Here is a 121,896-nt window from a genome sequence, read left to right as displayed (position 1 = left end):
GCCCATTTTGATACTACATCTATTAGGGTGATTTCCTAATTATGGGCAGGTCATCTGAATTATTGTGATACTTCGGGGAAGTAGGAGCTCAGTCAGTCGATTTTTCTACAAGCCATGTCTGGCAGAGGTATACCTTTGTCTAAGAAACCAGTGGCTCTGCTATTTTTCCTCTGAGATTCCAAACATTCCAAGCACAGCAGATAGATACACTATTCAGATATAAAAATGAGCTCTTTGAGGTTTTTCAAAGCCTTTAAGAAGACTAGTTTAATTGTTCCAGTGCAGCTATTCAGATCCAGGAAGCTTCTGATCCAACTATCCTTTGAGTCTCCCATCAATCAGATCCCTTTTTTGGAGTTTGGGCCAATTGCATTATTGTGGGGACAAATGACAAAAGAGTTTCCAGTTCTCAGGAGGACTGCCAAAATAAGATCTAGAAATTGCCTATGCAAAGATTATGACCTTAAAATGCATGTCATCACAGAGTTTACTCACAACACGATGCAGTTTCACTGAGGCAGTGCGCAAAGTGCTCGAGCAAGATTTCAGTTCTTTCAAACATGCACATGCATGCCAATAGTGCTACAGGGAAGACTGCTGGGCACTTCTCATGTCACACACAAATCTTACAAGTTTTGCCCACAAAGCATGATGCCAACAGAATCTACCTGCATTCTGTATGTTCATAAATTTGTATGAGGTGAGATATAGGGTTTCTGCTTTTTCCAATTCCAATATCTGTACTTTTTATATCTACTTGCAGTAAAAGGTGACCGGAGGGCCTCTTAACTGAGATATGGGTCCAACATCCTTAAGTCTATGGCCAGAGGCCATGGGGGTGGGGTGGGGGACGGTGGAGGAGGGTGAAGCTGTAGACCACACAGCTTTTGTACCACCCTTTACTTTTTTTTGCTCCTTACCCATTGGTTGTTAGGCATAACTGGTTGGAAAAGGGTGGATGTGGGCGGTCCGCTGCTTGTAAACTGAACTGATTCCTCCTCCGATCCTCCCCTTCCTCTTCTCTAAACCAAGCAGATTGAAAGAAATCCCCAAAGGAATTCCCATCTTAGAATTTTTTTTGTTGAAATTGTAGCTCCCAAAGATGGAAAATACTGGGGACAACTAAATACCAAACTTGCAAAACCCAAAAAAGCAGCAGAGGTAAGCAAAATAATGCAGAAAAAACATTGCCAAAAACCAGAACTCCAATAATCTAAACTTCAACAGCAAGTACTGCCAAATACCTTTTAAAATCACAAGCTGTACAATTACAGAACATGCCTTCCCAGCACCACGTGTTTCATATTAGTATTGGAGGCATTGTGCACATTTCCAGCAGGAAATCCAGAAATTGGCAAGAAATCTCAGCCAACCTTCTTTTACGTATTCCAGCCTGCGCTACTGCCAAGGACTTTTGGAAGATCCACCTTAATGTTCCGTGTGGTAGCAAAAGTGCTTTCCCTCCATTTCATCCCCAGTCAGGATGGAATAGTTCAATTCATGTAAACTATTTAACATCGATATCAAACAGTTAATCGTGACCCACCAGAGCTGTGCTTGAACAGCACAAATTGGGACCTTCCGTGGCAGATTATACCCTGTTTTAGCCAGGTATTGCTCCGATTGGCAAACTTACACTCTATAACTAGATATGAATTATAGTTTAATAGCCCCCAGATTCTCTCCAAAGGGATAATGGACTGGAGCAAAATATATTTTTTAAGATGTCATTTAATATCTGATACTTCAAACAAATTAATCCATTTTAATTATTACACCATGCTACAGATTACTTAACCATCACAAACGAGTCAGGTGTACAAAAACAAAAATATATATCATACAATTATACATATATACATTCACTAAAAAAGCACAACTAATTGCTTATTTTATAAAAAGTTACTTAACAGAGCCTTAATGCTCCTTTGGCCTTTAAGGGGTGATTCAATGTGAATGGCTTTATACTGCTTTTCATTTTACATAAAGATCTGAGTAAAATTACTGCTAACAGTTTTATCTTTACCTTTATTTACAGCTTGCTGATCTGACAATCTTAAATGTACATTTTATATTAAGTATGAATATACAAGAGCCTCATGGTTGTTCAAATGCCAATCTAATTTACTGGTGCAATGCATACCCATTAGTAACATTAGCTAATATAATTTGTAATACACACAGAGAAAAGTGTTGGTTTATTGAGCCAATACAATATATTTTGTGGCTGCTGTGTAGTATATATTCAGAAAACAGACAGAGTTACCTTATTGAACTATGTACATGTTCCTTGGTTTTGCCATAACACCCTGTGCTCTTACCTGAGTTGATGCAGGCAGATAAAAACCATGAAAATTTTTTCCTGTCAAATCAAACTTTTCAGCAGTTTAGACTGAGTCATAACATTGTTCCAGTTTTATGACCATTTATTTCTAAAAGCCGAGGGCAGTCCCTTCACTGATGCTGCATCAGGTTTGTGACTAGAGTACAGGGTGCTTTTGATTACATTGACATATACATTACAAACATTCATGGGCTATTTTAGACTAAAACGTCAACATACTTGCCTTACAGCTCAAAAAAGTTGCAGTTTGTAAGAGCTAGAAGAGGTCATGGATGGCCACCAGAGAAATGTATAAAATGCAGCAACTAAATTAAACAGTGTGGTTTGATTGTAGACTGATCAAACATGGTATGTATATTCTGGTTCAAAGTACAAAGGGATTTGTGGATGGAATATTTGAGCTATCGCAGAATTTGACACATGTGCTACTGTACACCTACTGAATTTAGCCACTAAAACTTGGATCATCAACTCAGTTCTGAATATGGCTATTTCGTTTGCATGTGTTGCGTGATTATAAATGTCAATAAAATATCAAAAGTGATTGCATATGTTGACTGAACTTCCCTCACAATAGCTGTGACATTTTTAGGGCTAGAACTATGAAGCCTCTGAGTAATTCTGGGTGATTCTCGGGTCATTGTGATTCATCTCTGATGTCTTGAGTACTAATTACACCAGTCAGTTTTATCAAGTTTAAGTAGGCAGTCCGAGATAAATGCAATTGATGGCTTTACCTTGGTAATTTGCTTGGTAACATATGAGCATCAAATAAAATTTTCATGATGACCCATTATTTAGGAGGCTTAACACTTCTAACATTTTCAGGTAGCTTCCTCGATGAAATAAAAAATAACTTATGTAGTGCCTTACCATGTCTCTCCTGACATTGCAAAACACTTCTCACTGAACAAATTACTTTGAAGTGCAGTTACTGTTGTTATGTAGATGAGCATAATGTGAAAATAGTGGTCCAAAAACTTGATTTGCTAAAGCTGTGTCGGTCACTATGATCAGTTCATTGCAGCAGGTAATATAACTGCTTCAGTACAACCTTTTACAATGTAGTTTTCTGATTCTTTTATTAAAACTGACACGAGATGTGATTTGCAACTTGATAGTATTGGACACATCTTCCTCATGGCAACAGTCTCTACCCCAGTAGGGAACTATTAGTAGAAGAACATACGTTGTGAATTCTTCCTGTATGGATTATTTTTTATGTTTTTGTGGCAATTTTCCTTTTAGAACAAGATTTAAACATTTTTTTTCTGTAAACTTTAGTTCATCCTGTCAAGAAATGTGGCTGTAATTCACTGTGTTTATTTAAAATAGCCACATGCACATTTGAAATGGCTTTTTTGGCAAATCACATCTAATAAAAACAAATATGGGGTCATTTTAACTTTTGCAGATAGTATAAAACAGGCGGTATCGGATAGGCCGCCTGTTAATCACCTTTTCATGAAAATTGGGAGAGGTGTATACCGGGGGTAGATCTGATAGTGCCCATTTTACGCTATTGCCAAAAATTAAAATTACCCCCATTGTGTGACCCTACAAAATGGTCATTTTTAGCTTTTTTAAAGTAACCAAAGATGACTTTCAATCAAATGTCCATCTGCTCCCAACCTCAACCTCCTGTTCGGAGATGCACTTGATTCTTCATAAAGTTGGTGGTATTTATTAAAAGTGTCTAGTGTTTGTATTAATGCTTACTTCTACATTTTATGATTTAAAAACTAGGTATCAATTTTTCTTGATGAGAAAACGCAATTAAATAATGGGAAAATGTCGATTAATTTTCACCAAATATCCCCAAATTCTGTTAACATTCTCTGTTGACCCTGGCTTCTGTACACAAATAGTTGGTATGAACAGTTTACATAATACTGTACTTTTTATTCTTGTGATAATGAAGAGTTTCTTGGTTCTATGACCATATGCTCCCGGAATGAATCAAGTTGGTCTGTGAGAGCTTCAATCTCTCGGTGTGCCTCTAATAACTTTGTCTGCAGATTTGTGTTTTCAATGTGCAGCTTTTCTTTCTCTTCTCGAAGCAGATTTCTTTCCTAAATCAGGCACAAGAACAGAAAAGTTATCATTATGTATAAACCTTCAGATGTTTGTTTTGTTGGATTTAATACATCTTGAAGAGGGGCTGAGTCTCCTAAAATACTCCCTTTTTTGGTTTTTAATGCCTCCATTGTATCTTGCTAACGATAATACTACAAATATAATCCTGGATAAAGCAATTTTATTGTTCTAATTTAGTTAATGTTGAGATGGGAAATATTGAGTTTAGAACCATACATGAAGAGATCAGAACCATTGGATTGCATAATAACATAGTAACTAAGACAACATTCTTGAATAAATCCTTTTAATGGCCAAACAACCAAACTTAAGTCAAATCTCAATTGACTTCTCCATTCTTGTGAAATCTTCACTCCAGCATTACATTTAAAGGGTTAAATTATGAGGACAGGTTTCATAAACTTGACTTGTATTCCCTTGAGTTTTGAAGGTTGAAGGATGATCTAATGGAGGTATTTAAAATGATAAGAGATTTGATACGATAGATACAGAGAAACTATTTCCTCTGGTGAGGGAATTCCAGAACAAGAAGGCATAATCTTAAAATTAGATCTAGATCATTTAGCGGTGAAATCAAGAAGCACTTTTTCACACAAAGGGTGGTGCAAATCTGGAACTCGCTCCCCTAAAAAGGCTGTGGATGCTGGGTCAGTTGAAATTTTCAAGACTGAGATTGATAGATTTTTTTTTAGGGTATCAAGGGATATGGAACAAAGGCGGGTAAATGGAGTTGAAATACAAATCAGCCATGATCTAATTGAATAGCAGAACAGGCTTGACGTGCTGAATGACCTACTCCTGTTCCTATGTTTCTATGTTTCATTTATAAAGCTGTGGTGTAAACTAATGACTATGTGGTGTTGCAAAAGAATATGGATCTCAATCCAGTTGTCTGTTAGACGTCTGTGCTCCACTTCTTCTAAACTGAAGTTTTCATCAATCCCAGCCTCCATCCAGTTCTCCCCTGATGTGCTCAACTTCACAAGTGGCCCTGTGCTAAGAGTTTGGTTAAGAACACATAGGTAACTAAATCAAAATTAACGGGGTTCATTTTGTGTTTGTGGTCTTTATGAAGGTATGTACAAACCCAAGGTGAGAACTGAAGCCGGGACCAGTGGATATTTAAGATTGTTTGTCATGTTTGATGTAATTTTGTTTTTAAATCTCTTTGCTATATTTTCTAAGTGCTAAAATCAAAGTTTTTCGAAGTAGTTTCATATAGAATCTACACTGTGGATGTCTATATAAAAATTTCTTTGCCACAAAATTGCAGTTAAGTGCCTCACAACAGAAAAGGACTATGGGGCACTCTGATGGCTCAGTTGGTTAATTGTAAACAATTTTACAACACCAAGTTATAGTCCAGCAATTTTATTTTAAATTCACAAGCTTTCGGAGGCTACCTCCTTCCTCAGGTGAACGATGTGGAAACATCGTTCACCTGAGGAAGGAGGTAGCCTCCGAAAGCTTGTGAATTTAAAATAAAATTGCTGGACTATAACTTGGTGTTGTAAAATTGTTTACAATTGTCAACCCCAGTCCATCACCGGCATCTCCACATCAGTTGGTTAATGCATGGTCCAGTGCGGAACTGACCAGGAAGATATCAGGTTTAATCCTCATCTGTCCTGAGGTGGGTGAGCTTAGTAGGGGCATTAGAATTGGCATCATTGCCCACAGGCTAGGGAGGGCTCCCGTGTATGATGATAATCAGTGACTCCTGCTGGAAAGAGGGCATATGTGAATTTTGGGTGAGCACCGGATTGCATGTTGGCATGGGTCAATGTCTGCAGAATAAGGTAGTGGGATAGGAGAGGATGAGAAGAAAGATAAATGGGAAGAAAAAATAAATTAGGCTAGAAAATAGGGATGTTTATCCAGTAAGTAACTGAGTATGGACCAGGAAAGTCTCCGGTTTGATTCACAGTCTCTGCAGAGTTATCTGTGGCAATGGTAGGGAGTTGGGGCAATAGCATGATGCTGCAATTGTCCTAAGCATCCATGAACTAGGGAGGGGGAAAATTGGTCAAGGTTTCTGCTTCTGCTTGCTAACCAGCGACCCCTAATTTAAATCTCCACAAGTGTTCTGAACTTCAATAATTATTTCTCATTAACTTTGTAATATGCTTAAGATGCTGGTCTGCAGCAAGCACAACAGCTATAAGAATGGAGTGTACCAGGAGATAGTGACCTTGGCTGAAGTGAAGCTATAAGTGACACAAAGATTGGTGGCATTGTAAGCAGTGTAGATGAAAACATAAAATTACAAAGCGATATTGATAGATTAGGTGAATGGGCAAAACTGTGGCAAATGGAATTCAATGTAGACAAATGTGAGGTCATCCACATTGGATCAAAAAAAGGATAGAACAGGGTACTTTCTAAATGGTAAAAAGTTAAAAACAGTGGATGTCCAAAGGGACTGAGGGGTTCAGGTTCATAGATCATTGAAGTGTCATGAACAGGTGCAGAAAATAATCAAGAAGGCAAATAGAATGTTGGCCTTTATATCTAGAGGACTAGAGTACAAGGGGGCAGAAGTTATGCTGCAGCTGTACAAAACCCTGGTTAGACCGCACCTGGAGTACTGTGAGCAGTTCTGGGCACCGCACCTTCGGAAGGACATATTGACCTTGGAGGGAGTGCAGCGTAGGTTTACTAGAATGATACCCGGACTTCAAGGATTAAGTTACGAGGAGAGATTACACAAATTGGGGTTGTATTCTCTAGAGTTTCGAAGGTTAAGGGGTGATCTGATCGAAGTTTATAAGATATTAAGGGGAACAGATAGGGTGGATAGAGAGAAACTATTTCCGCTGGTTGGGGATTTTAGGAGTAGGGGGCACAGTCTAAAAATTCGAGCCAGACCTTTCAGGAGTGAGATTAGAAAACATTTCTACACACAAAGAGTTGTAGGAGTTTGGAACTCTCTTCCGCAAACGGCAATTGATACTAGCTCAATTGCTAAATTTAAATCTGAGATAGATAGCTTTTTGGCAACCAAAGGTATTAAGGGATATGGGCCAAAGGCAGGTATATGGAGTTAGATCACAGATCAGCCATGATCTTATCAAATGGCGGAGCAGGCACGAGGGGCTGAATGGCCTACTCCTGTTCCTATAACTGGACACTTTGATGATTTACTTTGTGAAGCTACTTTATTAATCAGAAGCAAAGTACAAAATACTTAAATGTAAAAAAAGAATATGCCACCATCTGCTGTACTTAAAAAGGAAGAAAAGGCAGTGGGGAGGAAGAGGAATACTTGTTCAAAGTATTCCCTCATCATCTGTTCCCAGTTACTACTGTATTTTCTCAGAGTCAATTGGCTCCCATGCTAATTTGAAGTTGCCACATCCTGGAGCTGCTCCAGAATACATTGCTTTCTCCAGGTCAGTGACATCACTGGAATGGTCAGGTGGAAGGAGGTCCAGCATGGCAAGTCTCTCTGAAGTTTTTTTTAAAATTGGTGTTTTAGATATAGAAATAGTTGTAGTTTATTTTTAACGATATATTTTTGAAAAACAAAGTGCATTGAACAAAACCAGACTCTCCTTTTCCTTTTAAGTGACTATTACATAGCCCAACTGTGATTAATGATCTAAGAAGAAATTGGGTTTGTACCTTTTCCAGTTGAAATATTCGATGCTCCTTATTAAAATCATCACCTTTAGGTTTGTGAAAGGATGCCATATTTTCCCATTTTGCACAGGCTCTTCTGCGAGCTGGGATAGGACTTGGGCACAATGGAAGTATATTTGGGGATAGCAGAGAGGTGTCTGATGTCCTCATTCTTCCCAAAGAAGCTGCTTGATTTCCTGAGGTGTCTGTGTCTGAGCTTGCTACGTCAGTCTGTGAGGCCTTGTGCATTACAGTAGGCTTCAGCCTTACTGAAATCTTCTGGGCTGAGCCTCCCATTAGTACAATAGTGCGGTCCTTACGTTCAGAATGCTCATCCGCTTCCCCATTGAAGTACGTGAATGGTCCGTCCTCATTTCCTGCAAAAATGTTAATACGAATGGTGTAAGAAATTTTAAAATTCAGTGAATGAGATATAGGATGTATGAACGGCACACTATTACTGCAAATAAACCTTTATTATTCCCTGATGCATTGTTTCCAGGAACTTAGTGACCTGGTTTGGTATCAGGTTTGGAAGAGAGGAGGTCGGAGCTGCAACTGTTTGCAAGGGAACTGAGTTTGGCCAGCCTCAATCCTGTTTTTGCGTTGAAGCCATGCATCATATTGTGGAGGCAGAGGGCATGACTGAGGTATTGAATGAGTACATTGCATCTGTCTTCACAAAAGAAGAGGATGAAGTTTATATCACAGTAGAGGAGGAGGGAGTAGAGATATTGTATAGGATAAAAATAGATAGAAAGGTGGTGCTAAATAGGTTGGTATCACTCAAAGTTAACAAATCACCCAATGCAGATGGGATGCATCCTAGGTTGCTGAGGGAAGCAAGGGTGGTGATAGCAGAAGCTCTGACCACAATCTTTCAATCCTCCTTGGATATGGGAGTGGTGCCAGAGAAATGGAGGGTTGCAAATGTTTCACCCCTGTTCAAAAAAGGGGAGAGGGATAAACGTGGTAACTACAGGCCAGTCAGTCTAATGTCAGTGGTGGGAAAACTACTAGAGACCATTGTCAAGGACAAAATTAATTCTCACTTGGAGATCCATGAGTTAATATGGGACAGCCAGCACGGATTTGTTAAAGGCAAATCATGTCTGACTAACCTGATTATGTTCTTTGATGAAGTATCAGAGAGGGTTGATAAAGGTAGTGCGGTAGATGTATATATGGACTTTCAAAAGGCATTTGATAAAGTACCACATAACGGACTTATTCAGAAAATAGAAGCACACAGGATTAAAGGGACGGTGGTAACTTAGGTACGTAATTGGAAATGGGATAGGAGGCAGAGAGTCATGGTGAACAGATGTTTTTCTGACTGGAGAGAAGTATGCAGTGGGGTCTCCCAGGGATCGGTACTAGGACCTTTGCTTTTCTTGTTTTATATAAATGACCTGGACTTGGGTATAGGGAATACAGTTCCAAAGTTTGTGGATGATACAAAATTTGGCAAAACTTAGTGAGGAGGATAGTAGCAGACTTCAGGAGGACATAGACAGATTGGTGAAATGGGCAGTCATTTCACCAACTATAACCTTGGGCAATTATTGAAGAGCAATCCTGTCTAGTATTATGGCAGCTCAGGGAACTGGAATGCCTCCACATGGTATCACGGACTGATAGGAGAGGACTCTAGCCCACCATTCCCAATATTGCCGGGTTCCCAAAGTTGGCTGCATTGCTGTGGGGAAACACAAAGTGCTTCTCCAAAGAAGGAAGGGGAAATCTGAGTAGAATGGGCCACGATTATGCACCTCATAGCAGCTGGTTTCAGGATGCGATTGGCAGAGATCTGGGTGTAAGTTACTCACCAGCCTGTCTTCTTGACTGGAGCTGGTCTGTGGCCTGGAAGGGCCAGCAAGGGTTGAGAAACTTAAGATTAAGTACTAGGCAAGTACTCTTAGGCAATTTCAAAAGATAATATAAAATATGACAAAATAGAGAATAATGTTCAAAAAGACCTTTGCTTTTTTATCTTTTCTATAATACCCATCATTAAAACCCTCTCAAATATTTTTTGTAGGTGTTTAACAAACGAAATCATTTACATTCTGTCAAGTACCAGGAATAATCAGTACTCAAAGTTAAGCACTTTTTATTCAAATCAATGTTAAATTTTAAAATCTCAATATATTGTTTAGAAATGGTTATAATTATAAAAAGTTTAATAGTACAATATTATGGAAAGTGTAATATTACCAATATTGTGGCCTTTAGTTCCTGCAGGGCAGAGAGCAGTGGGAGTAGAGCTTGCTGTTGGACTGGCATCTGTGGTCTTGGGTCTATTTTTGCATTCCAGGACCACCAGGTCTCGACATTGTTTGTGACAGTTCATACCACAGTCTGCAAACAGAAAAGGAAGTTATTTGACATCAGCATAAGCTTACAACAACAAATGAAGTTCAAAAAGGTTAGGAATAGGGATGCAAATTTGACACTGTTAAAAAGTTCTGGAATCCATGCAAGTGAAAGATTTACTCTAGCTGTGAGTTCCCACTCTTTCACGCTCATGTAAAGGACACCAACTGTTTGTTCTTTGCAGAGCGTGATGTGGTGCTTTGGGCAGCTACAAGAACACAAAGGTTTCTTCCAGTTCTAGTATGGTAATAGTAATAATGTTGTCCCATAATTTGCTGTACAATTTTAGAATAAAACCTTAGAATTTTTGTTATCAATTAAATGTTCAGTATTCCTTTTCATATGATCTACTTGCTAATTTAAAGGCGATTCCACAATCTCAGTATCTATAAATAGTAGTCCTTGCACATATATACTTTTGGGAGTGAAGTTGCATCTCTATTTTCTTACAACTCTTCATCCCTCATGCCCCTCTGAACATAAAAGTACTAGTAAAGGAAGTCTTCTCTACAAGATGTTGTGAAAACATTATTAGGATTTATTTTCTACATGTTAACTGCTATCTGGCCTCTCCATTGATTTCTAGGCTTGGATTGTCTGTTGAGTGCATTAATGGAGGGCTCTACACAGTGGACTCACGCAAGTTCGGAATTGGTTTGAGACTGCGTAATCCCATTTTACTTGGGACTTTTTCAGCCAAAAGTAAAAGACTTTCATCCCATCAGTCTGGTCTGGGTTTCAGATTCCTAATGCTGAGATGAAAAGACTCTTCTAAAAATACTCCAGTGCTGAGTACACATTTTGATTTTTTTTCCCCCCAAGTGATCTTAAGCCACCCAGCTAAACATTTTCAGCATTTCTGTGATCAGTTTGAAATCAATATGTTTTGCTTGGTCCAACCAAACAAATTGTTGCAGCTAAGTCTTTAGTTAGGGAATTGTTAAAATACCTGGGCAAAGGAGGGGTGGTTCAAAGTGTAACTGTCTATAATGATATAGCCAGCCTGGGATAATATTTATACTATGTCATGGTGGAAGGTATAAAACATCCCCTGTCCTAATCTAAAGATCACTGTTCAACTCTTGGGCCAGACCATTACAATAGTTATTCATTGATAATTTCATTAATGAAAGAAAAGTCCTGTTTTTAAGGAGCCTTTTTATGTTCTAAGTGTTTGGTTCACCTGCAGTTAGGGTTTACATTAAATTGTTGGTTATCATATTAAGCGTAATTTGTGTGGATACTTGGATTCTGTGATGTTGCTGGCAATGTTGACTAAAGATTATAGATTAGATTATGGTTAACCATTCACACTGTATGTTTTGTTGAACAGATTTAAATATTCATACATACACAAAAGATTATAGCTGTAAAATGTTTGATTACAATAAACTCTTAAGCAAAATGCAGTTTTTTGAAGAAACATCATCCAGAGTCAGCAATTTCTCAATCTGGATTATGTTACTCAAACAAATTTAATAATCATAGGTTACAGCAGGAAGGAGGCCATTCGGCCCATCGAGTCCGTGTCTACTCTATGCAAGAGCAATCCAGCTAGTCCCACTCCCCCGCCCTATCCCCCTATCTGCACATTTTTTCCTTTCAACTACTTATCCAGTTCCCTTTTGAAAGCCATGATTGAATCTGCCTCAACCACTCCCTGACAGTGCATTCCAGATCCTAACCACTCGCTGTGTAAAAAAGTTTTTCCTCATGCCACCTTTGGTTCTTTTGCCAATCAACTTAAATCTATGCCCTCTGGTTCTTGACCCTTCCACCAATGGGAACAGTTTCTCTCTATCTATTCTGTCTGGACCCTTCATGATTTTAAATACCTCCATCAAATCTCTTCTCAATCTTCTCTGTTCTAAGGAGAACAACCCCAGCTTCTCCAGTCTATCCACATAAGTAAAGTCCCTCAACCCTGGAATCATGCTGGTAAATCTTTTCTGCACCCTCTCTAAGGCCTTCACATATTTCCTAAAGTGCAGTGCCCGGAACTGGACACAGTACTACAGTAGTGGTCAAACCAGTGTTTTACAAAGGTTCATCATGACTTCCTTGCTTTTGTACTCTATGCCTCTATTTATAAAGCCCAGGATTCCGTATGCTTTCTTAACTGCTTTCTCAACCTGCCCTGCCACCATCAATGATTTGTGCACGTATACCCCCAGATCTCTCTGTTCCTGTATCCCTTTCAGAATTGTGCCCTCTAGTTTATATTTCCTCTCCTCGTTTTTCCTACCAAAATAACTCTGTATATAGAACATCAAAAATAGTATATAGAATTTGTATTGTCTGTAAATGTCACTGCATTCATCTAGCAACTTTACTGGTCCATCTGAATTAGTTTGCCACGAGTATGATAAGGTTACTAAGCTTCTTCGGCATAATTGAGACTGTTTTTAAATGTCATTTACCTCTGCATTTGTATCCTTGTTTTATAACACCCCAGATCTGAAAAGAAAAAAATGGATGTCACTTCACTTTTGAGAATATTACAATTTGAAGGAACTGAGAGTATTTAATCGGGAGTTTTCAGAAAATTGAAGGCAACAAAAATAGTTTAAAAAAATTTGCTCTTGGAATGTGGCTAATGCTGACAAGGTAGCATTTATTGCCCATCCCATCCCTATTTGCCCTAAGGGCATTGAAAATCAATCATACAATGCAGGTCTGGAGTCATGTGAGGCCGGAAAGGGTAGAGGTGGCAACTTTCCTTCCTTGAAGGACATCCAGTGCGTTTATACAATAATCTGCCAGCTCTCTTGGTCATTTTCTGGTGCTGGGCCACAAATTACCAAATTTATTTTCACAACTTGCAGTGAGATTTGAACTCATAAACCTGTGAGTTTCTAGTCCAGCACCATAACCATTAGGCTACTGTACCCATTACCTAAGTGAATAGAAAGGCTACCATCGCCAACTCTTTATGACTATCCTGGCTGCATTCACATAATACATTTGTAGCTAATTTTTCAAAAATCAATAGTGGTTACTGTACATCTGACCCTGTGACAAGTTATAAGCCAAGAGACTACAGATGAAAGCCACTTACAAATCCAGCACAGTTGTCACAGAAGGTAGGTTTCAGATATGTTGTCTCCTGGAAATTATGGAGAAAACCTAGGACTGACTTTGAGAAGATGGAGCTGGCCCTCATAAAGTAGGCTGTAATTTCCTCTCTGCTTATTAGTCCTTCACTGTAAAATGAGAATATTTCATTACTAAAGCTCTTGTACAAATGTGAAATGTCAAGAATTTAATAGGAGCTCTGTAAAAACTATTCTGTTAAAAGTGGTAATGGATAGAGAACAGATTGTCATATCAGTCTTTGTTATCCATTTTTTAATGGAAAATTATAAATCATATATTCTACAGTGATCAATGCACACTAAGTTTTCCACAACATTTTAAATAATTCACAAGTGATAGCAGTGTTGGTATAATATTGAATACAATCAAACAATGCTGCTGAGGGCAAACCTGTAATTTAGCAACCATTTGTAGTCCTATTCAGGAAGCTCTCAGTGTTTCCTGCTGATGTTGTTGGTTTATCCGAGGGAGGTATCAAAGTTATGTGCTTGAAATATCACATCCTATGTGTTCCTTTCTGACAGCAAAAGACTATTGATTATATTTGTAACTTTGTGTAAAACAAAATTACAACTTATGCTGCATTTATGTTCCACTGCTGCAATTAGTGGCACCCATGGCTTTCTTGGCAGCTGTCAACCCATGGCTTTGATGACTGCAGACACCAACACCACCAGCTTTGATAGCTGCAGTGTGATATAAATGAGGTGATGCTAGTGCCTCTAGTGGTATGGAGTGCCACCTCTGGAGGTGTTCCCCCCCACTGCCCCGGGCTGTGGTGATGGAGGTACAATGTCAAAAGTGGTAAACATAAGTACACTGAATGCTGCACATTTGATATGGTTCCTGGCCATGGGTAGATTTAGATTTCAGACTGCCCATACAAGCCAGATATGAAGTTTTTGCAATGTCAGCCTCCATACTCCTGCCCTCAAAATTGACAAAAGTCTACAGCCCAAAAAATTATCATTCCTTTTCAACAGTTCCTCATGCAATGTAAATGGGTGATGTTCTAGGACATCAGGAAACACACTGTGGGAAATGCTTCAAGAGGTAGTTCTGCATTATAAAGAGAGCATTAGAAAATCACTACAAATACATTTTGATGGCAATAATCTTTACAGTGATGTTTTGCTTAGTGGGGACATCACCCTAAAATCTATATTTAAAGATTTTGCCCCTGATATTTACACGGAGGCAGGGAGGGAGCGGGGAGCGTGTTTGGGGGGGGGGTGGTTAGGGGCAAAACCCGGAAGATCCGGGAACGTGGAAGTCCTGCCAAGTTTAACGGATGGACCTCATTATCATTTTTTAATTTCATTTCATGCCTGGCAGTCGGCCAGATTGACAGGCTGGCCGGCCGCTAGATGGAAAAACTTGCAGTAGAAGGCCGGAACCGGGGATCATTGGGGACGGTTCCTGGCAATCGGGAAAGATCATGGGTTGAAGGTGGGGGGAGGGGGTCGGACCGGCAATCGGGAAGGAACGCAGGGCAAAAGGCTCAGGATCATGGGTTTGTAGGGGGGAGGTCGGCCGATCGCGGTAGCAAGGAGAGGCCATGATCAGCAGAAGGTTTGCTTGGGGGGGGCCAAGGGAAGTAGTCTTCTCCTCCTGGCCCACAAGGAGTGCTGAAAAGCATTTACCTTCTGCAGTCAGCTGCTCCCATCTCTATTTCGCTGCTGGGTTTCACGAACCCTAGGAAACCTGGCCAACCAGCGTTAAATTTAAATTAGGCTCCCAACTGCTCGGTGGGAGCCTGATTTAAATATTATAATGAAGTATCCTGCCTCTCGAGAGTGGGACACAGACACGGCATAGATCCCACCACTGTAAAAATGGCGGCAAGCGCCTACGCCAAGGGTTGGGGTCGCCTTTCATGGTTTTAAATTTTTAACCCCCCCCCCCCCCCAAACCCTGACCCTCTCCCGCCCGTCATGGGAGAATTAATATCAAACTCTTTGTGTCAGATATATTCCTGTATCTGTGATCCTGAAAGGAAGATAATGGCTTTGGTTTTAGACTCTAATAAACAATGCTTGAGTACGGAATATTCTGCTGGCAGTGATGTATTTCAGAATCTTTTTTCTCTAGTGTCGAGCATTACAATTACAAGCCCATGAGTAATATGCCCTGCAAAATACTCTATCCTCTAGTGTGGATAATGAGTTGGTTCATGTTAACTGGTCACCTAGACCTTTGTTAATTTAGCATGCCTTTTTGTTGCTTTGCATATAAATTTGTTCATTTTTGTGCAGTTAGAATCTTCTGTAGTTGGTAAGACTGGTGAATTGTGTCTATATTTATGATTTTTTGAAATAAATACTTTCTGTCATTATATTCTAGCACAGCTAATATAGAAATAAATATAAGGATGGAGAGACTAGAGAAGCTGGGATTGTTATCCTTAGAGCAGAGAAAGTGAAGCAGAGATTTAATAGAGGTGTTCAAAATTATGAAGGGTTTTGATAGGGTAGATAGAGAGAAACTATTTCCAATGACAGGAGGGTCAGTAATCAGAGGATACAGATTTGAGATAATTGGCAAAAGAACCAGGGGTAGATGAGGAGAATTTATTTTTACACAGCAATTTATGATCTGAAATGCACTGCCTGAAAGAGCGATGGAAGCAGATTCAATAGTAACTTACAAAAGGAGATTGGATATATACTTGAAAAGGAAAAATTTGCAGAGCTTTGGGGAAAGAGGAGAGGAGTGTGACTAATTGGATAGCTCTTTCAAAGAGCTGGCGTAGGCACGATAGGCTGAATGGCCTCCTTCTGCGCTGTAAGATTCTATGATCCTATGATGTGTGCAAAAATGGTGCATAAACCAATTAAACTTCCAGCTGAGATATGACTGTACCACTCTCAAACAGCCAAGCCTTTTGATTCATGATGCCTATTTCTAACAATTGGTTCTATTCTGAGGCTCGCTGTCACATCACTGCAGTATTTTATACCATTCTAAAATTGTTGTACCTACCAATCTTTGTCCATCACGCAGAAGGAAAACGGAAAGCTGGCAGCAATCTTTTCAAATTCCTCTTGGAAAATATAGCCATCCTGATCGTGGTCATAATTTTTAAAGACGGACTGCATAGGAAAAGCAAAAGAATAAATACATCAAACAGTCTAATAAAGGAAATGGGTGTTCGCTAATGGTACCAGTAATCATGTTCATTTAATGTTAAAGGGTATTGTTGCCCTGTAAAGGTGTTAGGAAAGCTTTCCCCTTCTGTTGACGTATGACAAGACTAGATGATGTTATTTGTGTCACATGCACCTCATCATGACAGAGCTCATGTCGACTCTGCCTCTATAGCAATGATTTCCCCTTTAACGCTGGCGTACTGGACCCTCTAGACACCTTAGAACTAACTGAAGCCACAAGACTCTGTGCATCCATACCCAATTTACATTTTATTATACGTTTCTGTTACTGTTTGTGATCCTTCTGACTTCACAGATCCAGCTCTGATGTAGCACAGTGAGGGTGGCGACACCCATCAGATTCGCCCATAATTTAACAAACGACCGATCCATGTCATTAAGTACTATGTGCGCAGGTTGTCATAGTCTTCCCTTATAAAATGACCACTGAAGTGTTAAAACTGTTTGCTTGGAATGTTGTAATGCCAATGGCCAGTGAGAACACAGACCATTTCATGCAACCAAAGTTTACCATGAATTCAGCTTTCAAAAAACAAAATGTGGAACAGTGGCTAAAAACTACCTCTTTAGTGACTGTCAGCATGTTATCAATTGATGTAGCAACCCACAGTGTCACAGATGATCGCGATGTGCCTTGCTACACTGGATTGTAGTGACTGGTAGAAATAATTTAATGATTTTATTCAAGATTTTATATATAAGTAGGGTTCACAAGAGTGATCATATGATACAAATCTTGTGCAGTCGCGGAGTTAGGTTTGGCTGACTTCGGAGGGGGGCGGGAGTCGAACTCAGGATTTGGTCAACTTGGCAGGAAGGTGACCGAGCTGGGAACTAGGGAATGCCGACTTACCCAGTTCGAAGCTGAGCTGGGAACCGCATGGACTTGCAGGCAGAACCTGGAGGCCGAAGATGGGTAACAGACATTCGTGGGAGTGAAATGGAGGTGGCCCTCCAAATTTGTATCGACTGGCTTTAAAATGACCCCCCCCCCCCCCCCCCCGATTCTCCCCCCCCCCTCCATTGGGTCCGCCACTAATCTTATGTCATCACCATATATTACCAAATGATTGATATCCATTTTGTAAATATTGAACTGTAAGTCAAATTTCAAAATGCTGTTTCTCATGTATCATTTGATGTAATTTGCATTTGGAAACTTGAATTGTTTGAAAATTATCCTGTTTAAAATGTTTTAATTAAAAAATTAATTCCCCATAAAAACATTTTCGAACCTTTGAGAGAATACAGCAAAATACTACAGTAGCAGAAATTTGAGGTTTTAATTAGTGTTCTGCCAAATTTGTGCCAGTATGGACTAAATGCGTTCTTTTTCATTTCAGTTAGACAAACTACATGGCTTAACTTACCAAGCTGACAACAGTTATAAAATCTGGGTTGACATCCAGCAGGATACCTGCGTCCGGTGGGTGCGGGTGGCCCTTCTTCATCGTATGGGTTGTGTGAGCCCATAAAACCCTCCCGCCGTATAGGACTAACCACGCTATCAGCTGGTATAAAGCTAGTTTTGGCCATGGAAGGATTGTTCATGTCGCAGCCTGTCAGACTGTTAATCAGTCTGCGAATCCTTCCATTAGTTCACACTATTCTCCAAGGGAAGAGTGTGAAGATACAATAAAAAAAATTGGAACCCCAAGAAAAGGTTTCATGGTCTGATTTTCCTTCCCTGGTGTTGGGAAGCTTCTCTGTAATTCCTTAGAATGGAAGCTGTGATCCTGGGAACATTGGGTATTCTTTAAGTTTAACCTTGTTAGAAATCTGTACCTTTTTGAGAAATGTTTGTGAAGAAATATTGTGTTGCTTAATGATGGATACATGATGTATCTGTACTGTCTCTTTAGAATTTAAGTCAGTAATTACTGTGTTAGAACTATGAAAAGAAAGCTAGCTACTAGAAATATGGCACAGCATTGTACTCGGGAAAAACTTACATCAACCATGCGTTGAACATGTTTACTGATGGTCTTGGGATCAGGCTTTGGTGATACTCCAGGGGCCCAGTCCGCTACTACGGGTGGCTTGCAAGGTGTTGCTGGCTAAAAGATACAGTCATAAAGAGCTACACGTTATCTTTGAATTGCAAACCTTCCATGGGAAAAAGATACATTTCAATTGTTGATATGATTGTTGGTTACTTTAATCAGTTAGTAATTCTGAGAATCTGACACAATTTCAAACAAAATTTGTTTTGTCCATTATTAATTGAATATTAATCTTCTGGGGTAAGTTACTTGTGCCAAGTGTTACTACATGCTGAGTCTTCCCGGTTTTAAACTTATTATGATCTTCGATAAGTCACAAAGCAGATTTTCCTTTTCATGACAAATATTGTATTTCAGTTGTTAAGTAATTAATAAATTTGTTGTAAAAGTATCCTGTAACAGTTCCAATTTTGTATCGATCATCCATCTAGGATGAGTTTATTTGGAATTTGGTAGACTTCAAAGTTGCGTCTCTGTGAAGTCTGAAACTGAGGCTGCAGCACTTTTAGGCACCTGCACGTAATTCCATCGACTGTCTGAAATCTACTCACGATGAGACAACAGGGAATACAGAAGTAACCCCTCAACTGTTGACGGACATCTACCTAATGCAGACTTAACCATAGACTCCAGAGATATGGATTCATCGTTCAACCTCTTAACTAGATTGGCAAGCAGTGCATGCACACTGCTTCTAGATGCCCAGCAAATATGAACACATACTCCACACTAGGACATAAAGGATCAGCCCCATTAGTAGACTTCCACTGGTTGTCTCCCACTACTCCCGTGACTGCTTTTTATGAAAAAAAACCATAGAGTAGCTTTGCCACAACAGCTCTATTGACAGCTGCACACCCAATAATCATGTCGATGGGGACATTCGATAAAGGTGGGTAAACTGCTGGTATTATTATGCAGAAACATCTCTGCACATGCTTTGTGCCATTTTGTTTTCAAGGAAACAGGTAGTCAGTGAATTATCCTAAACTGCCTTAATTTGGATCACCCTCTGTTGGACAGGAAAAATGGTGCACACCTGCACAGGGGGCCAGGCAAGTACTGCAGCATTATTTAAACAGGCAGACATGTCTGAACTTGAAGCTACCTGGGGATAATTTTGATTTTGGGCAATAGTGTAAAACGGGCAATATTGGATCAGCCGCCCATTAGTCATCTTTTCTAATTTTAATTTCCGTCATGGAATATTAAATTCAAATATTTTGCAGATAATCCCAAAATAGATCAATTCAGGTCACTTAAGCTTCTCAATTGGGATTACAGCTCACCCCATATAATATTTATAAAACCTGAGAAAAAATACAGAATGAGTTTGTTCATGTCCCCATTTTGAGTTACACTACCAAATTGTATTAGAGTTTTTTTAATGAAAAGATTCCCAGATACGCAATATCTGCTTTCAGACCGATAGCAATTACTGATTCGTAAAGAGCCATAGAACAGTTGATTTGAATATGATCAAACCTGATTGTCCTTAAAATTTCTCCATCTGCACATTCATGCAATATAATTGATCAAACACTCTGACAAGACGATCACAGCTATAATCAGCAGTAATGGAAGTCACAACATAGCATTCAGTGTGAAGTACCAACATCAAGTGATAGAAATGGTATGAGGAGATTTCCTTACTGGAACTTTATTGTTTCTCGGTTCACGTGCATATGAAAGCTCGTAAATTTCATCTTCTGAGTAGTAGAGGTCCAGTGAGAGCTGAAACAGTGCAGAGTATCAGTTACACAGTTTCAAATGAATGATTTTAGTTTTAACTCACTGCGCTATAAAATGACTCATTTTCGATATGTGCCTTTTATTTTAAATTGACAGACCCGCTAATTCAGAATTATTATACTTAAGTATTTCAATTAATGATTTATTGATTATTCAAACTATACCAAACACCTATAGAACACACCAGTAGTTACTGGAGGCTTATGTTAGAATAATAGTTGTAGCAGTCACACTTCATGTAACTACCAAAAGCTTTTTAAAGAGCCCAGATACAGAATATTGGGGTCCAATTTCACAGGCACCTCACGCCAGGCCATTAGACCTCGTCCCGGTGAACATTATTCATGTGAGCAGTGACAATGAGGGCCAATGGGCTATCTGACTGCAGAGGACATCAGAGCCAAACCTGATCCTATCCTCACTAGGTATTCACTAACGCAGCAGGAGATGAGGAGCAGATACCCTGACTAATGTATTCCCTATCTTAATCCAGAAGCATTGTGGCTAATTGTCCTGTCTCTACAGCTGCACCATTTGAGTTCAGCAAAGAATGAGTTCAGAGATGGAGGTTATACCTCTAAACCATTGGGAGTGGCTCCCCAGCATTTTAAAAACATAGAAACACTGTGTTCAGCATAAGAATATTCCTACCAGGATCACTGGTAAAGCACATCTCAAACAGACGTACCACACAGCAAATTATTGTCCACTATAAGCACTCGATAACTTTACTGGAAAACAAATGCTTAATGCACACGTGTTGTTAAAAGTGTGACTATTCCCTATTTCATTGCTGCATGAAAGCAAACTTATCATGTTTCTTACCTTGAGCAATTCCCTCCTGGTATCCAACATCAGGGCTAGTGGGCATCTATCCTTTTACCCCCCCTCCCCCCACAGCAGTTATGACTAAGAGTATAGGCAGGGGGTAACATCTCCCAACCTTCCTCTAGTGCTGCTCTTGAGCAGGCAGCTAGGAGGTGCACAAAGTGTGTTCTGGCGACAACTCGTGCTCCAATATTCTCTTTCTCCCTAAGGAGAAGGGCCTATGCTTTGCTCAGCACTTTGTGGGAGAGGGGAAGTTATTCAACAACAGATCAATTTTAAAAGTGTGTCTATAAAACCTAGTATTGAATTATGTCAGGCATTACATTGTGTAATAAATAGACAGATATCATTGGAAAATGATAATATTCAAAATTTAATACGGATGCAATTTAACTGGGTGCCCAGTCTGAAGCTACTGGGCATTAGCGACCGATTAGAATTTTGATGATTTATTATCAGTAACTGGATTCTATATTTCACATGTCCTAATGGGCTGGCCAGAGGGTAATAATTCCTAATAAGGTCCTGCATTAAAAGAACACTATTTGAATTTGTGTGATTATATCTAATAACAGCTATGGAGCAGGCTCCAGGCAAATTCTGCACTGTCAATAGGGAACTGTGCTTTCACCAGCTCTCTGCCCTCTCTTCAAGCATTGAATCTCCTGGAGGCAGCATCACAAATACAAAAGGGAGCTGGTTAGAGTGTGAGTGAACCTGCTGGGAACAGTGGAATCACATTAATGCCCATCCATTTTAAATTTAAATTCACCAATTCTCTTTTCAAAGTGCACCATTACAAAAGAGCAAGTAGTTCTGCTCAGTTTAATACTGTGGGTAGAAGCACAAAGGAAGTGGTGCGGTGAGGTCAAAGTAAGGCAGCAACATATAAAGTGCATTTTATATTGCATGAGTTGTTCATTTTATTGCTAGTCATGCACTTTAGATGGACCGCAAAAAGAAAAGGTTGACAGTTTTTAAAGGGCTCTGCCCTTATGGAAAAGGTGTTTGGCAAAGCCTTTTTAAAATATTGAGAAAAAGTTCACGTGTCATTTTGGTCAAAAAGAAATCACATGCAAGTGACCTGCTGATGAGTTGTGAGGCAATTAATTTCGCCGTGTTATATGATTTTGAACTAATGAATAAAAAAGATTGCCTGAAGATGGTACCTCCTTAAAGTCTTACTTTGCACACTTCAGTGTAAAGCTATCACATGCAAAATCTAGACTGGCATTTTTCACAAGGTTTCTTATGTAATTGCTTTAACATTTATTTTTTTGTGTTAAAAAGGATAGGTTTTTTCAGGGGGGAAAGAGATAGAAATTTTAGAAGCCTCCCAGACGACCAGAACAAAGGGTATTATTAATAATGACCATAGCTGCGGATCAGTAGTTTCTGAATTGGTTGGCTTATGGACCACTATCTATTCTGATCAGTTATAAAGCTTCCAGTTACAGTCTCGGATAGTTATAATGTGAGCTTATGTCAATATAAGCAGCAATAGTCTGGTAAATGTATTAGCAGCATCCAGCATCGGTCTCAGGATTTGTGCAGAATAAGACATTAGAAATTACAGAATTATACTTTGTTCTTGAGGATTAGAACCAACTATTTGAACCAAATATTAGGTTTTTCTTTAAGGAATCTATATTACTGGTGCTTTTCTGCAATTCATCTTTCATACTCTTTGAAGAAATACTTAGTATGGATCAGCTTGTTTCACTTAATTAATGACACTAATTGTGTACTTTTTCTACATTTATAATGCCATTTTTGAAAACCCTTATGCCCCAGTGTTTGGAATGTCATTTTCTTGCCTCTACTAGTAGTGGACCTTAGGATTGTTTATCAGGAGATGGGCCTCGCCACTATCAAAGTAAAGGCAGACATACTGTGAGCAAGTGCACCAGGTCCTTGTTTGCTTCCAGAGGAGGTGCAGTGTTCTGAAGCTGGACGAGCTCGTTGATGTGGTTGTAGAGAGTCTGCAGTTTGTGTACGTTAATCTTGTTATCTTCAACACAGTCTGGCAAGGCTTCGTGTAGTGAGATAAGATCTTTCAGGTGGACGCCTAGAATAGGGATCTTGAAGTCTGTGCATTCGCTGTACACGCGGCGGTAGTTGTTGTAGTTTCCACTGGACGAGAGCAGCTCAGTCATTTCATTCATCACCTAAGTTGAAAAGCCCAGAGTTACATATAAGTGACTTTGAATGTTCTTACTTAAATGAACCATTTGTCTTAACCATATGTTTTTCTTTTTGATAGGTGCAGGGGAGAAGGGTAGGGGGAGGGGGGTGGGAAGAATGCCTAACGAAAGCATAGAATTAAAAACAGTGGGGTAGAAATTTGTCTTGGGCGCTAGTACAAAACGGTCGATATCACATCAGCTGCCTGTTTTATGTTATAAACTGGATAGCCAGGTGATGAAGGATAAAATACTAGAGCCTGGTCTTCAGTTGCTTCCAAGCTTTTATTCACAGAGATTAACATCACACACCCCACACCCTAGATTAGCTCTCCTATAAATGGATACAAGTGAGTCCCCAATTGATAAGCACCACCTGAATACAATTAACACTAATTGATATAAATCACATGGATACAATTAACATTACACACACCCCCACACCCGCCCCAATATTCCGTTCCACTGACTTCAATGGAGCTAAATTTCTGACACAGTATAACAGGCGGCCAAAGCGATACTGCCTGTTTTGCATTACCGCCCAAGACACATTTCTACTCCTATAAAAGGTTACTTATACTTTCAATATTGTGGGTGATTATGTTGAACATTTATATCTGAACAAACAAACAAATATATTTTATTCAGTGAAAACAATGTTTTTAATTGTTTCCTTTAACAAGTGAAATTTTTTTTAAACAGTCCTGAACATCACATTATTTAGTGTTATTTGATTTTGGAAGCTCTATTTCAATAAAGCAAAAGACACAAATGAACTGTGTAACTATATGGGTTTGGGATATTATTTTATTAGACATTTGTTTATACATGATTAAAGGAGTCAATTGATTATTCTGGTAAGAAGCTGGAGCCCCTTTGTTTGAAGAGCTCTCTGTTTTACTGCTGCTGTTGCAGGAGCCATGTTTGGTCTGCTTGTAATTTAGCAGGGAGACAGAAAATGTGATCCTTTAAAGATTGAGCCTCACTCCATCCCATTCTATACCCTGCAGATCTCATGTAGATGATAGTGAAACCTGTCTAAAATGACCATCTTTGGAGACCTGGAAAGTAAGCAACTCCCCATGAATATGTGGGTGGTGCTCCCTCTATCTCAATCCTTCATTGTTTCATCAATGATTGGGACGAGGCAGATAGATTGGTAATTGATTGGGTTAGATTTGTCCTGCTTTTTGTGGATCGGAAAAACCAGGGGAATTTTTCACATCATCAGGTTGATACCAGTGTCAAAGCTGCACTGGAATAACCTGGCTTTGGGGGTGGGGTGCAGGGGTGGGGTGCGGGGGGTCACTAGTTTTAGTGCACAGGTCTTCAGCATTATAGTTGGGATGTTGTCAGGGCCCATAGCCTTCACTGTGTTTTGTGCACTTCTTAATGTCACATTGAATGAGCCGAATTTGCTGGACACTGGCATCTATGATGGTGGCAATCTCAGAAGGAGGATGAATGGGATCATCTGCTCGGCACATTTTGGCTTGTAGACACTGCAGCCTCATCCCTTGCACTTGCGTGCTGGGCTCTGCCATTGTTGCGGATAAAGACTTTCATGGAGCCGTCTCATCCCGTTAGTCGTCAGTTTGTCCACCACCATTTTTAATAAGGTGTGGTAGGGCTTTGTTTTGTTTGGTTGATTGTGGCACCGCTTAAATTTGTCTATAGTCAGTTGTTTTTGGTGTTTAGCGCGCAGGAATCTTGTGCTGTAACTTCACTAGGTTGGTGACTCAATCTAAGGTATGCCTGGCGCTGCTCCTGGCAGGCCCTTCTAAACTCCCCACTGAACCAGGATTTGTCTCCTGGCTTGATGGTGATGGAGGAGTGAGGGATGTTACAGATTGTGGTAGTATATAATTATGCTGCTACTGATGGCCCACAGTGTCTTGGCCATCCCAGTCAGTGGTGGTACTACTCTTGATGGCAGACATTGAAGTCCCCACACAGAGTACATTCTGTGCCGTTACTACCCTCAGTGCTTCCTCCGAGTGATGTTCAACATGGAAGAGTACTGATTCATCAGTTCAAATGGGGGTGTGGTAGGTGATAATCAGCAAAAGATTTCCTTTGCCTTGTTTAACTTGAAGGCTTGAGACAACATGGAGTCAGGAGTCAATGCTGAGAACTCCCCAGGGCTAAGCCATTGTGCCCAACCTCTGGCGTTCAGACAGGACATCTGCAGGGATGGTGATGGAGGAGTCTGGGATGTTGGATGATACATTTGACTCTGTGAGTATGACCACAGAGTCAGGCTGTTGCTTAACTAGTCAGTGGGATAGCTTTCCCAACTTGGGCACCAGTTCCCAGATGTCGGTGAGGTGAACTTTGCAAGGTCGACTGGGCTGCAATAGCCTGAGTCTTTTCCCGATACGATGCCTGGATTGTTGCCAATAGGCACAGGCTATCTATAGGCCACATGATGGGATAAGAATCTGTGCTATCTTTTATTTTCTCTCTCTCTCACTTTCTCCACCAATGACTGCTGAGGAATTATAATTGGATGTATTTGTTATTAACCCAGTTTTAGATCCATTGGCCTTAGTCCCCAACATAAGTCTACCTGAATTTTTTAAAATTCATGTTAAAACATTAAATACATTTGATACCATACAATATGCTATTTCTGGGAAAATAGGAGCATAGGTACTGGAGTGAGGGAACCCTTTCAGAATTTATACGAGTCCATTGAATAGAATCTTACATCCATGCACGTATTGGATCAGGTGAATATCCATTTCTATTCATCACCTTATATCTTAATTTCTTAGTGCAAATAGATAATCTGAAACTGAAAAAGATGGCATAAAGTAGATAACACTAAATCTTTAATAAGGTGTCATTTTTAAAGAGGATATATGGTGTGGGGAATTTTTTTACACCTTTTCCCACAGTAGGTGCACAAATACACAGGGGAAGAATATAGAACACATTTCACCTACTCATTGATGCCATATTTAGCACCTGTTTGTACTTTATAGTGTAACCAGACGGCAGCTAAACCCAAACATTCCTGTCAACACAAAATGATTTTCTGTTAAGATGTGTATCTTTTGCTCTACTTATTTATTTCCAACTGACTGACAGCTTTTAAAGTATATACAGAACATAGGTAGGAACATGTAACTTCACTTATATCAGAATGGAACTACTATGTTGTACCTGACACAGATATGAACCTGCCAATTACAAAGGGCCAGAACATTTGCTGCACTTTTTCTCTTTTTGAAAAATAGTTGTAGGCCTCTTGGAATGATGCTGTCAGACATTAGAGGAATGTTGTCAGCTGGGATAGTTGTAGAGGATGCAAAAATTGGCCTCAGTACTCTTGAGCTAGGAAGGGGAAAATCAGCCAGGGTTCCTATTCCTGATTGTTATTAAGTGTCTCCTGCTGGAAGCTCCATATCTTTGGGTATTTGGTGAAGACTTCATTGGGCTTGTCCGTGATACCTCCCACAGTCCAATAGCTTGTAGTAGGCTCATACACGAAGAATGGCCATGAGATATCGGAGAGCACTTGCTGCCCATGGAGCTATACCCCAGCATTGGTCACCTCTTCAGGAGAAGGGGGGTTAGGGCAAAGAAAAGTTGTTGCAATCAGAATTGCAATATTGAACAAATTTGAGGTAGTTACAAACAGCCTTGCAACGTCACACAATGATGTGAAGACCAGTCTCTATAACAGGGACAGACGCTCAAGAAAAGCACCGACCTTATTAACTTCATGTGGGACACAAGCGCTTGTTTCTTTGAGTCTGGAGATCGAGCTGTGACACAAACCTCCAACCACCGCCATTAGTGTATTAAAGTTCTGCAGCTGCTGGAGTTTCTGTGGAGAAGGTAAGATGATAATGCATTCGAAATCAAACAAGAAGAATGTTACAGCAATGATTCAGATCTACTGTACTGTAACCTATAATTAACACCTTCACCTGGATTCAAAACAGTAAAATATATAATCTATTAAAATATTTAAGGGCATGTATTTTCCTGTGAGTAAAGTTAAAGAAAAATTCCCTTGCTAAGATATAATTATGAACCAATGACATTTTATCTTTTGTTGAAATCTTTGTTTGGATAGCTTTCTTCATAGTTTTGCATTTTGTACTTGGTTCTCATAGTTGCATGAGTTTCAGGCTCAATGTGATCTGCCACTTTTCTTAAGATACTAAAAAATAATAATGAATAACATTGGGGCTGCAAGTGTATCCTTACATTACAGTGTCCCAGAATACTTGATGGTACAGCCAAACATGGATAAAGCAAATTTTAATTGAATTTCTTTGTTTTTTTCTATCAATATCCATATATCGGGAACCAGTAATTTTAACTACCTCATGTGATTTTTAACTACCTCATGGATTACTGGGTTAACAATGAAGCATTGTATACTCACAAAATATTTTGATCATTTACTGTGACAGTAATGGTTACCAGGCAACACTCAGATTTGACCAAGGACAGTAGTGCCATCATACCTGAGCCACACGAATAAATTTGGTGAAGACTTCAGCACGTAGCTGCGGTGTAGGTCTGCTGAGAACCATAAGCTGGACCCACTGTGAGATGCCATTACACAAAGCAACAGAGCGCTCCATTGTGGGATTGTCCTTTACACAACTAGCCAACACATAATTCTGATAATCTGAAAACTGGAAAAAGCAACGTGCAGTTATATTCTGGTTGTTATCAATTCATACTTGGTTTGTCTCATCCTGTCTTTATACTGTGAAACAGCTTCTATATGAAGTGCATGTTTGTTGGAGTCACAATTACAACTAATTATTTGGCCAAGAACCTTCCCCAACAACATAAAAACATGCACTAACTAAACCTCCTGAGCACTCCACCAACAAGCAGTCAGAAAAAACCATGTCCAGTATCATTGCTTGTGGCTGGTCATGTTAGCTATCAATGGCAAAGTGCCTCTGGCAATGTACCGCGGACCATGTCTTGAGGTGGTACTAAAGGTACAAGTAATGCTTTGTTCGTCACAGCATTTCTGCCAGAGTTAGTGCTGCCTGTGGAGGGACCACTGTAATATAATCCTGGGTGTGAGCCATGTCTCAGTGGCAATACTCGGGCCTCTGAGTCAGAAGGTTGTGGGTTCAAGCCCTGCTCCAGAGACTTGTAAGCCCCACTCCAGAGCACATAAGCTAGTTGGCACTAAGGGATTGGACTGTCAGAGGTGCCATCTTTTGAATGAGATGTTAAACTGAGACCCTGTCTGCCCTCTTAGGTGGACGTAAACGATCCTAGGGCACTATTCGAAGAAGAGATGGGGAGTTCTCCCAGTGTCCTGGTTAACATTTATCCCTCAACCTACACCTCAAATAGATGATCTGGTCATTATCTCATTGCTGTTTGTGGGACCTTGCTGTGCACAAATTGGCTGCCACGTTTCCTACATTACAACGGTGACTACACGTGAAAAGGTACTTCATTGGCTGTAAAGTGCTTTGGGTTGTCCTGAGGTCATGAAAGGAGCTATATAAATGCATGTTCTTTCTAACAAGTATGTATCCACATTCCATTTTTAGTGTTGCTGTGAAGCAGCGATTATTTTACAGCAACATTAAAGATGGTTACAGATTGTTTCGATCTCCAGACTCAACTGTGGAACACCAGTACCTGGTGATTTCAGACCCGACCTGTAGATCTCAGATCACAATGTAAACATGCTCTTCTGCAGTTTGGGTCCCAAAGGGCAAAGTTCAGCAGGGCTTGGGAGGGAAAAAAATTAATAATACCTCAAATTGTTCCCCAATTGGTTGTCTTTCCAGGAGATAATATGAAAAATGTTTTTAATTGCTGCAAAATTACCCAAACTGTTTTATGCACATGTATTGTCATCGTGCAGATGTAAAGATATCACCTGACTAACAAATCACTAGGCAGTCAGATGGGATTTTGGGGGTGCCAGTATGAATCAATCCTTCAAACCTGGTGAAGTTGGTGTTAATTGTATTCATGTAATTTATATCAATTAGTGTTAATTGTATTCAGGTGGTGTGTAATGTGGAGTTCTGTGAATAAAGGCTTGGAAGCAACTGAAAGCCAGGCTCTAGTATTCTATCCTTCACCACTGGGCTATCCGGTTTATAAACAGTTGGGAGTTATTCACTCCGAGTTTGATTGATGGAGTATGAATGCACCATTAATGGAGTGTAAGGATCTTTGTCTTCACACTCTCATTGGTGCTGCCAGCTTTGTCAGAATTTAGTGATTTCCAACACACCATCAATCATTTCACTGTCTATCGCAATTTCTGACTTTGTAATTTATTTGTGAGGCTTAAATGAGTGACCTGATGAAGAGTTTATCTTTTTCAGTATAGTAAAAGAGAGACATCATTTTAAAACGAGATCCCATCTTAAGATTTTCCCTCCAAGACCTTAATCTGGCTGTTTCCTCAGCTATAATGATGCCACTTTATACTACTGCTCCCATTCCTTCAGTAAAACGCTGTGCCTAGGGCTGGAATTTTACCATCTTATATGGAAAAGCAAGGGACACAATGTTTTACAGGATTAGAAAATCCCACCCCTGCAACACTCATACATATTTTGTTGGAGGATCATGCAGCTGTGCTTTAATAGTAAAGAAGGCAATCAGGAAATTGGAATCGATTTGCACACTTACAGAAATCCTGCGGAAGGACTTGAACTCGAGGTAGGAAAGGTGTTCGGCCAGCTCTCCTGGCTCCAAGTGATCAAATAGAAGGGAAACTTTTCGTTTTTTGCTACTGTTTGGTTTCATCCGCTGAGTGATTTTCCGTGACCAGTCATGTGCATTTCTGTTGGGTAAACACAAAGAGGTCTAAATTCTGCTTCCAAAAATGTTCACCATACTAGGCAAGATGGGGCCTGCGTTGGAGTGCCCTGTCACCTGCTCTGCATTTCTGAGAATCTCCTTTCCTGTCTGTGCCATGATAATGAAATACCCTCTCCTGCTCTCCCCATACCTTAGATCAAAGTCTCTCTCAGTTCCTTTGAAATTTCCACAATCTTGTCTGACCATCTCTGACCGCCTCCCCTTACTGTATATTCCTCCTCAAGTCTACCCTTGCTTGTCTGCTGATCTCATACCAGCTTCAAACCCCTACTGATTCTCTGAATTGAGTAATCCCTCTTCTGCCCATTCTGATGCTGGGAAATTCCCTCCCTGTGTTTCTGGCTGTTTCCTCACCTATAATGATGCCACTTTATACTACTGCTCCCATTCCTTCAGTAAAATGCTATGCCCAGTGCCATAGGGCTGGAGTTTTATCATCTTACATGAATGGCAAGGGACACAATGTTTTACAGGTTTAGAAAATCCCACCCCTGCAACACTCATACATATTTTGAAATGGCCTAGCAAGCCACTCAGTTGTACAATCTCGCTACGAAAAGGCATCATAAGAATAAAACTGGACGGACCACCCGGCATCGGACCACTAGGCACCGGACACGACAAAGGCAAACCAAGCCCAGTCGACCCTGCAAAGTCTGAAGCGGTTCAAGAAGACGGCTCACCACCACCTTCTCAAGGGCAATTAGGGATGGGCAATGAATGCTGGCCTTGCCAGCGACGCCCACATCCCATGAACGAATAATAAAAAAAAAATTGTTGCAAGTTCATGAGGCTGTGCTTTAAGAGTAAGAAGGCAGTCAGGAAATTGGAATCAATTTGCAAAGATAAAGAATAGGCAGTGGGGATTCCCAACACAGTGTTTGGCAGGATATAGAGAGGTAGTTTGGAACCACAGAATGAATAATTCTGGTAGCTGAAAATTTCAGTACATTCACAATTTTAAATGAAAGATTATCTGATATGTGTAATTGTACCGCAGACATTTGGACTTTCTGTTTTCTAAACTTCTATCTTTCTTAACAAAGCATTGACGAATAACTCAAAACAAATTGTGTTAATTTTTGTTGTTTTCCACATGATTTACAGCCAATTAAAAACTAATGTAAATTGGGGACTGGTTGAGCACAACATCAGTTTGAATACAGTCACGCTGATGAGATGAAAGTCGCCTCTCTCTGACAGCTCTAGCGTCCTCTGTGCAATGAGTTTGGACAGTCTTTACCCAGTCCCTAATGGACATGGGCCCAAGGCACAAAACTGCTTATAATTCATCCCAGAAAACCAATATGAAAGAAACCAGAGGAATGACTGATGCTGGGAATGAGAAAACATTTCCCCAGTGAGGGGAGAGGTACTGGTTTGAGGGCAGGGTTAAGGCACCTGGTTAAGGAAACAATTACAGTTGTGAGGAGGGATGATATTTTAGAAAGAGCATCAAATGAGGCCTTATGGGTTGAGCTAAAGAACAAAAAAGGGACAGTCGCATTACTGAGAATGTACTATAGACCCCCAAACAGTCAGAGGGAGATAGAGGAGCAAATATGTAGGCAAATTTCTGAGAAGTGCAGAAACAATAGGGCAGTAATAGTAAGGGATTTCAACCACCCTAATATTAACTGGGATACAAACAGTGTGAATGGTATAGAGGGTGCAGAATTCTTAAATTGCATACAGGAGAATTTTTTTAGCCAGTATATAGCAAGCCCAACGAGAGGCGGGGGGGGGGGGGGAATGTTCTGGATTTAGTTTGAGGAAATGAAGAGGGGCAGGTGGAAGAAGTAGCAGTGGGAGAGCATTTTGGTGGTAGTGATCATAATAGTTAGTTTTAGCATAGTTATGGAAAAGGACAAATACAGAGCAGGAGTTAAAGTTTTTAATTGGGGAAAGGCCAATTTTACTAAACTGAGAAGTGATTTAGCAGAAGTAAACTGGAAACAGCTACTTGAAGGTAAGTTAGTGTCAGAGCAGTGGGAGGCATTTAAAGGGGTGATTCAAGGGGTTCAGGGTAAACATGTTCCCACAAAGTAAAAGGGAGGGGCTGCCAAATCTAGAGCCCCCTGGATGTCAAGAAGCATTCAGGGTAAGATAAGGCAGAAAAAGAAAGCCTATGATAGATACCGGGAACTCAATACTACGGAAAGCTTAGAGGAGTATACAAAGTGCAGGGGTGAAGTTAAAAAGGAAATTTGGAAAGCAAAGAGAGGGCATGAAAAAATATTAGCAGGTAAAATCAAAGAAAACCCAAAGATGTTTTATAAATACATTAAGAGCAAGAGGATAACTAAGGAAAGAGTAGGGCCTATTAGAGACCAAAAAGGTAAATGATATGTGGAGGTGGAAGATGTGGGTATGGTTCTTAATGAATACCTTGCATCTGTCTTCACAAAGGAGAGGGATGATGCAGGGATTGAAGTTGAGGAGGAGGAGTGTGAAATATTGGATGGGATAAACATAGTGAGAGAGGAAGTATTAAGGGGATTAGCATCTTTGAAAGTGGATAAATCACCAGGGCCGGATGAAATGTATCCCAGGCTGTTAAAAGAAGTCAGGGAGGAAATAGTGGAGGCTTTAACAATCATTTTCCAAACTTCACTGGATACAGGCATAGTGCCGGAGGATTGGAGTACTGCTAACGCTGTACCATTGTTTAAAAAGGGAGCGAAGGATAGACCGAGTAATTACAGGCCAGTCAGTCTAACCTCGGTGGTGGGCAAATTATTGGAATTAATTCTGAGGCACAGGATAAACTGTCATTTACAAAGGCATGGATTAATCCAGGACAAATCTGTCAGCACGGATTGTTAAGGGGAGATCATGTCTGACTAACTTGATTGAATTTTTCGAGGTGTTGCCAAGGAGGATCGATGAGGGTAGCGCAATTGAGGTAGTCTACATGGATTTTAGCAAGGCTTTTGGCAAGGTCCCACATGGCAGATTGGTCAAAAAAGTAAAGGCCCATGGGATCCAAGAGAATATGGAAAATTCAATCTAAAATTGGCTCAGTGGCAGGACTGGAAGGCTGTTTCCAGTGGGGTGCCGCAGGGCTCAGTACTAGGTCCTTTGCTTTTTATGGTATACATTAACGATTTGGACTTAAACGTAGGGGGCATGATTAAGAAATTTGCGCAAACACAAAGATAGGCCGTGTGGTTGATAGTGAGGAGGAAAGCTGTAGACTGCAGGAAGATATCAATGGACTGGTCAGATGGGCAGAAAAGTGGCAAATGGAATTCAATCCAGAGAAGTGTGAGGTAATGCATTTGGGGAGGGCAAACAAGGCAAGGGAATACACAATAAACGAGAGGATACTGAGAGGTGTAGAGGAAGTGAGGGACCTTGGAGTATATGTCCACAGATCCCTGAAGGTAGCAGGACTGGTAGATAAGGTGGTTCATAAGGCATATGGAATGCTTTCCTTTATTAGCCGAGGCATAGAATATAAAAGCAGGGATGTTATGCTGGAACTGTATAAAACACTAGTTAGGCCACAGCTTGAGTACTGCGCACAGTTCTGGTCACCACATTACAGGAAGGATGTGATTGCACTAGAGAGGGTGCAGAGGAGATTTACGAAGATGTTGCCAGGACTGGAGAATTTTAGCTATGATGACAGATTGGATAGGCTGGGGTTGTTTTCCTTGGTTCAGAGGAGGCTGAGGGGTGATTTGATTGAGGTGTACAAAACTATGAGGGGCCTAGATAGAGTGGATAGGAAGGACCTATTTCCCTTAGTGGAGTGGTCAATAACCAGGGGGCATAGATTTAAAGTGATTGGTAGAAGGATTAGAGCAGAAATGAGGTAACATTTTTTCAACCAGAGGGTGTAGGGGGTCTGGAACTCACTGCCTGAGAAGGTGGTAGAGGCAGAAATCCTCAACTCATTTAAAAAGTATCTGGATGTGCACCTGAAGAGCCATGACCTGCAGGGCTACGGACCAAATGCGGGAAAGTGGGAGTGGCTGGGTGGCTCTTTTCTCAGCTGGCGCGGACACAATGGGCCGAATGGCCTCCTTCTGTGCCGTAAATTTTCTATAATTCTATGATTCTACCTTGTTAGAGGAAATAGAGTGACGTTTCTTTGCATCCAGGAGTCCTTTACCTTAATGTCGATGCTGTGTGCAAAAATGGAAAAATGTCACATTTCCCAGCACTGACATTACTTCCCTTCCCCAACTGTATCCTAATTCTTCCACCCATTGATAGCTTCAGACAGCTTATGGTTTTCAAAATCATACAGTGCAGAAATTACACAAAGACCTCAGGAAGCTTTAGATCATGTTTTTGCACTGCCACAATATACCTGTGAGGGCTAGAATTTTGAAAGTACTGCATATTAAGAAACAACTGCATGAATAGCCTACAATAATATTTGTTTTTTTTAAAAAGCATCTAGTATATGGTTACAGGAACACAAACATTTTGACAGTAGATGATGGTGGATAGGTTGGATTTCCGTAGTTCAACAGATTGACCAGCTTTCTGTTGACCTGTTATAATTTTCACCCTTCCAAATGATAATCCTTGTCTGTCCTCTCAGGTGAATGTAAAAGATTCAAAGAAGAACATGGGAGTTCTCCTGGTTGTCATGACCAATATTTATCCATCAGCTAACATCATTAAAAAAATAGATTATCTTGTCATTTATGTCATTGCTGTTTGTGGGATCTTACTGTGTGCAAATTGGCTGCCACGTTTCCTTACATGACTACAGTGACTACACTTCAAAAATATTTAATTAGCTGTGAAGTACTTTGCAAAGTCCTCGGATCATGCAAGTTGCTATATAAATGCAAGTTCTTTCTTTCTTATAGTACTAGAAAATAGTGGGACAAAGTACATCATCAAATTCATTTTTAAACATGACTAATTCATGCAATAACCTATATGATGCTGCTGCTCTGTGAAGTTAGAATTCTTGGATTAGCGACTAGGTTTGAGAAATATCGTGTTGAAATTTTTCCCCCAATTTTCTCTCTTACACTTCACCTCCACTTCTGAACACATACTCTTAAAACAAATATACTAGTTTTGGTGCTAACTTGATAGTATTGCTAATGGAATTGTTTCTTTTGGGAATGGAAAGCTTGCAGTGTGTTTTTTTCTTACATTTGTGAGGTGTCGATAAATCGGCAGTGGGACTCTTCACCATTCTTTCTCACCAGCTCCTGAAAATGTTCCATAGTTTCTGACAGACTGTTGTCCATTTTAAACATAATCCAGAACTCTGTTATCCAGTACCTGCAATGAAACCCATGTAACTATTATCTTTCAATAAAATAGAAGCAATAATGCCTATATTTTATTAATTTATAACAATTCATAGATTAATGTGGAGACACATTTCTCTGATTCATCCCATTGACGTACCTCACTAAAAACTATAACATTATTTATAACAGAAGAAAAACTCTATACAACGCCATCTCTATGAGTCCAGTTATAATACAGGTATGAGTCTCAGAACACTACCTACATAGTGTGATACAGGGTTGACAGAAAGGAATAACGCTGCCAGCTCCACATCACTCTCACCCCATTGAATGTTTTTAGCTTGGCGTCACATGCAATTATACTGCAGTTGATGTGAAGTCCAAGCTGTATGAGTCTACCCCCTGATGGTAGTCTCATACCTTTTGCTTTTAGTGTGGTTGGGAGTTAGATAGCTGATCTGATGTGTGACGTAAAATACATTGTTTATGGTTCCCTCTCTGACAGGAAAACAATACCTTCTATGTAACACACCCTCACTAATATTATACATCTCTAGCAGAAAAGCATTATGTACACCTTTCACCATTAAGACTGTGCCTCTCTTCTCCCCCTTTAGGTGCTTAGAATCCTACTTTGAGTTTGAATTATTTAATCAGGCCGTTGGTTCTGCAGACAGTCTCAGATGTTACCTGGTATTGGACTGTGGCTGTGCTTGGAACAAGCAGATGTGCTGTTCAAACATATCAGTCAGGCCTAATTTAGATCTACTTAAAATTTGAAAGCAGCTCATATCTGTTTGCTATTACATGCATTTCGTGTGGCAGCAAAGATGGCTATTTAGAAAGGTCAATGACTAGACATAGGACTGTACATTCCCATTTTTAATTTTTCAATAACTCATCAATTACATTGGCCTCATTTTATGATGTAAAATTTGATTTATTTAGATTTTTTGTTAATGCTGATTGATTTATTTCATTGTCTGCAACACATATAACAGTCAGTGCCCTCTTATAATATTACATGACTTAATTTTCAGCCAACGTAAATACACAAAGCACCAAGCAGTGCTTTAGCTTCTAGCCCATCAAAGTGAGGATTGCTGGAGCATTCATAATGCAATCTGCAAGCAGAGTTGCACAGTCACTGGTATACACAGCACCAACACCCAGGAACAATGAAGACTATGTTGATGTTTAAAAATTGTTCCTTACTGCCCTTCAGCATAAAGTTTATGTCTTAAAAAAAAAGCAGAAATTATTTTGAGATGGAGTAACTTTATAAAAAATGATAACTATATTTCCATTAAAAAGTTAGAGAGGAGTTATCTATCTGTGAAGGGGTTTGATAGAGCAGATAGAGTGGAACTGTTTCCACTGGCAGGAAGGACAATAACCAGAGGACACAGATTTAAGATAATTGGCAAAAGAACCAGGGGGGAGATGAAGAGACATTTTTTTACGCAGCAAGTTATGATCTGGAATGCACTGCCTGAAAGGGTGGTGAAAGCAGATTCAATCGTAATTTTCAAAAGGGAATTGGATATATACTTGAAAGGGAAACATTTACAGAGCTATGGGAAAAGAGCAGGGAAGTGGGACTAATTGAATAGCTCTTTCAAAGAGCCGGCACAGGCACAATGGGCCGAATGGCCTCCTTCTGTGCTGTATGGTCCTATAATCTTATATGGACTTCTTAATACTGCAGCCTTCCTTACATGTACCAGTTCAACTGGAATGAGAGAGGGAAATTGATCAAATAAGTGCTTACTTCTATCTAACACTTTACAGATTACTTATTGATCTGTCATTTGAATTATTAGCACTGCATTGGACCTTGTAAAATAACATATTTCTCAAGTAAACTGTAGGTTCAAGAAACAGCTAAGTGTAAACTGCACAGGAAAAAAAATTCAAGAGCTTCTCTCATTTTCAATAAAGCATTTGCAAAACTAAACCACATTCTTTCGAACTGAACCCAAATTGAGATGTGCAGCTTCTGCAGATAGTCACTTTGCTTATTGTCTTTTCATAGTTGTGGTTGCTATTTCCAGGAAAAGCCTCACCTTATAAAGTAACAGATCTTCAGGCAGGTTGAAGCACAGTTTTGTTCTAAAGCATTCTGATATGTAGGTCAGCATTAAGGAAAACAGTTCTCATTTGAAGTGTCCAAGAATCATGATTTATATTCAACAGGAGTATTACTGAGACCAGTATGAATGGCTTCTTCTATAAGACCATTGCTGAATAAGGTAGCCATTTATGGTTCACTATAGGATGTCTTGTCTCTCCTCTTGTACTTAACACATATCTCAAATATCACATCACCACTGCCAAAGTTTCTCTAAAATGCAGTTTCAGCTTTCCAATGGTGAAGGTAATGTAGTTGGTTATCTGCGATGTTAAGATCTATTTAAAAGCATTCATTAAAAAAAAAATCAATATTTTAGCAGGTCACAACCCTAGATCTGTCTGAAATCATGTACCATTATCAGTTACACATGCTGATCAAAGAAAATGCCTTTCATGCTGAGTATGATTCATAAGGATTAATGAGAGTAGTGACATTTATTTACTTGTATGGCTGGTCAGTTTTAATTTGTCTTTGAGACTTTCTCTTTATTCAGCGGTGCAGTTGATGTCCCTTCCCCCTTCATTGTTGGGCAGGAAGTTGAGCAACAAGACCATGTTACAATATCCCCTCTGAAATTAAATAGAGCATTTGGGTGCAAATTATCTTCAAGCAGAATGACACAACAGATGTCAGTGCCAGCAACATCTCAAACTCTTTCACAATACACCTGAATTATTGAAATTAGTTATTGAACACTATTTGAACATTCACTCAAAATAAAAGTTTGTTCAATACCAGTATTGGTAAACGTTACTATTCACAAAGCGGGTTTTATAGCCTGAACCAGCAGCCCACCTATAATTTTCTTGTTCAACACCTATTACAGTTTTAGGGCTCTCTGGTAGGTTTTGTTGGATACTTGATGGGTAAGCGTATAGCCAAGTATGGAATGAGCCCTACAGAACAGGCCAGCCCCAGGTATGGATTGTGCTGATTTCAGCTGGGCAATAGTGAGGTTGCAACGTAGGATCTTGTGTCCTTGGGCTAGAAAGGAGAAAATCATCTGGGCTTTGCGCTTCTGATCATGTGAATCACTGTACAGCGATCCCTGATGGAACATGTGCATTTTTGGACATTGGATGTAACCAATTAGCCTGCTGATGTTCTCTGTACTGTCCAGGCTCACAAAGAAGCAATTGCCACTTCTGCAAGGTCCCAAAGAGTTATTAGTGACTGTAGAATTATACCCATAGTGAGTTATGACCTTCAGAGGTGGTGGAGGGGGGTACAGAAAAGTGGGGGGACAAAGATTTGTCTTCAGAAATGTTTGATAGGCATGATATGACAAAGTATAATTTTACAAAGTGATCTAGTGATTTGACTAAATCACATCAGCTTTCAATCCCCAGGGTCAAAACTGTCTATGATTTTATAACATTTATCTTCTCAGACAGGTGAAAATGTCTGCACTGTGGGTTTATTTCCTTTGCAATCTGGAATGAGAGCAACAGGAAAAAAAAATCTTTGTTTTAACATGATGCGTGTCATATAAACCATTATCATGCAGTGTCACTCATATTGAGTGCTTCACTATGATTAGAAGCATTGGTGCGTCCTTTTTAAGTATCTGGGAAGCTTTTCATCTCTCTACAAGCCTGCTGTTCATTCTGTGGGATGACAGACTAATTATCATAATGGTTAAGGTAGCTTTTGTTGCCTAGGTTATTTTAAACACTGCCTTATTGATTAGAGTCTATTTTTGAATAAAGTTTCAATCTTGCAATTGGATAGAGTGCTAGAGAAACATTAGAATGTGCTTCCATAGTGCTCGAGGGGCCGTATGGCCTACTCCTGCTCCTATTTCTTACATTCTGTAGTGTTGGAAATGTTAAGAGTTTATCAGAAATAGGAGTAATTTATAATGCATATGCATTTGGCAAAGGCATGCTAGAATTCCTCTTCCTTATTCAAGCACTTTCAGGTGGTATTATTATACACAATAAAATTCTAATAGATATAAGATTATAACACTGCCTCTGTTGTAAGACTCCTGTAGGATTGCCAACTATCCAGCTTTGGCCGGGACAGTCTAGTTTTTGAGTGAGTTCTCCAGAAGTTTCTTAAATTTAAAGCAGACGTCAATAGTTTGTTTTTTTAATGGAAGTCTATTTTTCCCACTTAATCCTGGAACTCCCTAACAGCACTGTGGGAGAACCTTCACCACACAAACTGCAGCGGTTCAAGAAGGCAGCTCACCACCACCTTCTCAAGGACAATTAGGGATGGGCAATAAATGCTGTCCTTGCCAGTGACACCCACATCCCATGAACGAATATTTTTTAAAAATCATGTTCAGTCGCATTATCACTGAAGACTGGTTTAGATGAGCTAAGTGGCTGTCATTATTTTGAGCTGGGATCAGCATCCTCCCTGTCACTCTGATACAATTAAAACTTTAGTACTAACCTGGACCTGGTTACTTATATGCTTTGAACCCCATTATATGCACGACGAACTGGATGGAGACTGCTTAAAATGTTTTCATGTGAGACCTTTGCAGTCTGCAGAGAGAGATGATCTTAATCCCATTGGTCTAGTAATTCAAACCAAGATCTCAGAGGTGAAAAGATTATGTTGTAATGCACTGCATCATCCAGTTGGTCTGTATTTTTTGGAATATTTATGTTACAATGAATGCTGTTGATATCATCAGGGAAACTCAGCTGGTGAAGTTTCTGGGGTTGACAATACCAGGGAGTTAAACTGGAATAAGTAGAGAGGCAGTCATCTACTGATGGGCCCAGCTTCAACTGTGAACATTAGTCTTGCTCTCTCACACAGTCAGACTCTGGAGCTTCTCCAAGCATGTTCTTTGAGGAAGAAATCTATCTTTGTTGTTTCAATAAAAATATTCAAAATAAAACAGATAGAAGTATTCAAAAGGATGTGACAGTAATGATAATTCTTTTGTCACTGGATTTTAAAAGGATGACATTTGCTGTTTAAGAAAACATTATTTAAAAATTATTGTACTGAAAACAGAATATTATCTCAGAATTAAGAAAGAGCAACATGAAACTGACTATAGAGATAAAAAATAAAAACCTCAAACACTGGAGACACTGACTAAGATGACCTTTTAACAGTATACAGCACTTTAGGCATCTTTTCAGTATTTTAAAATTTATTCACAGGCTTTCAAGTTACTAAGATTGTCGATTAATTTTAATCATTGACAAAGCAAATATCAAAATCCAAGCCATGGTCCCAATAACCTACCCTGCACCTATGCTGCCCCTTATCCAAATCTGGACTTGGCAAAAGGTGGAATTCTAGGCTCCTGCATCATTTTTCCTGTTTATTATTATTTAATGGGCATTTATCACATCGAATACTTTTCAGAATACACAAAATGCCTGGCTCTCTCACAGGCTTAGTGATGATTAAAATGGAGCATGTTCCAAATCCCCAAACCAGCTTTATTTGAATTATGAAGTATACACTTTTTTTAATGGAGGTTTAAAGTATTGGGTAAAATATTAAATAAATTGCAAATTGGTAACTTGTTTGGGATGTCACTGTAAATCGGCCTTTGACCTCCAAGTGCATGCATTAATTAGTAAGAGTTTATGGAGATTTATATAATGAATACTCTATCTTTGTATACATTAAAGGGAAATTCTATAAACTATTAATGTTTTGATTTATATAGTTTTATTAAGCTCTGGTGAATTAAAAAAAGAAAATCACAGCAAATAAATTTATTTAAAGACGATCCTTCATTTGCAATAACAAAACACATAAGGACCCCCTGAGATGTCCAATATAGTTTCAGTGAAGCTGCGACATTAACACTGAGTTGACCATTTGTAAGTGATGAGATTCTGAGATGATATATAACTGCTGTAACCTACGAATAGATTACCATTTGGAATGGTGAGAATGGGGGCTCCCAGTCTATTGCATAAGTATACAATGTGTGCAAAGACTGCAAAATTAAGGGCTGAAATGAAAATTATCCTATTGCTACAGACTCCATAGAGGGAGGATGGGTTTCACCAGGAGGGAATGAGGCAAAGTTTACTTTAGAGTGAATGCATAATTTCATAAAACGTTTATTTATTTTACTTTAGTTAATCCACAAAGAAAATCTTCTCTATCAAACACAGGAGAAATGACACAAAACCCTTAAACATATGGGGCTATCAATCTGCTTTTCACCGACACGAAGGCAAAAAATAATGAAATATTAAAAATTAAACCTTAAACTAAAACACTAATAGCTTTATTTCAATCCGGATGCAATAGTACTGGTATATGAGATACATTTGAAAGTGATATGAGTAAAACATATGCTGACTAATGAAATTGAACTTTCACTACTAAATAATGTGATTGTTCTTATATTAAACAGAATAAATAAAGTAATCCAGCAACAGTTTGCTTTTATATTCAAGAAAGGAAGAATACGCCTTCAGCTTTTTATTTCAGAACTGAAAAAGAATTTTGACGATTGAGTATTTAAAACAAAATTAATCTTATTCTGCGGACCGGCCATCCTGTTTAACATTAATGGTTTACCCTCCAGACGTACTGTTACACTGCAGTGGTGATGCCTGCTTTGCAGCTCAATTGGTATCGCAGCAAAAGGATATAGTGTGATGAGCTTCTGCAGCAGCTCTGTGGATGATATGATGAAGCGGTGCATGGTCAGAGTCACATGCAGCAGATAGCTGCTTCGACACAGGTTCCCGTCTGCATCTGTCGGAAGGGGAAAGTTAGCAGACTGTTCAGTGACACAGAAATCGAACAGCGACTTGTTAATCTCTTCACTCTCCCATTTTATTTGTGCAAACACTCTTATTTGCCTGCAGTAATGAAGTCTTTGAATTTAACCTTGATTATTTTGCTAATGTATTCTTTCATCATAGTCAATATGCTGTGCATACTCGTAATTTCATGCACAAACCGTTTGGAGAATGGGAGCTGGAAAAATTTCACTGGCTGTGCTAAAAAGTCAGAGACATTGAAATCAGTCAACGCCAATAGTGCAATACGGGCTGATATCAAATTGGCCGCTCGTTTTACACTGTTTAGCGCTACTGGAGTTGGCCAATTTCACCCCTAGAAGTACAAGGTGAAGTACATGATTAGAAGGGACTCCGAAAGAGAGGGGGCCTTGATTTGTCCCCACCCTGTGCACAAAGTTCCTATTTTTATGGGGCTTTGTGCAACATCTATTAGAATCGCCATTTTGTTATTCAAATACATGATTGACCAAAGCTATTGTGATGGGGAGGATTGTAGCCACAGCTCAGGAAAGCCAGCTTCCCATTAATATAAAAATCAGTTGCGAACTCAGTTTTGGAATTTTACTCATTTGGGGACAGGAGTCATTTTCTTATTTCTTTACATATATATATATATTTTAAAATTGGCACAGCATAGTGACCATGCTACCAAACAACACTCTGCTTTGTTGCATCACTGTGGGTTCAAGGATCCCAGAGATGGCATAGGATTTTCATACCCTCGTCTACTTTGACCCATCCCGAAAAGCTTCAACATACAGAGTAAAACAGGTCCATTAGTGCTGGTACAAAAGTACCATGTCAAAGGGCCAATCCAATTGAGCAAAGTCTTGTCACATGTAGAATGTAAGATCAGACCCAATGTCATTGAGTTCTTCAAGAGTTTTAGCTGTTCCAAGAGCAGGACTTGTTATTAAACAAAGCACCATACAATCTATTTGGTTAATTATCTGGGCAAGCAAACCTTCTCTTGTTAATGAGCACTTTTTTAATAAAAAACTGGAATACCTGGTGTATTGGTTATGCAACATGGCTGGCCAGCTGGCTGGAAAAACATCAGTCACATAATAACATCTCAGCCCCAGTTTTATAGGATACAACTACTGGTGTTAAAGTGCTACTTATGTAGTGAGTTTTATAGTACCTCTAGTAATCTCTATAAGAAAATGGTTAATTGCTCCTCATTTAGTATAAAGGGAATTTCTTGTGCTGAATGTATATTAGCAAAGAAAATTTTCAGTTATGAAATTCTAGTATTACACTAGTCACTACCAAAACACCTGAATTTTTTTTAGGCACCAAACATCTTTATGTTTCCATAGCCCTGGAATTATTGACTAAAGAATTGGCAGTTAGCCAAAATGATCGATTTTAGTTTATATTTATTTCAAACTTCCCTATCTTGTTGCTTAGACTTAATTCTCTTCACTTGTGAAAAATCTGTTTGTCTTCCTGGTTGGCTACTTTTGTTGTGATTTGGTTGCCTCCCCTTTAACCCCAATGATTATGCCTCCAATTGGTAAATCAGAGGTTTGTTTCAGGAACCTCTTTATCTCGATACAGAGCAGGCAAATTTCAGAAATTATTTTCTGAGATTATTGGGGCAGTGAATGAACCCTGACCTCATCCTCAGTGCTCAATAAAGATGTTTGGTATCTAAAAAAAATTCAAATGTTTTGGTAGATATTTGAGCAAAGAAAGTATTTCATACCTTTTATGTACTATAGAAAATGGCAAAATTAGGACACAAACCGAACTCAGAAACTATGGAGAATCTATAAATTAAATTGGACGGAAGCATTTGATGGACTGCACAGCTTTTTGAGATTTACTTTACTTTTTACTCCCTTCCCCCATCATCTTTGACTGCAGACACATTAAACTTCAGCAAAATATGCACACGCTTCATGTCCCAGACAGGTCCAGAACATCTTCCCGGGGCTTTCTGTTGGGTTACCAAATACATAAATAAATAGTAAAACTTCTGGTAAATATAACCTAAATACTTAGGGAAGATGAAAATTACTTGGGGTTCCAATTCCAATGAGCCAGCTGGAAAGTGGGACTTTGGATGAGGACACAATCAGGCTTGGCTATGATTTCTCTTCCAACTTCAATGATCTTGCACATAAATCATTATTTGATGTGTTAACAATAATGGAAGGCTGCCACAGTTCATGGAACTGTACCCTAGCATGACTCTGACAGGGGTTGGAAGCAGAATCTTGGCTGATTTTCCCTTCTCTAACTTAAGGTTGCTGAAATGACTACCACAACAAGCGGTGCCTTTACAGTCATTCAGGGAGCTGAATTTCTTTCATATGCTTAATTTAAATTTTCAATGAAACATTTTAATCCAGAAAGGAATAAAAGACATTGTAGAAGATTTTAGGTAGAAAGTGACCCAACTGCAGCAAATGCAATTTTACAATGTGATTTAATGTCATGGTCTGTCGCTACTGTGGATAGTTTTCAAACTATTTTTGAAATCTATAAAAATAGTAATTTTGTAGAATTCTGTTAAATTTCTTTGACGGAAGTGCACTCTGAACATTGAGCTGAACAAATTAAATTTGTGAAAATCAAGCCTCAAAACCAAGTGTATAAAGTTCTTTTGCAAGTGGTTTGTAGGAAGACTAACGTGATTTTTAGACAGTGAACACCATTCGCAGTTTAAATTAATTTTTAGACTGAATGTGTACAACATATGTACCAAACTGGATCAGTCCTGACAAAATGGTGAAAACTGGATCAAATATGTTTTGAAAAGAAGAAACCAATCCACTCTCAATTAAAAAAAAATATTGAAAGTAACTCTTTGGTTTGCTCTGGCTTACTTTGTGAAATTAAGAATTCTATTTTTGGAAGAAGGATATTTTTAAGAGTCCTATCCTGAGTTAATGCTCACAATCACATCCTTGTTACAGTACATTAGCTGCTCCAGGCGTCTTGTAACCTGGTGCTTGGGGTGGTTCTGTTAGGATTGGTCTGTGGCTGCAACTGCAAAACTATGTAATTGGCTCCATGTAACCACTATTTTACAAATGAATAATTACTTAGACTTATTGTCAGCTCCAAAAATGTTGACCATACCCGTAACCTTTGATTGGGAGTGGGGAGTTTATCAAACCAGGCAGTTGGACTACATGCTTCACTTCAGCAGTCACCGAATGAAGGGACACTGTAATCTAGTTATAAGCCAGTGAGGAGCTTTGAGCGCCATTTTTACTTGGGGAGGAAGAAGAGTTATGAATCAGCTCTGTCATGATGGTATAATATGCGAGTGCCACGTTGATGGATTTTAATATGATTTCCATGATCACATTGTATATTTGTTAACAAAAAGAGTACCTGATATTATTTCATAAAGTTACTGCTTCTTGAGCACTGTCACTGATAAAATATTTTTAAAAATGCAAAAATAAATTGTATGGATCGGGATAAAAATACTGATGGATAGATTGGCATATTCTGGATTTGCACTAATTAGTTGACAATCTAACTCAATGTACCAAAAAGTTGCAAAATTTAGTAATAACTACATGATCCACACTGCTGTATAAAATATCCAGCAATGTGTTATAGAAGGTGCAGCAAAAATATAAACTACAATATGTAGAATTGTATCATTTCTGAACATCATTTGAACTTTAAAGTTTTTTAGAGCCTTGAACTGAGTGCTGCATTTGTTTTATTCTATATGAAGGTATGAATAAGATTTCTTGTTTTGTCAAGGTTGTGCTGGCTGAGATTCTGGTGGCACAGCTTAATGGAGAGTGAGAGTCAGTGGAAGCCTGAGTATCACAGTGTGGGAGTGGATTGGCTGTCACTGTTGCATAAGTGATGTCACGTGACTCATGCTAGGTCACTGTATTTCTATTTTTGCAATGAGACTGAGAGTGCAGTACCTTGCTTTTCATTAAAATTAACATGGCCTTTTTTTTGTTTTTCACGTCTGCTGTACTAGAGAATGAAAGAGAGAACATTTTTGCAAATCTCTGTTCTATGTGCTGGGCTTCACTCTATAATTCTAAGAACAGATTATTAACAATAAAAGTCATACAGGTTTCTCTAAAACCTTGAGATGTATCCAAAGATAATAAGAAAAAAATCCTTTTTAGTGTAAGTGCATGATTGTAATAACCCTACTTGTCATGATTCTGCTTTTAAAGATCAACAATTTTGTTAATGCAAGTTGTCTGCACTTTATTATAGTTGATGTGCAGTATCATCTTGCTTCATCCTCAATAAGCATCATCTTTTATATCTTTATATGTGCCGCTTAGGAATGTTCCTTTCTGATGGTTTCAACCCTCGATTATACCATTACATAGAATCTACATCACAGAAACAGGCCATTTGGCCCAACTGGTCTATGCCGGTGTTCATACTCCACACAAGCCTTCTCCCACTCAAATTACCTCTTCCCACCCTGCCGCCCCCCTCCCCCCCGCCCCATATCCCTCTATTCTTTTCTCCCTCATGTATGCATCAAGCCTGCACTTAAATACATCATTGCTATCTGCTTACCGATTCCATTTATCAGTTTCTGTGTAAAGAAATTCCTCCTAAATTCTTTATTTGATCTATTACTGGCTATCTTATATTTATGACTTTTGTTTTGGGCTCACCACTAAGTGGAAACAGTTTCTCCATGTCCACCTTATCGAACCCCTTCATAATTTCAAAGGCATTTATCACATCTCCTGTTAGTCTTCTCTTTTCCAGAGAAAAGAGCCCCAGCCAGCTCAATCTTTCCTGATAGTTACATCCTCTCAATTCTGGCAACAACCTTGTAAATCTTTTCTTGACTTTTTCCATTGCTTCAATATCCTTTTTGTAACATGGACCAGTCTGCGCACAATGCTCCAAGTGTGGTCCAACCAAGGTTCTATATAAATTTAACATTACCTCTCTGCTTTTGTATTCTATTCCTTTAGAAATGAACCCCAGTATTTTGTTTGCACTCTTTATAGCCTTATCAACTTGTGCTGCTACTTTTAGCAATTTATGTATCTGTATTCCCAGATCTCTTTACTCCTCTACCGCATTTAGTTTCTTACTTTCCAAATAATAAATGACCTTCTTATTCCTCCTACCAAAATGAACCCTTTCACATTTTGCTATATCAAATTTAATTTGCCATTTATTCGCCCACTCTGCAAGCCTGTTTATGGATTCCAATATTTTGGTGCAAGCTTCCACATTATTAGCTATACGCCCCCAATTTGGTATCATCTACAAATTTCAACACCAACCTCCAATTCCTGAATCAAAGTCATTTATGTAAATTGTAAGCAACTGTGGTTCCAGCACGGATCCCTACCGAACAGTCTGAGAAACCTCCCTTAACTCTTACCCTCTGTTTTCTATTTTGTAGATATCTTTCAGTCTATTCTTCTGCCTGGCTCCTGACTCCACATGCCCTGTTCTTTATCATGAGTCGCTTATGTGGCTACTTATCGAAGGCCATCCGAAAGTCCATGCATACGACATCCATTGCATTGCCCTTGTCTACTCCTTACCCCAGCCCTGCTGAGGAAACCTGGCCAACAAACTGGACAGAGCTGGAGATGAAAGTCATTGCTCATCTTGGGCACAGGATAGGATTACTCTGACTGCTTTCTTACAGGGGTAGAATGCTAGTCATAAACCAACTGGTGGCCGTTATATAATGGTCACCTTGATCCCTCCCCCTGAATCTGTCGCTAAGATCCAGAGGAAGCTCATTGACATCTCCTGGGACAAAAGAAAGCACTGCGTCTCGGCTGCGAATCTGAGGAGAGTTCTCCCCGGTGTCCTGGCCAATATTTGTCCCTCAACCATCATCACTAAAACAGATTTGTAGCCATATATCTCATTGCTGTTTGTTGGACCTTGCTGTGTGCAAATTGGCAGCCGCATTTCCTACATTACAACTGTGACAACACTTCAAAAGTACTTAATTGGCTGTAAAGCATTTTGGGATGTCCTGAGTTAGTGAAAGGTGCTATATAAATGCAAGTTCTTTCTTTCTTTTAAGGAAGACAGTCAGGCGTTGGTGTGCATTTGGACCCTAGGGTCCAACTTTCCATCTTCAGACCCTGCAGAGATACCCATATGTGGAAGTTCCTCCAAAGTGACGTGTGCTGACGATGTTTTTCTTCCGCCAGAAGGAGGGTGCACAAGGCACTGGTAGGGCCACACCTTGAGTACAGTGTCCAATTTTAGTTTCCATTCTACAGCAAGGATATCAAGGCTGTGCAGAAAAAACCTACCAAACTGATACCTAGTTTAATGAATCTGAGCTATAAAGAAAAATTGGAAGAATCTGGGATTGTTTAATCTAGAGAAAATAAGGTTTGGGGGAGATATTCTATAAGTATTCAAGATCCTTGAGGGAATAGATAAATTAAACCCCATAATATGTTTGAAATTACTACAAAATCTGGACTGGGGGCCACAGGCAAAAGCTTTTAAAGACGAAAAATGCAGACAGTCTAGATTTAATTACAGTATGCAGAGGGAGGTTAACATGTGGAATGGACTGGCCAGAGAGGTAATGGAGGCAGATAGTGTGGGAAAAAATGAATTGAGAATTGGAAAATTATTTGAGGGACTGGGTGATTGAGAACTATTAGTTTAAGGGACTGGCCAGATGTAGTTCTGAGCCTTTTCTGTTCCAATACTTTCCTATGTTCCTATGTTAATTTTCAGTTATCATAGAAGGTGTTTATGGCTGTAATTTTCCTTAAAATAATCAGGCAAACTACTTACTGCAGTTTCTAGCATAAGCTAAATATTCTAACATCTGAACAAACTTAAATGTACCTTAAAAGTATCAGCCTTGGCTCAGCCGGTAGCACTCTCATCGCTGAGTCAGAAGGTTGTGGGTTCAAGTCCCACTTCCGAGACTTAAGCACAAAATCTTCAGTGTAGTACTGAGGGAGTGCTGCACTGTCAGAGGTGCCATCTTTTGGATGAGACATTAAACCTAGGTGAGACATTTGCCCTCCCAGGTGGGCGTAAAAGATCCCTTGGCACTATTCGAAGAAGAGCAGGGGAGTTCTCTTTGGTGTTCTGGACAATATTTATCTTTCAACCAACATCACTAAAACAGATTATCTGGTCATTATCTCATTGCTGTCAGGGGGACCTGGCTCTTTGCAAATTGGCTGCCACATTTCTTACAGTGATTACATTTCAAAAGTACTACATTGGCTATAAAGCACTTTGGGACATCCTGAGGTCGTGAAAGAAACTTTATAAATGCAAGTTCTTTTTAAATGATTTTTTTTCACCTTTCATTAGTATGGATTCCCTGACCTGCAAACGTTGATTTGAATCTCTTCTCTGACTTACGTACATGGAGTCTAACCACCTCCCCTTGACATACACCAGCATTACCATCGCCGAATCCCCCACCATCAACATCCTGGGGGTCACCATTGACCAGAAACTTAACTGGACCAGCAATATAAATACTGTGGCTACAAGAGCAGGTCAGAGGCTGGGTATTCTGCGGCGAGTGACTCATCTCCTGACTCCCCAAAGCCTTTCCACCATCTACAAGGCACAAGTCAGGAGTGTGATGGAATACTCTACACTTGCTTGGATGAGCTCCAACAACACTCAAGAAGCTCGACACCATCCAGGACAAAGCAGCCCGCTTGATTGGCACCCCATACACCACCCTAAACATTCACTTCCTTCACCACCGGCGCACAGTGGCTGCAGTGTGTACCATCCACAGGATGCACTGCAGCAACTCGCCAAGGCTTCTTCGACAGCACCTCCCAAACCCGTGACCTCTACCACCTAGAAGGACAAGAGCAGCAGGCACATGGGAACAACACCACCTGCACGTTCCCCTCCAAGTCACACACCATCCCGACTTGGAAATATATCTCCGTTCCTTCATCGTCGCTGGGTCAAAATCCTGGAACTCCCTTCCTAACAGCACTGTGGGAGAATCTTCACCACACGAACTGCAGTGGTTCAAGAAGGCGGCTCACCACCACCTTCTCAAGGGCAATTAGGGATGGGCAATAAATGCTGGCCTCGCCAGCGACGCCCACATCCCATGAACGAATAAAAAAAAATACAACTAAACCCTAACCAGCCACTATTCACAATCAATCATTTTTACTAGTAGTTGTTAGAGTTCAGGCTTTTTTCCAACACCAAAAAAGGTCAGTTTCCATGAGTGGACTAAGGGGGTGAATTTCCATGGGGATTCTCCTGCTGGTCCACCATAACTACTATTTTACTACAGTGTAATGCTGCGGTGTGTGATACGGACCATCGGGTTGTTTGTGTCTGAGTCACAGTGCCCGGTTATGTTATGTAGCTGTTTTCAGTTTGTTTATGCATACGTGGTTGAGATCCTTTGTTACCATGGAATGTGCAGGGAAAGAGCCCACACATCTATATTAGAGCAATTAACATCCAAGGGGAAATATGAGTAGTGTCATTATTAATCAATAATTGCTTCAAGTCTGGGGGTGGCTGTCAGTCAGGTGCACCAGAGAGCACAAAATTCAGCTCCCCATCTACCTGTTTCTGGAAACCATATTCTAAAAACCATATTTTAAAAAAAATATATGATGATTTTTATTTCCAGTAGAAGAAAATAAACCTTTTTAACAGGTTCAAAAGCAATACAAGCCAGAAATTACTGTTGGCGATATAAGTGGATGATATTCATGTTGATATTCATCTATTCTTTTAATTCTGTTAACCTATTTATTTAGATTTTATCCTGTATAGTTGTATTGAAGTCTGTATAACTAGCTTTATTTTCATATTTAAAGTATCTATTACCCTGTGTGAAGAAATTTATTTTTGGCTTGAAAGGCAGAATTACAGTAGGCTTCAAAATGCCTGAAATGCATAAAAGAAAATGTGAACAACCAAAACTTTCTAGGGGACAAGCTCCCAAATTTCCCTAGAAAATAAATCTCACATTTTAAGCACTTGCATGCCCCTTCAGTAATTTCTAGATCCACCATTGCCGCAAACTTCTCTTCTATGTACTTCAGGATTTCCCCCCCTATAATAAACGTGACCAAATACAGCCCCCACCAGTTACAGCGTCCCTGCTTATCCTGGACTGTTGCCTATATTGGGCAAATGGAGCTAACTATTTGCTATTTCCATAGGCGTCAATTACAAAGGCGCCACTTAATCCATATTAAATGTGCTGGCCATATTGGGCAGTTCAAGCAGCTGTTGCACAATCTCTTTACCATCCCGGTTATTCCCTATTTCCCGTCACAAAGCGATGGGGACTGTATTGGGTACAGCTGTGGCACCACCTGCCCATGTCTCACCACTTTCAGTGCAACTCCTCATCTTTACATCTCATAAGTCCTATATTCAGGGCTATTTTTGAATTGACAGTTTTGATGGGGCTGTGTCAGCTTTTGTGAAGCTATTGGCCAGTTTTTAACAGGTTTCTAAGTTGGCATGCATGAGCCACCAGCAAGGGACAAGGCAGTACAGATTGCAGTTGCAATCTGGTCAATAAATCTGTCTCTAGAGGCCACCTGTTGAAAACACTTTGTCTGCCTGTTGGTTGATGTTGACATACTGGAGCAATGGTAAGGGCCTTTAGAATCATTGTGCACAAAAGCTTTTTTTCCAGTTCCAAAAATATCAAAATGCAGTTTCCATCTGATCTCCTGTTCCCATCAGCTCAGGGTCTCTGGGCCACCTTAATAGGAGGAGCATTCAAGCTTCATGATCCTGACGCAATCTAGGGGTAAGGAGACTTTGGTGAAAGCTGTCTGGAGTTGAATATGTGCTGCATGGGCCAAATTGTCTCTGTCTCACCTGGGACTTCTACAACTGAGGAACTCCATAGTGAACCAGAGATGTGAAAGGGATGTTGCAATTTTCCTGTATTTTATATCTTTCAACGGGAGTGTCCAAACTTTCTGTCTTCACTGGCTACTTAGTTGAGTACCAGGAAACCTTGTGGGTCGTAGAAAGTTTAAATGAATGTTCCCATTAATTGTCATATATCTTAAGCTGCCAGTGCTAACAGATCATGGTGTTTACATTTAGAATTGATCACCAATGAAATCAACGCTGAACATAGGTATTTCTAAACCTCATGCCTGCAAGATTCAAATGGGAGAAACCAATGGAGTAAGAAACACAAATGCAATTAGAAAGTGAGTTGCAGAGGCGTTATGGACCAGATGCCTAAGGAGTTTGGTCTGCATATGGTCTGTGGGCCGTAGTTTGGACACCATAGTTTTTTAGCCTGAAAGCATCTCTGGATGGTAATCTGTTTTTATATAAAAAGCAAACATGACACTGCGATCCTGTTAGTGCAGTTGAAAATATTCAAGTGTAAAACAACACAATTAATAGGTGTGGTGGCACAGAGTTGCAAGATGCTGGTCAGAATCCAGAGGTATCTGTGTGGGAAGTTTCTTATCTTGGTCAGGTTGCCGAAGGGGCAAAGGCTAAGTTTTCACCATGAGGAAGAGAGGGAAAATTGGCAGATAAGTCATTATGGGCCCCACTGGCATATCGCCTGATGACCAGACCAAGTTTGGCATCAGCAGAAACTTGGAAAGATCTCGCCTTCACAGGTATGAAATGCTGTAAGAAAGGAGGACAGATTAATGGTGCAAAGCCATTTTTACAATATTAATTGTAATTTGTCACCTTTTTTTTATTCGTTCATGGGATGTGGGCGTCGCTGGCGAGGCCGGCATTTATTGCCCATCCCTATTTGCCCTTGAGAAGGTGGTAGTGAGCTGCCTTCTTGAACCGCTGCTGTCCGTGTGGTGACAGTTCTCCCACGGTGCTATTAGGAAGGGAGTTCCAGGATTTTGACCCAGCGACGATGAAGGAACGGAGATATATTTCCAAGTCGGGATGGTGTGTGACTTGGAGGGGAACGTGCAGGTGGTGTTGTTCCCATGTGCCTGCTGCTCTTGTCCTTCTAGGTGGTAGAGATCGAGGGTTTGGAAGGTGCTGTCGAAGAAGCCTTGGCGAGTTGCTGCAGTGCATCCTGTGGATGGTACACACTGCAGCCACTGTGCACCGGTGGTGAAGGGAGTGAATGTTTAGGGTGGTGGATGGGGTGCCAATCAAGCGGGCTGCTTTGCCCTGGATGGTGTCGAGCTTCTTGAGTGTTGTTGGAGCTGCAATCATCCAAGCAAGTGGAGGGTATTCCATCACACTCCTGACTTGTGCCTTGTAGATGGTGGAAAGGCTTTGGGGAATCAGGAGGTGAGTCACTCACCGCAGAATACCCAGCCTCTGACCTGCTATTGTAGCCACAGTATTTATATGGCTAGTCCAGTTAAGTTTCTGGTCAATGGTGACCCCCAGGATGTTGATGGTGCGGGATTCGGTGATGGTAATGCCATTGAATGTCAAGGGGAGGTGGTTAGACTCTCTCTTGTTGGAGATGGTCATTGCCTGGCACTTGTCTGGCGTGAATGTTACTTGCCACTTATGAGTCCAAGCCTGGATGTTGTCCAGGTCTTGCTGCATGCGGGCTCGGACTGCTTCATTATTTGAAGGGTGGCGAATGGAACTGAACACTGTGCAATCATCAGCGAACATCCCCATTTCTGACCTTATAATGGAGGGAAGGTCATTGATGAAGCAGCTGAAGATGGTTGGGCATAGGACACTGCCCTGAGGAACTCCTGCAGCAATGCCCTGGGGCTGAGATGATTGGCCTCCAACAACCACTACCATCTTCCTTTGTGCTAGGTGTGACTCCAGCCACTGGAGAGTTTTCCCCCTGTTTAATAATCAACTGCACTTCTGTTGTTAAAGCAACTATATGTAATTTACTGTTGACCAACTAACCAATGATTGATAGTTTTTCTCTTGCAAAGATAATGCTGAAGTGCATGGGGATAAAATTAGGTTTTTAAAGACTTCAAGTCCTGCAGGGAAAAGAGTTGTGAAAAAGAATGTAAGGAGTCTTACAACACCAGGTTATAGTCCAACAGTTTTATTTGAAAATCACAAGCTTTCGGAGGCTTTCTCCTTCGTTAGGTGAAGCTGTTGGACTATAAAACTGTTGGACTATAACCTGATGTCGTAAGACTCCTTACATTTGTCCACCCCAGTCCATCACCAGCATCTCCACATCATGAAAAAGAATAGCTTTTAGGAAAGTTGCCAACTGATTAGTGATGGTGTCTGGCAGTAAGAATGTTTACTTTGATCTGTGCACTGGCTGGGAATCATCTATATTTGGCATAATGTTTCTGTCATCAGCTTTAATCAGCTGATTTCTTACATCCTGTGAATCTAATATCACTAAGAAAGAAACTAGCTGTCCCACCCAATTAGTCTTCCCCATGTGCAATTAATCTGAATATATATTGCAATTTTTATTCTTATCAAGGTGTTATTACTGGGGAGTGGAACTCTTCCCATTTTTAGCACCCAGTCTCAGCACCAAGTTAATATAGTCCTGTATTCAATAAAGGAATAACATCACTGGGGGAAATGAGTGTGAATAACCACAGATGCTATTATTGCTGAGCACAAGTATTGTGTATGGCAGTCTCTGCTTCAGGTTAAATTCTCGGTTCACTCCTTCCTAAGGTACTAACCCCTTGCTGAGGTGCAGTTCCCATGATTAATTTGTACCTTTTGATAATGAGCGTGAGCAAGTTATTTGAAATCAGGAAGCATCGCATGTAAGCATCGCACATACCTCGCTGCCCAAGGTCAAATTGCTTCGCCCTCACCATTCCCCTGGCTGAGGACAGTTAATTTGGCACGGACCAGGGAATCAAACCTGGGATTTATTCGTCCATATAACTCAGCTATTCTTCAGAGCCTACTGGAGGGAGCCTTCCTAGAATCCTGCTAATGGTTGGCTAAGAAAAGTTGAATGCAATATTCAAAAAGGTAAGAGATTTTCTTTTGGGCAGAGGGATGTGAGGGAGTGACCATTTAGAAATACTAACTGTAAATAAATTTTCCATGAAGTACCGGTACATTAGCAAAATACAGCGCTATTCCAGGACGAGAAAGCTGGTGGAAAATGCAGAAAAGTAAAACAATAGATACCCTCTTGCTCTTTTTCTGTTTGGAAGCTAGAAAACAATGATGGTAAACTAGCCCATGTGATGACCTAATATGTTGTTTGTTGTCTTGTAATGCTGTGGGCGATGTAAAAAAAATAGTTGCTATTAGGAAAAGACTGGAATGTTCCATTAGTGGCACCAGCACTCCAAATGGTCCAGGGGCACTTTTAATAAAACCGTGTCTATTCAAAACCACTTGTATAATTCTATTGAATAGCAAAGCTCACAATTTGGTGCAGTAAACGGAAATGCAAATTTAGCTATTTCCCTCTTGAAATTTCAATTTCAGTTTTTGTTGTGATGAATAACATTCTCTATAGTAGTGTAGGCCACAGCATGTTACTTGAACTGCTGCTTTTTATTACCATGGTAACCTTTACCAATTGGCATTCCCCCCCTCCCCCACCATCACTCGGATGAAACTTCCAGCTGGCTCCTGTGCTAAATATTGGTGTGGGACTTTCAGACCAGCAATAGCCGCAACAATTCTCCCATATCTTTTCACTTTCAGGAAAACTGTGCCTTGATGCAATGCAACCAAGGCTTCTGCTGAAAATTCAAAAGAACAACAATTGTGCAAAGCATTTTATATCCACAAGTATTGTAGTCACACAAAAAGCAAGTTGCCACAGCAACCAGAACTATTGTCAACGTGCCACTTAGGATGCATTTTGTTCAGGATTAAATCTGAAAGTGTATGCTATTTTACATTTATAGACCATAGAATATGAAGGTAGTTATCTCATCAGTGGTACTGACAATCGATGTGCAGATAAAATTGTTTTTGAACGCCATTTAGGAACACATCAGTGCTATCAGTATAATGACTGGACAGTGAATGTTTTTCAGGTACCGCGACATAAGTCGCGCATTTTATAATGGGAATTCCCATGTGACTGTAAGATAAGATTTTAAAATACAAGCCTATTGCAAATAATTTCAATGTCTTAGTTATATAACAGCAGTGTTAACAATGCTTAATTGTCACCATTTTTTCCCCTCAATTTCAGATGAAATCCAAATGTACTCCAAACTTAATTCTTAGTTTTACTGAAGCTGTTTTGCAATCCAATGGTTTAAGTTTCTGGTCTTTCTCCCCCCTTTCCATTTTCTTTCCTCACCCCTTCCTCTGCTGAAGGTGCTGACATACTTGGGGGTATGCTTCCCTGGGTGCCAACAGCACCTTGCCCAAGTGACTAGTCTTCACCTGCGAGCCTGAACAGTGTGTGTTGTCTGGCCATTCAACTACTGAGGATCATAGCCAACCCTGATCCTGTTGGGGCAGGTAGACATTATATTAATGTATAATATATTCCATGACCGTACATTCTTTCTCGCATGTTTTCAAAGATTGAAATTGTACTGAGTATTATTTTGAGTGTACTGATTAACATGCTCATGTAAAGTTCCTACATGTGGTATTTTAATTAAGTCAGTAGCCTATTTAAAATAAGAAACTTTGTTAAAACAGCACACATAGGAGTGCCTTACCCATGCACTAAAAGCATTCCCTCAATGGAATTTAAACTCTCTAGTTTCTGGGAGTCCTCTTAAATTCTAGACTATTTTCGTTGCTTGCTCAGTGTTATCCACACAAGAAATTATTTCTACCAGCAGCTGCAGCAGTTGTTTTCTTTCCCTTGTAGCATTTACCCATGAAACATTTTTCAAATCATTTAGAAGAAGGGCTAATATTGGGAAACTTTGCATTTCAGATCCTCCTAAGATCATAAAAATGATTAGAATTTGGCAGCAAATTTTACAAAGTTTGCAACTTTAAACCATAGAATCATCAGAGTGAGGACCGGGTTTTTACTCATCTGCATGGGCCCTATTGGTTTCCTGCCCAAACCTAGTGGGGAGCGCTAGTTGGCCAATGGGTAGGAGCAGGATTTTGGGCTGCAGGAGGCTGCCACTTGGAACGGTCCCCGGTAGTCAGGTATGTTGTTAGACTGGGTGGGGAGGGGTAGTGGTGTCAAGAAGGCATTGTGATCGGGGAGGCAGGGAAAGCCCAAGGTTTCCTTATGTGGTCCAGAGGAACACTCCTGTTCCTCCTGGCCCACAAGGAAACCAAAAAATTTAAAAATTACCTAATTTTCTGGGCCTCTTCTGTCCCCCAATCCACTAGCTGAATGTTTTACTAGGGGGTCCAGCACTGGGTGGGACTGCCGTGGCTTTTAGTTAAAATTGCATTGTGGTCCTAAATGCATCATAGGATCCTGATTTTAATATATTCACAAGCTCCCTGCCTGGCTTTGGCAGGCACCTTGGCTAACTCACAAAATTGCGCACTTAAAATGAGGTCAGACAGGAGCGTGTTAGAAATACAACGGTAAGTACTCTACCACTTTTTTAACCACCTGCAAGCATGTTCCAATCAGGTGGGCAAGGTTGAAATGGGGCTTTAGTGCCCAGGGGTCAGTATTAGGACCATTGCTCATTTTGATATATAATAATGACCTGGACTTGGGTATACAGGGTATAATTTCAAAGTTTGCAGATAACACGAAATTCGGGAATGTAGTAAACAATGTAGAAGATAGTAACAGACTTCAGGAGGACATAGACAGACTGAGGAAATGGGCAGACACATGACAGATGAAATTTAATGCAGAAAAGTGTGAAGTGATGCATTTTGGTGGGAAGAATCAGGAGAGGCAATATAAACTAAATAATACCATTTTAAAGGGTGTAAAGGAACAGAGAGACCTGGGGGTGTATGTACACAAATCTTTGAAGGTGGCAGGACAAGTTGAGAAGGCTGTTAGAAAAGCATATCGGATCCTGGGCTTTATTAATAGCTGTAAACAATTTTACAACACCAAGTTATAGTCCAACAATTTTATTTTTAATCCCACAAGCTTTCGGGGGCTTTCCCCTTCCTCAGGCGGTTCCACACCTGAGGAAGGGGAAAGCCCCCGAAAGCTTGTGGGATTAAAAATAAAATTGTTGGACTATAACTTGGTGTTGTAAAATTGTTTACAATTGTTAACCCCAGTCCATCACCGGCATCTCCACATCTTTATTAATAGCGGCATTGAGTAAAAAGCAAGGAAGTTATGCTAAACCTTTATAAAACACTGGTTAGGCCTCAGCTGGAGTATTGTGTTCAATTCTGGGCACCACACTTTAGGAGGGATGTCAAGGTCTTAGAGAGGGTGCAGAAGAGATTTACTAGAATGGTGCCAGGGATGAGGGACTTCAGTTATGTGGAGAGACTGGAGAAGCTGGGGTTGTTCTCCTTAGAACAGAGAAGGTTAAGAGGAGTTTTGATAGAGGTGTTCAAAATCATGAACGGTTTCGATAGAGTAAATAAGGAGAAACTGTTTCCAGTGGCAGAAGAGGATGCAGATGTAAGGTGATTGGCAAAAGAACCAGAGGTGATATGAGGAAACATTCTTTTTACGCAGAGAGTTGTAATGTTCTGGAATGCACTGCCTGAAAGAGTGGTGGAAGCAGATTCAATAATAACTTTCAAAAGGGAATTGGATAAATACTTGAAGGGGAAAAATTTACAGGGCTATGAGGAAAAAGCAGGGGAGTGGGACTAATTGGATAGCTCTTTCAAAGAGCCGGCACAGGCACGATGGGTCAAATGGCCTCCCTCTGTTCTGTAGCACACTGTGATACACATCCCACAGTAACCCAGTTTTTTTCTGCTTATCAAAGTTCACAGTTTTTCTACACACACTCAGTTAGAATCATAAAATCATACAGAACAGAATGAGACCTTTTGGCCCATCATGCCTGTGTCGGCTATCCAATTAGTCCCACTCACCAGCTGTTTCCCCGTAGCCCTGCAAATTTTTCCTTTTCAAGTATATATCAAGTTCCCTTTTGAAAGTTACTATTGAATCTGCTTCCACCACCCTGTCAGGCAGTGCATTCCAATCATAACAACTCACAGCATAAAAAAAATTCTCCTCATCTTCCTCCTGGTACTTTTGCCAATTATCTTAAATCTGTGTCCTCGGTTACTGACCCTCCTGCCAGTGGAAACAGTTTCTCCTTATTTACTCCATCAAAACCCCTCATAATTTTGAACTCCTCTGTTAAATCTCCCCATAACCTTCTCTGCTCTAAGGAGAACAATCCCAACTTCTCCAGTCTCTCCATATAATTGAAGTCCCTCATCCCTGGTACCATTCCAGTAAATCTCCTCTGCACCCTCTCTAAGAATTGGACACAATACTCCAGCTGTGACCTTTGGGTGCATTTTGCCTTTTGAATTGTCTACAAATGAATTATCCAATACTGTTCATTTATATTCTTCTAATAATATTTAGAAATATATAATTAAAAAGCTCAAAAATGGTTACATTTGTTAATTTGAGGAATAATACATTATTTCCCCCAAAAAAGTCCAAAGTGACAGTAGCATAACTGTCAACAATAAATATTTGTTAGGCTATTTGTAGCGCTGCAATATCACTTATTATCTACCTGTCCTCCCCAGTGATTCCCAACGAGCCTCGTATATGAAGTGCGCTGAATGGAGTTGAAGAATTAATCGTGCATAAAATGTGGTGTCCTGGGGATTGCACAGGAATAGTTACATATGGGGAAAGGGAGATGTAGAAATGAGTTCTGGCTTCTGAATGAAAAGATTTGGCCTAACCAAAAATAACAACACAAACTATGTCTATGTACCTTCTTCTATTGTATGTTTTTCTCGATTGTTTAACTCACTTTAATTACATGTGATTGCATTTTAACTGAGAGGACATTTTATTTATTTCAGTATATAATCCAGCAATTTAGTGTAGCTTGATGATTCTGAACCTGCACTTCTATAACTGGGACTAACCACCCAATCTGTCAAATAAACCACTGAAATGCAAATGGCATAAATAGCTGCTGTCTGTGGCCAGAGCAGCAGCTATTGTACCATTGTACAAAACAGAATGTGCTTTAGAACTAAAACGAGACTCCAGTATTGTTGAAGACCTGAAGGGTTGTGCATTAAATCGGTATTCTAATGGCCAAAATGTATGTCATCGTCAATTGGGTTTGTTAAAGTTCAGAGTGTGCGTGATGTAGGTCCCTTCTGTCAAACATTATTGATCCCTCCTCTCAAAGAGCTAGGTATTTCAAAGCAAAGTACACTACTCAGAAGCCTCATTTGGAGATGTGACATTTCGGCTCTGCATGTGTTAGACCAGATAATGTATTATCCCCACAAATAGGTAGAGATTGGAGCCTGTGTACGTCTCAACATCCAAAGGCAGCTTAACCCCAGGACCTCTGAGGGTAGCTCTGATGTGTGGAAGCACAGCAGGAGAGCTTTCCTCTTAAAACCTGTCATGTATTTATCAGTCAGTCATTTTGTTTTTCTTTAACCCTTTGCTCTTATCAAATGAAGCTCTTCAAAGCATAGTTCCCTGGTAGCTCAAGTGGTAGAGGAGGTGCAGTTTGAATCCCAGGTTTCACTCACATTTCAAATTGCCTTGCTTTCATTGATAAGTCCCACCGGCTTTGGCGGGCAACAGAACGTTTGGAGGTGGTTGGAGGCAAAACCAGGCTGAGAATTAGTTCTGCACTCAACACGTTACATAGCCACTCCGTCACTCGGCCAACTGCAGAGTGACACATGGTCGCAGAGAAGTCCTTGGCTCAAACTGCATCCTCCCAACTGGTGGAGAAAAGGAGTGCTGTGGGGGCAGCAGAGGAAAACCTAAAAGGGGGGAAATTAGGAAAATCTTTCATTTTGATTTTATTTGTGAAAAGTCTCCCAAGAAAAGGTTAAAGCACAGAATTGCAATGCATGCTGGTATGAATGTTTCATTGAATTGTTTTTTCTTACAGATTGGTGGTATTTTAAAAGCCCCCGTTGATTAAATAGAATTGAGTTTTTGGCCTAGAAATTGTTCTGCGCAGCACCCGTTTATCGGGCGCTTTCAGGCTACTAAGGCCCCAATATGGTAGGAAGACCCTTTGGATATGTATTTGAGGCTTTGCTGAGGTTGTGTACGGATAGAGAAACACTCATTTTGCAATCACGTGGATATCAGCATGGAAGCCAATGGCAGAATTTCCCATCTAGTGTCTGTCGGTGTCTCCTGATAAAAAGTACCGGCCGGGATTTAAGCCTCCACACTGTCCTGAGGTCGCCCCAGAATGCATGAAGTTTGTGGAAGGGGCTAAAGATGACTTCAGTCCTCCCAATGTTTAGCTGGAGGAAATTGCGACTCATCGTGGGCTGGATGTTGGACAAGCAGGGTGACAGCACATAACTAGGGGAGGGTACGAGAAAGAGAGAGGTAGAGCTGGATGTAAACCAGTTCTTTTTTACTTTACTGCTCTTTACAAACTGCCTGCAAAATCACAGCTAACTATCTTACAGAAGAGTTGTGGAACTGCTCCTGAGAAAAGCAATCTTGCAGATATGCAAAATGCTAGTGGTGGAAGCCTTTATCTTAGATTAAAATATGTACTATAGGTAGGAAGATAAAAGCTTCTATCACTAGCATTTTGCAGATCAGTTTCATAGATTAAAATATGTAATATAGATAGAATAAAACTGAAACTATAGAAATTAGCTACACAGAGAACAAAGGAAACTGCACAAAGGAAGACAGTGATGTAGTGGAACTGTGTGGTGCAAAATGATTCAGTCAGACTTCAGTAGTACAAGCAATGTAAAATGAAGAAAATACATAAAACTAGATACTTGGGAGATGTTTTGGCCCCAATGTTTATGAGACCATTTATCCCCATTAAGATCACTCTACTTCTATACGTTATGGGAAAGTTTATATACACGGCACAATGAGCATTGCTGTAAAGTTTGGCTGAAGTGGTATGAGATAAAAATAATTAAACTGACCATGATCAACCTTGCAAGTGACCAGCATCATCTGATCTCTGGCACTATGCTTCCTGTGTAAGTTGTAGCTCACTAATTTACATCTTTCACTAAATTGTATTTGTATTTTAAATATGTGAAGTACCAAAGTAGTTTTTTCAAAAAGTTAAAACATTTTGAGAAGGATTACAGTGCTTTTATCCCACTGCTCTCATGCCAGTACAAAGTAGTTTTAGATGCACATCAATGTAAAAGTGTCAGTGTAACTTGGGAGTCAAACCCTAATCCAATTCCCCAGCACCCTAATGTCAGGGGATGTGAAACCCCTTTTAGTAGACGGTGTCGCAACACTGGGAGGAGTGAAATTTGACTTGAGCGGTAGCGCTAAACAGGCGGTATCGCTTTGATCACCTATTAAACGCCCCACTTGATATTCACTTCTATTGAAGTCAATGGGACTGACTGTTGGGCAGGGAGTGTAACAGGCGGGGCACACAATGGGCGGGGTGCGCAATGGGTGGGGAGTGTAACGGGTGGGGCGCCCAACAGGTGGACGAAGTGATACCACTCGTTTTGCGCTACTGCTCAATACAAATTTTTACCCCTTGATCTTTACACCAGGTGCAATATAGTTCCAGGCCGGTATAAAGCCACATTTTAAAGGTGCTCATTCAGTCTGTTGGAACCCTGGCAACGTTTTAAACTTGGCATAGAATTATTTATATGCTCTCATAGCACTAACTTTCTGCCCAGGGAAGCTCGGGCCATACATCCAAGCACACAGGCACAGAGCAACTTTGCCACTAAGCTCAATGTGAGGTGTAACAGGCAATGTAACCACAGTCTTCCAGCTGTGCAAGTCACTCTACAAGTCAGCCATCTCCGCCACATAACTGGCTTCTTTTTCTCAAGGCCATCTTTCTGTGCACTGAATCCACATGAAGCAGTAGAAGCTGTTACATGTGCAAGAAAATGGTCTTTATGAAATGGCTGGTTGGGAAAGCATTGCTTATTAAAAGGCTTTGAAGTTTAATTTTTGACTCGTTACTTTCTGCATTCTTACAAAATCGTTTGTATGCATAATGTTAAAAAGCATCAAAAACCAGGTGGTACTGACATAAAATATTTTGTTAGGGGAATGACACTACACACTTTTGGATTTAGAAGACCAGTTTTAGGACATCTCAATCAGACATTGTGATATCTTAAACTAAATGCAAGGCAGTGTACGACAAAGTCCAATGTGCTTCTCCTCTGATTTATGTTCCCCTTCATCGATAAGAGGAAGCACATGGCCTCCACTCAGCTTCTCCGTGTAACACTCCATCTCACTGTAAAGCACAACTAAGGGCCTGTGTCTTCCACCTCTGTGGTATAGTCTGAGGATCATTCTGATTGATTGAGGGTGCGCTGATTGTGCAGCTTCAAGTTTCTGGCTTACTGGAATGCGAGGAGGTGGCATCTGAACAGGGAATTCACTTCAACTGGGCAGTTTCTTCTTTTGAGGATATTTTCCTATCAATTTTTGTCTCTTGTTTCCCAAAGCCATGCTGAAAAGGACTTGTGGCCAAACTTTAGTCAATACTATTCTGACCAGCTTTAAGAAGTTGTGCAAAAGGCAGTTCAAGGATATCTGTTTCCAGGTTTAGCCTCCTCCCTGCTTGTAATCATAGAATCATAGAATGGTTACAGCACAGAAGGAGACCATTCGGCCCATCGAGCCCGTGCCGTAATGTGCCTGGCATTTGGTATTTGCCCACAACAGGCGCATGACACTGGTAACTCAGTCATATGAATACTAGAATCTGAAATTCACGCCTGCTGTGAGCATTAGTATCTGTTCCCTACAACAGGACCAGAACGACTCTGCCAATTGATTCAAAACAGTTTGTAATAACTGCTTCTAAAATTTGTTTCTAATAATCAGTGAGTTTACCAAATAAGGGCCATATTCAGGCTTCTGTCACTGTCACTGACAGTCATAGTGGCATTAGTGGATTAAAGAACAGGCAGTAAATGACAGGGTAATATTGGAAGTGAGTTAACAATTTATGATCAGGTCGTGAAATTCCATGATAGGGAGATTAGCCTACTATGAGCACACTTGTATTAAATTCTTTAGTCTGCTATTTGAATGGAGATGTTAATATATTTATTTTACATGATCTTTGGACAGTACAATTCCATTGCATGTGTGTGTGTTTATGTGTGTATGTATATTTTATGTATATTACTCATTGAAGTCATGTCTTCAAATGATTATTGACTTCCTTCCTTTTTATGATGTACATATGATGGTCCTTTTACAAGAGAGAGTGAAGTTTTGATCCAGGCACTCAGCCTCAGATAAGCATGAGGTTTACCACTAAGGGAATGCTGGGATAGCATTGCCTCCTTATGGTTGTTTTGCTTTCTCTCATTCTCCAATAAGAGAAAACACTAAAAAATTTCACAGCCAAGTGAGCTAAGAAACAGAAAAGGTTATACTAATGCCACTTAGACTAATCTTTGATTCACATGAGACACAACTTGCTGCTTTTAGCCATGTTTGTGTTTTTGGCACAAATCAATACCTCAGGTATATGAGCTCCTTACTGAAAATTTCACCCTTGGGATTGGTCCAATATTGACAGCTCTAATTTTGCTGCATTACCAGTGTATGGCAATTAGCTGTTAAAACCAACATCACTAAAAAAAAACAGGTTATCTGGTCATTTATCTCATTGCTGTTTGTGGGAACTTGCTGTGCACAAATTGGCTGCCACATTTCCTACATTACAACAGTGACTACACTTCAAAAGTACTTCATTGGCTGTAAAGCTCTTTAGGACGTCTTGTGGTCATGAAAGGCGCTATATAAATGCGAGTTCTTTCTCTCTCTTTCAATGGCCCAGATTTTTCTGGAATGACGCATTTGACCCCAAAGGCCATAAGTTAGATTGCTGTGATCCCTGATCCTCCAGTACCATATTTATGCCAAAACTTGTCAAATCAGGCACAGAAAAAGAAATAAAGAGTGGGAAAGAAAGATTGGACTAGGAAAGAGAGATAAAAAAGAGTCAGAAAGGAAAAGTAAATTAAAAAAAATAATTTAAATTTCACATTTTTAAAATCTCCAACATCAATTAAAACCTGAAGAAATGAGACTCCACACTTGTAATAGTTAATTTTCAGTGCCAGAGAGGTTGATTGGCAGTAATGAACACTTATCACCTAGTTAAAAGGATACTTATACTGAAATGGACAACACTTAACTTTCTGTGGTGCGTTTAGTTTGTACTACCGCTCAAGTACAGCAACTTCACGCCGTTCAATGCATTTCAATGGTGAGGCAGACAGCAAGATGCTGTTTCGGCGAAGTTAACGGCGGAGCAGCGCATCTCGGACAGCAACAGCAGCTTAACCGCGCATCTGCCCTTGCCTGAAGTTGCTGTAGCATTTGTGCATAAATAATGGTGAGCACCATTAGCCTCACCGTTACTTTGACAGGAAATTCTGGCCCAACACTTTTTCTCGGTCTTGCATGCAGTAGGTGATTTGCTCTGAATTGCGCTTCCCTTTCCGCAAGTACGTGAAAGAGAGGTTTCCGCATTTCTGTCTGAGCATCGAATGTACAACCGATTTATACAGCTAGTCTGTCTGATGTGGGTCTGTTACAGGAGTCAGTTTCAAAAGGACGTGACTGTCGTTTTGGTAAAGTTTGAACATCAACCAAGCAGTGATTCTCTTCTGTACTGGCTCGAACATACCTGTCAGTTAGAACACTTTATTACTTAATTGAGGTTTAAGCTTTCTATGCAGTTCCTAGAACAAGACAGTAAAAATGTTCCCCTCAAGGACTCCTTTAAGGCCGAGACAACATTTAAATTTATTATGAAATGAAGCCCTTCCTCAGATTATGGGCAACCTGCTAAGTGATAACTTCACTGATTCCTAGCCCACCGATGCCATTCTGTGACCTAGCAGCACCATTCCGAGCTCACCAGCGCCATTTTGTGACCAACGGCACTGCTTCATTCTGAGCCCATCGGCATCATACTGAGCCCACCGGCATCATTCTGTGACCCACTGGCATCATTCTGTGACCCACAGCATTATTCTGTGACCCACCGGCATCATTCTGAGCCCACCGGCATCATTCTGTGACCCACAGCATTATTCTGAGCCCACCGGCATCATTCTGAGCCCAGCGGTACCATTCTGAGCCAACCGGCATCATTCTGTGACCCACTGGCATCATTCTGTGACCTACAGCATTATTCCGAGCCCAGCGGCATCATTCTGTGACCCACCGGCATCATTCTGTGACCTACCGGCATCATTCTGTGACCCACCAACATCATTCTGTGACCCACCGGCATCATTCTGTGACCCACCGGCATCATTCTGTGACCCACCGGCATCATTCTGTGACCCACAGGCATCATTCTGTGACCACCGGCATCGTTCTGTGACCCACCGACATCATTCTGTGACCACCGGCATCGTTCTGTGATCCACCGGCATCGTTCTGTGACCCACAGGCATCATTCTGTGACCACCGGCATCGTTCTGTGACCCACCGGCATCGTTCTGTGACCCACAGGCATCATTCTGTGACCACCGGCATCGTTCTGTGACCCACCAACATCATTCTGTGACCCACCGGCATCATTCTGTGACCCACCGGCATCATTCTGTGACCCACAGGCATCATTCTGAGCCCACTGGTGCCATTCTGATCCCACCGGCTTTATTCTGAGCCAATATATATAAATAGATTGTCCTCGAAACACTTTTTTTGTGGTGGATAGAGCAGAAGTTACATACCCTCGTTGGGGATGGGTAGAAGAGTGTTTGTTGGTCCTTTAGATAAACCAGGTATGTACTTATCAGTCTGCAAACATCTTCAAAATTCCTGTTGGTAAATTTGTCCATCCAGTCCATTCTCAATTCTGCTAGTTCCAGTGTGATTTATAATCCTTCTGGGTTACGTGAATGCCAGATGTGATCATAAGGCCCTTGTGTTACATAAGGAAATGTTAACACAATGGAATCTGAAACCCATCACCTGCACTCCAGTATAATAAGGTAGTTGGCCCTAGTTTCAGATATTTTGAGATGGGTTGTGGGGGGTGGGGGGGAGAGGAGAAAATAATCAACAAATCATGCCTGCTATGGTTTAGTGGTTGTTAACGGTAGAATCACTGCTTTGTTATCTACTTTGTTATCATTTCTGCTGGAAAAAACTGCTGCTTCAAACAGAACAATGAGTTTAAAACCTGAAGCTTTGCAATATTGGAACAAGAGGGTGGAGTTGTTTGCTTGCCTTTGATAATTAAAAAAAATGACTCAAGGCAATGTAAAACCTGAACAAACTTGTTTTGACATTTATCACAGTCTTTGCCTTGATTATTTCTTGCCATGGTGTGTAAATATTAAATAGACTCTTATCAGTTCAATAATGCAAGTAAAATAATTGATTGAATGATACGATTATGGTTGTATCTCTTGTTATAAGAAAAGTAAGACTTGCATTTATATTTTGATGGACCTGTTGTGTGTTTCCAGCCTTCTCTGTTTTTATTTCATATTTGCATCTTTTTTCTTTTTAGCTGACTGGGTCATTTGCTTTATATTAAATATAAATTCAAAATGTTTTTTTTTGCATTCTAAATTGACTTTACGGGAACTGCCAAAGAAGCAATTGAAGCCAGAATTAGACAGGGTTAACTTGTAATGAAACAAAAAAAAAGTTATACACAGGTGCTAGATATTGAAGCACCAGAGAAAGTGCAGAAAAGATTTACAAGGATGTTACCAGAATTGAGAGGATGCAACTATCAGGAATGATGGTAGTGGTTGTTGGAGGCCAATCATCTCAGCCCCAGGACATTGCTGCAGGAGTTCCTCAGGGCAGTGTCCTATGCCCAACCATCTTCAGCTGCTTCATCAATGACCTTCCCTCCATCATAAGGTCAGAAATGGGGATGTTCGCTGATGATTGCACAGTGTTCAGTTCCAATCGCAACCCCTCAAATAATGAAGCAGTCTGTGCCCACATGCAGCAAGACCTGGACAACATCCAGGCTTGGACTGATAAGTGGCAAGTAACATTCACGCCAGACAAGTGCCAGGCAATGACCATCTCCAACAAGAGAGAGTCTAACCACCTCCCCTTAACATTCAACGGCATTACCATCGCCGAAACCCCCACCATCAACATCCTGGGGGTCACCATTAACCAGAAACTTAACTGGACCAGCCATATAAATACTGTGGCTACAAGAGCAGGTCAGAGGCTGGGTATTCTGCGGCGAGTGACTCACTTCCTGACTCCCCACCATCTACAAGGCACAAGTCAGGAGTGTGATGGAATACTCTCCACTTGCCTGGATGCGTGCAGCTCCAACAACACTCAAGAATCTTGACACCATCTAGGACAAAGCAGCCCGCTTGATTGGCACTCCATCCACCACCTTAAACATTCACTCCCTTCACCACCGGCGCACTGTGGCTGCAGTGTGTACCATCTACAGTATGCATTGCAGCAACTTGCCAAGGCCTCTTCGACAGCACCTCCCAAACCTGCGACTTCTACCACCTAGAAGGATAAGGGCAGCAGGCACATGGGAACAACACCACCCGCACGTTCCCCTCCAAGTCACACACCATCCTGACTTGAAAATATATCATCGTTCCTTCATCGTCGCTGGGTCAAAATCCTGGAACTCCCTACCCAACAGCACTGTGGGAGAACCTTCACCACACGGACAGCAGCGGTTCAAGAAGGCGGCTCACCACCACCTTCTCAAGGGCAATTAGGGATGGGCAATAAATGCTGGCCTTGCCAGCTTCGCCCACATCCCATGAATGAATTTTTAAAAATTGAGTTGGCTGGTGCTCTTTTCTATGGAAAAGAAGACTAAGAGGAGACCTGGTACAGGTCTTCAAAATTATGAAGGCATTCAATAGATGGATGTGGAGAAATTGTTTCCATTTGTGGGTTAGTCCAGAACAAGGGGGCATAAATATAAGATAGACACTATTAGATCGAATAAAGAATTTAGGAGGAATTTCATTGCATAGAGAGTGGTGAGAATGTGGAACTTGCTGCTACATAGAATGGTTGAAGCAGATAACATTGATACATTTAAGGGGAGGATTGATGCATACATGAGGATGAAGGGAACGGTGGGATATGGGGGCAGGGTGGGAAGAGGTAATTAAATGGGAGGAGGCTCGTGTAGAGTATAAACATCGACATAGACCAATTGGACCTGATGGCCTGTTTCTGTGCTGTAGATTCTATGTAATATAACACTTTTCGCATCCTCAGGATGTCCCAAATTGCTTTACAGCCAATTAAGTATTTTTGAAGTGTAGTCACTGTTGTAATTAATGTAGGAAACACGGCAACCAATTTGTGCACAGCAAGGTCCCACAACAGTAATGCGATAATGACCAGATAATCTGTTTTAGTGTTGGTTGAGGGATAAATATTGGCCAGATTATAAATAAAATAAATGTTGTTGTATAGGCAAAAGATAATCTATGCAGCTAATCTTAGTGAAGATACAATATTCCCAACTGATGATCAATTCTTAAAGAAAAGCAAACCAGCGGAAATGGTAGTGCTGCCATACTAAGGCATAATACCTATATGCCAAAAATAATGTAGGCAAAAAGAAGTGCTGCTCTTGGTATCAAAGTAAATTTCTGAGTTAAAACAGTCATGGCATAAAAAACATATACTTTATATCAAGGTAAGATTTGAAGAATTAAAGATATTTTTAGATCCATACATTAGAGTTAAGCCCTTCTGTTTAATTTTAGTGAAAACGTTGGTGTGAAATGCAATTGTATACTCATTTTAGATAAAATTATATTGGATAAAATTATTGATGGGAGACATTTTGCCCCCTCAGGTTGGTAAAATGCACTTCATGGCTAAGTTATGAATTGAGAAACTAAATGACTGGGAGTGACTGTACAATAGACTCATATCAAGATGATATCATAAACCTCACGGATGATGATGCTGGTGCAGTTAAAATTGTTACCTTAACCCAATCCAGATATCAGATTTTAAAGCTTCCGGTGAAAGCCGGGAGGCCATTTAACCCATCATAAGAGCTAGTCACTTAGTCCTATTCCCCTGTACTTACACCATGCTGTTCTAAATTTTATTGTAATGGTTAAAAAAATCTGATTTAAAACCAGTCTCATTTTTAAATTTTCTATTCCGTCATACTTAAATAAACTGGTATCTGTAATGAAACTCAAGATTTCGTGCCAGTAAAACTTATATTTTTCCCCCCCTCTCTCTTCAAAACATGTCTATGTTCAATGTTCTCCAAGCTCTCTGCATGTGCAAACAGATATGTCAGGAGATGCAGTTTGGCTGCCTCCCACCTCCCTTCCAGGCGTGTTTTGTTTTTGTGGTTGCAATCTGCTCAGCTGCCAGTCTCTAAATCTCTGCTCCTCGGTCAGAGGATTTCTACCCACCCAACCATTGCAAACCTGTATATGGATTTTCAAAAAACGTTTGATAAAGTGCCACATGGTAGGCTTGCTATTTAGATTGTGGCTCATGGAATAAAGGGGGCAATAGCAACATGGAATCAGAATTAGCCAAATGACAGGAAACAGAGTAGTGGTGAACGGTTGTTTTTCAGACTGGAGGGAGGTGTGCAGTGGTGTTCCCTGGGGGTTGGTGCTGGGACCACTGCTTTTCTTGATATATATTAATGACTTGGACTTGAGAGTACAGGGCACAATTTCAAAATTTGTGGATGACACAAAACTTGGAAGGGCAGTGAACAGTGAGGAGGATAGCGATAGATGCATTTCGGTAGGAAAGATGAGGAGAGGCAATATAAACTAGAGGGCACAATTCTAAAAGGGGTGGAGCAACAGAGGGATCTGGGGGTATATATGCATAAATCGTTGAAGGTGGCAGGGCAGGTTGAGAAAGCGGCTAAAAATGCATACGGGGTCCTGGGCTTTATAAATAGAGGCATAGAGTACAAAAGCAAGGAAGTCATGATGAACCTTTATAAAACACTGGTTCGGCCACAACTGGAGTGTTTTGTCCAGTTCTGGGCACCGCACTTTTGGAAGGATGTGAAGACCTTAGAGAGGGTGCAGAGGAGATTTACTAGAATGATTCCAGGGATGAGGGACTTAAATTACATGGATAGACTGGAGAAACTGGGATTGTTCTCCTTGGAACAGAGAAGGTTGCGAGGAGATTTGATAGAGGTATTCAAAAACATGAAGGGTCTAGACAGAGTAGATAGAGAGAAACTGTTCCCATCGGTGGAAGGGTCAAGAACCAGAGGACATAGATTTAAGGTGATTGGCAAAAGTACCAAAGGTGATAGGAGGAAAAACTTTTTTACACAGCGAGTGGTTAGGATATGGAATGCCCTGCCCGAGGGAGTGGTGGAGGCAAATTCAATCATGGCCTTCAAAAGGGAACTGGATAAGTACTGGATTGAAAAAATGTGCAGAGCTACGGGGATAGGGCGGGGCAGTGGGACTAGCTGGATTGCTCATGGATGGAGCCGGAGTGGACTCGATGGGCCGAATGGCCTCCTTCCGTGCTGTAACCTTCTGTGATTCTATGATGCTATGATTCTATGACACCTGAGCAATCGTCTCTTCTTCCCTCACCCTCCCCCCCTTTATATGACCACACATTGCGGAGGTGGGAAATCCTCAATCCCACTTGTTGCTATGCTACCTCTCTCTTTGTCATCCTGCTTCCCTTTTCTTTTCCATTTATATAATGTTCACAGGACTTTTCTCATTGCTCTTTGTTGGGCTTTTCTGTGCACAAATTGACTGCTGGTTTCCCTACACTACAAAATTGACTGCACTTCTTTGGCTGTGAAGTGCTTTGGGACATCCTGAAGTCATGAAAAATGTTATATAAATGTAAGTTCTTTCTTCACCTTTTATTTGTGGGTATTAGAGTCAAGCCTAAGCCTGTCATTGCCGCATATCCAACCTATGCACTTTGCACCAGGGGTTACTGCATAGATATTGGTTAATTTCCAATCCTCCCTCCAGCCAAGGATGTTAAGGCTAATGGTAGTGTTGTTATTGCCAACCCAGCCGAGATCAACTAATTTTACACAGACCAGAGATTAAATCCAGGGTGCTGATTTTTATTGTTGTTGTAATTATTCCCATACTATGAAAACTTCCATAACATAGATAATTATATTATGGTCAGTGTGAATAGGCAGACCCCTCCTTCTCATCTAGTTATTGCCAGACAACAAAGAATAGACAAAGCAGCAAACTACACTTTGCAATTTCTTTTGAAATGAAACCTGGAATTATTAGCTGATATACAAACTCATATTCACAATAGACCCTTTACATCATTGCGCACCCTGCAAGAATACTGAGAATAAATAGCTCTTCAGAATATCTATTTGTTTTGATAGATTAGAAGATTGATCTTAAACAGACTCATTTAAAATACTCAAAAATGACATCTCACTGATGGCAACAGTGGGATCTTATAATGCACTGGCTCAAGCAGGCTGCTTAAAACTTGTTCAGATTAATTTATACCTAAGAGCCAATAAGAACACTACAATGGCAATGTAAGAACGTAAGGAACATTAGGGGTAGACCATTCAGCCCCTCAAGCCTGCTCCACCATTCAATTAGATCACGGCAGATCTTCACCTCAACTCCACTTTCCTGTCTTTGCTCCATATGCCTTGATACCCTTACCTAGCAAGAAAGAAAGGCTATAGGTGCAATGCCCATTCGGCAACATGAATATCCAGTCCTGTACAGCATGCTGGAATACATAGAGGAGTGTGCCAGAATTAGGGCTTATTCGTCTCCCTTGAGCTTCGCCTGTGGTGCTCATTCTAAAGAAGGACAAGGCAGCATGATTATGACAAAATGAAACGTTTTTTGTCTAAAATTTAGCATTTTACTTCTTTAATTCTGTCAAAAGGGGTTTAAAAACCACTTCATTCACAAAAATCATATCCCAGTTTAATTTGATACAAGTGCTAAATATTTAGAGGGGAGCTAATCCACTCAATTCAAATACAAACATCTTGTTGGGTTATATTTTTGATTGGCAACTGGATCACATGAAATCACCAGGTGAAACCAATAGCTGAAGTAAACTGAAGCAGGTTCTCTGCTCATTTCCTGGGCGTGATACGAAAATACTTACGATATCTGGACAAGTGAAAACATTCTAAGAAATAGGGAGCTTGAGCTTACCTACAAGAGTAATCTAAAAGACAAAAAAAACTACAGTAAAAAAAAGTAAAGAAACCTCAAAAATGTAACAACAGTTTTGCATGGATTACCAGAGATTAAATGACCTGATCTGCCTCGCATGGAGGAGATCTTTGTGAAGCTGGGGTTACATGGGTGGTCATTTTAACCTAGCTCACCAGGCGTGAACCAACAGGATCGGGTGGAATGCTGGTTTTACACCTCATCCAATATTACTCTCCATTGACTTCAATCATGTCAGTTTTCCGAAAGGCGGGTTAGGTTAAAATTGCTCCCAAGGCATTTGTAGTCATCTCTCTTGGAATGAAAAATGCATCAGCAACATTCCAGCAGTTGGTGGATTCCTTTCTAATAGGGTCTGAGATATAGATAGCATAGCTACATATAGCCAGAACTGGGATGAATACCAAAGATGTGCTGACCCGATTATAGAAGACAGGGCTAATAGTGAAGGTAGAAAAATAATATGTGGACAAGGCTGAGATACTGTACCACAGTGTGAGTGGGGGAACTCAAGAGACTGGATAGGGCTAAAATGCTCAGATTTGAGTATTCCTATGAATAGGGCTAGAAGGGGTGCTTTGCTCCAAATTCTAGCCAGATTGCTGCATCCTTAATGGATATAATCCAGAAACTGTCTCTGAACCAGGTGGTCTGATCAACAAACTGTGAGCACACCTTTCAACAAACTTAAAGTCACTCTGCAGAGATCCTGTTTTTCCCAGTGCAGATTACACTTGGGAGTTTGCAGTCCCATGGACGTGTCTGACAGGGTATTGGATAAGCGAGCTGTGAGAGATACCTGTATTGTTACAGTGCATTGGAAACAATCCGTGCAGAGGGACAAATCTAGGAGGAAAAAGGGAAAAATTGTACTGTACCCAGTTTCTGAATTAGTCGGGGCAAATTCAGTCAACAGGAACTGGGTCATATTGCAGAACTACTGGATATAAATATAAACGGGGTATTAGTAAACCCTGTGACTACATTTTCTTTCTGTCAGTCAATGCTATTATAACTCTGATCTTGTATCACAATTCTATTTAAAACCTAACTAATGATGGTGGTGGGTAGATGACAGAATAACAATAGCTGGGATTATATTTAAATTTGTAATATACTCTTGGGATCTAAATGATGATAAATGTCTTGTAATTTATAGTTATGTTACACAGTCCCAGCCATTCATTGTTCTCTGAGTACCACAGTCCTTGAGCCAAAGACATTTTTTGTGCAGTGACAAGCTACTGAAAGGTGGCTGGATCAAGGGAAATTGGAAATTTCTGAAAACCAGTAGCAAATGATGGTGCAACCAACCTTTGTAGTTGAAGAACAAATAATAGCCGCAGTTGGTAGACATAATGTGAGAGCAACCTGACCACAGCCCGAACTGGAGGGAGTATTGGAGAGTGATGGCTTTTCCAAAGAATGCAGCCATCGCAAACATAAGGAATTTTAGTTTAGAGAAAGCAATCTAGATGGCAGTGGTAGCTGCCAATCAGCCATGCAGCAATAAGTACAGTGATTGACATACCGCAGCTACAAAGCCTGCTATTTGCCAATATCACATCCTGAAGATGCTTTGAAAATGGCATTAAAAGGTACTTGCTCCTTAAAAGTGGTTCGCAGCTGGTATCCTTATTGTATAAATGGCATTACAACCTGATACTAGCCAGCAACTTGAAAATGATGGCTACTTCAGAAATTTGGTTTTGTTTCATGTATACTGTTATTCTGTGACTGAAATAGTTTAGCAGAATAGAAAGAGATGGTAAATTAATCTTATATTAACAGATGAGTAGTAACTTCACAAGGAAATACTAAATTATGTTGAATAGTAATGTTATTGATGCAGTCCTGTATCATGATGTGTAAGTATAAGTGCATCTATCAAGTAGTGAAATAACGTAATTCCAAAAAGCAAGGGGACTATTATGCTCTGTGTGTAAAGTTAAAGAAAATTCTTCATTAAACTGGGAGGTTTATAATGAGGGTTAAGTAGAAGAATGTTTCTTTAACTTTACATGCAGAGCAAACAAGTGTGCCAAGGAAAAGGACTGACACAGTGTGAGGCTTAGAATCACATAATTAATAACAGTGAGGTTTTGTTATCTATCTCTTCCCAGAGCTGCCCTCTTGTAATCGTTAGTGCAAATATTAACTGTTTACACAGGCACAGTATCCGTTTGGGATTACTTCTGAGCCCTGGAGCTGTAATCCAAGCTCCGCATTGGAAGTTGATACCTCCTGTTTCCTGTAACTGGTTACACTGCAGGTATTATCCTGAGGCACCCAAAGAGGGTGTTGTCTTGTAAAAGAACATTCAGATTTCTGGGAGAGAATGTATACAACTCATGATGTGAGATTTCAAGGACAACTAAACTGGTCAACAATGTCTGGAACTATTAATGCCATGCTGCACAGAATGTTCTCACAAAAGATTTGAAGCTTAATATCCATCAAACCGAAGCTGGTGGGAAAGTACTGGTTCAGAATGCCCTGCAGTAAATCTATGGACAAGGTGTTTTGAAAATTACGTATGTGTATTTTTTTTGTTTCATTGCTAATCTATTTAGGGCTAGCCCATTATTAACCCTGACAGGAAATTGCTTAAATTGACAGAGCTGTACAAAATAAATGTGAAAGATTAACTCCGCGAGCTAGTCATAGAGAATACTGTGTTTTCTTAAAGTACTAGCTTCTGTCTGATCGACCTCTTTCCCTGATCTAGGTGTGTACAAATGTAAAGACAGGCACGTGTGAATTAATTACTGAACAGCATCAGTTCTTGTCCACTTTCCTCGGAAATGTGGCAGGCATCTGTCACTGCACAAAACATTTCTCTCGCAGAGCTCAGGCAAGGTAAATTGTTGGAACTCATGAGCACTCAAGTACAACCCTTCATATCGAAAATAATTCAGTAGGACATGGTATGACAGAAGGAATAACCATTAGAAATCTTTCTATAGTGTTCTCTGAATAAAGTGATAAAACTGAAATTGATTAGTTGATGGCTTTAAAGATTTATTTTTTTAAATTGCTGTTGTCCTTATATAGAGTTAAACAATGATTTTTAATAATACGCCCATGCAATTAAATATTTTGTCCAAGATTACGCTTATTTTTAAAAAGCCCATGTTATGCAGTCATACTCTGTATTCTGTGTTACCTGGTCGCGATAGCTTTAGATTCTCTACAATAAAAAATGATATAATGTAGCCTATGGCATTTTATAAACCTATTACAGTTGTACTGTAGAAATTATTAATAAACATTTTGTGATGGGCAGCTTATTCAGATAAGTGGAATTAAACCGTCTATAATGCATTTATTGTTCTAATATCAGAAAATAAAACAAAATACTTTTTTTTAGCAAATGTTTATAAAATGATTAAACAATTATTAAAGGAAAGATAGCTGCTATGAGCTGTTGTCGGGGAAAAAGACCCATTGAAGCTCCCATCTACAAAGGACAATGTGCTCTGCAAAAATGAAAGTAAATCTTACCAAAAGACTGAATGCAGGTCTCGAGTAGGTCATCCAGGCTGGCCCCTTTAGCTAGCTGTCCCAGGGACATCATGACGTTCACCCGAGTGATCTGAGCAAGATTTAAGCTGGATACACCGTAGCTTCTCTGCCTAGGAGCAGTGGCAACTTTAAGGTTTGTGCATTCTTGCTGGGGTTTCCTGGAAGGTGAAACAGTAGCAGTTGGAGAAGTGTCAGATTGATCAGCTGAATCTCACATGAGTCTACCATCAGGGCAGAGCACAGAGGATAAAAGAGAAACCCCCTCGAGCTGGACTGGTAGGAGCCATCACCCATTGGCAACTGAAGCAAATAACACACATTGTGGAGGCTGCATTTCATATGCAAATTCAAACACTAGAAAAAAAGTTCAGTGAAGCCTGTGAACACAGGCATGTTGTTTCAAACCAACTGGCCATGGAACACACAGAAAGAAAGCTATGTCTGACACCCACAGTGCACATGGTTACAGAGCAGAGAAGAGACTCTATGTACTGTATAATTTGCATAAAATGGTTGTTCATTTTGATGTTTTAAAAACATAGACTTTTGGTGTAAACAATTAATGGAATGGAGCTGAATGTCACAGTCCATTTGATAATTGCATAATTTATTAAATATAATTGACAAAAATGAAGATCTAAATATTTTTGTTGTAATATTTGAAATTAATTGTTCATGTTATGTTGACAATTAATCTGCTACAGATAGGAGCTAAAAGATTTTTAGCTAAGACTTAGGTAACTAACATTCCTGCATAAAACACCATAGATACACTGTTCAAATATTATTTTTAAAAATTAAGACACCTTGGTCCCAATATTGGCGGGGAGGCAGTGAGGGCACCTGATAGCGGCCAGGAAACCCGGAAATACAGGGAAGGCAGAGGTCCTGCCGAATTTGACAGCAGGACCTCATTAGAATTTTTTTTACTCTGTTTCCCGTCCAGCAGCCTGCCAGGTCAAGAGGCTTAGCGGGAAAGTCTGCTGTAGAAGGCAGCAGCCGGGGACAAGAGTGGAGGGAGGGAGGCAGGGAGAGATCGGATGGCAGGGAGGAGAGATCAGACTGCAGGGAGGAGAGATCGGTTCGCGGGGAGGAGAGATCGGATCCCAGGGGGGTCGGCCGATCATGGGGAGGGAGGCAGATCACAGCAGGTTTGCTTGAGGGGCCGGGGGGAAGCACCTCCTGCTCCCCCTGACCCACAAGCAGTGCTGGAAAAGCTGGAAAAGAGAAACTGAGTTAACGTTTCAGGTCGATGACCCTTCATCAGTTCTGACAACGGGTCATCAACCTGAAAAGTTATCCCCATGTATCACTCTTCACAGAGGCTGCTTGACCTGCTGAGTGTTTCCAGCATTTTATTGTTTTCATTTCAGATTTCCAGCATCCGCAGGATTTTGCTTTTCCTTTGGTGCCGTTAGCTCACCCTCAACCTCCCCGTGAGTTTCATGAAATTGCTTCATTTGCACGTTAATTGCCCATTAAACTCGACACAGAAAGTTAGGGCTAGTAGTTAACAGCATAAGCATCTATTTAATGAGATTTAGATTCCTGTAATGCCAATCAACCTGTTCAGCCCAGAAAGGGAACAATTTAAACTGTGGAGTCTCATTCCTACAGATAGTAAATTGTTGTTAGAGATTTTTAAAATTTTTATTTCTTACTTTTCCTTTCTGTCTCTCTTTCTCCCTCTCTCAATCCAATCTTTCTTTCACTGTCTTTATTTCTCTTTCTGTACCTGATTTGATTCTAATTTACCCTCCTTCTCCGTCGTTCCTTCGTTTCTTTCTCAATCTTTAAATCGCATTGGTTAAGGAGATAGACTGTTGGTCCCATTGTTCACCATAATCCCCGATGCCCCATTGCCCTCGCTGCGCTGTTATCAGCTCACACTTCCAGCAAGTTCCAGCACAAAGAGTTTTCGAGCTGAAGAGTGAGGGAAAAAGTCTGACTAACGGGGAACGCTGCAAGGTGCCCCACTCCAGCAAATTCTGGGCTAATGTTTATCTTGATTTGGTATTAGTAAGTGACTCAAGAAATGGAAGTTGTATTACCTCTGGGAGACCACAGAATGATAAACGTTAACGTGATCTGGGAGTCAGAAATACTGAAGACCAGGAGCTATATATACGATTTTAAAAGGGCTAAATTTGATTAAATGAGGGAGCAACTAAAGCGAATAGATAATGGGGAGGTTGTTCAACAACACTTCAATAAAAAACAAATGGAACACCTTTAAAGGTATATTGCTGAGCATGCAGGATAAATACATTTCCAAAACCAACAAGCTCAGAATAAACAAACGTGACCCTAAATGGATCAGCAAACAAATTAAAAATAGCAAGTACAAATCACCATAGTTTAAAGGGTTATATTATGAGGACAAGTTGCATAATCTAGACTTGTATTGAGTTTACAAGGTTGAAGGGTGATCTAATCGAGGTATTTAAAATGATAAAAGGATTCGATAGAGTAGATACAGTGAAACTATATCCTCTGGTGAGGGAATACAGAAAAAAGGGGGCACAATCTTAAAATTAGAGCTAGGCCATTCAGGAGTGAAATCAGGAAGCACTTTTTCATGCAAAGGGTAGTGGAAATCTGGAATTCTCTCCCTTAAAAGGCAGTGGATGCGGGTTCAATTGAAATTTTCAAGACTGAGATAGATAGATTTTGTTAGGTAAGGGTATGAAGGGATTATGGATTAAAGTGGGTAAATGGAGTTGAGGTACAGATCAGCCATGATCTAATTAAATGGCAGAATAAGCTCAAGGGGCTGGAATGCCTACTCCGTTTCCTCTGTTCCTAAATCCTGCAGAGAGAAAGGAGAAGGGGCTCGCTGGGATAATAACAAAATATCGTAGAGAAACATTAAAAAGGTGATCAGAGAGGCAAAGAGAGATCTGGAAAAAAACATAGAAGCTGAAGCAAAACATAACGGTAACAAATTCTCTCAGCACCACAACAGCAAGAGAGAAGTCAAAGAAAACGTGAAAAACATAAATGATAGAAATGGGCTTAAATTGAGGATGAGCATAAAATAGTGAATATTCTGAATGACAATTTCCTCTGAGTATTCACATGGGAAGACATAAGCAATATGTCCTCTCCAAAGATATCCCAAGCTAAATCAATGACTTTGTTATAAATCAGATAGAAGTCCTCGGCTGACACACCAGTCTCAAAACAAATAAGTTCCCAGGGATAGATGTTATTTATTCCAGAGTGCTGAGAGAGACGAGGGAAGAGATTTGTGAAGCACTGACAATTATTATGAGGAAATCATTTGACATTCGGGAGGTACCAAAAGCTAATATGGCACCCATATTCAAAAAGGGTGGCAATACAGATACAGGCAACTTCAAACCCATTAGTCTTACTTCCATTCTATGTAAAATAATGGAATTGATAATCAGGATTTAACTTAATCATCTGTACACTAACAATCTAGTAAACAGCAGCCAACATGGATTCAGAAAGGAAAGATCTTGCCTGACCAACCTGCTCAACTTCTTTGATGAAGGGACAACCTAAGTAGATTGTTGTCAGTTCTATGATGTGAAGTACCTTGACTTCTGAAAGGCTTTTGACAAATTCCACATGAAGGATGCATAGTTAACTAAAAGCTCAGAGGATTCAGGGTAAACCCCGATAATGGATAAGAAACTAGTTAAAGAATAGGAAATGAACACTCATTAAAGGAGTTTTGTCAGAATTAAGGGAAGGTTAGCGTGGGACACTTCAGGGCTCAGTGCTGGGACCCCTACTGTTTCAAATTTACATAAGTGATCTGGCTTCAGAAACTTAATGAAAAGTGATCGTACTTGCAGATGATCCCAAACTAGTAGGGGCAGTGGAATTGGAAGAAGCAGCTCAGAAAATACAGAATGAGGTGGACAAGACCTGTAAGTGGGCTGAACAATGCCAGATGTAATTTATTACAGACAAATGTAAAGTGCTTCATATAGGAAGGAAAAGTAGATGATGCACATATTATTATAAATTAAATTGTGGAGGTAGAACAAAGGGACACGGGTTCAAACTGGAAAAGGGCACTTTTAGGATAGATATCAGGAAATTCTTCTTCACACAATGAGTGATCAACATGTGATATAAACTTCCAGATACAGTAATGGAGGCAAAAACCCTGGAATCATTTAAAAAGCATGGATGCTACAATGTGGTGACATTAGGATCTTTCTGGATGGATGAATCAAGATGGACCTCGTGGCCTTCCTCATCGATAATTATCGTATGAACTCAGCAACCACTATGTTCTTCTACAGGAGTAGATTATTTCTATATTTATCTGTATTTATCCTTGTCATGTTCAGTCTCAATCATAACCAGATGCCCAGCTTATTTTTTAAAAGGAGTTATGTAACACGGCAGTAATTACTTTTACCTAGAGTCTGTCCACAGATCTGCTACTCTCTTGAGGCAATTGTTAATTTTGTAATGTAATTCTGTGCTAGCAATCCAAGTTAAATAGTTGCCTATGTCTACATTTTCTATGCCTTCATATTTAAGCTCCCGTGAAAACAACTTCATTTCTGAGTCTTCACAACATAAAGTGCTTTTACGTTGTTAGAGTGCTGTTGACCATGTGCAGGTATTGCTCAGTAAACAACCCGACCTCCATAAAGCCAGCATTAGAGACCCAACTTTTCACACATCTCCCAACCTACTGTCAGATCGTTCACCTGACGAAGGAGGAAGCCTCCGAAAGCTTGTGAATTTAAAATAAAATTGCTGGACCATAACTTGGTGTTGTAAAATTGTTTACAATTGTCAACCCCAGTCCATCACCGGCATCTCCACATCATTACTGTCAGATCAGCAGTTTTGCATTGTTGATCTGCGAAGCACACTGACGTGATTCACCGCATCAGCACTCTGGCATCATGATGCAACAATGCTGAACCATATGATTGGCTTACCATCAAATTCCCTGGATTGCCTTCTGCGTACAATTATGCCATGACACTATATTCTAAGGCCCACACCCTTAACCAGTCTCTGGGCCTCCAAAGAGACCAAAACATGGTGGCAGTATATTTGGGAGATAGCAAAAAAAAGTAAATATGAGAGGACTTTGAGCTCAGAGTCCTCATCCTCTCTCATGCCCTGTTGTCCTTTTGAAAAAATGTTGCTAAAATTGCACATATTATTTCAAATATAGCCTTCCCCATAATCTGCATAAAATTATAATATAAGAACATAAGAACATAAGAAATAGGAGCAGGAGTAGGCCAATCGGCAATCTCGAGCCTGCTCCGCCATGCAATAAGATCATTGCTGATCTGGTCCTAACCTCAAATCTAAATTCATGTCCAATTTCCTGCCCGCTCCCCGTAACCCCTAATTCCCTTTACTTCTGGAAAACTGTCTATTTCTGTTTTAAATTCTGGACCCCATGAAATCTCATGGCATCAGGTCAAACATGGGCAAGGAAACTTCCTGCTGATTACCACCTACCGTCCTCCCTCAGCTGATGAATCAGACCTCCTCCATGTTGAGCACCACTTGGAGGAAGCACTGAGGGTAGCAAGGGCACAAAATGTACTCTGGGTGGGGGACTTCAATGTCCATCACCAAGAGTGGCTTGGTAGCACCACTACTGACCGAGCTGGCCGAGTCCTGAAGGACATAGCTGCTAGACTGGGCCTGCGGCAGGTGGTGAGCGAACCAACACGAGGGAAAAACTTACTTGACCTCGTCCTCACCAATCTACCTGTCGCAAATGCATCTGTCCATGACAGTATTGGTAGGAGTGACCACCGCACAGTCCTCGTGGAGATGAAGTCCCGTCTTCGCACTGAGGACACCATCCAACGTGTTGTGTGGCACTACCACCGTGCTAAATGGGATAGATTCAGAACGGATCTAGCAGCTCAAAATTAGGCATCCATGAGGCGCTGTGGGCCATCAGCAGCAGCAGAATTGTATTCCAGCACAATCTGTAACCTCATGGCCCGGCATATTCCTCACTCTACCATTACCAACAAGCCAGGGGATCAACCCTGGTTCAATGAGGAGTGTAGAAGAGCATGCCAGGAGCAGCACCAGGCATACCTAAAAATGAGGTACCAACCTGGTGAAGCTACAACTCAGGACTACATGCATGCTAAACAGCGGAAGCAACATGCTATAGACAGAGCTAAGCGATTCCACAACCAACGGATCAGATCAAAGCTCTGCAGTCCTGCCACATCCAGTCGTGAATGGTGGTGGACAATTAAACAACTAACGGGAGGAGGAGGCTCTGCAAACATCCCCATTCTCAATGATGGCGGAATCCAGCACGTGAGTGCAAAAGACAAGGCTGAAGCGTTTGCAACCATCTTCAGCCAGAAGTGCCGAGTGGATGATCCATCTCAGCCTCCTCCCGATATCCCCACCATCATGGAAGCCAGTCTTCGGCCAATTCGATTCACTCCACGTGATATCAAGAAACGGCTGAGTGCACTGGATACAGCAAAGGCTATGGGCCCCGACAACATCCCAGCTGTAGTGCTGAAGACTTGTGCTCCAGAACTAGCTGCGCCTCTAGCCAAGCTGTTCCAGTACAGCTACAACACTGGCATCTACACGACAATGTGGAAAATTGCCCAGGTATGTCCTGTCCACAAAAAGCAGGACAAAGCCAATCCAGCCAATTACCGCCCCATCAGTCTACTCTCAATCATCAGCAAAGTGATGGAAGGTGTCGTCGACAGTGCTATCAAGCGGCACTTACTCACCAATAACCTGCTCACCGATGCTTAGTTTGGGTTCCGCCAGGACCACTCGGCTCCAGACCTCATTACAGCCTTGGTCCAAACATGGACAAAAGAGCTGAATTCCAGAGGTGAGGTGAGAGTGACTGCCCTTGACATCAAGGCAACATTTGACCGAGTGTGGCACCAAGGAGCCCTAGTAAAATTGAAGTTGATGGGAATCAGGGGAAAACTCTCCAGTGGCTGGAGTCATACCTAGCACAAAGGAAGATGGTAGTGGTTGTTGGAGGCCAATCATCTCAGCCCCAGGGCATTGCTGCAGGAGTTCCTCAAGGCAGTGTCCTAGGCCCAACCATCTTCAGCTGCTTCATCAATGACCTTCCCTCCATCATAAGGTCAGAAATGGGGATGTTCGCTGATGACTGCACAGTGTTCAGTTCCATTCGCAACCCCTCAGAAAATGAAGCAGTCCGAGCCCGCATGCAGCAAGACCTGGACAACATCCAGGCTTGGGCTCATAAGTGGCAAGTAACATTCGCGCCAGATAAGTGCCAGGCAATGACCATCTCCAACAAGAGAGAGTCTAACCACCTCCCCTTGACATTCAACGGCATTACCATCGCCGAATCCCCCACCATCAACATCCTGGGGGTCACCATTGACCAGAAACTTAACTGGACCAGCCACATAAATAATGTGGCTACAAGAGCAGGTCAGAGGCTGGGTATTCTGCGGCGAGTGACTCACCTCCTGACTCCCCAAAGCCTTTCCACCATCTACAAGGCACAAGTCAGGAGTGTGATGGAATACTCTCCACTTGCCTGGATGAGTGCAGCTCCAACAACACTCAAGAAGCTCGACACCATCCAAGATAAAGCAGCCCGCTTGATTGGCACCCCATCCACCACCCTAAAGATTCACTCCCTTCACCACCGGCGCACTGTGGCTGCAGTGTGCACCATTCACAGGATGCACTGCAGCAACTCGCCAAGGCTTCTTCGACAGCACCTCCCAAACCCGCGACCTCTACCACCTAGAAGGACAAGAGCAGCAGGCGCATGGGAACAACACCACCTGCACATTCCCCTCCAAGTCACACACCATCCCGACTTGGAAATATATCGCCGTTCCTTCATTGTCGCTGGGTCAAAATCCTGGAACTCCCTTCCTAACAGCACTGTGGGAGAACCGTCACCACACGGACTGCAGCGGTTCAAGAAGGCGGCTCACCACCACCTTCTCAAGGGCGACGCCCACATCCCGTGAACGAATAATAATTTTTTTAAAATTATTTAATGATGTAGCTTCCACAGCTTCCTGGGGCAGCTAATTCCACAGACCTACTACCCTCTGGGTGAAGAAGTTTCTCCTCATCTCAGTTTTGAAAGAGCAGCCCCTTATTCTAAGATTATGCCCCCTAGTTCTAGTTTCACCCATCCTTGGGAACATCCTTACCGCATCCACCCAATCAAGACCCTTCACAATCTTATACGTTTCAATAAGATCGCCTCTCATTCTTCTGAACTCCAATGAGTAGATTCCCAATCTACTCAACCTCTCCTCATATGTCCACCCCCTCATCCCTGGGATTAACCGAGTGAACCTTCTTTGTACTGCCTCGAGAGCAAGTATGTCTTTTCTTAAGTATGGAGACCAATACTGTATGCAGCATTCCAGGCGTGGTCTCACCAATATCTTATATAACTGCAGCAATACCTCCCTGTTTTTATATTCTATCCCCCTAGCAATAAAAGCCAACATTCCATTGGCCTTCTTGAGCACCTGCTGCACCTGCACACTAACTTTTTGATTTTCTTGCACTAGGACCCCCAGATCCCTTTGTACGGCAGTACTTTCCAGTTTCTCGCCATTAAGATAATAACTTGCTCTCCGATTTTTCCTGCCAAAGTGCATAACCTCACATTTTGCAATATTGTATTGCATCTGCCAAATCTCTGCCCACTCACCCAGCCTGTCTATATCCCCTTGTAGGTTTTTTATGTCCTCCTCACTCTCTACTTTCCCTCCCATCTTTGTATCATCTGCAAACTTTGATATGGTACACTCGGTCCCCTCCTCCAAATCGTTAATATAGATTGTAAAGAGTTGGGGACCCAGCACCGACCCCTACGGAACACCACTGGCTACTGGTTGCCAGTCCGAGAATGAACCATTTATCCCAACTCTCTGATTCCTGTTAGATAACCAATCCTCCACCCATGCCAGAATATTACCCCCAATCCAGTGATTCTTTATCTTGAGCAATAATCTTTTATGTGGCACCTTGTCGAATGCCTTCTGGAAGTCCAAATACACTACATCCACTGGTTCCCCTTTATCCACCCTGTACGTTATATCCTCAAAGAACTCAAGCAAATTTGTCAGACATGACTTCCCCTTCGTAAAGCCATGCTGACTTTGTCCTATTAAATTATGTTTATCCAAATGTTCCTCTACTGTCTCCTTAATAATAGACTCCAAAATTTTACCCACCACAGATGTTAGGCTAACTGGTCTATAATTTCCAGCCTTCTGCCTACTACCCTTTTTAAATAAGGGTGTTACATTAGCAGTTTTCCAATCTGTCGGGACCTTTGCTGAGTCCAGAGAATTTTGGAAAATTATTATCAAAGCATCCACAATCCCTACTGCCACTTCCCTCAAGACCCTAGGATGTAAGCCATCAGGTCGAGGGGATTTATCTGCCTTGAGTCCCATTAATTTACTGAGTACCAATTCCTTAGTGATTTTAATCGTATTTAGCTCCTCCCCCCCCCCCCCAGAGCCCCCTGTTTGTCCAGTGTTGGGATATTCTTTGTGTCCTGTACCGTAAAGACTGAAACAAAATATTTGTTCAGCATTTTTGCTATCTCCATGTTTCCCACCATTAATTTCCCGGTCTCATCCTCTAAGGGACCTACATTTGCCTTAGACACCCTTTTTCTTTTTATATAACTATAGAAACTCTTGCTATCTGTTTTTATATTTTTTGCTAATTTATTTTCATAATCTATCTTCCCTTTCTTAATCAATCCTTTAGTTACTTTTTGCTGTCTTTTGAAGACTTCCCAATCTTCTATCCTCCCATTAAGTTTGGCTACCTTATATGTCCTTGTTTTTAGTCGGATACTATCCTTAATTTCTTTACTTAGCCACGGATGGCTGTCATTTCTTTTACACCCTTTTTTCCTCAGTGGAATATATATTTTTTGAAAGTTGTAAAATAACTCCTTAAATGAACACCACTGCTCATGTACCGTCTTACCCTTTAATCTATTTTCCCAGTCCACTTTAATCAATTCCGCTCTCATACCATCATAGTCTCCTTTATTCAAGCTCAGTATGCTTGTTTGAGAACCAACCTTCTCACCCTCTAATTGGATATGGAATGTAATCATATTTCATCTTATAATGAAACACTGGTGAGATACATATCAGTAAATTGTTAGCTTGGTTGATAACAGCTTAATGTGATCACACTCAAATCCTTTTTCCCTTATGTGCTTTTTTTAGTGGGACCAAAATAGTGTCCATTCACTACATGTATCTTTTGTGTATTCTATTCCAAAAATAGCATCATATCTTGCATTTATCCATATTAAAATCTAAATATGTTTCCTTAGCTCATCTACTTAATTGGTTCAGACCCTGTTTGAATGCTATCTTTTATATATTTGTCACATGGCGATACAAGAAGTACCCTCCTCCATATCCTTTGTAAATTATGTGAACAGCATGACCAAGAACACACTCTTGCAAAATTCAAGTAGTCACTATTAACAACAACGAGCTTTTTCCACTGATCGTGACCTCTGAAATTACTCCTACTATCATTCTCTCATTTCTGTTTTTGTCAGTTTCAACTTGAACACGCCTAGGATTAAATCTAAGAACTAAAGTTCCAGTGGGACCTGCACTGGTGGAGCTCCTTTTACTTGCAGGCATTAAACATTAGGAAAGAAAATTGCTGGGGAAAAAAAAACATTGGCCTAATTTTAAGCGATTACACATTGAAAGTGCACTTCTCTTTCAAACTGTTTGCACAAGTCTGCGCAAGAGCCACTTCTGACGCACTTGTGAAAATCTTCAAACATCTGCATCCTTGACTATGAAAATTAAAATCTATAGTTAAGAATGTGAAGATTCCAAGTATGCACCATGGACATCATTCAAATCGTTACCAGGAAAAATGAAACTGCTCAATAAGATTATCAAGATGATTTTTGGAAATGAAGGTTGAACTCTGATTGCAACATTAAAACGATTGCTCTAATATATTAATCTAATAACATAATTCAGATCAATTGTTATTGGTACATCAAAAATAAACATTGCACACTAGCTAATGGTCTTTATAGTTGTGGAATATCTGTGCAATAGTTTGAATTGGCAAAAATATAAAGTTTACAAAAATAAGAAAGTTATGATAGTTAGTTGAGTTATGGAGCAGCTGGTTACAAGAAATATTTGTTTAAAATTAGAATTAAAGACAGCTAGTTTTTTGTAAATGTTTCAGGGTAAAAGACTGAGATTGCAGGGCTGAAACAGTTTTTAAAAGTAAGTCCAGTCTTCAGTATTTGAGTGGTCAGCAACTCTCCAACCCAAACCCATAGTCCTGGTATCTGAAAATGGGAAAACTCCCACCAGTCTCTGTTTGGGGAGAGATGGGTAGCTGGTACAGGTCATTTGCAATTTTGGCTCTTCTAAAATCAATTTAACATTGCATACCTTCAAAAGACTGCTCTAATAGAACTGAAAGTTACCCCTTGTCCATTCTGAGTTCAGTATGTAGACACAACTCAGTAATACAGGTTAGCTTTTCAGAGGTGCAGTAGGTTAAAATGGTCAATAGAATATATTGAATATAAAATACATTGCATGATTCACATTTTACAAATGTTAAAATATCAAGATGTATTGGAACTCTCTCCCCCAAGAAGCTGTTGAGCCTAGATCAGTTGAAAATTTCAAAACTGAGATTGATAGATTTTTGTTAGGCAAGGGTATTAAGGGGTATGGAACCAAAGCGGGTAGATGGGTTAAGATACAGATCTGCCATGATCTAATTGAATGGCAGAACAGGTTCGAGGAGCTGAATGGCCTACTTCTGTTTCTACGTAAGATGTAAATAGTCTTAAGCTGAAATCAATGAACTAAAATAAGGAAAGGTCCTCAACACAAATATTCTTGTAGAATAAAGTAATATTCCTATGAAAAATGCAAAAACTAAAAATACTTTACAGCAGTAGAAAAATTTTACAGTCATCAATGGAATAATACTGGTCAGTGGAGAACAAAATGTTTTACCTTAAACTGCCTTGTTCTAGGAAAAATAACTACAAATAAGATTGTTAGATAGGAAATTGCTGAGCTGCGAAGTACCAAGAAACTTTGACTCACTGAATTTCTTTGATTCTTCCTAATGTTCCCACATTGTCCACAGGCTGACATGCTGCATTTTTCTGGTATCTCATAGCTCGTACAACACCACAGACAATAAAATGTCAGAGCTCATCTCATGCTTCTTGAACAACAACTGTTCCCTCTCACACGGCTGCTGTTAAAAGTATCTTCAAAAGGAAATTTATTTTAAGAGTGATGCAAATTTCCGACCGATGAATTGAGATCTTATCATCCCACAGAGAGGACGTAGCTGCTTGTCTGTAGGGGCAGAAGCGTTTGCCAGTCATTGTCAGATCTGCCCTTTTCTAACCTTGTTATGTAAATTAGCCTGTTTTATACGACAAACGTAACTTCAACATGCCATAACAAGCAAAGTATGGACTGAAGTTCCTATCACACCCTGAGGTGAAGGCAATTAAAATGATCAGTGAACCTGAGCTGTCTTGCAACAGATATCAGTATTTTGTAGATGTTCTGTTAAAGATTATTTTTCATAGACTCCGAGAAAAGTGCATTTTAAAATATGTAGCCTAAGATAAAGTCACAAATGGCATTTAGTAAAGAAACATTACAGGAGTTGAAAGTTTAGTAAGTATGGTAGAAACTAGTTGTAGCCATGCAATAAGTTGCTGAAGTTTTAATAGAAATAATATTCAGGTCTTTCTGTTCTGTTATGGTATCCAGACTTTTGAATTAATTTTATAGACAGAATGATACTCATTTTGGCAGTGAAATACAAAATTATATTTTCACTTTAAAATAGCCATGAGTTTTCTACAGCAACATTATTTTTTCTTGTATTTAAAATTTAGTTTTATCCAGACTGATTCAAATTCAGACTGATTCAAATTCAGGCTGATTCAAATTCAGACCGATCATCTTGCATTGTTGTGAAAACTGCGAGCAATAGTAGGGCCCAGAATACACACAGTGGAGTAAAAACTTGTTTGTAACCAAAATAGGCGCGCAGGAGGCACCTGAATAGATGAGCTGAGGTGCAACTGATATTGGACCTCGGGCCACATTTATCATTGAACCGGTGAGCTGAGGAAACCTAATGGGCATCCCTTGGCAGCTCGCCGGAGAAGAGGCCTCGAAGGTCAGGTAAGTCCTAAAGGCAACCGGGAGGAGGGCAATCGGGAGGGAGAGAAGCTGCGGGGGGCAATTGGGAAGGAGGGTAGCAGTAGCCAGGATTGGAGATGGTGGCGGTGTCAATCAGGGAGGTGGGGTCGGTGATCAGGAGGGGGGACAGAGGTGTCCATTGTGGGGGGGGGGGGTGGTCGAGGTCGCAACTGGAGGGGGCGCAAGCGGTGGCAGGCAGCAGCCCGCGGTTTTAATGTAAAGTTGGGAGGAGCACTCCTGCACCTCCCAGCTAAGTATTTTTAACAAACCTGCCTTTTTGGTGACAGACTGCAGCGGTCCCTTTAAGGACCAACTGTAGACCTGTTTTCCTCAGTGTCGGCTGCCTCAGGGCAAACCAATATTGCAAAGGGGGCCTCAAACAGGCGTTAGGCTCCTTATTTGTACATGCAAAGGGAGTAAAGCCTGTTTCAGGTGCAGGTTCTGGACGCCTATTTTTTGCCTCTACCAATATGGCAGGTGTAACACTTCACGCTCGTAATGAGCGTGTGCTTCCTGCTCACCATATTGAAGGATCAGGTGCCCGTTTAGTGCCTGAAAAAAGGGCGCACACCAACGAATTTCTAGGCCAATGTTACAGCAGACACTTTGAATACTTAAGAACTAAGTATAAAGGGAGAAAAGGCAATAAGCCCATCAAAGCCACTCTTTCCATTGATCATATACAGTCTGGCTGGTCTATTTAATTTTTTGAGGGAAAGTCCTATATAAAATATTCCCTGATTTTCAAAAACAATTAAGAAAGCTCCAGAATCCTCATTCATCTCCACATCTCCACCATTCATTTTTAACCTGTTGTTCTCCATAGACCATCTTCCTTCATCTCCAGCATGACGGGTACCAACATGTCCCATAGAGCTTTTAATCTTAGTCTAATTCCATTCCTTCCCAAAAATGTATGCAGTTCCTTCTTGAAGGAGTTAATTAACACAGCATCAACTACTTCCTGGGATCCAATCATTTGTAGAGCAGGAAAAAATTTCCTTTAATCTTCAGTTTCCCTTGTTCATTTTAAGCCAATGTCCTCAGAGTCTAAGCAGTTGTCCTGCTGCTACTGGTCTCAGACTGGTATTTGTGAAGTGTGACATGCAGTTGGCAGATTGGAATTGTACTGCCCACTGTGCATTCTTTCAGCTAGCACTGAGGTTCAACAACAAAGAGATATGCACTTGGAGGCATGGGCAAAGCTCCACTTCCCAGATAGGGGTACTTTTTGATAGCGGAGCATGGGTGGGAACCTCTGTTTTTTCAGAACATTAAAAAGTTTCTGTACAAAATTTCTGAAGTTCATGAGAACATACAAAAATCCAGAGAGAGATATAGCCATTGAGCTGATCAAACTTGCTCCATCAGAGTTCTTGTATGATTATTCTATTATGGATTTCCCTCCCACACTAGCCCTTGATCCCCTACTATGGGAAAATTAATTTCCTTCATTAATTTTGTCGACTTTCCTCAAAAGCCGACAAGTCCCCTGGAGCTGATGGCCTACATCCTAGGGTTCTAAAAGAGGTGGCTGCAGTGATAGTGGATGCATTGGTTGTGATCTTCCAAAATTCCCTGGATTCTAGAACGGTCCCAGTGGATTGGAAGATAGCAAATGTAACACCGCTATTCAAGAAAGGAGGGAGAGAGAAAACAGGAAACTACAGACCAGTGGATACAGCAAAGGCTGTGGGCCCCGACAACATCCTGGCTGTAGTGCTGAAGACTTGTGCTCCAGAACTAGCTGCGCCTCTAGCCAAGCTGTTCCAGTACAGCGACAACACTGGCATCTACCCGACAATGTGGAAAATTGCCCAGGTATGTCCTGTCCACAAAAAGCAGGACAAAGCCAATCCGGCCAATTACCGCCCCATCAGTCTACTCTCAATCATCAGCAAAATGATGGAAGGTGTCGTTGACAGTGCTATCAAGCGGCACTTACTCACCAATAACCTGCTCACCAATGCTCAGTGTGGGTTCCGCCAGGACCACTCAGCTCCAGACCTCATTTCAGCCTTGGTCCAAACATGGACAAAAGAGCTGAATTCCAGAGGTGAAGTGAGAGTGGCTGCCCTTGACATCAAGGCAGCATTTGACCGAGTGTGGCACCAAGGAGCCCTAGTTAAATTGAAGTCAATGGGAATCAGGGGAAAACTCTCCAGTGGCTGGAGTCATACCTAGCACAAAGGAAGATGGTACTGGTTGTTGGAGGCCAATCATCTCAGCCCCAGAACATTGTTGCAGGAGTTCCTCAGGGCAGTGTCCTAGGCCCAATCATCTTCAGCTGCTTTATCAATGACCTTCCCTCCATCATAAGGTCAGAAATGGGGATGTTCGCTGATGATTGCACAGTGTTCAGTTCCATTCGCAACCCCTCAGATAATCAAGCAGTCTGAGCCGGCATGCAGCAAGACCTGGACAACATCCAGGCTTGGGCTCATAAATGGCAAGTAACATTCGCGCCAGACAAGTGCCAGGCAATGACTATCTCCAACAAGAGAGTGTCTAACGACCTCCCCTTGACATTCAGCGGCATTACCATCGCCGAATCCCCCACCATCAACATCCTGGGGGTCACCATTAACCAGAAACTGAACTGGACCAGCCATATCAATACTGTGGCTACAAGAGCAGGTCAGAATCTGGGTATTCTGCGGCGAGTGACTCACCTCCTGACTCCCCAAAGCCTTTCCACCATCTACAAGGCACAAGTCAGGAGTGTGATGGAATACTCTCCACTTGCCTGGATGAATGCAGCTCCAACAACACTCAAGAAGCTCGACACCATCCAGGACAAAGCAGCCCGCTTGATTGGCACCCCATCCACCACCCTAAACATTCATTCCCTTCACCACCAGCGCACTGTGGCTGCAGTGTGTACCATCCACAGGATGCACTGCAGCAGCTCGCCAAGGCTACTTCGACAGCACCTCCCAAACCCGCAACCTCTACCACCTAGAAGGACAAGAGCAGCAGGCACATGGGAACAACACCACCTGCACGTTCCCCTCCAAGTCACACACATCCTGACTTGGAAATATATCGCTGTTCCTTCATCGTTGCTGGGTCAAAATCCTGGAACTCCCTTCCTAACAGCACTGTGGGAGAACCTTCAACATACGGACTGCAGCGGTTCAAGAAGGCGGCTCACCACCACCTTCTCAACGGCAATTAGGGATAGGCAATAAATGCTGGCCTCGCCAGCGACGCCCACATCCCATGAACGATTAAAAAAAACGTTAGCCTGATATCAGAAGTCGGGAAAATACTGGAATCCATGATTAAGGATGTGGTAACAGGGCGCTTAGAAAATCATAATATGATTAGGCAGAGTCAACATGGTTTTATGAAAGGTAAATCAAGTTTGACAAATCTATTTGAGTTTTTTGAGGATGTAACTAACAGGGTAGATAAAGGGGAACCAATGGATGTGGTATATTTGGATTTTAAAAAGGTATCCGATAAGGTGCCGCATAAAAGGTTGTTACACAAGGTAAGGTTCTCATGGGGTTGGGGATAATATATTAGCATGGATAGAGGATTGGTTAACCGACAGAAAACAGAGAATAAGAATAAATGGGTCATTTTCAGGTTGGCAGGCTGTGACTAGTGGAGTGCCGCAAGGATCAGTGCTGGGGCCTCAGCTATTTACAATCTATATTAATAACTTAGATGAAGGGACCGAGTGTAATGTATCAAAGTTTGCTGACGATTCAAAGCTAGGTGGAAAAGTAGGCTGTGAGAAGACACAAAGAGTTCGATTTTCCTGGCAAATTGCAGGTGCGTTGGGGACGGGGGGGGCTCCAAAAATTGGGGAAATCCCGTTCGGGTTCGGAAGCGGGCTCCAACCCGCAGACTTCCGGTTCCCCATTGACGCGTCTGGGTGCGCATGCGCCTCCCGAATGTGGAAGTCCCACCGGCAATTAAAGCCGGCAGGATGATCATTTACATAGTTGTTCAGTTACTTTAAGTACTTGAAGTACTTAATTTTCTCCACATTTTGGCAGGGGTGCGATTTTGAAGCATCCTCAGCGTGTTTCCCGTGCTGTGGGAAACACTTGATGTTGCAACAGACGTGTTTCAGCCAGCAGCCAGTGGGAGATTCAAATGCGTATTTGACAGATGGGGAGAAAAGGTCATTTATTACAGCAGGGCACTCTGTTATTTTAGACAAAGTTTTGGCTGCAAGATCTTTGTGTTTACACTGAAAATTCTTACCTTCTACTCAAAATTCTGCTGTTCAAACATATTTAACTAATTTGCGGACCCCCTCAAACTCACACTATCAGGATGGGGGGCACCATGGCTGCATTCACCACTACATCCGAGGATGAGCAATATCACCAGCCTCACCAGGCATGGCGTCCACGTCCGCCTCTTGGAGCTCCACAACACAGTGCTGCGCCACAGGCATCTGCACAAGAGCACAGAGGGCAACAACAGAGAGGGGCACCGCTTGAAGGAGGCCCCATCCACATCTGCCACCCACATTGAGGAGGAGGAGGCGGAAGAGGAGGAGGTGGAGGGAGAGGAGCAGGAGCAGGAGCAACGCATGGGCAGAGCAGCAACTCACCTGGCTGCTCGTGAGGCCAGTGAGTCACTGATATGTGAACGGTTCTCCTGACATCGGACTGTGTGAAAAGCCCAGTTCTCACACCACCAATGCTACAGTAGCGCCCGCACCAGCACCCCCCCACCCCTCCCTGCACTAAACAGGCCTGCAACTATTCCTACACCCACTGTAGAGTGACCCAATGGGTTGAATCAAGTGTTGACATTCATGGTGAACCTCATGAAAGGGCCCTATTACAGAAGCCAGTCAAGAATGGCCAAGACGTGGCAGGAGTAGTGACAATAATAATATTTAATGTGAGTTCAACAAAAAGCTGATATAAATAAAAAACATGACCAACCATCAAACACTCTTGTGCATACCCTTTGTGTTTACAAAACCTTCACCTGTCTCTTCCTACTACTTCTACATGGTGTTTTCCCTGTGGCTGCAGCAGAGGTAGTAGCAGGTTGCTCTTGTTCATGCCCTGACCGATTAGATGCTTTGGGCCTGCGCCATCTGGGTTTTGGTGACCGTGAGGGCCCCTCCAAAGACTGCTCCACCTGCACCTGTGCAGAGGCAGACGTGGCCACCTGGAGGGGAGGCAGCATTGTGGGAACTGGTTGAAAGGGGGGCAATGGGTGAGATGTGGGAGCACTTTGAGTTGCATCCCCACTTCCATGTCCCCTTTCACCATCATCCCTCCCCTGGGCCAGGCCCACACCACTTCTACTACTCTGCTGGACAACAGTTTGGACGACATGTGTGAAGCCTTGTAAGGCCAGTGCTAGTGTATCTGCCTGCCTGTTTAAGGCGGCAGAATGTTGTTCACTCTGAGTCTGAACGGCCGTTGTCAGGTCCTGAACGGACTCATTTGTGATCCGTGCTTGAAGCTCAATGGAGGCTAGCCTTTTCTCCATCGCAGACATTCCTTCACTTACCCGTGACAGTATCTCAGAGATGCCCTCACGTCCCTGTGACACTATCTCAGAGATGCTCTCACATCCCTGTGACAGTATCTCAGAGAGTTGCTCACATCCCTGTGACACTATCTCAGAGATTCTCTTCTGTACCTGTGCCACCGTTCCACTCATGCAGGAGTTGGACTCCTCCATCCTCTGTGCTATTGTGGAGAGTGCGTGCGGCATCTGTTCCAGCACCTCTCAAATGTGCTGCTGTCCCTTGATCATTCTCCTTTTAAAGGATGGCCCCGGGATCAGCATCTGCGTCCAGCTGAACAGAGCCTGGAGAGGAGTGCTCCCACCGACACGGACTCTCCGCAGCTGCCCCTGCCACCAGTGTCTGCTCGTGCTCACATGTGTAAGGTAACACACAATATGAATTGATGTTAATATGCCTTGCCATCTTCAGCACCTCAGTATGCTCATCGCAACATGACACATCTGTGATGATGCTTAATATTGCCTTCCGTTCTCTTACAGAGCCTTCAGCTACCGCTGTGCCGGCAGAGGGCGATTCCTCAGAGAACCTGCCGGCCTCTGAGGGTGCACCGTCACATCCGAGGGAGCCATCCACCGGAGAAGATACTCACACCTTGGTGGGTCCCAGTCCTCAGTTAGTTGGGTTGGCACCCCCCCACTTTGGATGAACTAGTTAGGTCATTGAAGCACTTCCTGCACTGGACCCAGGTGCGGGAGATGTTGCTGCTGCTGGTGACCTCCTCTCCCACCTCGAGCCAAGCCTTCTTGGTGGCAGAGGTAGGCCGCTTCCTCCCATCCGCCGGGTAAAACACATCCCTCCTCCTCCTCACCCCATCCAGTAGCACCTGGAGTGAGGTATCGCTGAATCTTGGAGCAGACTTGCCCCTGTGCTGCTCCAGTGAGGTGTGTGGGTGTTTGCTCCAGGAGCAGCCATTGGAGGACTGCCCCTTTAAATAGAGCTCCTCCAGCTGACAGTCTGTGATGCGGGCGCGCAGTCCGCCTGCTGCGAAGCTTTCGGACGGCAAACCCGGAAACCACGTTAAGTGGCTCCAATTGACTTGCGATCGCGTGGGAAATGGACATTTTTTATTGGGCGGGTTACCCACGCGTCCAATCACTCCCCCGCTGCCATCCCACCTCCACGCTAATATCGGGGCCAAAGAGTCTGTAAAGGGATATAGACAGGTTAAGTGAGTGGGCAAGAAGGTGGCAGATGGAGTATAATGTGGGGAAATGTGAGGTTATTCACTTTGGTAGGAAGAATAGAAAAACAGCATATTTTTTAAGTGGTAAGAAACTATTAAATGTTGGTATTCAGAGGGATTTGGGTGTCCTTGTAAACGAAACAGAGAAAGTTAACATGCAGGTACAGCAAGCAATTAGGAAGGCAAATGATTTGTTGGCCTTTATTGCAAGGGGGTTGGAGTACAGGGCTTTGGTGAGACCACACCTGGAGTACTGTGTGCAGTTTTGGTCTCCTTACCTAAGGAAGGATATACTTGCCTTAGAGACAGTGCAACAAAGGTTCACTAGATTGATTCCTGGGATGAGAGGGTTATCCTATGAGGAGAGATTAAGTAGAATAGGCCTATATTCTCTGGAATTTAGAAGAATGAGAGGAGATCTCATTGAAACATGTAAGATTCCAAGAGGGCTTGACGGGATAGATGCCGAGCGGCTGTTTCCCCTGGCTGAAGAGTCTAGAACTAGGGGCATAGTCTCAGGATAGGGGGTCGGCCATTTAGAACTGAGATGAGGAGAAATTTCTTCATTCAGAGGGTTGTGAATCTTTGGAATTCTCTACTCCAGAGGGGTGTGGATGCTCAGTCATTGAGTGTATTTAAGAATGTGATCGATAGATTTTTGGACTCTAGGGAATCAAGGGATATGGGGATCGGGCAGGAAAGTGGAGTTGAGGTCGAAGATCAGCCATGATCTTATTGAACGGCGGAGTAGGCTCGAGGGGCTGAATGGCCTACTCCTGTACCTATTTCTTATGTTCTTATGTTCCCCAACCTCCAGGGAGAAAAGAAGAAAAGCAGTGATGTTAAGTATCCCTGTTATCCTCAAACCCAGCTCTCAACACATGTCAATCCAGCTCTTTTTTATCTGGGGGTTTATTCCACATGCTAAATATCCTGTGGAGAAAGTGTTTTTTTAAAAACTTCTAACCTTGCTTGGGTTTGTGAATGTTATACTTTGCCTTCTAGTTCAATACTCATTGCCCATGATAAATAGCTTGTTTACTTGCACCTCATCTATACCTTTAACAATTTTAAAGACCTGTATTTTGTCTCCTCCTAGTCCTTTCTTTAGTAAAAATAAGTTTAGTCGCTTGAACCTTTCTTCATAGTTTAGTTCCCTAAGCCCTGGAATCATTCTAGTCAGTCTTCTCTGACTCCTTCTTAATGCATCTGTATCCTTTTTGAGGTCTGCCCACCTGCAAAATTGCCTACCAACACTGGGCTTGCAATGCCATTATAACTTGTTTTAGCTTGTAGTCCAATGCCTCCAGATGCATCCCTTTTTTATTGGATTTGCCTTATTAATAACTGCCTCACACTGACCAGACGCTTTCAGCGTATGACAAACGATCAATCTCAAATCGTTTTCCTTTATGGCCTCTGCCAACAGAGACACTTTCAACAACATCTTGCATTTATATAGTCCCTTTAACACGGAAAAAACATCCCATAGTATTTCACAGAAACATAACCAAATCATTTTATATACTTTTAACATTACCCATTTCTATATGTATTGCACTCCATTAATGCATCTGCCATATTTCATCCCATCGACATAAGTATTGACCCTTCCAGATTATCGCCTAGGTGAAGACAAAAATCTACCTCTACATCTATTGGATTACCCTTGTTTACTTACCCCTGAAAGAATTCTAGTAGCTTTGTAAAGCATGACCCCATGTGGAACTCCACTATTCATTGCTCCCCCAATGAAACATTTTCCAATTTTGCATCCTATTAAACCAGATTTCAATCGAGCTAACTAATTTGCCATCGATTACATGAGGCATAACCTTCTAAAAAAATAATCTCAAGGATGAAACTTTATCAAATATCTTCTAAAAATTCAAGTAAATTACATCCACCGGATCATCTACACCCTCCAGCTAGTAACTCTCTCAAATAATTCCCATTTATCAAGCTGACTACTGCTCATAACCTGTGTACCTCTTTAGATGAACATGCATCTAACTCCTTATAATCCCAAATACTTTCTCCCTTTAAGCTAACTGGCCTATAATTGCTGCATATGTGTCCTAAGGTACATATGTTTTTTTTCTTACATTCAGAAATCAAGGTGAATGCCATGGCCCATAGAACAGGTGCCATCAAGGTTGAAATGAGTAAAATAGAAGAGGATGTAAATCAGGGAGTCAATGTAGGTCAACGAGCATAGGGGTGATGGGCGAATGGGACTTGGTGGGAGTTAGGAAACGGGCAGCAGCGTTTTGGATGAGCTCAAGTTTATGGAGGGTGGAAGGTGGGAGACCAGCCAGGAGAGCATTGGAATAGTCAAGTCTAGAGGTAACAAAGACATGGATGAGGCTTTCAGGAGCAGATGAACTAAGACGGGACATGTTATGGAAGTGGAAGTAGGCGATCTTGGTGATGGAGCGGATATGTGGTCAGAAGCTCATCGCAGGGTCAGCTAAGACACAAGGTTGCAAACGGTCAGGTTCAACCTCAGGCAGTGGCCAGGGAGAGGGTTGGAGTCGGTGGCTAGGGAATGGAGTTTGTGGTGGGGACCGAAGACAATGGTTTTGGTCTTCCCAATATTTAGTCGGAGGAAATGTTTGCTCATCCAATACTGGATGTCAGCCAAGCTGTGTGACAAATCAGAGTCAGTGGTGGGGTTGAGAGAGGCGCTGGTGAGGTAGAACTGGGTGTCGTGAGATGTTTTGGGTGTGCTAAAACACTAAATAAATGCAAGTATTATTAATTATAGTATCCCATTAGGCTGTGTGTAGGTGCTGTAACCTCTGGGCCCTGGATTTATATTCAGCATAGAGTGGGTGTCACTCTATGATATTAAATACTAAATCTGAGCAGGCTGGTGGTAGTGTGTTGTGTGTTCAGCTGCTGTACTACATAGTCATAGGAAAATGGCTCATCTTTGTGGTTTCACACACACTGAATTCCTGATCTCTAAAGGGAGATATTTAGCTGAGGTAGAAGGAAGAATTAAAACTGCAGTGCAAGTCAACCCACAATGCTCTCCTGCACCTCTTAAGTGAAGAGTCAATAGAACGACAATGGCAGGTACTTGGGGGTGAGGCCATTTCCCACAATTTTGATTGCAGAAAGTTGGTGGCCTAAGGAAACTTGAAAGACCAGACAGAAAAATTACATTTTAGAAAGTAACTTAATTTTAATGTTATTTTTCTCTCCTTCATGGGCACCTGAGTGTTAACAGATTATTTGATCATGGGCGCCATGGCAGATAAGCCTGGCCCTTTAACCACCCAATTTCCAGCTAGCGTCCCCGGAAATTGAACAGGATCCCTGGCTGTTTTCCTCCCTCCCTTCACTTCAAGCCTCTTGACACTGAGGACAATTATATCGCCACTCACTGTCACCCCAGCAGAGATCAGGTAACTCTTCACGGACCACTAATTAAATCTGGAACTTTCCCAGTCTGCATGGCTTAGTGATGCATTTACTCATTGAGACACAGGGGAACCACAAATAAGTTGTGCTTTCAACGCCTGTGTACTAATTTGTGATTTTAGCTAAACATGCAGCAAATTAACATCCCCTAATACAATAGGGTTTATCTCCAACACGAAGACTGATGGTCCATTCATTGCCTCTGACTGCAATGTTTTTTTGGTCAGAGGCAGGGGTGAAAATTTGACATTAAATCATACAAAATTACTAAATTTCAAACCTCAGAGGACTACACAGTGTATAAAATAATACATTTGCAAATTTGTAATAGCCTTCAGAATAACTTTCAAATTATTTTTTAAAAATGCAACAGAAGCACACTTCATATTTATTGTGGAAATCCCCATGTGTTACTTTCAGTGTACTTGATGAAAATGTAATTTTCCATTTCCCTGTGGAAACATTTTGTGTCAATGAGAGGATAACATGAATGAGGCGGATGTGCATCATTCACACAATGGCTAGCAGCAGCAAGGATGGCTGGAATAGATCTGCAAGTTGTGGCTATTGAGCATCTTACCATCTGGAAAAGGGAAATTTGAAAAGCTTCTGAGATCTCGATGAGATCACTAAATCATCAGCGATTGTGATTCAATGTGCTTATAGATGTCAAAGATACTTTCTATTGTACTGCTCTGTGTTCTTCTGAACACTTTTGTGAAATGAATTTTTTAAAAAGTCAAGAAAATATTCTTCATCATGGTGTCCTGAAGTACATCTGTAAACAAATTAATTGTGTTCTCTTTTCTAAGTATTGAGTTCTTTTATAAAAGCAGAGATGACAACTAACAATATTACACAAGAACATTGAGAGTTGTTAAGTTTCATTTATTTTAATACTGACAGCTAATTGACCTTTGTGAATTCTCACTAATCCTTAAACTAAACCACTGGAACATAAAAACAGGGCTTTAAAAATTGAGTGGACATTTATGCAAAGCAGATTGACATTCTCCACCTACTTTGTGTTTTCGGGTAAACAATTTACCTTCAGTAACCCAATTCACACAATGACACAAACTTTCCATTTTATTAATGTCAGTGCTTTACCTTCACTTATTCAACTTGTGGGCGTATGCTGTATTATTTTAAGCAGCTTTGCCTATCCCACACAATAAATAATACTAATGAGTAAAATAAATGCATATACTGTAGGACTGGCACTTCAATGTCTGTTGCACTGGTTAAGAGACTGAAAATTATGAGAATATTTCAGTGTCTATCTATATCTCTGTCCTATTAAACAAATGACTATGAAAGTTTTTTGGTTCAATAGTAGTTATAACAAATAATGAGTTGGATTTCAGTGGAGAACTGAAGAAAATGAGGCAATAAAATCAAAATGTTCTGTAAAGATTCCCAGAGTATCAGAAGCAGATATTACCTAATGATTTATAAGTGTAGGTAGATAGAGAATGGATTATTATAAATAAAGTTGCAAGAATAGAGTTTGAACTGTTTACAACTGTTATTCAGGATCATATTACCTAGCTCTAGCTGCAGAAATTTACATAATTGACAGTGGGTGTCTTGTTACATACTGTGGAGATGCCGGTGATGGACTGGGGTTGACAATTGTAAACAATTTTACAACACCAAGTTATAGTCCAGCAATTTTATTTTAAATTCACAAGCTTTCGGAGGCTACCTCCTTCCTCAGGTGAACGATGTGGAAATGAAGTCCTCGAAATGAAGTCGCATTTATAATTCACAGAACAATGCTGGTGATAACAGACAGTTTTTTCAACTGCCCGTTGCCAAGGCAATCAGTGTGCAGACAGACAGGTGTTACCTGCCAGGTCTCAGAATATACAAATCACCAAAAAAAACAACAAACAAAAAAAAAACAGAGATAGAGAGGTAGAAACATAGAAAAGACAGCAACTGACCCGTTATATTAAAAACAGATAACATTTGTTCGCTGGTGGGGTAACGTGTAGCGTGACATGAACCCAAGATCCCGGTTGAGGCCGTCCTCATGGGTGCGGAACTTGGCTATCAATTTCTGCTCGACGATTTTGCGTTGTCGTGTGTCTCGAAGGCCGCGCTACACGTTACCCCACCAGCGAACAAATGTTATCTGTTTTTAATATAACGGGTCAGTTGCTGTCTTTTCTATGTTTCTACCTCTCTATCTCTGTTTTTTTTTGTTTGTTGTTTTTTTTGGTGATTTGTATATTCTGAGACCTGGCAGGTAACACCTGTCTGTCTGCACACTGATTGCCTTGGCAACGGGCAGTTGAAAAAACTGTCTGTTATCACCAGCATTGTTCTGTGAATTATAAATGCGACTTCATTTCGAGGACTTCATTTCCACATCGTTCACCTGAGGAAGGAGGTAGCCTCCCAAAGCTTGTGAATTTAAAATAAAATTGCTGGACTATAACTTGGTGTTGTAAAATTGTTTACAATTGTCAACCCCAGTCCATCACCGGCATCTCCACATCATGACTACCATCGACACCACAAACTGCCGGCTCACAGTGGAAAGGATATCCAAGAAGATCGCGCATTTAGACACAGACATCAAGTTTTTACAGAGCTGCAAGAAAGCAGACAAGATCCCGAAAGGACTCCAGATCACGAACCCACTCAGGTCCACATACAACTCGGATTATGCTGAGAGACTCTGCCGCCGTACATCTCGCACACTCCGCAACCATCTCGTACACCAACTCTACAGCAGACGCCACAACCTCGAAACCAAGATAGAGTCCATACTCTCAACCTGTACTCAGGACACAGCAGACCAGCTACGTTATACCGCCAAACAGACGAGGCAACGGAACTACGCTGCCTACATGAAAACCAAGAGCAGGAAGCTTGAGAAACTCGGCATCACCACCAGCATCGACCAAGCTTCCCCTGGTACCACGGTTGCAACCACAGGGAAGTCTATCGTCAATTTGTCCGACCACACCCTTCAACCAGACGAAATCGAAGTTCTCAGCCGAGGGCTCAATTTCTGCCCCACTACCAAAATGGACCCCACGAGTCTCGCGGCGGACACAGAGGAATTCATCAGGAGAATGAGGCTCCGGGAATTCTACCACAAACCACAAAATTTCAGCAGCGAACCCAATGAGACAATCGACGATCCGGAACAGCAGACAGAGGGATCCGCGGTACAGCAACCGAAGAGGAAAGAGTCAAACTGGACTCCTCCAGAGGGTCACTGCCCTCAGCTGGACATGTATGCTCAAGCTGTCAGGAAATGCGTCAATGCCAGATTCATCAGCCGCACTCAGAAGACAGTCCAGAATGTCACCCGAGCACAACGCAACGCCATCAACGCTCTCAAGACCAACCGCAACATCGTCATCAAACCAGCGGACAAAGGAGGAGCCATAGTCATACAGAACAGAACGGACTATTGCAAAGAAGCATACCGACAACTGGACAACCAGGAAAGGAACACTACAGACGGTTACCCGCAGACCCGACCAAAGAACACACCCACCAGCTCAACAAACTGATCAAGACCTTCGATCCAGACCTTCAAAGCATCCTACGCACTCTCATCCCACGTAATCCCCGCGTGGGAGACTTCTACTGCCTCCCAAAGATACACAAAGCCAACACACCTGGACGTCCTATCGTATCAGGCAACGGAACCCTGTGTGAGAACCTCTCTGGATACATCGAGGGCATCCTGAAACCCATCGTACAGGGAACCCCCAGCTTCTGTCGCGACACTACAGACTTCCTACAAAAACTCAGTACCCACGGACCAGTTGAACCAGGAACACTTCTCACCACGATGGACGTCTCGGCACTCTACACCAGTATCCCCCACGATGACGGCATCGCTGCGACAGCATCAATACTCAACACCAACAACAGCCAATCTCCGGACGCCATCCTACAACTCATCCGCTTCATCCTGGATCACAATGTCTTCACCTTCGATAACCAGTTCTTTACCCAAACACACGGAACAGCCATGGGGACCAAATTCGCACCCCAATACGCCAACATTTTCATGCACAAGTTCGAGCAGGACTTCTTCACTGCACAAGACCTCCAACCAACACTATACACCAGATACATCGACGACATTTTCTTTCTATGGACCCACGGCGAGGAATCACTGAAGAGACTACACGATAACATCAACAAGTTCCATCCCACCATCAAGCTCACCATGGACTACTCCTCAGAATCAGTTTCTTTCTTGGACACACGAATCTCCATCAAAGACGGGCACCTCAGCACCTCACTCTACCGCAAGCCCACGGACAACCTCACGATGCTCCACTTTTCCAGCTTCCACCCTAACCACGTCAAAGAGGCCATCCCCTATGGACAGGCCCTGCGAATACACAGGGTCTGCTCAGACGAGGAGGAACGCGATGGACACCTACAGACGCTGAAAGACGCCCTAGTAAGAACGGGATATGACGCTCGACTCATCGATCGACAGTTCCGACGGGCCACAGCAAAAAATCGCATAGACCTCCTCAGGAGACTAACACGGGACGCAACCAACAGAGTACCCTTTGTCGTCCAGTACTTCCCCGGAGCGGAGAAACTACGCCATGTTCTCCGCAGCCTTCAACATGTCATCAATGACGACGAACACCTCGCTATGGCCATCCCCACACCTCCACTACTCGCCTTTAAACAGCCACCCAACCTCAAACAGACCATCGTTCGCAGCAAATTACCCAGCTTTCAAGAGAACAGCGTCCACGACACCACACAACCCTGCCACGGTAACCTCTGCAAGACATGCCAGATCATCGACACAGATACCACCATCACACGAGAGGACACCACCCACCAGGTGCATGGTTCATACTCCTGTGACTCGGCCAACGTTGTCTACCTCATACGTTGCAGGAAAGGATGCCCCGGAGCATGGTACATTGGCGAGACCATGCAGACACTGCGACAACGGATGAACGGACACCGCGCAACAATCGCCAAACAGGAGGGTTCCCTCCCAGTCGGGGAACACTTCAGCAGTCAAGGACATTCAGCCACCGACCTTCGGGTAAGCGTACTCCAAGGCGGCCTTCGAGACACACGACAACGCAAAATCGTCGAGCAGAAATTGATAGCCAAGTTCCGCACCCATGAGGACGGCCTCAACCGGGATCTTGGGTTCATGTCACGCTACACGTTACCCCACCAGCGAACAAATGTTATCTGTTTTTAATATAACGGGTCAGTTGCTGTCTTTTCTATGTTTCTACCTCTCTATCTCTGTTTTTTTTTGTTTGTTGTTTTTTTTGGTGATTTGTATATTCTGAGACCTGGCAGGTAACACCTGTCTGTCTGCACACTGATTGCCTTGGCAACGGGCAGTTGAAAAAACTGTCTGTTATCACCAGCATTGTTCTGTGAATTATAAATGCGACTTCATTTCGAGGACTTCATTTCCACATCGTTCACCTGAGGAAGGAGGTAGCCTCCGAAAGCTTGTGAATTTAAAATAAAATTGCTGGACTATAACTTGGTGTTGTAAAATTGTTTACAATTGTTACATACTGACAGCCTTCAGGGAATTGTTGCATAATGATGTCCTAGAATTGATGATGGCAATGTAATCATTAGGAGTCAATTAGATAGGTTGGTTCTGTTGGGAGGAAAATCCTAATATGGGACTGGGAAATCTTGGAGTATTTAAAATACAGCTGAACGTTTGTTTATTTTAAACAATATATATATATATCTTCTATATTAAAAATGCTGAAAGAATCGCAACAATCTATTTGAAAATGTACTGAGGGAGTGCTGCACTGTCGGAGGTGCCCTCTTTCGGATGGAGATATTAAATCGAGGCCTTGTCTGCACTCTCAGGTGGACGTAAAAGATTCCATGGCACTATTTCAAAGATGAACAGTGGCGTTCTCCCCGGTGTCCTGGCCAATATTTATCCCTCAACCAAATTCACTAAAACAGATTATCACATTGCTGTTTGTGGGACCCTGCTCTGTGCAAATTGATTGCCATGTTTCCTATATTACAACAGTGACCACATTTTTAAAAAAAGTACTTAATTGGCTGGCTGTAAAGTGCTTTGAGACGTCCTGAGGTTGTGAAAGACTCTAAAGAAATGCAAGTTCTTTATTTCTTTCCTTTTTTTCTTTTTCCTATGTCAGGCTCTGTGTATGTATATGAATCCATCGCACTTTGACCCATGCCACTGCTGCACATCGGCCCATGAGCCCCCTGGCATTGCGTGACCTGATCCCTATCGCCCTCTGTAAGTAGATTTATGTGGATTGCCCCAACCCCTACTTTGCAGCAACTCAGTCCGTGCCCTCCCACTACCGGGCGGCATTCAGTGGATGTGCCCTCTTCCAACCCCCTTCACAGCATTTAATACCTTCCCTCTACAGAGCAGGATTTCATGCATAGGTCCCCACACCCACTTTGCAGCACTTTGTTCTCTTCCCACCCCCCCCCCCCCACCCCCACCCGATGAACAGTAAGGAATTGCACCATCTATCTTGAAGACCAAGCTTGGAGGAGTTGATCAGAGGTAAGTAAAATGATGAGGTAAGATTAATTTTAACAGAAAAGTGTGACAGGCGGGTATGATGGAAAAAGCATGATAGGATGTAGTAATTGTTAGTTGAGAGAAAGTGTATGAATAAACAAGACTTCTAAGATATTATAAATATTTATATTACATGTAGAAAATGTTTCCTGAGTGCGACCCGATTAGATTGATTTTGTCCTGATGTTAGATGGTACATTGTGTGTAATAATTTATAGATCTGTAAGGATCATAACTTGTACTACATTTTCACGTTAATTTTACACATGGTGTTTAAAACCTCACTGTCCTGCCAGTTGACTTGCTGTGTTTTTAAAGTTCAGAAATCTTTACTTATATTATATTTCTATATAAAATTATATTTCTAATAAAACATGCTTACATTTTCATTAGAGATTGGGACCAAGTACATGAGTACTGTTTGCATATTGTGCTGACACAGAGTTTTGTGATGCTAAACTGTGGCTCTCTGTAGATTTGTACAAACTAGCAGCACAAAATCAGGCTTGAGTAACTCTGTAAATAGTGCATGCATGTGAGATATCAAACCCATACAAGTGCTGTAACTTAAGAAACATAAGAAAGAGCCTAAGGAAGCATAGAACAAGAAGAAAGAGCCTGCTGCTTCCACAGACTATTGTAAGGAATCTTACAACACCAGGTTATAGTCCAACAGTTTTATTTGAAAATCACAAGCTTTCGGAGGCTTTCTCCTTCATCAGGTGAAGTCACCTGACGAAGGAGAAAGCCTCCGAAAGCTTGTGATTTTCAAATAAAACTGTTGGACTATAACCTGGTGTAAGATTCCTTACATTTGTCAACCCCAGTCCATCACCGGCATCTCCACATCATGTCCACAGACTATGTGCAATCTATCTTATTATGGATTCTTTCCCTACCGATTCAATCCCCTTAAGGAAAGTTCTGCAGAAGTACCTCCTAGTCCACAAAGGTAATCAGTCATAACTCCAGGCTATTCATCCATTCTTCCATTTCTACTAATCATCCCTGGTGGTTTAGTGGTTAGGATATGATGCTTTCACTGCTGTGACCAGGGTGCAATTCCCAGTCAGGGAATATGACTTTTTCATACTTGCATTTAAGGGGAAGCTAGATGAGTACATGAGGGAAGAGGGAGAAAGGAGTAGAAGGATATGTCGATAGGGTGAGATGAAGTAAACAAAGTGGGAAGAGGCTCATATGGAGCATAAACACTGGCACAGACCAGTTGGGCCGAAAAGGCCTGTTTCTGTGCTGTAAATTCTATATAGTTCCATGTAATCCCTGGCCTGCTGCCCTCCAGACAAGCTCTCTCCTGCTCCAACAACACAGGAACCATCATGCACCACAGAATATTGAAGTGGATTAAGTTGCTTCACAGCTTTTGAACTCCATCTGTCAATCTATTGTCATTAACATTTTGAAATCTTTTTAGAAGTGTTTTCAATTTCTCTAGAAGTGTCGACCAGAAGAAATCTCCATGAACACATTTACAATGTGCAGAGAGACCAGAGCAAGTTATCCCCTTTGATCCTATATTGTGATATGCACTGATATAGAATATATTATGATCTATTTTCTTCACTTGAATTTGCATAATTTGAATTGAAAATATGTGAAAAATGGCTCTTGTACAGTTTTATTTCAATTGCATATTTCAAATTACTGGAATGTAGTAAGAAAAATGAGGTTGAATGAATTGAAATAGACTGTAATGTGCTAGTACATCTTACTGCACTGTTCTCTAAGTGTGTTAATGGAGACCTAAAGTTGACACCTTTCAATATCAACTATTTAATTTTATCCCCCTGTAACAGCTTAACCTCTGAGGATCTGAAATGTTGCCTAAGATCAATTCCTTTAGAACAATGAAATTGCTAATAGCACTGCACTACCTATAGCTACACAATGGAAATTTGATGAAGACGGTACACAAGAATTGAGACACCTGAGACACAATGTAGAGTGAGAATAATCATAAGATAATCGAGCTGGATAATAAGTTTTCTCCCGCAACTTCTGAAGATGGTGCCTTATCTTGGAGTATTGTTCCATGGGTGCTGGCTACCCTTTACTATCTTCCTCAAAAGTCTATTCTTCATGTATGAGCCTAAACAGTGAGTACTGGCAGACTATTCATCCGTGGAAATTATTTTAATGATATCTATAATCCGTGCCACACTCAGCGAGTGCTTTTATTTTTTCGGCGCCTCTTTATTTCTACAAAGCTTCACAGTTTGGATACCTAACTTAATTATATGCTGTGATCTTGTTTAACACCACCAGCTACAACAGTATATACTAATCCCAGATGCCTGTCTGCTATTCTTATATCCAGCACTGCTGAGCTGAATTCTACTCACATAAACGCAGTCCAACGACAAGTAATTGGATAAGGACCAGGAATGGAAATTCAGCATGATTTTTCCATTCTTTAGGCTGAGGACACTCACGCCAAATTGCTGTGTCCTGGCTGAGATCATAGGCCAAGCCAGGACATGGCTGACATCATAGGCCAAGGTTTGGACAAGGCATTTTCTTGGCCTATGTGGCTCAGTACTACACCACATGGTGCACTTGACTTCTGAGGCATCATGCAGGAATGATCACTTTAAAAGGGGAGAAAACAAAAATATATTTGACTAAAACTTAGCACAGAAATATGAAAATACTGTATTTTTGCTTGAGTAACTAACATTTACAGTAGTTCAGGTAGAGAGGAAGATCTATTTGTAAACACAATCTGCAAAGTATACAATATAAAACTAGCTACCATGCTTAACATTGTCTCACTTTCAGTACAATCACATTTTCTAAAGACAGGATATATGATTTCTGCAGTGAATGAAAAAACAATTGATCAATTTATCTGATTTACATATACAAATCAGTGATGTTTTGAGTTATGGAAATGAGCCACAAGTGATTCTCCCCCACCTCCAGTCTAGCACTGAGCACTCTTACACAGAAAGAAACAAATTTTTTCCCCAGATATAATCTCCAAGACCAAAAAAAGTAATACAATCCAGTAACTAGTAAGATAATAGGGGCTGAACTTTAATTATGGTCCATTTCATTAAATTTACCATATGTTTGTAATCCTCTTAAATGATTAATATGCTCGAGGAGTTCAATCAAAATGCTGCATAGATGCACAAAGACGAGAGTGACTGTTGTGCACTGTTTTGAATTGAACTGGATTTTTTTTTGAAAAGGACTTTTATAAAGGACTCATTAATACCAGGCATTTTACCCATCCATGCATTTTATTTCACTTAGTTCTTTAGATAAAAAGATCAACTGCTATCTTAAATGATAATCAGTGCATAGTTTACAGTCACACCCTTTCAATATTGATAATACCAACCATCAGCAGATAGGGTCCACTGCACTATTTATATAATACATTACACACAATATTAAAGCTATAAAGCATCTTTACATCAATTACATTTTCCTGTACTCTGGGGAAAATTAGCTTCAGATACATAAAACGAATGATTTACCCTGCATTTGTTCTAATAAATACGTTGAACACATAGATAATGACAATCACTTAAGTGAACCCCAGAAGCAGATATCCAGGAGCAAGTTTCGAGCCTGTCTTGGTAGCTAAGAGTTAGAGGGGAGTGCTATTGGTATACATGCAAAAGCTGATTCTATGGTGTGGGTGATGTTGCTGAGGTGTAGCATGTGAATGACAAATAAGAGGAGACTAAGACTGGAGCCATGTGGCATATTGCAGCAGGCACAGTAGAGAAGCCATTCAAGGAGATGTTGAGACAAATAGAAATGGAACTAGGAGAGTGTGATTCCTTGAGGATGGAGCATGATGGAGAGGCAGTGGAGCAGTGGTCAGAGGTGGCAGGGAAGGTGAGAAAGGACAACAGACCACTGTCGGTCGCACAAGATATTGACGATTTTGATCAGGGCAGTCTCAGTGCTATTGGCAGATCAGGAATTCGATTGGATGGACTCAAAAAAATGAGAGAGGTGGGTGGCGATGACACATTCAAGTACCTTCAAGAAAAAAGGCAGATTGAGATAGGACAATAGTGTGCGAAAGTAGAGGAGCCGAGGGTAGACAGTTTTAGAAGAGGACAATGACATGATGCATCCTAGGTTGCTGCAGGAAGTAAGGGTGAAAATTGCAGAGGTACTGGCCATAATCTTCCAAACCCCCTTTAGATATAGGGGTGGTGCCAGAGGACTGGAGAATTGCAAATGTTACACCCTTGTTCAAAAAAGGGTGTAAGGATAAACCCAGCAACTACAGGCCAGTCAGTTTAACCTTGGTGGTGGGGTAGCTTTTAGAAACGAGAATCCTGGACAAAATTAATAGTCACTTGGATAAGTGTGGATTAATAAAGGAAAGCCAGCATGGATTTGTTAAAGGCAAATCATGCTTAACTAACTTGATTGAGTTTTTTGATGAGGTAACAGAGAGGGTTGATGAGGGCAATGCGGTTGATGTTGTGTATATGGACTTTCAAAAGGAGTTTGATAAAGTGCCACGTAATAGGCTTGTCAGTAAAATTGAAGCTCATGGAAAAAAAGGGGCAGTGACAGCATGGATACGAAATTGGCTAAGTGATAGGAAACAGAGAGTAGTGGTGAACAGTTGTTTTTGGGACTGCAGGAAGGTGTACAGTGGTGTTCCCCAGGGGTCGGTACTAGGATCACTACTTTTTTTATATATATAAAGTAATGACTTGGACAGGGCACAATTTCAGAATTTGCAGATGACACAAAACTTGGGAGTGTAGTAAACAGTGAGGAGGCTAGTAATAGACTTCAAGAGGACACAGACAGACAGGTGGAATGGGCGGACACATGGCAGATGAAATTTAATGCAGAGAAGTGCAAAGTGATACATTTTGGCAGGAAGAATGAGAGGCAATATAAACTAAATGGTACAATTCTAAAGGGGGTGCAGGAATAGAGAGATCTGAGGTTATATGTGCACAAATCTTTCAAGGCGGTTAAAAAAGCATACGGGATCCTGGGCTTTGTAAATAGAGGCGTAGAGTACAAAAGCAATGAAGTCATGTTGAATCTTTATAAAACACTGGTTCGGCTGCAACTAGAGTATTGTGTCCAATTCTGGGCACTGCACTTTAGGAAGGGTGTGAAGGCCTTAGAGAGGGTGCAGAAAAGGTTTACTAGAATGGTTCCAGAGATGAGGGATTTCAATTACGTGGATAGACTGGAGAAGCTGGGGTTGTTCTCATAGAGCAGAGAAGGTTAAGAGGAGATTTGATAAAAGTGTTCAAAATCATGAAGGGTTTAGATAAAGTAAATAAAGAGAAACTGTTCCCATTGGCGGAAGGGTCGAGAACCAGAGGACACAGATTTAAGGTGATTGGCAAAAGAATCAAAGGCGATGTAAGGAAAAACTTTTTTACGCAGCGAGTAGTTATGATCTGGAATGCGCTGCCTGAAAGGATGGTAGAAGCAGATTCAATCATGGCTTTCAAAAAGGAATTGGACAAGTACTTGAAGGGAAAAAATTTGCAGGGCTACAGGGAAAGAGCAGGGGAATGAGACTAACTGGATTGCTCTTACAAAGAGCCGTCACAGGCTCGATGGGCCGAATGGCCTCCTTCTGTGCTGTAACCATTCTATGAAAGAGGGTGCAATAACAGAGAGACCTTGGGGTGCACATACACAAATCTTTGAAAGTGGCAGGTCAAGTTGAGAAGGCTGTTAAAAAAGCATATGGGATCCTGGGCTTTATTAATGGAGGCCGAGAGTACAAAAGCAAGGAAGTTATGCTAAACCTTTGTTGTAATGATCTGGAATGCACTGCCTGAAAGGGTGGTGGAAGCAGATTCAATAGTAAATTTCAAAAGGGAATTAGATAAATACTTGAAGGGAAAAAACTTACAGGGCTATGGATAAAGAGCAGGGGAATGGGACTAATTGGATAGCTCTTTCAAAGAGCCGGCACAGGCACAATGGGCCGTATGGCCTTCTCCTGTACTGTACCTACTATGATACTAAGATACTATGTCGTTTGGTTCGGACCCCTGTAGCAGCCAGTGAAACAGGAGGGAGTGGGACCTCCTAAATGTGCTGCTAAGCTTAGATATGTGTTTGATTGGAATGATCATTCATAGGCGAGCATGAAACAGCATCCATCATTCTTTGGTGCGCATTCATTACTCCACTGCCTCACTTGCCCGGTGTAGCCAGATCCATAGACCCATTTTTAGCAATCTCAAACATCCAATAGAATGTCTGCAAATATTTTCAGTAAGGAACCTTTCACCTTGTTCCCTTCCCCCACCTTCTCCCTTTGGAATAAGCCAGGGATTTCTCCCTCCATAGCATCAAGGTGGTTTTTGCAGATAGGGAATCTCCTATTTGATGGAGGAAGAATGTTCAATCCTATCCTTCCATAGAACCTTTCCCCTAATGAATACGGCAATTTTTTTTTCAGAATCTCCAGGTCAGTTGTTTGTTTTCCGGAACTCCAGAAGTATCTATTTGAATCTCTAGTTGAATGATGAACTTGGACTCTTCTTTTAGTCAATTCTGATTTTGAGGACAAATTTGTTTCACCATTGTATATGATTTTGCCTTTTTTATAGTCTGGTAAAATCATCTCTTCTCTGAGGTATTAGAGGAGAGATGATGATCTGAATATAAATATTTCTAGCAAGGGTTGGGAGGCTATTGGAGAAGTATCCTTTTTTTTACCTGTAGCCAGCTCCAGTAGGGTCAATTGAAGATCTCAATAGGATATACCTTCCACAGCAGAACTTCATTTCTGGTGATTCAAGATTCTGGGCATATGTTGAAAAGGACATAATGAGATTGGAAAACTCTCCAGGGTATTGGGCTATGATATTGGTTGAGAAAAGAGCCATCACCTTTGTAACAACTGAATCAAATCCATTTTTCTGTAAGTTGAGACTTTTAGCAGAGATCACACTAAACTCCAGCCTGAGCCATTTAATTCATCTCTTGTATGCAATATGTTACTGAAGTTCAGTTCTTCAATGTTAGGCATGGCTGGATTCATGATTTCCTTGGATTGAGAGGCTGCAGAAGATAGCCCGATCTGATAAGATAATTTATTTCCTTTGGTGTTCTCAGTTGAAGTTTTTCTGGCCTAGAATTTGGTTTGCTGGTATGAACTGGGTGCAGGGAACAATCCCTGCGTCAGAATGGGTAGGCCCGAGATACACCCGGTATTGGGCCTTGGGCCTCATTTGCCTGAGACCGGATTTAAATTTTGGGTGGTCGTGTTGCCGGCAGCAGCTCTCAGGTAGGTCCGGGCATGGGATGGCAATCAGGAGGGGCCAAGCAGGGGCCGGCAATGATCTTCGGCACTGCTGTGAAGTCAGGAGGAGCAGGAGTGCTCCTTCCGACTCCACATTTAGGTAAGTAATTTTTAAAAACTTACCTCTTTGGTGGCGGTCCCTAGTGGTCCATTTAAAGATATCATCTCCTTAAAATAAGCAACTGCACTTCCATGAGGTCCTGGAAATAATGGAGCATGAAAACCTTTGGTTTAACATTATGCCACAATGCAAGGCAGTGACATGAGTCTAATCCCTTGTTGTTTATAAGGCTTCTGTACCTCTGTGGGTGACCGATGTTGCCTGTCTTGGCCTCCCTCCACTTGTAAACAACACTGTTCTTTTTCTCTCTTCCCTCACTTGTGTCTTCCCCAAATTCTCCTCAGCTGTCATGTGTTTGGAGGGCAAAAGCTTGATATTCATTTTATTGGCCAACCTCCCTCTGATTACTCTGTGAGCTACTGGCATGTGCCTGTCTGTGTCCCCTTAAATCTGTATTGCCCTCTTTGGATTAGGTCCCTTGAACTATTGTTAATCCAAGGACTTTAATATCCTTGTACTTCCAGGATCTCACAGGAAGTCAACTGCTTATCTCACGGAGCTGATATCCTCATGCTCTATCAATTGCTTGTTACATGCTTGCTGGTTCACGCGTATGTTGATTCTATCTCATTTTGAGCATCATCAACTCTCACCATGTTTTGTACGTTGTACTCACCCATGCCCTCCCCCACCCCCAAGCCTCCTGTTCAATCTTGATGTTTATTTTAGTGGCCTCTTACTAATCTGCTGTATTATTCTACTTGAAAATTTTCAGAAGTTGTTTAAAACATTTTTTTTAATGAAAAAACCCTACATGAGGCATGTGTTTATTGAAATCCTTACAGATAAAAAAAATTGTCTTAGATTAGACTATTTAAAAAAAAATTGGACAATCTGTACTTCTGGGTGGTGTCCTAATATCCAAATAAATCATTTATTGTAGAGAAGCAGTATTTGATGTGTTGCACCATGAAACACTGGCATGGTTTGAAGTTCTGGGATTGGATTCAAGCCCCCTGGGTACTTTTTGTCAGGAAATAACAGTTCACCATGCTGCCTTTAGCTGTCTAATGGAACAAAATGTATCTGAAAAGTACACTTGGAGCACACTTCAATCAGCCACATTTTATTTAAGTAATTATTTTTTAGTATAGGTTGTTATACCATTAAAGAAATTTTGTTTCAAAAATCATTTTGCAGTATATAATGTTCTTGTATTAAACACAAATACTTGTACATTCTGAACGTCTACCATTGCTGCCTACCGCAAGGGAAAGCCATTATGTAGTAGTAGGCATATAGCCTTAAAGGTCAATTGGAAATATTTTTTTTTATTTGTTCATGGGATGTGGGCGTTGCTGGCAAGACCAGCATTTATTGCCTATCCCTAATTGCCCATGAAAAGGTGGTGGTGAGCCGCCTTCTTGAACCGCTGCAGTCCGTGTGGTGAAGGTTCTCCAACACTGCTGTTAGGTAGGGAGTTCCAGGATTTTGACCCAGCGACGATGAAGGAACGGCAAAATAAAGAATAAAGCAAATGGGAAAAAAAACTGCCTTACTTATGATTTCCTATTTGAGAGCTAGTAAGCATCGAAATTTTCTGTGATTGTGATTGACATCTGTTTAATTTCTAAAGCAATCTACAGCTCCTGTTGACAGGTCCACCATGTTTAGAACCCCTGAAGATTAGTTTGGCCTTGTCTCAAACTGAAAGGAGGTTGCATCCTTCCAACACTCATATACCGACACCGCTCCCATGACAACCATGGGACCGGGAATTATTTTTTGCAGTTATTGTCTAACAGTCAATTTGCATATTCCAAAAAGTCGAACAGAACACTATTCATTTGAAAGGAGTATTCCTGATATATGAGTAAACCTAATTAGCTTGCTAGGAACTGTTTATAGAGTACACTGTAATGCAAAACTGAAGATATTTTGTTCTTGCAAAGGATCAAGTTCTACAATTTTAGCATTTTTAGGGCGAATTTTGTGCTCTTCGAAGTGGCAGCTGGCAGTAGTTCAAAATGGAGCACCTTCCAAATTTTTGCACCCAAGTATGTATGGGTGTGGTAGCACACAATCCAGTGCAGAGTAAAGCTCCTTCCACTCGAGCCGATAATGTGCCCTTTGCTCACCCGACTACAGCACCCTCTACTGCACCACAATGATGCTTACATTTCCTAATGCAGCCATTCTTGAATACTAATTTAGTAACAAATTTTTGCCATTTTTATGTGGTATACTAAGGCCCACTAGCAACTCATTTGCAACTCCTCAGATCCATTTTACATGGGTCCTTTATGGACGTAAGAAGAAAGGAGAATTTTATCGCATCGTCTTGGGTTAAATTTGCCTCCAATCAGTCTTTCCTCAATGCTCTGTCATCTGGCACTAGGGATCAATAAACTTCCTCCAATGGTTGAATATATCCCTGTGTCTCAGTGACTATATAGTTTAAGCATAATTTCCTCCTGCATTGGCTGCACACTTTCAGCCAAACATGTTAAGCCGAGTCTACTAATACCTTTAGATCTCTTTCAACTTTACCCTTAGCAATTTCAACATTGGAGAACTTCAACAAGCTGGAAAAAAAACACTTGCTTTGTAAGTGTTAAGCTAACTTAACAGCAGTTATATTTAACAGAATAAATACAAATTTGGACGTGTTTGCGCTGATAGCAGGTAGCTGGTCAACCTGAGGCGGAATTTTACCCATTGCAAATATCAAGGCCTTTGACAATAACAATGTAAATGACAACTATAGTTGTTTTAGGTTAATGGTTCATTCACCCTATCTGCAAACACATAATTTGAAATGAATTGACAATACGTCTCCAGGTATCACTTGGCTACTTTCTGGTTGCTCTTTCTGATTGGACTTGCAGTTCACGGCAGAACCTTGATCATCCAGCTCCCTTTAATCAATTATGCTTTAACATTTAACTTTGGATAAACACTCAAATAATTAATTTAATACAGCATGGTATCCTAGCTGGAGATTGCCACATATTCTTAGCATTCTAGCCATTAGCATTAAGGGATCAATACATTTGTCATCAGCTGCACTGCTTCTGAATGACCACTCTCTTCGCTGTGACGTATTCTAATGAGTTTTGCAGCTAATTGTGGCATAAATTCGGCAACGGTCTAACTTATGGCATTTGTGGCTAAATGTGCCCTTCCAGAAAATTGCAGGCGATTAAGAGTATAGTCAAAGACAATAATGATCCAATTAAATAAATTATATATAAAAATATAAGCACAGAATGCATAATAGTTTAATGCTTAAACCACCAGTCATAAGATTTTTTATGGTGTTACTTAAGAGTTTGTGTTTATTCTGCAGAAGAAAAGTTAAGTAGCTATACAAGGGCAGAGAACTCACCCTTTTCCACATTGAATGCCCATTGATAATATTACTGTATTATTATAAACAAGTTAGTAAATAATCTGTCATCTCTTTCCAGGTGATAACTGTAATACTTGAATTTCAGTGACATGTTCCTATGTTAACAAGAATCTGAGACAGCTCCATAAGGCATTCAGTTTCCACCAATTATAGTCAAAACAGAAGGAAGTTACAAGCACCAACACCGTCCTGGAACTCAGATAACTTGTAAGAACAAAGACAGGCTTGATTTGCTCGTGTTGGACATTTTCTGCATCCCTTGACTTGTGTTACTAAGATTATAAAGAATGTTTTGTTTTTCATGCAGAAAGAGGCAGCAAGAGTCCCAGTCAAGTGCTTTGTCAGCTGAAAGTCCTTTTTATTGAAGGATAAAACATGCTAAACTTTCAGTAAAATCTGACATATGATTCCACTGATACTGGTTGTCCTCGTGTACCTCACCTTGTGACCATTCTTTAAAGGTCAGCCTATACAAGTGAGTTTTGACAGGCTATACAACTGCAAATGGTATTAGAACTGAGTCTGATTCAACATTTACACACATGCACGATGTAGCAGGGATTACCGGTTAGAAATGAGGAGCAGGAACAGGGACTGATTTTCCAAACCCCTCCTCACCTCACTAGCATACCATTACGAGCAGTCATGGTGCCCCAACTCCTGTTATTTATTACTGGCAAACTCAGATTTTGTTTCTTGGTACCATTTGTTTCACAACATGTTTGATCTATTAATGACCTGGGCTCGGATATAGGGGGCATAATTTCAAAGTTTGGAAATGTAATAAACAGTGAGAAGGATAGTAACTGACTTCAGGAGGACATGGATAGATTAGTGAAATGGGCAGACACATGACAGATGAAATTTAATGCAGAGAAGTGTGAGGTGATGCATTTTGGAAGGAGAAATGAGGAGAGACAATATTAACTAAATGGCAAAATTTTAAAAGGGGCGCAAGAACAGACAAACTTGGGGATTCGCATACACAAATCTTTGAAGGTGGCAGGAAAAGTTGATAAAGCTGTTAAAAAAAACATACGGGATCCTTGGCTTTATTAATAGAGACATACAGTACAAAAGCAAGAAAGTTATGGTAAATCTTTATAAATCACTCGTTAGACCTCAGCTAGGGTATTGTGTTCAATTCTAGGCACCACACATTGTCAAGGCCTTGGAAAGGGTACAGAGGAGATTTGCCAGAACAGCACCAGGGATGAGGGAATTCAGTTATGTGGAGAAACTGGAGAAGCTGGGATTGTTCTCCTTAGAACAAAGAAGGTAAAGAGGAGAGTTAACAGAGGTGTTCAAAGTTATGAGGGGTTTTGATAGTGTAGATAGGGAGAAACTGTTTCCACTGGCAGGAAGGTCGATAACCAAAGGACACAGATTTAAAATAATTGGAAAAACAGCCAGGGGGGAAATGGGGAGAAATTGTTTTTCTCAGTGAGTTATGATCTAGAATGCACTGCCTGAAAGGCTGGTGGAAGCAGATTCAATAGTAACTTTCAAAAGGGAATTAGATACATACTTAAAATGGAAAAGATTGCAAAGCTATGGGGAAAGAGCAGGGGAGTGGGACTAATTGATAGCTCTTTCAGAGAAATGGCATCGACATGATGGGCTGAATGGCCATCTCCTGTGCTCTATGATTCTATGATATGCATATCAAGCAGTGTTTGAGAATAGAACTATCCTCTCTCAGCTCTCAGTGACCAGTTGCATTTTCGTACTTTGGATAAGAATAGCAATTCATACTACTATTGCTACAAAGCTTGATGGTGTCACTGTAGGAAGAGAGTACCTCTTAAATAAAAATGTTAAGGATGGAATTTGAAGAGAATTTTGAACTTGAAGTGAACTAAATTGGACATTATGGGTTTATTTGTGCATATCCCATTAAAAAAAAATTTGCTTCCATTTATTTATTAAAAAAGTTCTCTTTTCTATTAATCCTCTGCAGTACTGACAATTCCAATCCTCTACCAGTGCTGCTTTGACCATTTAAGAGATGCATAGGTTACTTGCCTGCCAATTGATTGATTTAACTAATTTGCACATCTTCCTGTTCACATCTCTCCCCAGCCATATGGCTGGACCAAGAACTCACTATATTGGGAACTATGGGTGCAAACCCACCTGCTTCCTTTCTGTGGCGCATACTTACCCACCCACTTGTCCAGGGAGGCGCCAATTCTGGTCCTACTGTTCATTATTTTTCTAATTTAATTTTTTTCCTTTTCTCATAACTTTTCTCCTCCTGAAGGCATTTGGGTGATAGTGTAAATGGGCAATATGAAATTGGTCATCCATTATACATCTCGCCCAATTTTCTTTTCTATTGAAGTCAATGGAAAGGAAAATCAAGCAGAGTGTATACATACAACATGGCAAAGATTACTGGTAAGCCCGAAGATTGGGAAAACTTTAAAAACCAGCAAAGGATGACTAAAAGAATAATAAAGAGGGAGAAAATAAATTCTAGAGTAAACTAGCAAGAAGTATAAAAACTGACAGTAAAACCTTCTACAAATATATAAAAAGGAAGAGGGTAGCTAAAGTAAACATTGGTCCCTTAGAGAATGAGACTGGGGAAATAATAATGGAAAACAAGGAAATGGCAGAGGAATTGAACAGATATTTTGTATCTGTCTTCACAGTAGAAGACACTAATAACATACCAATAATAATAGAAAATCAAGGGGCAAAGGGGAGGGAGGAACTAAAAACAATCACTATCACTGGAGAAAAAGTACTAGGTGAACTAATGGGTCTAAAGGCTGACAAGTCCTCTGGACCTGATGGCTTGCATCCGAGGGTCTTAAAGGAAGTGGCTACAGAGATAGTGGATACATTGGTTGTAATCTTCCAGAATTCACTAGATTCTGGAAGGTCCCATTGGATTGGAAAACCGCAAACGTAACGCCCCTATTCAAGAAGGGAGTGAGACAGAAAGCAGGTAACTATAGACCAGTTAGCCTAACATCTGTCATTGGGAAATGCTAGAATCCATTATTAAGGAAGTAGTAGCAGGACATTTGGAGACTCATAATAAAATCAAGGAGAGGCAACATGGTTTTATGAAGGGGAAATCGTGTCTGACAAATTTATTAGAGTTCTTTGAGGAAGTAACGGGCAGATTGGATAAAGGGGAACCAATGGATGCAGTATATTTGGATTTCCAAAAGGCATTCGATAAGGTGCCACATAAAAGATTACTGCACAAGATAAGAGCTCATGGTGTTGGGGGTAATATACTGGCATGGATAGAGGATTGGCTAACTAACAGAAAACAAAGAGTTGGGATAAAACGGTCATTTTCAAAATGGCAATCTGTAACTAGTGGGGTGCCGCAGGGCTCATTGCTGGGGCCTCAACTATTTACAATATATATCAATGACTTGGATGAAGGAACAGAGTGTCTTGTAGCCAAATTTGCTGATGATACAAAGATAGGTGGAAAAGCAAGTTGCGATGAGGACACAAAGTGTTTGCAAAGGGATATTGACGGGTTATGCGAATGGGCAAAGATTTGGCAGATGGAATATAATGTGGGAAGATGTGAAGTCATCCACTTTGGGAGGAAAAATAAAAAAGCAAAATATTATTTGAATGGAGAAATACTACAAAATGCTGCGGTACAGAGGGATCTGGGTGTCCTCATACATGAAACACAAAAAGTCAACATACAGGTGCAGCAGGTAATCCGGAAGGCAAACGGAATATTGGCCTTCATTTCTAGGGGGATGGAGTATAAAAGCAGGGAAGTCATTCTACAACTGTACAGGGTGCTGGTGAGACCACACCTGGAGTACTGAGTACAGTTCTGATGCCCTTATTTAAGGAAGGACATACTTGCATTGGAGGCAGTCCAGAGAAGGTTCACTAGATTGATTCCGGGTATGGAAGGCTTGTCTTATGAGGAAAGATTGAACAGGTTGGGTCTATACTCATTGGAGTTTAGAAGAATGAGAGGAGATCTTATTGAAACATACAAGATTCTGAGGGGACTCGATAGGGTAGATGCTGAAAGGATGTTACCCCTCATGGGAGAATCTAAAACTAGGGGGCATAGTCTCAGAATAAGAGGTCACCCGTTTAAGATGGAAATGAGGAGGAA

The 121,896-nt window shown here is 41.1% G+C and overlaps 1 protein-coding gene across 1 annotated transcript; it reads right to left on the bottom strand.

Annotated features, from left to right (window-relative positions):
* Window positions 1-1,731: 1,731 nt before the first annotated feature.
* LOC137326363 (RAS guanyl-releasing protein 1-like) lies at window positions 1,732-89,332 on the bottom strand. Its single transcript, XM_067991369.1, has 17 exons — window positions 89,196-89,332; window positions 77,059-77,237; window positions 42,271-42,376; window positions 37,608-37,670; window positions 35,438-35,569; window positions 30,119-30,272; window positions 27,955-28,128; window positions 27,189-27,305; window positions 23,180-23,455; window positions 20,361-20,441; window positions 18,657-18,761; window positions 16,517-16,626; window positions 13,497-13,641; window positions 12,859-12,895; window positions 10,280-10,423; window positions 8,066-8,439; window positions 1,732-4,416 (listed from the first exon to the last, which is right to left on the bottom strand). Exons 1-17 carry the CDS (start codon window positions 89,267-89,269, stop codon window positions 4,246-4,248), a joined length of 2,442 nt encoding a protein of 813 aa, XP_067847470.1. The 5' UTR covers window positions 89,270-89,332; the 3' UTR covers window positions 1,732-4,245.
* Between the last annotated feature and the right edge of the window lie 32,564 nt (window positions 89,333-121,896).

Source organism: Heptranchias perlo, chromosome 10 (assembly GCF_035084215.1).
Source record: "Heptranchias perlo isolate sHepPer1 chromosome 10, sHepPer1.hap1, whole genome shotgun sequence".
Lineage (NCBI taxonomy): Eukaryota > Metazoa > Chordata > Chondrichthyes > Hexanchiformes > Hexanchidae > Heptranchias > Heptranchias perlo.
Note: the sequence above shows the minus strand (reverse complement) of the source record. Positions and strands in the feature narration are given on the sequence as shown.

Bases quoted from the DNA above. Each gene is read 5' to 3' on its own strand.
- LOC137326363 (XM_067991369.1), bottom strand. From the start codon at position 89,269: ATGAGATACCAGAAAAATGCAGCATGTCAGCCTGTGGACAATGTGGGA. The intron at 77,238-89,195 runs GTGAGTCAAAGT...TTCACCTTCCAG, and splicing joins GGAAGAATCAAAGAAATTCA to GAAACCCCAGCAAGAATGCA. The intron at 42,377-77,058 runs GTAAGATTTACT...CCCTTCCGACAG, and splicing joins GACCTGCATTCAGTCTTTTG to ATGCAGACGGGAACCTGTGT.